We start from the raw sequence: 144179 nt of genomic DNA on the forward strand, positions 1-144179 counted from the left end.
TACACTTTGTTGCGTGCCCTCCCTAGCTGCGCCCGAACCGAACAAGAACAAGTCTTTAGGACTCCAAGTGTCGTCCCTCCGTAGATAGTCCGCAGCACGTCCGGATCCGCCTTAAGCTTGACCAACTAGGATCGCCCTTAAGGTACTTAGAATTTTCGGCTAATGTAGGCAATTATATGACTGAATTTTTGCTCTCAAAAATCACTTTGAATACTTCAATACTTTTTTACAAATAATGACCCTAGGCCCTTATTTATAGAGGTATGGAAAAGGAACTGGAATCTTATTAGGATACTAATTAGTTAAACTAGAATCCTAGTAGGACTCTAATTAATTAATTTTATCCTTTTAGGATTAGGAATTTAATCATCAAACAAATCCTACACAATTTAGGTTTCGTTTGTGAACACAAACTCTACACGAGCATGACCCACGAGCGTGCAGGCCATGCCCGCGCACAGCCCACACGGCCGCTCGGCCCACGCGAGCCGCAAGCCCACGCGAGCAGCAGCACAGCTCGCAGCCCATTGCTGCGCGCGCTGCCATGGCCTGCTGGGCCTAGCCTTGCGCTGGGCCTGGCGTGGCCTTGGCTATTTCCTGTGGCGCGCTTGGCTTGCTGGGCGATGGCCTGGCTTCGTGCTGGGCCCTCGTCCGGCAGGCCTCGTCCGATGCTTATTCGTACGATACGCTTCCGATTAAATTCCCGGTTCCGGAATTCATTTCCGATACGAGCAATATTTAATATTTCCGATTCCGGAATTAATTTCCGTTTCAAACAAATATTTAATATTTCCGTTTCCGGAATTATTTTCCGATTCCGATAATATTTCCGATTCTGACAATATTTCCGTTTCCGGCAATATTTCCGATTCTGGCAATATTTCTATTTCCGATAATATTTTCCGATACGTACCATGTTTCCGTTTCCGGCAACATCTACGACTTGGATAATATTTATATTTCCGATACGATCCATATTTCCGTTTCCGGCAATATCATCGTTTCCGGAGTATTCATTTGCTTGCCTTTGACGATCTCAGCTCCCACTGGAACCAAGATCCGTCGATTCCGAATATCCATAGATGGAGTATTTAATGCCATTAAATACTTGATCCGTTTACGTACTATTTGTGTGACCCTACGGGTTCAGTCAAGAGTAAGCTGTGGATTAATATCATTAATTCCACTTGAACTGAAGCGGCCTCTAGCTAGGCATTCAGCTCACTTGATCTCACTGAATTATTAACTTGTTAATTAATACTGAACCGCATTTATTAGACTTAACATTGAATGCATACTTGGACCAAGGGCATTATTTCCTTCAACATGGTTATCCTAAAGACTTCAAGAACAAAGGAAAGAGAGTTACAGCTGCAGCTTCACTAGATGATTACTCTCTCAAGGAAACACAAACTGAAAGAGAACTAGGAGTAGTTCATGCTACCTCCACTGAAGAACAATACAGTCAGTTAATGCAGTATCTGAACAACAATCAAGTTGCTAATCAACCTGAGAATTCTGGATCTCACTCACTTGGATTAGCTGCTACCTCACAACACAAAGGTATTTTATGTCTATCTGCTAATTTTAAAAGAAATTGGATTTTAGATAGTGGTGCAAGTGATCATATGTGTTCAAATCTATCTTTATTTGATTCTTTTCAAACTGTGAGTAAAGATCAGCACACAATCACTATTCCTGATGGCACTGAATTACAAGTCAAACATAAAGGAATTGTTCATTTAGGTCCAAATATCACTCTCAAGGATGTGCTGCATGTTCCAAAGTTTCAATTCAACCTGATCTCAGTATCTAAATTGTGTTGTGATGCTGGTTGTTCTGTTTCTTTTACAAATAATGACTGTGTTCTTCAGGACCTTTCCAAGAGCAAGCATACTCTGCTTGGTAGGTTACATAAGGGATTTTACAGATTCAATGAAGATTTGATGATTTCAGACACTCAATTCTCTCACAATAACTATGGACTCTCAACCACTGGATCAACAGCTGTACAGGAAGCCAAACTTTGGCATCTTAGGTTGGGACATATGTCATTTGGAAAAATAAAGAATCTAGATGGAGTTGATGTACCAGGATGTTTAGCAGAGTCATTTTGTTAGATATGTCCATTAGCTAAACAGACTAGGTCTCCCTTTCCAACTAGTTGTATCAAAACCACTAGACCATTTGAGTTGTTACATATTGATGTATGGGGACCATACTCTATTGTTGATACAGCTAGGTGCAATCAATTTCTCACCATTGTAGATTATCATACAAGGATGACTTGGACTCACCTTATGAGAAATAAAACTGATTCATTGCAGATTATGACTCAATTCCTTTCTTATGTTGAAACACAGTTTGGTTTTAAAATCCAGCATATTAGATCAGACAATGCTCCTGATTTAATTGAAGGAGGAATGAAAGAACTATTTCTATCTAAAGGTATTTTACAACAGAAGAGTTGTAGTTACACACCACAGCAAAATGGTGTTGTAGAAAGGAAGCATAAACACCTACTTGAGACAGCTAGGGCTTTGTTCTTTCAATCTCAATTGCCTGATAAGTACTGGAGTGAGTGCATACTTACAGCTATATATCTTATTAAGAGGATGCCCTTGAAGAGCATACAATTTTGTACACCATATGAAAAACTCTTTCATAAGAAACCTGATCTTTCTCATCTGAAAGTGTTTGGTTGTTTATGCTACATCACAACTCCAAAACTTAACAGGCCCAAGTTTGAACCTAGAGCAGACCCTTGTGTTTTTCTAGGATATCCATCAGATCAAAAGGCTTACAAAGTCCTTAATCTAGCTACACACAAAATTACAACATCTAGAGATGTTATTTTTCATGAAAAACATTTTCCTTTTCACTTCTCTTCTGCACCAACACAAACTTACAAAAACAAATTCTTTCTTCCCATCCATACAGATTTCACAGATTCCTCACATTATCCCATATTTGATCAAAACTCATCTGATCAATCTTCTAATTCAACTTCTGACACAAACACAGATTCTCCTACTTCACACTCTTCTCATTCTTCAATTCCTATCTCCACCACTCCTTCTTCTAACCTTCCAAACTCACCCACTACAGCTTCAATTCCACATTTTAATTCTCTTGAATTTCCTATCCTTCCTTCCAGAAGGTCTACTAGACAAACTCAACCACCATCTCATCTCAAAGATTATGTTTGTCCTCCACCAAAAAGACATTGGTGTAATCTTGTGGCCTATGATAGTCAGCCTGACAAACAAAAGGCACTCATTGCTGCACAGTTGGAATTGATTGAGCCTACTTCTTATTCAGAAGCAGCAACAGACAGCAACTGGATAGCAGCTATGGAAAAGGAAATCACAGCCTTGGATAATAATCATACTTGGGATTTTGTTGTTCTTCCCAAGGGTAAAAAGGCAATTGGATGCAAGTGGGTTTTCAGAATTAAAAAGAATGTTGATGGAACAATTGAAAGATATAAGGCTAGATTGGTTGCCAAGGGCTTCACTCAGAAGTTTGGTATAGATTATCATGAGATATTCTCTCCTGTAGTCAAAATGTCCATAGTCAGGTGTTTAATCTCATTGGCTGCCAGTAAGGGTTGGAAATTATTCCAACTAGACATTAACAATGCCTTTTTACATGGAAATCTTGATGAGGAGGTGTACATGAAGGTTCTAGAAGGTGTTACTGCCCCTCATGGTCATGTTTGCAAGCTGACTAAATCTCTTTATGGTCTAAAACAAGCGTCTAGACAATAGTTTGCTAGATTGCTTCATGAACTCACTTCTCAAGGCTTTAAACAATCTAAGAATGATTATTCTCTCTTCATTAAACATGACACTGGTGACATCACTATAGTAGCAGTATATGTTGATGATATTATCATCACAGGGTCCAATCAGGCTACTATTTGTGCTCTCAAGACTCACCTTCATCACACTTTCAGCATCAAAGATTTAGGTCTCCTAAATTTCTTCCTTGGTATTGAAGTTTGTCACACATCAGAGGGATATGTTCTTACTCAGAGGAAATACACCAAGGAGATGTTACAGGATTGTGTTTTAAACATTTCAAAACCTGCTGTTACACCTTTCCCTTTGAATCTGAAACTCACTCCTGATGGTGATCTATATCCCAATCCTGAACTGTATAGATGCTATGTGGGCAAGCTAAATTTCTTGACACATACTAGACCTGATCTAGCTTTTGCTGTTCAATCCCTCAGCCAGTTCATGCACTCACCAAGAATTCCTCATGTTTGATGCTCTCATTCATACACTGAGATTTGTCAATCACACTGCTGGTCAAGGCATTCTTCTCAAAGCAACTGACAAGCTTACATTACAAGATTTTTCTGACTCTGATTGGGCTGCTTGTCCTACAACAAGGAAGTCAGTCACTGGTTACATCTTACTCTTGGGCAATTCTCCTATTAGCTGGAAGTCCAAGAAGCAGTCTACCATCTCTAAAAGTTCATCTGAAGCTGAATATAGAGCAATGTCTCAAGCTGCTAGTGAAGTTTCTTGGATTGTTAGGTTATTGGAGGAACTAGGTGTTTCTAACCTACAACCTGTTCAACTCAATTGTGACAATCAATCATCCCTTCACATTGCAAAGAACCCAATTTTCCATGAACGAACTAAACACATAGAGGTGGACTGTCACTTTACAAGGGATAAAGTTCTTGAGGGTTTACTGCAGCTAAGTTATCTTCCAACCAAACATCAGTTGGCTGACATCTTTACCAAGATACTTCCTAGTCCTCAACACAGACTTCTCTCCTCCAAACTTGGAATGACAAATGTTTCTCCCATCCCAAGTTTGAGGGGGGGGGGGGGGGGGGGGTGTTGGTGTATACACTCCTACTGCAGCTTCTACTTCATGCACCATGCAACATCATCATGCAGTATACAAGCCAGCAAGCAACCACCCTTCTTACACGAAGCTTCTAGAAGGAATCAGCTCAACTAACTCCCCTAAATTCTAGGAATTCTGTTAGCTTATTGTTAGCACTGTAATAATCAGTTAGAGTTGTATTAATGCTGATGTGTAAGAATGCTGGCATTTGATTGGTTAGACCACGTAGCACTCAGTGTATATAAGCTCATCATTCTGTAGTTATGATTCAATCAATAAGATCAGTTTATGATTTCACCAAACACATTTCTCTTTCTCTCTCTCTTTCTGTTATTGTGCAGATTGTCAGTAGACAATCAAGGTTAAACATCAACTGGAGAAGTTGATTTTAACAGATAACTTACTATTTTTTGTAGGTTTATATTCTCAAAAGTTAAAACCATAAACTCGGGATGTCAGCCATGGATGAGTGTATAGGAGTTAATGAGGAGGAGAAGAAGTATTGAAGGGAAGGCTGGATCACAGAAGCGGAAAAGCAGAGCAAAATTGAGGGGAATTAAAAAAATTATTATTATTTTTTTATTTTAACTAGGTCACGTGCAAGTCACGTACAAAGTCAACGTCAAAAATAATAGTCAACTATCGGAATCCGACTTAAGGTGGTCTCCCGCAAAAATATTTATAAATCGGGTTTCTTCTCGCAAAATATTTTTCAAAAGGTGGTTCCTCGCAAAACCTTTATTTTAAAAGATGGTTTATGACAAATTTGACTAAGTGTGCAGTGATGATGTAACATGATTGATTTCAGTGAACCTTTCATTTTCAAATTCCCTTATAGATTTGTTATAGTCTTTTATAGCATTATCCCAATAGTCTGGTTCCAAATTCCCCTCCATACTACTAAGGTAAAGATGGATGTGCATGGGCCGCGCCGACCCGAGGCTCGACCCTACCCGACACGAAAAAAGTCCCGCCCGACACGGGTACGAAAAAAGCACGACCGGACACGAGCACGAAGTCTTGGGTCGCATTATTTTGGAAAAATACACGATAAGACATGACAGGACAAAACACGCTAAATTTAGAAAATTAAGTTTAGACACGACAACCCGACCTGGCCCGACACGTAGGCGTGAGCTCTATTTTAAATTCCGGCCGACACAACCCGACTATATGGGCCGGGTCCGTACAGACACGACCCCTGGGCTCGGCTTAAGGACCGAACCGGCCCGGCCCACACCTCACTTTAATAGTAACAATAAAAATAATTTTTTCTCTCCTCAAACTCCAAACCCGTGCTGTGCATCTCCTCCCCCCTCCTCCCGCATTATCCTCCTCTTAAACCATAACAACAAAATCATCTTCTTGCAATTGCAGTTGTAGTTGTATCTATAGTCGGCGCCGCCTCTTCCAACCACCTCTCCTTCTCTGCTTCTGCTATTCTCGGTAATTATACAATCGAATTTTCTGTTGATTTTTTGTTGTATTTTTATTGATCCAAAGATGTAATTTTCTAAATTGTTAAATATATTCTTTTGTGTTTTTTAATTGATTCATAATTGTACATGAAAATCATGTTATCCTGTTCTAGGCCCAGCCGCCCCTTCTGCGGTGGCTCAGGGCGGGCCTGGAAGTATCATAGATAGGGGTCAGGGGTGAGGATAATACTATCATTTTTTTTAATCTTATTGTGAAATTTGGTGTTTGGGAAGGCTTAAGGTCGATTAAGGCAAACTTCAATGGGGGATTTTTTCTGTTGCTTGAAATTCTCGAGCTAGATGGAAGACTTGGCCTGAATGTGTTGCTGTAATAAGCTATCTAGCCAAAGTTAGTTACCTAGTTTGAGTAATGGAAGAACACATTGAAGTGTTAATTGAAATCTGATGCCGTTGCAATTCAAGCTAAAAGAGGTTCTGCTGAATCATTGATGCCCTTAGGCCTTATTTGGTTGGGAAGAATTGGAAGGAAAAGAAAAGAAAGGAAAGTTAATTACTAGAAATTAGGTGCAAAGCACAACTTGTGAGGCTTGCACTTCATCTTAGGCACAATACTTAAAATTACTGATTTATTTGTGTAACAACAAGTTGCATACATGATATTAATGTATCCACTGGACCTTTCGGAATCTCAGTGCATCCCAACAAAAACGCCTTGCCCAGGTCTTTCTAAATGCTTGAGGAGCAACACAAACTTTTCAAACATTGATGAAGCTATATGTAAATTACCATTAATTTCATTTTGTTTTGACAATTTTGGTTGTTAACTATTCTTATCAACAGCTAGGTAAATGATTTGCAGTTCAACGTAGATGAGATGGTTTTGGTGACCCATCATACACAGGTAACGTTTTTTAAGTTATAGGAACTGTGCTACCTCTTAAAGTCATGTGAATCGTTTTGATAAAGTATAAAGTCAACTCATAGAGATGTTATATGACCAATCCTCCCATCTTGGAAACTTTGGAAGAAAAAAATGTGAGAAAAGTCAAGAAACACAAACAATAAAATTAATTCTGTTTGATTGTTATATAGGTCTTAAAGATGGTGATGTTATTATCTATTTTTGAATATTTGTGTGCGGGAGTAGTGCTTGGCCATGTCCTTTTCATAAATTGGCACATAGATCACATGTGAATTGAAGTTCTCTCATCTTAATAAGGATTGGTGGACTAGACCAATTTCATATAGTCGAATAAAGGCTTCAACAGCTTCATTTCGACGGACTTAAACTGTGAGCTGTCATGTGGCTGTGCAGAAAGGCACCTGGTTGTCAAAGGAAATAATAGGGCTTTGGAGGCTTCCATGTTTTCCGTGTGTGTGCATGTTTAGGGCTTTAAATCCATCTGATTTTTTCTTGTCCTTTTATTTCCCAGAGTTCTTGTGCTGCAGTTCCTCTACGAAACTCATCATGGAGCAATGGATTAAGATTGAAGCAAAATGTTGTCCGGTTTCATATGATTTTACGAACCGATAAGTATATTTCAGTGAAGCAGGCTTTTCCTTTGAGGTGAATGTCATGTTCTTATACTTCGTATAAATTACTCTGGCAACTTCTTAGATTTTGTGAATTGAGTACTACAGTTACTTATTTTTGTTATTATTTTGTGCATGCTTTGTGATATTGAAACATGAAATCACTCACTAGTTTTTCATATGATTTTTGTGAAATAATCAATGAGTCTTTGAAGGGAGTGTTGGGGAATAAACGGGCTATTTCGTCCTTGTGTTGGATTATGTTTTGATAAATTCAGATGTTACCAAGAGTGGTGTACTTTTTAGTACTGAAATTTAGAGCACCTGTGGTTTGTGTTTTAAGTGATTGGCAAATATTCTATGGGCTACTTAGATTAGGTGTGAGTTTCAGTCCAATACTCCAATGTACTGAACTTTGCTTTTGCATTGTAGCCTATCCTTTAAGAATTAAGAGCCATGTTACTGTAAGCTCAATCTTTCAAGATTTTAGGTCTATGATGTGCAGTTCTGCATGTGTTGTTGTATATACTATTCCCATCTAAGCTTAAAGCATATTGGTAATTTCTGGCACCTGCAGACCTGTAGTAATTAGGTGTGTTGAATGATACACTTCTGAATACAAGGTTGGTTAAGAACTTCTTCGGATAATTGAATTAGCTCGAGTGAGATTTTTATGTTCATTTAACTCATGAGCCAAGCTTGGAATGTATGGTGCTAGGCATGTTTATGTTTTTAAATAACTAGGCAAATTGAGTTTTATGAATATAGTTATAACTTGTAAGCACATTTCTTAAAGGCTTATCTAAGAACTCGAATTGTGGAACTTCATATTTTTGACATTGTAAATTTTCACGTGGCTTGATTTAATCATAATTTAAACTCTATCTACCTATATTTTTCTTACGTCTTAACTAAGATAAATTTGGATTTTGTTATGTCTGTGTGTGTACTGTTTTAATTGGTGAACAAGGTTGATAACAAAGGTCAGCTCACCAAAAATTTGTAAACAAATGATCGCCCAAATGTTGGCTCAAATAAACTCCTCTCATCACTAGTACTCTTTTAACTGTATTTTGATTGTTTTTCTATCCTAAATGCTTGAGAGTAGTCTTCCTTCTTTTGCTTTTCCTCTTCAACATGCTTGACTTTATGCTCAAAGTGCAGTATGGAAAACTAAGTGGCTCGTATAGAATTATAAGATTTGCATGAAACATTCTTTTCTCCCAATAAAAAAACGTAGTAAAAGTGAAGACCCGTACAAATTTTGCACTTTTGCTTTGTTTTTCACAGCAATGCCGAGCTCTCAATCACATTGTTTGCTCCATAATACTTCATTGTCAGCTTGAGGTCTTGTTGATGCTGATAAATTCAGTCACATTCATGTCTTGTCTGGTTCGCTGCCGATGGCTGTTTCATTTAATTGTCCCCCGTTTTGTTTATGAAAAGTTCATTTAAGTGGTTTGGTGTTGCAGGCCAACACCCAGATATGTACATGAAGCAAAAGGGAGATCGTCGCACATTTCTTCCTTCAAAGGAAACACCCAAAATGATAAAGCTGAAGATGCTTCAAATAAACCATTATCACCGAAAAGCTCAGTCAAAATCTCTTTTCTCCAACAAGAAAGGGACGAAAACGAAAATATACAAGAGTCTGCCACTGCCGAGGACATGCCAGAATCCCAGACTGTACGTGGACTATTCTTGAAATGGTTGAGTCTTCTGAAAACAGGAGCATCTGCTGAAGCTGCAGATGATATCCTGGGAGGACCACCTCAAACAGACCATCTGACAGAGCAAAAAGCAATCAACACTAAGGAAAGAGGGGGGATTCTGAAGGTGGTTTTGGGCTACTTTCTGGGACTGGATGCAGCAATAACTGTTCCCTTACTAATATTGTAAGTACATGATTTATGCTTGAGGATTCCCGTTGTCCTTCAAGCTCCTTTCTCTTGTAGTGATTTTCATTTTTGCTATACATAGTATTATTGCTGAGAAAAACAACCAAGTCCGCATCAAAAGAGTAAAAGACTATAAAATGTGTTCTTTAATACTAGTATATGTTATTTTTCATGGACTGACTGATATGGGGATAAGGGTAAATGTTAGGATTCTGCTTTACTTCAGGGAGATTCAATTGATCAAGTTTATATTTTGAAATCAGCCATACTTTGATACGTTAAAACAAAAATTGGGAATAGTAGATATGTTTAGCCTTATTGTGAAGACTGTTACCTCTAGTTTCTTAAACAGACTTACGTTCTATTTGGTACTAGGAAGTAACTTCCCGTAGGTATTTAATTCCCATTCGAATCAACCACCCCTAGGAGAACTTGCAAACTGGGGGGAGACTGTTTTTCTTATAGATCTTATTTCTATACTGAAATCTGTGAGTCTACTGATTTATACCTATACTCACATCATGAGCAAATTGAAAGAGAAGAATCTGTAGAAGTTGAAGCTTGTTTTTCTAGGAGCCACTTCTTTTGTGACAAATGAGTAGATCATCACTTGTATGGAGATAAATATACAAGTCCAAAGATATGTTGGGAGTCAAGGCACTGTTGAGGAGAATCAGGAGATACAATGTTATTGTTGGAGGTTATTAGTAATTTTATAACCTTGTAAATGTGAACTTTTTTCATTTGAGACTTCACCCTTGTCAATTTATAGTCTTACCACATTACTGTCAATTTCTTGTACTTGTTTGTCCTAACCGTCAAGACGCAATGCCTGAGATGGGTCTACTTCACATTTTTAGAGGAGTGTGAAGATATTTCTGAACTCTTAGTGCAATTAAAACATAATATCAGTCTGTCCTTTCTAGACCTGATGCAGATAATCTAGTGTGACAATTTCCAAACCAGTTTAACAGAATATAAAGCTCTCTTTCCTTTTATTATAGCACTGTTGGTACTCATATTTTTACATTTCAGCTATAAATATAATTATGTTCGTCAATTTGTCTTCTTACTTGTGAATTTTCTGATGTAATGCAGCATTCCTCTCTATCTAGCTGTAAATTTGAAGTATGGCAGTCAAGTTTCAAGAGAATTAACCCCCTTGTGGGTGATGGGCCCATTGTTTGTCGCTCTTTATGTTAAGCTGCTTCGGGTGATATTTTCTCTATATGTTTTCTCCTTCAAGCAATCGGTTAAGGTAATAAAAAACCTACCAAATGCGCTGAGCTACATTGCTCAAGGGAAGCTTAAAGAAGAAATCCATGCTCGATTTTGGCAACCAGTAATCGATATAAAAAATCTAGACTACAAAGCGTTTACAGTGAGGAAATGGAAGGCAATTCAAGAGTGGATAGTTGAGAAGTACCTTGATTACGTGGAATCAATATGGCCGCACTATTGCAGGACAATTAGGTTTCTAAAGAGAGCTAATTTTATATAAATAGGTTTGTTCGTATCATCAAACTGGAACAGTTCTCTCATTCTGTGGTCTGAACTCTGACACTTGAACGAGTTGCATATGCTGGTGGAGGAAATAACCTGGGTTTTGTTCCTATTCTCAATCTCTGTTACATCTTCTCACATCTTTTGCAGCAACACTGAGGATCTCATCTGTAGGCGAAGTTTAGTGTACAACTGTAATATTGTTTTTTTTTTCTTTCTTTTTGGTTTTGAGTTGCAAAGTGCTTGGTGCCTCCACATTAAGGAGGATTTTGTTTTGCCCTTTATCCATTATTATCAGTACTGAGATGAGCTCTAGTTCTTCTGATAAAGTTTCTGAATGAGCAAGCTTACGGAATCATTTCTTTGTGTTTCTAATTTTGACCTTAAGGTCATGAGTTCGGTCCCTACCAACAACGGTTCTTGGGGTAGGGGATTCTCTTATCTTCCTCCCAAGAGCTTGACCTGCAAAATGTTAGGTGCAACCAGTTTACACGGTTTTAAATCATGTGTTTGCTGGCTTGCAGAAATGGAAATGCACTATGGAACAGAGGAGATGACAAAAAATTGCTAGTTGGAATAAGGGCTTGTAAGCTTGTTCAACTGAATTTGTCGTTGTAACTTATTTGAACTGATTAAGAACTTAATTGATTTGAAATAAGTTTTAGCTTGTTTTAATGGAAAACGATTTAAGGGAAACATAATTTTTGTCGAAATTTTTTTTAGGGGAATATACCAAGGATAAATAGTTTTCCGGATTGCTTCTTTACAAAAAAAAAAAAGTGTATTTCTTGGGTTTTTTGATGGGCAACTCTTATTAAGAGATGGTTGTGATGTGAATGAGAGAAGAGACTAATTAAGAGGGGGCAAATAAGAGTTAGCTTACAATTGATGCATTGATAACTTTAGGCAAGCAATTAAAGTTTTCAGTAACTTTTTCGATGTAATGCATAGCCATTTTCTCTCTCCCATCCCTAAAAAAATGTCGTGGAATGATCTGAATGATAGTAAGTAAAATAAATAGGAGTTTAGGGAATACGAGGTGATTACATGCTACACACAATAAGCCGACATATTAATTAACTTAAAATAGAAAGACATTACTCAAGCAGACGAAAAAAGAAAAGTTGCATAAAAATTGGTAGTCTCTAGATTGAAAAGTAAGGACTTAAAGGTTTGTAAAAAAGTCAAAATTTGTAACTCATGAAGAATAGACTAGCACGAGTAGTAGTAGTTGAAACATTTCAACTTAGTAATCCACTTGATTTTCATACCGTAATACACTAATACCGTATGAATTTGTCGACTACCAAAACCAACTTTACATATTTTGACACGGTTTCGTCGGTTATGTCGACTATATTCTATACTCTATACATGCATCTAAGTAACATAGTGTCCTAGTTATAGAAACATATTCGAGTTTAATGACTTCATTAGGAAGTTGACTAAGAATTAAGAAACCAACAAATATGTACATGCCAAAAGTCAAAAGCGTGATATTGAAATCAGTCTTAATGTACTAATAGTACTTTTTATCATTAAGGTACCTTGTGATGTAATATTTTTTTTTTTTTTGAAAATTCTACTTATATTGCTGATGCATATGATATGACTAGACCTGGTTATTGGATAAGATAGTCCAACATAGGTAAAGTTAACCCAGATTTTTGGCTGCATACCTATGCATGCAGAGTTGGGTGCATATGAGCTTTTATTGACGTCGTGAAATAGCTAAAATCGAACACGATGATAAAAAAAAATGAACATGAAAATATATATCCTTCTTCATATTTTTCTTTTGAAAAATAATAATTTAGACTAATTAAGTACTTCCTCCGTTCCACAATAGATATGATGCATCGTTTCTCATTTGCGCACTATTCATCAATCAACTTTTACAATCATTTTTTCACTGTTGGGTAAGAAAAACATAGTCAAGTGAAATCTTGTTAAATTCGTATTAATGCAAGGATTTCAAATATCAATTTTTTATATAATTTTTACTTATACGCATTTAGAGATATTAATATTCAAAGAAGCGTATTGGCGTACGTGCAAATAGAAATGATGCATCCTTTGTGGAACAGAGGAAGTAATATTAATTAATATATCAGAAACTCTAGTACGTCGGCACAAGTTTAATCACTACGCTACATTTCGGTAGAAAATTATCATTCGGAAAATAAACAAATAAAAAAATATGAACATTGATGAATCTTTTTCTTCTTCTATGTTCCTCTTTCCTCTATGTTTTTTTTTCTCTCCTCTGCAACTTTTCTCCATCTTAATAGTTCTTATTTGCCCCTCCTCGCCGATAAATTTTCCACCACCAATTGCAAACGGATTGAGTTCACCAACTTCTCCTCCACTTCTTATTTGATTTTGTCTTTTTTCCTCGTCAAGTTCTGTAAATTGAACATTGATATTTTTTTAATTAAAAATGAACTTGACAGGATATCAAACGTAGTATGAACATTAAATTTTTAAAACTGAACATTGAGTTTTAAAAATTGAATGTAACCAAGAATAATAGGTGATTTTTTTTTAGTAAAAAAAAAATCACCTATAATTGACTTAAACACATTTACTCCAGAATCGAATATTATATATTTTAACAGTAATTTAAATTTACAAACCCATAAATCGAACATATACATACATATCCTTATTTATGAATATGAGACTTAAGAAACTGAGCATCACACAAAATTATTGAACATATATTAGTTTTATAAGTTGAATTTAGTTGAACATGATTTTATGTAAGTTGAACATAAGACTTTATAAACTGAACATCACACAAAAGTAATTGAACAAATATTAGTTTTATAAGTTACATTTAGTGGAACATGATTTTGTATAAGTTGAACATAAGACTTGAGAAATCGAACATCACAGAAAAGTATTGAACATATATTAGTTTAATAAGTTAAATTTAGTTGAACGTGATTTTGTATAAGTACGTTGAACATAAGAATTGGAAAACTGAATATCACACAAAAGTATTGAACATATAATAGTTTTATAAGTTGAACGTGATTCTTTATAGGTTGAACAAGAGAGTTGAAAAACTAAACATCACTCAAAATCAAGACTAACAAACTAGCAAATTAATCATTTCTAAAAGAAGAAAATATATGTTCAACGACATTATCAACGTGAAATAGATGAAGCTAATACTAATTACCATGCTTAATGGGATTAATCCATATCACAACCAAAAATTAAGCAATGCAGCTTGAGTTAGTATTTCACAATTATACAAATTACATAATTAGATAGATGTTTTTGGTGCAAAACATAATTGATAGATAATCATATCATATATTGTTCTAGTAAACTGATTTCAATTAACAAAAACTAAAACAGAAGCATATGCATATCTCCCTCAATCGCAAACAAATATAGTTCAAAAAATAAAAACAATTAACATCATACAAAAGTGTTAAATTTAGTTGAACATGATTTTGTGTAAATTAAACATGATTCATTATAAGTTGTTTACGAGAGTTGAGAAACTGAACATCATTTGGTCTTTTCTTTTCAACAAGGTTGGCTTGGGAGGCACCATTAGAGTTGCTCTTGTGGCGGTAGTCACATTGATAGGCTTTGTGTCCTATCTTTCCACACACATAGCAACCTCCTTTGGTCTTTTGAATCTTGTGGTTGTTAGTGAAGTTTCCTTTGGTTGAATGATTTTTCTTCTTCCCTTTGAACCTATTTTTAGCCATAGGAGCAATAGATTCAACCAAGTTAGCTTTAGAAGAATTCAAAGAAAGAGATTCAAACTTATCCTTGAGGCGGTTAGCCTATTCGGTCCTCATATGACCAATGAGTTCTTGAAGGTTCATGTCCTTCTTCTTGTGCTTCAAAGAATTGCGGTAGTCATTCCATGATGGTGGAAATTTCTCCAAGAGTACATTGGCTTGGAGGGTTTCACACATTTTCATACCTTCACCCAAGATGTCGGTGATGATGTTAATCATGGACTTGTCATCCGTCATCTTGAAATTGATCCACTTACCAACAACATACTTTTTCTTACCGGCATCATCGGCTCCATAGTTATTTTGCAAGGTGTCCCAAATGGACTTGCTTGACCGATTGTTGATGAGGAGGTCAAACAAGATTCCATTCAATTCACATGATGGAGAACGTGAGCCCGAACAAGTTTGTTGTCTTTCTCCTTCTTGGTCAATGTTTCGGCCGCCTTCTTGACATCTTCCGCCGAAAGGGAGGGATCCGGTGCTACCGCCTTGCTTGCTTCAATTGCTTCAATCACATTCTCATAGAGAACATAATCTATTTCAAGTTGCTCAAAAAAAATCAATAATTTTTGTGACCATCTCTTGTAGTTCTTTCCATCAAGAGGCTCCAACTTAGAGAGATCGGGAAGGGTCTTGTTCATCATAGAGTTAGCCATAACAATAGACATAATATCTCGTTTTCAAATTGTTGTATTTATGTGTTTTCAAGGCTAAAATGAAGAACGAGAAAGTAAGACTTACGGAACTTGTTGTGCCGTGGTAACCAAACCACTGCCTTGAAAACGAGATTCGGTGCAAACGGGGTGCACAATTGCATTCACCGATTCGTTCCCTAAGGTTTACACAACTCTCAACACACAATGACACTCTTGGGTGTGAGATGGAGTTACTAGAACTTATGCCCAAAAGAGAGGAGGAAAAAAAGATGATAAGGGAAAGATTTTTCTGTAAGCAACTCAAGAAATGAAACATGTATTTATAGGATTAGAGGAGGATACAAAACAACCCAAGAAATGAAAGGACTCAAAAGAATCCAATGGTATTGAGTCACCAATTAATCTCATGATAATGAAGGGTTTATAACCCCCATAATCAAGAGAAATAATGGACCAACTTAATCACCATAATCAGAATGATACATTTTTTTTATAAAGTACGGAGTAGTTAATTACTTCGTATATTACAATATTATTTTATAAAGTAATTAATTTCTTAAAAAAAAAAAACTACAGAATCCAATAAAAGTGAAGTTAATTATACTTGTAACAAATATTGAGACTCAAAATCGTAAGACATTTTTTCAACATTAATAGAATAATTAGATATTCTAGCACTATTGGAATTAGAATTGGTATTGGTGGTGGCTTTGTAAGAATCGACAATAGATTTTCGAAGTGAAATAGAAGTAGGCAACTGATGACAAACCCAGTCAACTAAGGAATCCATGTCCGTTGCAAAATCATACATGTTTTGTATGAGTAGCTCTGGTAACCATATCTTCTTCGACTTCGTCACTGATATTGAAGCTTGTAGGTATTCTTGCTTCGATTTCTCTATCTCTGACATCACTCCTTCCGCTGTGTATATTCGTACCTATACCAAGTATATATATTGCAACATAAATTAGCTATGTACTAACTCCGTTTCAAAATGATATTTTCGATCGATAAGCCCAGCTCCAGATTGTTAGCCAACATTTACTATTTGCACCAATATTAAGATAAAATGTGTAAATTAAAACCAATTGTTTGTTGGTTCAGTGGTGAATGGGGCTGAACTTGGTAAGGATAACCCGTGTTCGATCCCCCACAACAACAATTGGGAGGGGAATGGAACCTAGCCACCCAGAACTCGCCCTAAATCCAGATTAGTCCTAAGGGTGAACCGGATGTAACACCAAAAAAAAGAAGATAAAATGTGTAAAGAGGTGGGAAAATTAATAAAATATGGATAAATTAAGATAGATGTGTAAAAAGGTTGGTGAGTGTAAAAAAATATTGAATAAACTAAGAAAAAATGAGTGGAAAATTAAGAACGATAAGATAGTAAATTTTCATATCCATAAATAGAAATATGAAACGGGCTAAAATGGAAAGTGTAAAGTCATTTTGAAACGAAGGTAGCACATACATATCCTTTTGTTTTTAAATTGAAAGGTCATTTAGAAATTGATGGAGTTTGTTTAATAGATGCATCCGGGTTCACTGTGCACCAAGGGTATTTTTTATAGCCACTGATGGTCCCTCTCACATCTTCTTCTCACACGTGAGAAGAAAATATGAGAGGTTGCACGATGTATCTGGGTGCATCTTATATATTTTGACTTACAGCGGGGGAAGAGCGGGTTCCGCAACATAGGGTGAATATGACATTGGGATTCATGGTGTGGAGACCGTAAAGCTCATGGATAATGGCTTCCTTCCCATCCTTAGAACACATCATTGTTGGTTTTCTTAGAATGCAACGTTCTATAGCTTGTGCATTCACAACTTTTCCTCCCACGTTAAGTGTTGCCTGTTATTTAATCAACATAAACTAAAAATTTAGTATATTTGAATTTGGAAAATCCGGTTTAAGCACGGTATACAATCCGGTTGTATAATAAAAAATTGTCGGAAACACACGATTTTATTTTCCCCTTTCTCTTTAATTAAAGTACCTTGTTCAATAAATTGAGCAACTTTTCTGGACTAGAAGGCACGCTGAATTTAAGAAATCCCTGCAAAATTCAAACCCCGAGTTAGGATTATTGTACTTCAATCCAAATCAAGGAATAATTTAAGAAGATCGTCAATGTTTTAGATTATTCTTGTTAATTTTTCTAATTGCAACACAATTAATGAAATTTGCACACTTACATGCATAATACAAGCGTTGTATATGTTGATCCAAAATGCAAGCTTTTGTTGATCTGTCAAGGGTTTGAGGTCTACCTTCTGAAGGCTATTGAATAAACCTCTGTTCACAATTAAGAAATTTTGAGGAAATAAGTCTAAGAAAGTTGTCGATTTAGTTGTCACGTTATCAATTCAGATTCAACTATCAACGTGACAACTAATTCTGAACAAAGCTGTACATTCATTCAACTATCAACGTGACAACTAATTCTGAACAAAGTTGCAGATTCATTCAACAATCAACATGACAACTAATTCTGGACGAAGAGAAGAAAGTATTATAAATTCAACTTACTTGAGCCTTTGGAACAAGGGAATTGAGCTAGAATTGGAGACAAATTTGGGGTCTAAGCAAGTTGAAGAAAAAACAACCAAGTTCTTGTAAGGACCAATGTCTCTTGGTATAGCCCCTTCGATGTCGAAAATGCCAAACGGGTCTTGTTGTTTAGACTCCTTAATAAGGCTTGTTGACAAACTCATCATCCCGGGTTCGGTCCTGAAGCTTGAGGATGAATACATGGATCTTGATATGGGTCCAGATTTCTCAAGTTCACTTTGTCTTGATATCCTAATTAATCTCACATAAATCAGGATTAAGCATTTCATTATGTTTTCAGATAATTTGTTTGGTTGCCATTTTGTTCCATTATTACTCTCTTCCAATTGGGTTGGCCCTGATATTGATTTTTTTGGAGGATCCGATCGCCCTTCTAAGCTCCTTTCTTTTGGCTGCATCAACGTACAAAGTTTAATTATAAGCACACAATAATAAACCTAACTTAACTTGATCGATATTGGTCTGAGAACATGCTCATAAGTTATAGGCTTATAGGAGATGAAACATAAAGAATTTAGATACGTCAAGAATTGACCTGACCTGACTTGACTTACAAACTTTAAAGCCCATCAAACATTAGTTCAAAAGTACACTTCAAACTCAAAAGTTGAGATTTGGGCAGCTGAAAACCAGCCTAACTTACTAAGCATGACATACATCCTACCAAATTTCATTGAAAAAACTTCAAATTTAAACAAACTAGTTTGGTCACATCAACTCAAGAATCAAATTAAAACTTGTACAACAATAACAACAACAACAAAAAGGCAACCAATTCACCGTACCCCAATATTAGTGAACTAAAGTGTAATTATCCCGATATCCATTATACGTCATCTTATATGTGCCCCTTAATTAGGTCAACTTTTGTTAAGAGTATAATCAACATGTGAATATCAGACAAGTTATACGACATTGAATAAATAAAGAGAGAATGATTAACATACAAGATTGGTAGGCTATCATTAATTGATTTTAGGATGATACCCCATCAGGCTTAAGAACTAATTAGCAGTTAATTACCTTAAACGGAGTTGGATCTCTGAAGCTTCGCAAAGGCGAAGCAGACGGCTTATTCAAAACCCCATTTCTCTTGGACATCCTGTGATCTTGTAGTCCGTTTTGCTTAGCAGCAGAAGGTTGAATGTAAGGGGATAAGTTCCCTCCTCCAATGGGACTTCCAATATCATTCTCATTGATAGTAAAATCATTAAGACTATAATCACCATTAATGGCTTTACTAATGAAATGTAATGCCCTAGTTTCGTAACCAACTCGTTGTTGATCAATGTTATTATTATTGCCTCTTTGTTGGTTGTATTTGGCCATACTCGTGTTGCTTCGCAACTGCGTTGATTTTACTTGTTTCGACGCTTGTTGCTCGGTTTTAACGTCCTTCCGAAGATGCTCAATTTGTGTTTCGAGTCCAACAATTTCATCTTCAACAATCACCAATTCTGATAACAGCTCTTTCATCTGATTTTAATACAAGGAAACAACACGTACGTAAGTACCAACTTATCGATCAGTAGTGCTAATCTTCTACCAAAAATGCATTAATATACTTGCAATGCAAGGGTTGAAGTTAGAACTATATTCATGTTAGATTTACATATACTTCCTCCCTTCCACAATAGATGCATCATTTACAACTTTTCTTTCACTGTTGTGTAAGAAAAAAATGTAGTCAAATGAGATCTTGTTAAAATATCAATTTTTTATAATTTTTACTTATACGCATTTAGAGATATTAATGTTCAAATAAGCGCGTTGGTGTACGTATAATGAGAAATGATGCATCTATTGTGGAACGGAGGAAGTATTAAGTTAAGATGATATATATTGCGGAGTTAGTGGTGGTCTTAGTCTTACCCTAGAGGGAAGATGATCCGGGATGGGGAATGGCATGCCAGCTTTTCGATTATAAGCTTGTTGCAACACCTCACGCACTTGTTCTTCTTGGTTCAACATGTTTTGCAGCACCGATACCTATAATCGGACATGTATATGTTTTCAATTATACAAGCAATACTCATATATGCATGGTCAAATCAAGGCTGCAAAACTTTAGTCAACGGCCATATATAATCCAATCCATTAAGTTAAGGTACCATATCATCATATGTAGTACTTCCTCCGTTTTAAAAAGATCTTTACAGTTACTATTTGCACAAACTTCAATGCAATATTTAACTACTAATATATCCAATTTTATATGTGAAAAAATTATAAAAATTTGATATTTTGAAAATACATATCGAGACCAATCTGACAAGATCTTACATGTAACGTTTTGACGTATATAATAGTGAAAATTTACGGTCAAAGTTTTTATATTTTGGACACATTTTCTAAAGCGTAAAGAACTTTCAGAAACAGAGGTAGTATAACATAATATCATATAAGGTCATAGCTTCTCACAAAAATCAAATTTTATTCGATAGTTTTTCACAAATTGTCCAAATGGTTACCATTAAGGTGCCTAAGAAAAACAAGTGTACAAGAACTTAAACGTATAAGTAAAATGGATGATATGATATGGTGCTATGACGAGTAGATGATGATATTATGTACGGAGTATCAACAAATATAAAAATTTACCTCTCTTTGTAACTCTAGTATTTTGTGTTGGCCACCAAAGTTTTTCTTTCCCTAATTAAAACGAACAAAGAACACATAACACAAGCATTAAATACACGTAAAAAAAAAGTTCAAAAACAGAGAGTGCAACAAATAAAACTTACTCCATTTTCGGGTATAACAGGAAGCAAATGCATACGGGTAGCAGTGGCCAGGGAAGATGACATAGCATAGGATCGCGGTCGAAACAGCTGTACTGTATATATATATATATATATATATATATATACTTCTTCGTATATGCTTAATTAATTCCAAATCTCTGGGTTTCTTCTACCAATTAAGTGCTAGAATAGGTGAAATAATAAGAGATGAATGTTGTTGATCTGAGGCGGTTTCATCTGACTGTGTGATGAACAAGAGTGATATTACGTAACAAGGATTATAATCAACGTAACTTTGGTTGTACGTAGTTGTAGATTTGTGGTTGTAGTTGAGGAATGTTGATGGTAATTGTTTGAAATAATGATTAAATTTGAGATTGAATTAAGATGAAGAGGAGCTTTCAAGTAAACTTGTTTATTATTTTGTTGTTAAATTAACCGTCTAAGTAGTTGGTGGGAGTGACATTGTGCGTAAGACTGGGGAGTGATGGGTGGTGTTACAGTTACAGTTACAGTTACTGGTGTATGGTTTCTTTTTTCATGTCGTAGCTTGCACTTGCAGTTTGGCAGTTATACCATTACCAAGCCTTTTTTCTTTTTCTTTTTTTGTTAATTACTTTTTTTATTATTATTATTATTATTATTATTATTATTATTATTATTATTTTCCTATTTTCTTTATCATTTATTTACTCTTTCTTGAATTTTAGATTATGGTTTGATTATAGCTGTCAATCTAGGTAGCCTTTCCATTTGCCTGAGACAACAAAAACAGAAACTTGAAAACACAAATTAATAAATCTTTTAATCAATCAGCTTGCGTGGTGCTTGCTGGTTCCTTCTACATACAGTCATACAGTCAATTTACAAAACATGCAACTTCATTGAAACTGACTTACTACCAATAAATCATCCTCTTTTCTCGCGATTTTCACAAGAAAAGTTACTCATTGCGTAGAATCAATTAAAATGGAGCTTCAAGAAATAAAGAACACAACATTTTTGCAAGGGAAGGGGAAAAAATATGTACATTATGATTCTACGAAGAAGTGACTGCATTATTTCCTTTGAAAGAGTACCATAAAATTGAACGCAGCAATTCGGCTTATTACACCAGTAGCAATGAGGACACAAAGGGAGAGCCACCAATCATTAACATCATAACCTTTTTCGTATAGAGCACCGCATCGTGTTACCAGCCAGACTCCGGAATACCTGAAAAATGAAGAAAGTATGTAAATTACAGTGAGAAATTTCAAAGTCACCGGTCAGTTTTGATCAGAGAAAATCATGCTGCTAGGAATTTGATGACATTGTAAATAAGAACGCTTTTTATGTAAACGAGATGGAAAAACAAAAAGTACAGTATATGGTATCGAATATTTTTTTTTTTTTTTTTTTTTGACAACTCAGTAGTCATAGAATTAAAGAAAAATTAGGAGCCTTTTCTAGCTGCTACAGCAAGATAATGGGCCCTAATAACACAGGATCTACTAACTTTAATAACCTTACATGGTATCGAATATAATCAAATCAAGATTGCAAAAAACATCAACCTATTTCATTGTCTTAAATTTACATGTTATCAAGTCTCTTGTGACAGCAAGTTTCCAAATGAAAAAAAGTAACAATTGGAAAGTTCTCATTCAGCACAAAGGTGGCATGTCCAGCAACTCCAAAGAAACAATCCCTCGGCATAGGAAGATAACAAACAACGAAAATAACAGCTTGTCTTAGTGGTATTTCCAATTCTCCTTTCTCTACTTTCATTTGACATTTGAATTACATAATAGAATTAGGCCACAAAGACTGGAACTACTTTTCTCGACTTTTTCAATTAGCTAAGATCAAGTACGGCTAGATGTGCTGTTAAGGACCCTTTATCAAAAATAGGATGCTCCTTACGTTCTTAAAGAAAAGTTATAGATGAATGAGTTATGAGAATGCTACCGAGTATTGTTGATAGAGTTAGGATTCCACAACCCATTGAATATAGTTTCGACCCAAAATAATTTAGTGAACTTCAGATTTTATTTACCAAGATTTTACCTAAATTGTAGCCTTAGGTGGTTTGAGCCAAGGAAAACAGAACTTATAAATATATCTCTCTTGATATTTTTACCTCCCTGTTGCTTTTTATGCTTGACTCAAGCAAGAATACTTCCATTCATGCGCAAATACATTAAAGGCACATCCAGCATACAGATAAGATAAAGTGAAAGGGAACATATATGTGGATATCTGTTTACATGTCTTGGAAAAATCAAACTTTAACTAGAGATATTAAAGGAAGTAGAGAATTCAAACCTCTGTGCATTTGCTATTACAAAAGCCTCCAGGGCCCACTTTGTATAGCACAAATTTTGTATCCTCTTAAGAAAGCCACTTCCATTTTCTTGAGTCGCAATCAGAGTCAGGACAACCGGCAGCAACACTGACCACTGCAACAGAAAAAAATCACTTTTACGTCTAGACTGATCTCTAAAAACCACAGTCTGAAGTCTGAACTCTATATCTTCAGATCCACAACTAAACATTTAAACGGTTTTGATGAAATATATTACAAGGATAAAAAAAAGTGTCAACATATCAGTTAAAATACTAGGTAGTAAGAAAACGCACCAATTGAGCAGGGCCAGGTGCGAAGAAGATAGCTAGTATATAGGCTATTCCGGTTACACAATATACAAGACAATACAAAACAACATAGTTCTCAAGGATGGAGGATCGAGGGTTGTTGAAGAAGTAAAACATTGATAAATAAACCAAAGGCTTGACAATTGTATTCAATTGGTCGATAGTGTCCTTAGCAAGAAAGAGAGCCAGGCTGCTCATGCCAGAATCGCTCTCCCTCCAATAATGCAGCTTATCTAGAGCAAATGATCTCAGGGCTGCAATTTTACACAGTAGAGCTGAAAACAATAGTTCAAACTAATTAGTTTTTATATGACAGACGGAAGCTGTTATCTTATGAAAAGAAACATCATAATATCAAAATGCGAACTTCCAGGCAATTGAAGCAAAAAAGAGACATAACAGGTAAATTCAAAATAAATGTTAACTCTGGATAGAAGAAGATAGCAACGTACTCGGAAGCTTGAGGTTAAGAGCAGAAGTACAAAACAGTAGAGAATTTTACTAAGCACAGAAAAATGTCAGGGATGCATCAACTTAAAGTGAGTTTCGAGACATTAGTGGGACCATAAAGCCATCTTTTTCTCAGCCTTTCCCATTTAATTTAATTTTATAGATATTAATATTGAATTCTTATTGACTTATTTCACATAATTTTTCATGGTACAAGTACGGCCAGTTAAAAGACTTGGATAAATCAAGACGGGTCATGTGAATGTAAACTACTCTACCAAATGACAGCCAGACAGACTTCTTTTAGTTTACTGTGTACACAGATTTGGATCACATTCCGACAAAATCAGACCAAACAATATCACACCTAAGTTAGTTTCAGAAAAACGAGACTGAGATCAGTAAACTTACACACTGCGATAACGGTGTATGTATAACCCACCACACCAAATGTCTCATCACTCACTTTCGCAAGGGTTCCTAAGCAGGCTCCAGCTAAAAGTAAAATAAGGTAGTCCACAGCTTGGATTCTGGCTTCTCTTAGCCGCTGCTTGCCAACCCTAAAAAGCACAAAGCTGATGAGTCTATGAGTTAACTCACTAGAAACCACAGAGTCCACAGCACAAGCTCATAGCACGAATTTCCATTGACCGATCAATTTTTTTTCCCGGACATGGAATACAAAATTCTTGTATTCACTGTTTTTTTACATGGACTACAATGCTAAATACATACACAATGCAGTTGATTATTGTTACCATTTTTTTGGTAACTGTTAAATTTTAATCATATATTCATATACTGATAGCAATTACCAGATCAGCATGATTTAGGCGTTCTCGATGATCCATGAATACACGGTTGATCAATCCTCTGAAACTGGACTTTTTTTTTTCCCTTTCAATTCCACCTATATCAGGGGGAACAATTACCTTAATTATGTACAACCAACTTTTTCTTTTATCTAACGATACAAAACCAAATGCTTATAAATTATCCTCTGATTTCTGCAAAATACATATTGAACTGGAAGATGACCACGAGAAAAACTTTTAGCACTTGATCCATAAAGGAAAAACAGTGAAAGAGCATGGTCACGATAATTACCTTCCAAGGAAGTATCTGTATTGTTGGAAAATACCAGGAGTTACTCTATTTGATTGGTCATCCATTTTCAAAATATTATGCAGCATATGGTCTTTTTTTAACTGGATATTACACTTCATATCCTGCCAAAGATCTTTAGCAAAAGACTTTCCCTCAGAAACAGGCTTTTCTATGTTAATGGAATTCTCCCCTTGTGAAGATCCAGGAATACCAAGCTCACTCTGCAAATCAAGGGGCACCGGGTATCCATTATGAAGCATCCACCTAATAGGCAGTTCTCTATAGTTTACATCTGAGTTTGGTTTCACAACACCCTCCAAGATGTCAATAAAGTGGTCTGGAGGATTGACGCGTTCAGGGACAGTGATTCCAAGGCCAGAAAAATACTCTTCTACCTTTTTTGCTGGTCCAAGATAAGCAATAAGACCACCTTTAGCTAGAAGTATCAAAACATCAAACATCGTGTATAAGGCGTAGCTGTCAAGAAAAGATGATGTATATGATCAAATCATAGTGTAGGAAACAAACAACTTGTGGAAAATGCATACACATAAAAGAAAGCCAATTCACCTAATGCTTTCACTAGACCATTCCAGATACTTGGTAAATTCAACTTTAGAGTTTAAACTTGTCAAAAAAGGGTACTTTGGCATTTATTTTACTTTCTTCACCACTAATAAGCGATATGGGCTGAACAAGTCATGTGACCACCTACAAGCATTTGATAGATTACTCCTAATGCTAACTTGTTATGATCTCTGATATGGAAAAGTTACATCATGGCCTGCATGAAATGCATGTCGACAAATCGATTCTTATACCAAGTAGAGAAATAAAGAATCTAGTTATATACAAGACCTTGCTTCATTCTCCATTGTTGCAATTGCATGTTGGCTTTTTTTATTTGAACAAATTATGGTACAGTTGGATTATAAATTTGTCAAACTCAGGTTAACATCCTCAAGTTAACGTTTACCAAAAATGGAGCAAAAAGTTATTGTTTACCCAAAAATGGAGCACAAGTTAACTTACATACAAACTAGCTTTTAGTTAGACAATTTGTGGGCAATAGAAGCAGCACAACTAAAATTGACGTTTTTGATTGATTAATACGCTACCTAGATTTCCAAAAAAAGAACTACTTTAACCTCTATACCGCAAGCTTATAAACTCTACTGTTCGGTGTGCTATGTTGATCAAATTGACTCTCTTAAGTTCTATAAACCAAATTATTTTGAGAGTTTCTCTTTATAACATCACTTTCCCCTTTTCTTATAACAAAAAGATACTAATTATGAAAACCAAAATAGGATAAAGAAACAACTTGATTGTTCAACTTCCAGAACTAAGAAACCAAAGTTATGTTGAGAGTGTTATCCATAAAACAGAATCAGAGAATCTTATGACAAGCGCCACAAACACAGAAATATGCTGCCATCTTCATTAAAAGCAAACACTACCAAATAATAATTAACTTATCCCACAATTCTAAAATTTATTGGATTATCTGATACACTTTGGATTTGATGTGTTGGGGGGAGTATAGATACATATAATCTGAAAGCAAATATCACCATATACGGGAACGGTAAATGTGAAAGTTTCACAAAGCTTCAATTTACCTTGGTTGGTGAACCACCATGCAAATATTCACACCTTCGAGTGCTTCACGACGGAGTGCTCTAAGCAGTAGCAATGATGATGAACTATCTAAGCCAGATGTAGGCTCATCTAAGATCAACAGTGAAGGCTCCATAACCATCTCCAGCCCTACATTAACCCTTTTCCTTTGCCCTCCTGAGATTCCTCGTTTCTCAACAGTGCCAACAATGCAATCCCGTACAGTCTGCAGCCCCAATGACTCAATGACCCTCTCTAAAACTAGGACCTTCTCCGCCTTTGACAGATCTGCCGACAGCCTATAAAGAAATAATACAAGAAAATTCAATAAACACCTGTATCGAGTTGGACAATCAACAGAAGACTTTTGCAACAACTGTAAAATAAAAAATGCACATGTTTGTGTCATTTCCTGAATTCATATTTCAACTTTTAATGAAAACTAAAGGTCAAGTTTGTAAGCCAGAAAAAGGCACTCAGTTTCCAATTCTTTTGCTAGTATTGTAGTCAGCTTTCATACCTAACAAGAATAGTAAGAGCAACTCACTTGATATTAATTATCCAAATTAAATTTCTACAATCTAACATAAAACACTTGAAATCTCAAACTCAAAAACTAAAACCCAGAATTATTACCAAACAGGACATAATGTTGCTCACTTGAAATTCAGTTCCTATGTGGAAGTATTTTAAGGAGTTGGCTTTTCTATCTAGTGACAAACAATACACGACCTAAGCTTCATCATTGAAGGCGAAAACATTGTCATCAATGCATCATTCATCGACATCCTCAAAGGGCTCTTCCAATGCCCATGGTATACCAACTGTTCAACAAAGATGTCAGAAGTCTTTTGCTCAAATTCGACTCCGTTCACAAAATACAAATCAAGTTGAAAGCAAACTTTCAAAACCATGGATACAAATCTTTCTTTTATTGTTTTAGATAGTTTTGGTCACATTCTTCAGTAACAGGTCACCTAAAAATTTTCCTTCCACCCTCCTCAAAAAAAGAAAAAAACATATTATAAAATTTTATAATGTCTGTGTTGACTTCTTAGCCAAACTCAAACTCAGGTTAACATCCTCAATTGACCGTCAATCTAAACCCAAACTTAGGTTGACCACGTCAAACGGATGTCACCCTAGACTCAAACTCAGGTTGACGTCATCAAACAACTGTCACCCAAAATTCAAATCCAGGTGTCATACACGTGGCACCAGCAACCGCTTCCACTTAATTCCAATTTAGGCAATTTTTATTCCTTCTTTGACTATCCTTTACTCAATGATGTGGTTTATTTTCTTAATATCACTATCTTTGCACAAAGTAAGACAACACCTCTCTTTCTCGCTCTTACCCTTGGTTTCTATTGCTACAAGAATTGGATAGAACTCAAAGGAACGGATGAAGTAATATGACTTGTTTATTTAATTTCCAACAGTTAGTAAAGTAATAGTTATAATACTAGCTTCGTTTCATAATAGATGCACAGTTTTGACCATCAAACTAATCAACACCCGACCATTATTTTCGTTATTATATATTAGTCAAAAAGATTAAGAAATATATACTAAATGCTATTCTAACAACATTTTACATACTAATATTTATTTTCAATACATTAGTAAAAAAAATTGGAATTAAAAAGTTAATAGTGCAAAAAGTCAAACAATGCATCTATTGTGATACAGAGGAAGTATTATTTAAAAATTAATCAATAAAGGAAAAAAATCAAAATCGTAACGCCACTAATGATGACTCTGTAATAGAAATAATAAAATTAGTAAAATCTATAACAAAGACAACACCGGTGGATAAAAAGGCATAAAAAGCAGGCGCGCTGAGGCTCAAGGCGTTTGGAGTCAATGCCTTTTGTGGTTTAGGCGAAGCGATTTCAATGAGGCGCAACTAAGGCACACCCCCTGAGGCGCAAATCATTTTTTCACAATTTTTTTTAATATTTTTTAGGTGTGCCTCACTTCGAGGCATACCTTACCTTGAGCCATTTTATACATTGGACAACGACATGCTAAATCACCAGATTGGTATACAACTATACAATAAGAGGACTAGCCAATTGATGGAAAATAAATCCAGCGACATTTAGGTGCATAAAATAGAAATAATAAAAAGCCATATGAACTTTTATTCACGAATGACAAAATTGGTGGACAAGAGATGTGCTTGTCCCACCATTAGAACTTGTTCCAACAACCTCTCTTGCTGCTCACCCCTCTCACAAGCCACAACCTATAGTAATATCATCCAAAGGTTCGCAATCTACATCTAATATCCACGCACCACGGTATGGTAATATAAGAATCTTGGTAGGAAGGTGAAGAAAGCGGAAACAAGTTTCTGTTTTTGATTTATATGTTCCAAACATTAACTAATTGTATGTAGTTCAATTTTATATTCCTTTTGAGTAGAAGAGTGTTTGATATAACCCACCACATTTACAAGTCTTCTGTTATTTGGTTTATTTCCCTGTAACAAGATTCTAAGAGGTAGAGAGTGACTGCATATAACTATATAAGTTGGTCTTATTATGGAATTCAAAAGCTAGAGGATGTCTTCTTATATAAATAGTTTTTTTCGTAAGTGGGCATATAGAATATTATTATTTGACCTATAGTAAGCCAACATGATCTGAACTGATCTAAACTCAGTAAAAAAAAATATAATCAGAAATAAGATAAGGTGATGTGACCCGATCCTAGTACTTATATTAAGATCTCGTTTGATCTGAAATAAGAATAATTATCAGAGAATAGGTCACTCAGAAATTGACGATCTCCTATGCCGATTCATTCTGGTCACAATGACGATCTCCTATGCCGATTCATGTTAGCCGACCCCAAATCATTTTGGGACTAAGGCTTTGTTGTTGTTGTTGTAGGTCACTCAAAATAACATAGCATACTAGTTTTCTAACCTAGTAATTTCATCATATAAATTAACACGTCATATATTAAGTCAACAAAGTTGCCCTGACCAATTTACTTAGAATTAAAGCAAAATAACCGGGATAGAAATCAATAAATCTCATCAGACAGAAATCAGAAATTGATGTTACATTCCATTTATGACTCCCAATCTGTATATACGAACTGAATGTTTTTGTTACTTTTTTTTTATAACTAAGATTCAGAAAGGACAAGGTGTCCTCACAAAGAAACTCTGTAATATTTTAAATTATCTCAATTCATCTGTGTCTCCCCTATAGAATAATTTGGGACCCCAACCACCTTAGCCCATAAAGAAGTAATGAAAATTAACACATAGGCAACAGCTCGTCACAAATATGAAATAGATTTCTTGGTATCTCAAACAAAAATCACACAAAGATGATAATAAATTGAGGCTTACCTACATCTTGCACTGAACCATAAATTCTCTTCAACTGTTAAGTTCCCATGCACTATATCATCTTGAGGAACAAATCCTATAATTCTTTTATATGAGTGAGTCGAATCAGCTTTTCCATTAATAAGAATCATGCCAGTTCTTTTGCAACCAGTAGCCTTCCCAGCCAAAGCAGAAAGAAATGTTGTTTTTCCTGCTCCTGATGGTCCCATGACAGCTGACACTCGTCCCGGAGAGATTTTCCCTGTTACACATCGCAACAGATGCTTTTTCTTCCCCTTTAAGGTAAGGGTTAAATCTTGGAAAGCTACTTCCAGCGTAGGTCTCTTTCTGAGTTCAATATCAGTGGAAACAGAAAGCATTCCCGAGAAAGTGAGGTTATTAGTCTGCTCCTGCATAGCCTTTTCCTTCTCAATTTGGCCATATGCATATTTAAAGATCTGGCTATGAGTTGAATATTGATTAGCCTTCACATTCTTCAGATTCTTATCTCCTATCTCGAATTTGAAACCTTTATGGCCATCATGATCCTCTGCAGATTCAATCATCATATTTTGAAGGTCGCTGCACTCAGGCTTCTTCCCTTTTCTAGCTATAGAAAGATCTTGAGATGAATTTGAAGTGTTTAAAGTAACAGGCAAAGATCCATCTGTTTCAGGATTATCTTGACGAAGACCTCCAGGCTGGATTTCCTGCTTCGCAGATTTTCTCCTAGAAAATGTCTGGGACAATGATTTTTGTAGGCCAAATGCATGTTTTGCAACATCTTTAGCAGATTTCCAAGGATCTCGTGCTTGAGCAGTTTCTCGTGCACTTTTTGCAGCAGCTTCCCTAAATTTTGCTAGTCTTTGATCTCGAGTAGCAAGAACTTGGTCAGAGCAATTATAAATAAGCAAAAGTATAGAGGTTACTCCACCCTGCACAACACGTACAAAGTATTCATCAGGGAGGCGGACAAGACATTGCCTAGTTAGATGAATCACTTTTTCTTTTTCTTTTGAGGTAAGTTAGATGAATCACTTAATTTAGCTATGTTAGAAAAAATAAAATTATCAACAGTTTAGAAACGAAAAAATAAAAACGAAAATCAGTGGAAAATATCTGCTCCAAACAAAACAAAATTAATACAGCAATACTAAGACAAGATCGTAGTGGTTTATTGCTAACAAAATCTGCATATTGTTTCCTGTTATGGAGATGAAAGCTCATCCTTGTTGAACTGGATAGTGGACACCTTGTAGCTCAAGCGACTGTCCCAGATTCCCAGGACATGGGAATTTCCCTCCTCATTTTCTCCAGCAGCAAACCTTATTCCTCGGTTCCTCCAAATAATACCCTTCTTAATTTCGAGGCTATAGATCTTTCTCTTGTGAGTACTAGCCTTAAAGGCCCCATCAATTTTCTATTCAAAACAGGATACCCAGAAGTTGGTAGGGGAAGCATTCGTACAGCCTTAGTTCTACCATGCCGATAATCTGAAACAGTCTACCATATTCCCTAGAGTAGAGATTTTCCATAGATCCATCATCGACAACAATATACTTTCTCCGTTCTTATTTAGTTGACATAGTTGACTTTACCAATATTCATACAACCTTCTTTGACCGGAATTTGTGATTTATTCTTAAGGTAAAATATAGTCATGTCAGATCTTGTTAAATTCGTCTTGATAAATATTTTCAAAATATCAACTTTTAATAATTTTTTCTTTTACATAATTAGATATATTAATGAAAAAAAATGTGCATTGGCAAACATGACTAAAGAAATGTGTCAACTAAATAAGAATGGAGGAAGTATAGTACAGTCCTTGGAAATATCCCTTTCATAAAGGTTTCCAGCCGTCCCCGCTAGCCTGATACGTTTACCCATTACTTCCAAAACATATTGGGTAAGTATGTTTGGTGTACTCGTACCATACATGTCCCCTATACGGCAAACGCCTACTAGAATGGATAACATTCCTGGGATAAGAATCTACAGTATTAACATTCCTCACTTCTTGAGCTGTTAAGAGACACATATATACTTGTGCAGTTGTGCGAGGTTGGACCTTCTCACTTTCCTGGTCACCCTCGTGTTAATCATACCTACCTCAACCTAATATCTATTCCCCCACAATATGTACCATAAGAACATTATGGCCAAACCCATGCTATGCAGCCGGGAGAAAAGTGGAAACCCTATTATACAACCCCACTTCAAAAAAAATTGTTGATTTCTTTCTTTAACTTTCAAGTGCACCACCAGATTTCCAACAGAACCACTTCCACACTTCAACAAGACAACATTTTTTGGTCCTTTTCCTAGTTTTCCGAGAAACAAGAACATCTTTCAGAAAACAAGATTGAACCCAGTTCAACTCAGTCAAGGCTAATTATAAGCACAGTGCCCAACAGGGGAAACGTATGGCACAAAATGCAATACTGTAAAGCTTCCAATGAATAAGTTGTTTTCTACTGAACATTTTATAGAATTTCTAGAAGAAATGATACAGAATAATTAGGAAGGTTCGAAAAGGTAACATAACAATACTTCTTATTACCATTTCATGTTAACCTTTTAGAAATGGAAGCCTGATAATCAGAACAAACTAATATCATGGCTTGGATTGGCAACCTACTCAAATCGGAGGGAAATAGTCTAACTTGGAGGGCTGGTTCTCTTGGTCAGATTCATAGAATTCTCAAGTTGATTCAAAGAAACAATAAGGAATAAGTGTGCTACTAGTAATTGTTCAAAATATTTTTTACAAGCTTAAAGCAGATCCATAAAATTTTAGGCTATCTCATGCAAGAGTCTTTACATCTGAGGGAAAATGGCCATATCAGATTGCATCATAATTCATGAGATTGCCATCATAATACACGCAAAAACCATCTGAAAAAACCACAAGGAAAAAATAATTCTTCTGAAGTATATTATCATTGTCTGCCACATTAACTCATCATCAGTATGCATGAGATTTATTTTACCCCGTGACTGAGTGACTTGTAAAGGAGATGCCAATTCTTTCTTAGGATCACTCAAATTCAATATTGTTTCTCGCGAAGCAAAAAAGAACATAAAAAGCCCCCCCCCCCCCCCCCATAACACAATAACTATCAACTAACTCATGAAATTTATTTGATAATCTAGGTAAAATGAGTGAACTTACAAAAAGCAAGACCCCATAGGCAGTAATATTTTGGTTTGAACTTCCTGCATCACATCTAGTCATAAGTAAACATCCTGCATGCATTAAAGAAAACTTTATTACTTTCGAGAAGCAATATGTCAATAAGAAAGAAAAATTTTCAAAAAGAAATAATCTAGGAAATTTTATAAGTGCACAACCCTTTCCTTTGTCAAAATACAAACAATGGCAGTGAAAGTTATATAAACTGGGGGTTGTTTTGGTTGTTAAATGTGGAGACTCTCCAACTAACCACTAGGCTACTTGCAACCAAGGTAACAAGGAATGACGGAGGAAATACTTTAAATGTAATACTCCACAATTACTAACTGGTGGAGCAAGTGCACATGAAGTCATGAATCCATTCCCCGAGGCGTTGACCCGTCGGCCGCCACAGACCATCACCCAACTTTCCAGTGGTATACCACAATGAGTCTGGAAAAAAATCATGAGACACGGAAAACTATCCAAGTATCCAGAATTCCATATATCAACAACTAACACCACCTGAAGGACCTAGACTTCCCCAACTTTGGTAATAAATCCTCAACTTTTCTTCTAGTGGTTAGAGACTTAAAATTATCCAAGATAACATCTCACGTCCCAAAAAATTATGACAAAATAACGTTACTCTAATCTCATGCTCTTAAAAATGCATCTCTAATGCATCAATGAAGATGGGACTCCAAAGTCCAACAACACCTCCATAATCTCTTCTCATTAATTGGAAATGTAGTAATGCAGCCTACAAAAGAGAAAACGAGAGCTCAAAACATAAAGAAATGGCAAGGCCTAAGAAATTAAAAGTTGATTAACAATGCTCGAATAGAAAATGAAGATTGCAAAAGAAGACCTGCCTAAATTGAACTTAACTTACTAAAGCAAGATAATAGAAAAATATTTCTAAGAACAGTATAAACAAAAACTACCAAATAATTAGCTATTAAGGAGGAGAATTTGAGAGGTTTGAAGATATACAAACTAGAGTACTAGTTAAACTACATAGGATTGTAGTGACATTGAAACTTGTGGCCAACTTGGTAGAAGTCAAACCTACAGGGATTAAATCACCATGGATTGTCCAAAGCGGTAACTTAACATCTTTGTAATCAACTAATCATTGACCCATCATTTCCAAACGACTAGTTTTTAGCCCTTTGTTTCAACAAAAACTCTATCATGCTCTCCTAGACGTCTCACGTCTTTGTACTCCCTCTCTTGACCATTGTCTTCCTCACTCTATCCAGTGTAAGGTAAGGTTCCAACCTTAGTTTTAAAAAAGTGTGAGGCGCACCGAAGCGCAAAGGATCCTTAGAGCATAGGCACAAGGCACGGGGGGAAAGCGCGCGTCTTTCATATACGAGACGCACATTTTTTTTATAGTAACTTTTCTTGTTTTCATTAATCGTAAAGAGTTCAGAATTACTTTTCTTAAAGATGTGTCGAAAGGTAAAGTAAAATTTATATAAACATAATAAAAGCATTTTGAAAAGGAAAAAAAATCAGAATGGTTCACGTGATGATGACAGATCAAAAAGGATTAAAAACAAAAAAAAAAGTAAGAAAGATAGAGTTGTAATATTTAATGTCAACAAGTGGGTGTACTACCTAGGTGGGACAAAAACAATAAAAAATGAAAAACTTTTCACTTTTCTATGTCATTTTGACCAACTTATGGGATGGGGTGGGGCATGAGCAGTAACATCACATCACATGGGCTTCTACTTTGTAGAAAAAGTCACTGCCTTTTGTCATAAATTCAACCACCCTGCCTCATCCCAAACAGCGTGCGCCTTTTGTAGCTCGCCTCACCTAGGGCTGAAGAAGCGATTTCACTTGCGCTCTAACTTGCCTTGCGCTTTTAAAAACTAAGGTTCCAACGAAGCCAACAAGATGTGAGAGCCTTGCCCGTTTCCAATGCCCCACAAAGGCCACAATTAGGCATGTCCATGGATGTCTATGGGAAGGGGCAGGAAAGTATGTGGGGATAATATACCCACCTAAAGTTTTAAACACATCACCCATGGTGGGTTCAGAATCCAGAGAACCTTCACATTCGTACTCACACTAGCGAGTACAAATCAGAAATAACACCCACCCCACAACCCAGTTAGATACCTAATCCCATCTAACTTGTTACCTGCGTCAAACACTCGTCAAAACGTAAAGTCCACGATTCAAATAAAAAAAATGTGTATCATTTACCCACCTACACTTGTGTATTCCACCGAGAACATCTAATCTTGCTCAGTAACAAGGGAACGGAACTCATTTTCAACTTTAAAAGAGAGAATATTGACGTCCTTCACTTCCCAAAGATGATTCTACACCAGTCTTTTATCCCGCGGCGCATCTTGTAATGTATAAGGAGCAGGTTGGGAGTAATGATGTATGTAGTGCGGGGTAATGGAGTATGGAGTATATGGAGGAAAAGTTATCAAATCAATACTAGTCCCAGTTCCGAACTTTCTTACTCCCATACCCGCTCCTTGTGTTATTTCAGCACCCTTGTTGACCGGGGTGTCAGTGTCGACATGACATGACACTAGACGTGACACTCTATAGGTGTCTGGGCAAGTGTCGGGCACTCATCTCGGTAAAAGATTTGAAATCTAAGTGTTGAAATCATAGGAGAAGAGAAAAAGAAAACAATAAGGTTCAATTTTCGATATCTAAGATGAATATGAAACATCACTATTGAACAAATTAGTCTTACCGGATGTTACCAGGATAAAAAAAACTATAAAGTAAAATAAGACACTGAAAAAGTAGGTTATCTTAATGTCCTCTTCTTTTTCTTTTTTATTTTTATATATTAACATAATATGGGGTGGGAATTTATCCGACACTTTATATGATAGTCGTATCTAAAGAAATAGTCAAGACAATCCTTTAACCGTGTCGCCATGTCTACAAAATTTTGGATTTGAGTGTTCAATCCTCCGACACCGGTGTCGGACATAACACTTTCGTGTCTGAGCAACATAGCCCGCCTCACTACCCACCGAAGTTTGTCAAGTGTGTAGATACCTTACCCTACCCCACTTGTCATCCCTTTCTAATGAGAAATGTCTAAAAGAAGAACATCGACTAAGAAGAAAAAAATGACATGGAATAGGTAGACCAAAACAATTGTTAACTTCTCCAATTAATGTGCATATTGCAAATAATCAAGGCTGCTTAGTCACGGGAGGACGTTGACATTTTTCTACCTACTGTTACTTGCTAGACTTATTCAGATGGTCATATGCCATGCGTACTAATACTTGGTGTACTCAATAAATCGAAAGGTAGGGTTAGCTATCGATTGTTGAGATTTCTTCGGAGCACCTTATAGCATAACAAAGAAAAAAAAGAGAGTAAAAGTCTTTAATACTGCCCGATGACACAGTTTTGATAACTGGTATGCACATTATCACTCTCCATGTGTGCACATTATCATTCTCCAGTGTGCTAACAAATACGTAGTAGCTGGAAGTTTCAATATGTATGCAAGCAATGAGTAAGTTCTACTTCAGTTCCTTATTCAACGAATAAAATCAAGGAACAAAACTTACGTGATTGAGATGTCGAGCCTGTTCGGCAGTAATGCCTGCCATAAATGATCAAACACAAAGATCAGCATCCCACAACCTAAGGAAATCAGAAATCAGATGATGAAGTCAATCTATGTGAGAAATGCTACTAATGCTAGTCCTAGAGGATGGAAGCGCAAGTGAAAAAACTAGTGTGCCAGAATGTGCCAAGATATAGAGTAATAATCAATACCCACTATTGCATGGTTCTTTCTCGACAGTACTTGGACAATATGATCCTGCTGGACAGAAGACGTCTCCACTACTGTCTATATCAGCCCATACATCAGCTCCTCCACAAGAGTGGTTCGGTTGCCCCTGTGGAAGTTGGTAGTGATACCTACAAATGTTATCCATGAAGATATAAACATTAGTAAATCAAGGCAAAAACTGAGTTCCGTGACAAAGTAGACTTTGATTTGTACTTACGGGTCACAAACACCAGTAGTCTTGTTGAATGATCCTAGGGGACAGTATGAACCAAGTGGACAAGCTTCAATGGAAAAATCACAGGTAAGAATGTGCATTAAAACAAATGTGAGAAACCTCCTTTATGGAAGAAAAGAAGAAGAAAAAAGGAACCAAATCAAAAAAAATATATACATCAAAAGGAGGAAAAAGGCATTATCACTTTACAACCCCCCCCCCCCCCCCCCCCCCTCTCCCCGAAAAAAATAAAGAAAAAAAAAATACCTTAAGACAAAGAATGACATTCCAAAAATAAAAGAGGGTGCATGAAAAAAACTTTCGTTATCAAATAGGGGCAAATTTATTAAGTTTTGAGACATGGCTAGAAAAAACAGTTGGAGGGATTAGAATCAACAATAGACAACAAAAAGCATCCCTTATCTAAAAAAATGTAAGGATAAAAACTTTGAAATCAGAGAAAGAGAAGAAAGAATATAAGAGTTGAAAACATTAAATTAACAAAGAAGAGGATCAAATGACACTATGCTAAAAATATTATTAAATCAACATGCTTAATGAATTAATGACAAGCGATTAAGATTCAAGACCCTGTAGTGAGATAGAAGCCTACAATTATATTGTACTACAAATTACTCCTTCCCTTTTCAAGTTATGTTTCCCTTACTCTCTTCAACCCCACACTTTCTAACTCTTTCTCTCTCCAGCTTAGGGCCAGCAATCTCATATTCTCATCCGAACCTGATGGTTATCCATCCAACCGACCCAAAAAATATGGATGAAAACTCGATAATACACTGATTTTAAGTGGATGACGGGTGGGTCAGGTGATGGATCGGGTCGGATTCGGGTGGACATACATCCAACCCGTCATCTGATTCGTCACCCAATCCATCCATCCACCTGATATATATTGTATATATATACACACACTAATAAGTTGAAACCCTAAGCAATTCAGTGGATTTACTTTCATCTTACTCTCATCTCAAAATTTATACGAAGTATCTGAAGTCAAATTATAGCAAGAATAGTTGAACACTCATGTGTTGGTTTCATAGCTCCCAGTACTCACAAAACTTGCCTTTTATTTTCTCTAAACTATAATATTAATGGAATATGAATTCCATTTTTGAGGTAGTTATGGTATAAATTTATTATCCATCATGTTACTCAAGTTTATAATTGTAATTGTTCTTATATCCTTACTCTCTTTTTTCCGGCAAATATATGTAGTTCTAACTTTTAATAGTGGAACATAATACTTTTTAATTTATGAATAATGTTTGGGTTAAATTTGTAAAATTTGTTGAAAATAAACCAAATACCTCATTGTAAATTGTAGGTGTTTGTGATAGAATGTCACCCGTTAAACACCCGATCCATCCGTGGATAATGGACAGGTCGGTTGTAGATGGAGTGAATAGCGGGTGATGGATGGGTCAGATGGAGGATGTATAATTGACGGATGGAGACGGATGGAGACCCACCCGGTCCACCTCCGATCCATTGTCAGCCCTACTCCAGTTCAGCCTCCAGCCCCACACTTTCTCTTACTTTTTCTCTCTCTATAAGTTATTCTTAATCTCAATGCCAAACTCTACATACAAAATAATACAGGACAGAAAAATTGTCAAGTTTATATCTTAATAAACTCGGAATAAAAGCTAGAAAGAGAAAATTCAGTTGCTATTTATTTTCCTAAAATTTATGCTAAAATTAGCTCTATGGTTTGGACGTCCATCACAAATGTGCACACAACAATGAAGGGGTGGAGTATACGATAAATAATCAAACAGAACAAAAAATCTACATAAATATTGAATTCATATCATTGTATCTAAAGAGTAACTACACATGAATTCTCACGCAGCAATACCAAAAGGAGTAGCATATTGGTGAATGTAAAGAATTCCTACCAAGTTGACAAGACTACATGTTTGTAGCAACTTTTTTTATCATAAGTTAAGTGCATTAGCAATTTAGATAAAATACGAATAACACAGTTGGGATTATTAGACAGAAATTTGAAATTGTAACATGGCACAAACAATAACAAAAAGCAAACTTGTACAACGTACAATAAACAAAAAGAGAACTTGTAATGAATACAATAAACAAAAAGAAAACTTGTATAGCATGCATTCTAATGTTAATAAAAATAAAAAAGGCAGGTGTATGAAAGCTCACGTATCATGCAAGTCAGGCCATGAGGGCAGAAGAACCCTTCACAACAAGGCTGGCAATCATCTGTTCTGTCTGGAATATCCGTTGAATCTTTATAATTAACGTTTTGATCATGACCAACACTACAGGCCCATCCTGGCTGACACCCAGAAAGCCATGTGGTCATATTACAGTTTCGGTTTAACTTCAAGTGAAGAATGCCCATGGAACCACTTTCACGGAAACTGGTAAAATAATATTTGATTTCTGCTGCTGTACACAAGCGCTGAGCCAGGTCCCCTATCATTTAACATCAGTTTCTAAATTAAGTAACTTGTAAATTATTAAAAATCCATATCTGAACAAAGAGATAAAATTGGGGTAGAAGGATCACTTTTTCATCATTATCATTCATCATTATCATTACTCCCATTGCCTCAAAGAGGCTCCCGCAAGAAGCGGGGTAAGGGGGGGTCGGGTGTACGCAACCTTACCCCTGCAATTACAGAGAGGTTGTTTCCAATTGACCCAAAAACGATAACGGGACGACAACGGGACGACCATCTTCTACCTCATGGAAAAGAAGCGAAGAGGTTTTAAGAGTCATTTTGATTTAGTCCATTACATCCCACAGCCAAAAGAACAAATGAATCTTTAGCTCCATCGGAAATGGACATAGAAGGATCACTTTTTAGCAAGAAATGTTTTGTATCCATCTGTATTAATACTAATAAGACCTGGTCTTCAATTACCATCCTACCGTTACCCATGTGCCTCTAAAGGAACAGTCAAGAGCAATGAACAAGGGGTTCAATGTACACAACCCCCATATAATTGCGAAGAGGCTCTTTTAGCCTGAACCTTACAGTTGCAAAATACCATAAATCATGCACCAAACTGTATGTCTGCCCTTGATGAAGTGTTATGCTAAGATCAATAGGTTATTAATCACAGACATGTAACAAACAAATTAAATTGCTATGACTCACAAAAAGCTCGTACCCACTGCATAAGGCTCCCGCTATTTAGCGCAAGGTCTGGGAAAGGTCCAAATGCACGCAGCCTACCCTTATTTTCATAAAGATGCTAAAACTAAGGGTAAGGTTCAAATTACTATGACTGACATAAAAGTTTAAAATCACTTCTGTAATTAATAATATGTAAAGTATAAGTTGAAAGTGAGTAATGTAATTTCTTGCTTGAATTGACCTATGTTACACGCACATGCACATGCACATGCACATGCACATACACAGCAAGCACACACATACATAAATAGTAGGAATACTGGTTTGATAAACTTTAAGTAGAAAATAAAGAGAAGTTTACCAAACTACAGCCTCAATTTCTTTATTAGATGAATTGAACTTTGTCTGATTAAATCAAACCTCTTTGGTAAAAGCACCACCAAAATTTCTATAAGTTGAGCATCTTTCCCAAGAAACATAGACCAGTAGGAACAGAGTGACTATCAGGTGAGACAAAACCACTTTCTTCAAAACTCTTCCCTCTCTTCAGGATCAAACATCAATCACAAGTTTGCAACAACACAATAACCAGCTAATTGGGATAATTAACCACCCCCCCCCCCTACCCGAAACATCAGGAGATTTTCTCTTCAGGAAAAAACTGTACATAGAATATGCTTGTTTTAGCTGATGACATAAAATAATGTATTGGCTACTATAGATTCTATGCACTTATAGGGTTCTTAAGTAACTAAAATATATATCTTTTTTTCTCAAACAATCAAAGCTCCCAACATACCAACATACCAACAAACTCATAGGCTTCTTACTAATCAACATAGAGAAAATATGTTAAGAAAAGAAACCTAACCGCCGGAAGGGTGGGGAGGGGGGAGGGGCTCCAACCATGCCGTTGTACATTACAATTCCAAACAGAAGCTAATATATTTCTAAATTCTCTCTACCCAACATTACAACCACCCATAGAAAAAAAACGCGGATGCAGTCGCGTTCGCGGTAACGGTCGCGTTGTCGCGGAAACCGCTTGTAACGGAAGAATATAACGGATCGCGGCTGACGCGGTGTGAATTTTTAGAAAAAAACCACATTAACATGTCTAAGCCTTATTATTACATTTTTAGTCTAAAAAGTATTATATCAACACAATATAACCAAATCTATCCTAATATGAGTGAGTATTATATTCTGTGAACAAATAAGCACTCGAAATATCATGTTTCATAAACTACATAACTAATTACAAAAATATTTTTGGTCAATTTATGTAAAAGAACGGTGTAACGGAGAAAAAAACGTCAAACGCGGCGAGTCACCGTTACGTAACGGACGACGCGGGTAGAAAGACGTGATTTTTGTCAAACCGTAACGTAACGGGTTTTCGTGGAACGGCAAATCCAAAATAGGTTACAGAACGGCCGTTACGTAACGGAACGGCCGAGTTTTAATTCCATGCAACCACCCCATTCGCCACAAGTATAGCATGAAAATATATCTTCCCCTCTACTAAAAATATTCTAAGCTAATGAGCAATATTGTAAAAAAAAGTTAAGGGAGCCTAATCAATTAGAAAGTTCGATAGCCTGAGGCCTTTTCCATGTTACTCAAATTGTACAGGTGTAAGACCCTAAAAATCTTAAAACCATTCATTATAAATAAATATAGCACTTTTTTTGCCAAAAACAAAGAATCGAATATCCACACCAATGTCTTAGTGTTGAGCATTCAAAACACACATGTGAGCTGAAATGAAGAATTTGAGCAACATCCTACACTCGACTCCTCAACCCTTATTCTCCTATTTCACTTTATTTAGATGAATTTTCAATGAGTTAAAATCTTGAAAAAATCGCTTGGTTTACAAACCTCCCTCTCTAAAATGTGAGATCCCCAATCATTCAACTCTAATAGAAGTAATTTTTCAATATTTAACCAAGCACCCACATATCAATGAAATCTTGAATAGCTCTGATAGTCCTTCTTACCAACTACTACCTCCGTTTCAAAATGATCTTTACACTTTCCGTTTTAGTCCGTTTCGTAATATTCTTTACACTTTATTTTGTTCTATTTTTAGACATAAAAAATTACTATATTACTCTTCTCACCCCATAATATTTACAATTTTCCACTCACTTTCTCTTGCTTTATTCATTTTTTTCTTATACCTATTCACTTTTTTACACATTTCTCTTACTTTATTCATATTTTATTATATTCAACCAACTTTTCTACTTTTGTCTTAATATTTGTGCAAATAGTAACCGTAAAGATATTTATGAAACGGAGGTAGTATGTCATAATCTTTATATTAAAGAATATTTCATAGTAACTCACGAACAACGTATTAAAGCATTAAAACAAAAGCATGAATAAACTTCCACACCACACAATCCAGCCATTAGATAACATATGTTAGCATCCTCAGCCAATGAATTGCACGTTATACCTTTGGTTTTAAGAATGCAATTGGACAAAAAACTCAAATTCCTCGAGAAATCAAAAGCTGAATCCCATTCAGCCTTCCTGCAACCAAACAAAAAAATTCATAACCAAACCAATCACCACACATGCACAAAAAATCAAAAAATAATTGCAGGTTAACTGACACGTTTTTGATGCAAAAGCTGAATGTTTTAATGACATCAGGGGTCAAAAATGAGCTGGAATTCGCGAATCGTTCGTAAAGAACTTGAGTAACATAATCAACCGCAGCAGGATTATCATTGTCGTCGGTCTCACCACCATCTCCTTGGCAATTGACACCGCCAAACAATGCCGTCAATACCAATGGCAACAACACGAAGTAGAGAATAGTGAAACCCGTAACGCCTTTCGATATCTTCATCGTCCTCAATATCATCCCACTGATCAAAATCTGGGATCGGAAAATTCAGAATTCGATCGGCTGAGGGTTTCAGTTTCACATTCTTCGAGTTGCGGAAATTAGGGTTCGGGGTGAGAGTGAGGACGGTCGTGAATTTGCAAGCCATGGTAAGGAAAATTGAATAGTTAGGGGAGATTGGGGGAGATTGGGGGAACCTGAATTTTAGCGGAAATACAAGGTGGGGAATTGAAGGTGCCGAAGTTTTGGGGGGCGGGAACAAGATACAAATTATGTTTTCAAGTGTTATACTTTGATCCGAGTGTTATACGAAGTACAAATTATGTTTTCAAGCGGAAATGAAATGAAGAATAAAGATAAAAAAGGTGAGCTGAACTAAATAAAGGGAAATTCCCGTTGGTACTCCCTCCCTAAGAGTGAGCAAAAAGTTCGAGTATTCGTTATTGGTTTCGAAATCGGTTAACCAGTTAGAAATCGGCGAGAGATTATACACTTACCCCTGGATATGTCCAGTCAGCCTACCCTGCAATGGGTATTGGGCACGTCATCAAATGAAAATTTATTTAGAGGGGAAAATATCTGAGTTTAGGGGGGGAATTAGTGAATACCGCCATTCTCTCCTGTATTAGCGGATATGTTTAACCCTAATTCCTCACAAATTTTTGCCACCCAACATTTCGTTTAATAAATATATATATATATTGTAATTTTTCGTGATAACCTCCATTACCACTACTGTAATATCCCGAATTTTTGGGTATTTTCAAATAAATTATTTCGGTATTTTAATACTTCGTATAATTTTACGTTTAAAATCAAGGTTTTAATGAGTTTTAACTAAAAGAAACTAAAACTATATTTTCAGATTATTTTATAAATTTTGTGAAATTAAGTCTCCTAGTTAAACCCTAATAGTTTTATACACGTACTATATATCTCCCTAAGAGCCAACGTTGCCGTGTCTAATATATTAGAAACTTTGCATGGCAAACCCCCATTATCCTTCGTCATTGCGCCGTATGTCATCTCCTACATCTTCTTTGGCAGTAGGTATGTGCATCACCTTAATTGCTTTCTGCACTTTAGAAAACCAATCACGTGTCCATCACCACTCACAATTGTCTTGCACTTTGGCTAAAGTTGGGAAGCATGATAATAATACTTTTAATGGTAATTTTTTAAAATAAGTTGTTAATTGTTCGATTTGCGGTAGTACATAGGTATTGATTTTGCCCTCTTATTTGTAAAATTAAAATATCTTGGCTTCTTTTTATAAAACTCAGTCTATTATAATTCAAGTAATACGCTATTTTATCAAATAAAGGGATGTTGGAGTAGTATTAGAATAATTTGCTTACATATCAACTACCCGATCAATATTCTAATTTAGGCTCGTTAATGTTGTGTAATCGTAGACGGAGGCTACTTAGGAAACACGTAAGGAGACTACTAGTTTGAGTACGTGCATGTTCAAGGTAATTTTCAATGTCCATCATCTTTAGGTCCCGTTAAAAAAAAATATTTTGACATGTATATATTTTATTATGCTTTATATAGATAAAGTGTTGGGTATATAAGCTATGTACTTTAAATGTATGAGCATATCTGGTACTTCGTATTAATAATTTTCTTATGATAATGATATTCCAACTATTATATTTTAGGAAATGTAACTGGTTTATGTTTTATATTGGGGAGGACGATTGGTTGATCTTTGGATACACGTAATGGATATTGCTAATACGAGAATGTAAATTGGTTGAGCATACTAAGCCATTTGATGTGATAAACGCTAGAGGACTAAAATATATAATCTCCTACGTGATAATGTGGACTTATTGTGTTGGTTGTGTTATATACTTGAACCTTATTAAAATAGTAAACACGTAAAGTGTAATTTTAGAGGGAAAATCCCGTAAGGGTTAGGAACAGGTTTCCCTTCTAGATGTTGTTCTATCGGTGCACTTTAGTGGAGACCCGGTAGGCTTCTAGTAGGTTTCTATTATTCTGTATTAAACTTTCTGCTCAGTCTTCCTCCTAATTCTATTGGTGCGCGGTCGCGGAGACCCATAGTCAATTAGTGAGGGGTGTGCACACTAGGGACATTCTGTACTCGTCTTATTTTGGCCATTCTCAAAGGTTACGCGCGACCCTTAGCGTTCTCTTTCCCTCACTTAATAAATATTGATCTTATGTGATAAGTTTAATAATGTAATTATTAAATTGATACTTGTTGTTTAATTATTTATTTTATATACTCAAAACGTTTTCAAAACTAAAATTATTTATTTTACGAGATGGAGTTGGAATTACTCAGTTTATCTGATTTTTGGGAGTTCGTCTCTCTTGTCTCTTCCTATTTATTTTTGCAGGTTGGTAAAGGTACCTGGCTACGAGTAAGGAGACGCTTAGAATAACCACCTAGTCAAGAGACAATTTCTATTTCAGTTTAAGTTGAGCTTTGTTTTATTTTTGAGAATTGGTTGTATTATTTTTATGGGCCACCTTTTAGGCCACTTAGTTAATTTTGACTTTAATGGTTTTAAATTGTTTTGTTGCTTTGCATTTATTTTCTAAGAAGAATTAATGTAGCAGTGACACTCCCAAGGTTTGGACGATGAATTTATGAAATAAAAAAAGGATTTTTGATTATATAAAAGGTTCAAATTTTGAGGGTGTTACAACTACAGTCTGAAGTTTTCAAGGTAATTTTTTCTTCAGAATAAATAATGTTTTTGCTTGCATGTTAATATTTTACACGAGTATATGCTAATCGAATTCAAATAGTTTACTTTACTTCACCTTCTAAATTTAAGTTTCTAATGTTAACAACCAAATCATCTTATTCTTTTTTCACTACATTAGGCTAAGTTTCTATGAAGTTTTATAATAATTGTGTTAATGTATTATATTGGGTTATTTGACCAAAAAGATTTTGTGTACGCTTTAGACGGAGTTTACTATGTTCGTTCTGTGTTCTTGAGTAATTAATTATGCTTAACAGTTATGTATTCATCTAATTAATAGGTCAAACGTCATTGTATGATGTATTAGTACTATATAATATATTTGGTATCTGTTAATATTCAATAATACTTTCATTGTTTATATAAGGATTTTTTAATATTTACCACCTTATAAGTTTCATGTTTTTGTATTTACCACCTTATAAGTTCAAAATTTACATTTACCACCTATAATTTATCAAATGTTTTACCTTTACCACCATTTAACAGATTTCATCCATTTTTCCATCCACTTGGGCCCACTCAACTAAATAATTAATTTCCCTCCTTTTTATCCTATTTCCTCACGTTTCAGTTTCCACGACATTAGGATCAAATTTGAGATCTCTCCTCCATCTATGCCTGAGACGTTTCTCTGGTTCAATATCAAAGAAAAAAAAAGTTAGAAGTTTCAAGGAGAATAATTAACACAATGGGTTTTTGTTCTCCATTATAGGAGAATGGCGCTAATATATTCATCGTCATCAATCTATCTAATTAACAGGTACTAATTCTCAATTTTTCTTTCTTTTTAATCTAGGGTTCATATGGAAATTGGGGATTTTTATTTTTTCACTTTTTTGTTGGAATTGTTTGTAGATATAATCAAGTTAATCCATAATAAACTAATTGAGATTGTTAATCTGTCTAAATAAGTAGGTATAGTTCTCAATTTTGTGTCTTATAAAATTTAGGGTTCATACATAAATCGAATTAGGGGTATTCAAATTTTCACTTAATTGTTAAAATTGTTGGTAGATAGCATCAATTTACTATATGATAAACTAACCGAAATTGTTAATTGTTGTTGGATTGTTAGGAAAATGACTCCATACTCGAAGTTAAGTCACCTTAATAACAAAGTAAGATTTAAGTGTGCAAAGCTTACCTCTTGGACCGGAGAAATTTTGGAGCATACATTTCTAGCTTTTCCTGTTGTATGAATGAGAAGAGGTTTTGACAAATTTTACTGGGTGGATGAAGACATCACTGACTGGCAAAGAGATGTTACAAATCAGCTAGTGTTGGATAAGAAGCTCCTGCAAATTGACTTGGCTATAATGCAAATGGAACTCAACTGTTTGACGGGGAACTGAGGGTTAAGTGCAAGAGTTTAAGCAATGCATTGATCAAGATTAAGAAGGGGAAAGGGACAACACCTGATGGCATGATGGTTATTGGCATATTTTGTGTTTTGGTACTAGTTGTTGTTGTTGTTGTTATCGTCATGGTTCTTTTTTAGGTTGATGTATGATCTATGAATTGCAAGGTTGTGCATTACATTGAATGAAATGAATCAAGTTCTTGGTTTTGAATATTGTGGAATATTTCTTTTTCAATGAAATGAATTATTCTGTTATCGGTTGTGTATTACATTTGATAGTGTGTAGTTGTTAAACCTCAGTGGTGTTGTGCGTGGTTGTTGGGTTGTGCTGTTGTTGTTGTTGTTGTAATTATGTCTTCCCGGCATGATAATTGTGGCAAAGAACACAATGCTGGCCAAAGTCAAGCTTGGTCAACTTTGGCCAGAATTGTTGCATGCAAATAGATCAACGAAATGCGGGCAACAACAATCCTGCAATCTGATGCAAACAGAATAACAACAATAAGTGTTCCCAAATATGAATGTACGTGATCCTGTACAATTTATTGCTGTATTTTTTTACCCTTTTTTCTTTAATAAAAAAGTGTATTGTTCAAATTTATGTGTTGCAACAATATTAATAAGCTAACAAGAGCTTCAAAAGCAGCAACAACGAGAAGCACAAACGGAAGAAACAAATAGCAACAAGCAGAAGCATCCATACACATCAACTCTTGTCAAAAGCTAAAGTCAACTAAGCTGTGAGGGAACATCAGATCTGATCTAGCAGATCACTTGAACAACAGCAGCTCAGGCTTGAACAAGTACACGTAAGACACTTGTTTACATAGTGAGGTAGATGTCATACACCATAGTTCAAAATAAGTTCAAATGACACTTGTTTACATGGAGTTAAGATTCTTTGTCTTCCTAGTTGGGAGTTTTTCCCTAAGTGGTTGTTGCTGCTGTTGTATTGGTTGATGTTGTGCTTGATTATGCTTCTGTCTTTTAGCAGGAAGAGCTGTAGTAGTAGAAGCATTTGATCGAGGACCTTGGCTACATGTTTGGATGGAAGGACCAGCGGCATCTCCAACAAGCTGTTGGAGAGACAGAAAAAAGGAAGCAAGTTAGACATACCAAAAAAAAAAAAAAACAGAAACAAAGAAGCAAGGTATCGTGAATTTGTCCTGAAATCATACCTTACTCAGTACCCTAGTCTCTTTCTTTTTTCTTTGATCCTTGACCCAAGGAGTATCCAATGGAGGTCTGCCACCTATTCCCTTGGGAATAACAGTAGGTGCAGTAACATAATTCTTGCACGATCTCTTGTTATGTCCTAATATCCCGCACTTGCCACATGCATTTTGCTTCTTGGGTCTTTTTGGATGCTTTTCCTAGCCTTCACCTTTCTCCTTTTTTCTCTTGTGTGACTTAGGTCTTCCGGGCATGACTCTGATTGCAGGTGGAAGTGGTCGCCTTAGGTCGGTCTTCTCCCAGTATCTAGGACCCGGCATAGGTTTGATCACAGGCTCATATGCTAGCAAATAAGTTTCCCTACTATATGCAGCATCTACATAGTCCGCAGGGTCTGCTCTTTTGTCCATCAAACAAGCATAGGCATGCACACAAGGGATTCCAGTTAAATCCCAATGGTAACATGTGCATGTCCTCTTCCCTAGATCCACTAAAACTTGATCTCCTCCTAACTGCACCTAATATGAATCTCCTCTAGATACTTGCACAATGCATGACCTAGATGTAACCTCCATCCCATCAAACACTTTCTTAATATAAGGCATCATTTTCCCATCCATTTTCTGTACCGCAGTCCATTTCTCGTTGTTTCTCTTCATCATATACCTCCTCATCCATTCCATTTGGGTGAGGATGGGCTTGTCCCTAGCATCCCTAATTACAGCATTAAAGGTCTCACATAGGTTATTCAGAAGCATATTGGACTTGCTGTTTGTTGTAAATGAATGCCTTGACCAATGTTGGGTTGGTATGTCATCAAGATATTCATATGCTTCCTCACTCAAAAACCGAATGGACTCCATTGCAACATCAAAATCAAACTAGGCATAGAAGTTGAAGTTCAAAAATCAGTATATTACACCAAGTTACTTAGGTCAGCTGATCATGCATATAGATTAAGTGAGCTGGACTAATCTGAAACAACTGAACTGAAAAATTAAACATAACTTACCAGATTAACAAAACTAATCAACTGAAAACTAAAACAAAAGAAAACAGAATAAAAGCAACAACAGATCAGCAGAATAAGAATATCAGCAGAGTAGTATACCAGTACACGAGAATTGTGAAATTTTACCTTAGTTGTGGCCCTTGCTGCGTTCCAGAATAGGTCTTTGAATAAGGTACACGAGAATTGAAGCTTGAAGTTTGCCCAAATATGTCTCGTGCAATACCTTGTTTCAGCTTTTGGCACAACAACATTAAAAGCATGTAAAAGACCCTGAAAACATAACCGAAAATCAGTATTTTACTTTACAAAAATTAGTCATAAATATAAGAACAACACAAAGGTATTACCTTCTGCCTATCTGACATGAATGTCCACCCAGCTCCTTCATCACCTTCCAAGTCTTTCATAACCAACCCCAAAAACCAACACCATGTTTCCGTATTTTCAACTTCAACAGTTGCCCAAGCAAATGGAAATATGTTATTATTTCCATCTTTTCACCCTGCCACTAGAATCTGCCCTGGATAAGAACCCTTCAAGTGGCATCCATCCACTCCAATCAAGGGCCGACAACCTTGTTTGAATCCCCTTTTTAATGCATCAAGGCATACATACATCCTCATAAACAAAGGTGGTTCTGGTCGATCCAACCCATCCACAGCCACAATACAAGTACTACCTGTATTATACTTCATAATCGCGTTGCCATAATCCCAGACCCTAGCATATTGTTCTGATGCAGACTCGTAAATTATCAGCTTGACCCTAGCCCTAGCTAACCAAGCTAACGGATAAGTAATGTTGGATCCTATATCTAGCAATACCTTTCTCATAAAAGATCGCAACTTCCAGTTTGGCTCACTCCTCCACTCCTCTAAGTATATTTCCGCTAGATACTCAGCACTAAGCTTGCTATTCATAGTTGTTCTAACACAAGAGTGCAACAGTGTACAAGCTCTAATCTGCCAAAAATCAGTCCTTACCAAATTCCTAGCATGCACTTTATATCCACACTTTGATTTACAATTACATTTAGGTTTTCGGCTTTTAGAATAATTCCATGGACATTCGCATCTATTCTTACACTGAGTAGTAATCCTATTACCTTCATTATGCAGAAAGTAATAATCGTACCTGTTCTCTATAGCATGGTTTCTTATTGCTTTCCTCAAATCTTTGACCGAGTTGAATTTCAAGCCTAACTTCAATTGCACAGCTTTCTTGAACTCAATTTCCGGGTTGAACGTAGGGTAATCATCCATCTCATCATCAGATCCATGCACACTTCTAAGCTCATCCGAGTCCCCCTCTACTTCTTCAACAACATCCGGAAGTGTGATATCCTTTTCAGCAAAATCTAGAACAGTTTCAGTGTTAGAGTTTGGTGATTCACTTGTATTAGCTTGCTCTCCGTCACCAAAACTAACTTGAACCTCCTTTAGGATATTAGCTGCACTTGTTTTTTTCCCATTAGTCTGTAAAAAAAACTGATCGTCATCATCATAATTCAAGTTCAGCTCTTCTTCACCATGAACCCATTCAACATCCAAGTCACTGTACTCGGAGCTTGAAGAACCAAATTCACCCACATCATCCTGGAACAATAGTTTCTTACGCTTAATATTCTTCTGCACCTTAACATTCTTCTTGCCCCTAACCTCCTTCCCTTTTACGCCCCCGCTCTTTCTAGCCACATGCTTTCTTTTTGGGGTACTTGTTATCTCTACTAACTCAGTTTCTTTTCTTTCTTCTCTAATAGGTGAATAAAACTCTACATTCTTTGAAATAGGGGACTCATAGTCATCACCTTTATGCGCTATACTGCAATTACACAAACCGGGAACAAATTTCAATTTTTTCCCATCAAAACAGGAACAATTTTTTTCCAATAAAGTAGGAACAATTTTTTTTCCAAACAAACCAGGAACACCTATTTCCCAACAAATCAAGAACAATTTTTTCCCCAACAAAATAGGAACTATTTTTTTCCAACAAAGCAGGAGCTTTTTATTTTTAAAAGAACTAGAAACAACCAAAAAATGGGACCAACCTCAATTTTGTCAACTTACAGAATCAATTAATTAACAATTACAACTGAATTTAATCTGATAATGAACCCTATACTATATTTAATTGAACCAATGTCAATAAATTAATCTGTTAAAAGAACCTAGGTTTAACACAGTTAATTAATTAATCCAACAATGCATTTTCTTATTACATGGAACGCAACAAAGGCATAATTAAGGAATTAACTATTGTTGCTCAACCAAATTGTACCTGATTGTCGATTAAATAATGAACCTTGTTCCCCTTCAATGATTGCGATGGAAGATGCTGAGATGTTGTAAAATTAGTGGTGCACCTCTACTTTACCATTATAGCAGTGAAAGGAAGAGAGGGGGACTGTAAATATGGAGGAGAGAGAAACATAGCAGAAACTGCAGTATAATAGATAACCTAATTGAAAGAGGAGGGAAGAATTAATCGTGGAAGGGGAGGATGAAAAAGGAGGGAAATCAACGTATTTAGTTGGGTGGGACCCAAATGGATGGAAAAATGGATGAATTCCGTTAAGTGGTGGTAAATACAAAACGTTTGATAAATTATAAGTGGTAAATGTAAAATTTCAACTTATAAGGTGGTAAATACAAAAACATGAAACTTATAAGGTGGTAAATATCAAAAAATCCTTTATATAAACCAATAAATTATGTATGTGCTTTAATAATTAATAGTATATTATGCTGTATAGAAAATATTAATAGTAAAGCAATCATGTTTTTCGCATAATTATGGTTTCAATCGACCTTAATGTTACTTCTTCTGAAGGAGTGGAAGATAGTGACTTACAAGTGATATCCCCTACCACCCCTGCTGAAGGTATGACATTTGATTCAGGACTAGAGTTTTCAGAGTTTTGTCATCGTTATGCATTTAAGGAAGGCTTTGAGTTGTGTTGTTAAAAGTGATACTCTTAGGAAGGATTATAAGGATAAAGGTGTAAACAAAAAAAGGTATTGGTGAACTAGAGGCGAAGCCACATATGATGTAACGCATAAGATTAAAGTGTAAGAAGGGTGGTGCGAAAGCTAGTGTCGGGTCTAATGTCACGGGTTGTAAAATGTTTGTGTACGGGTCATTGAAAAAGGGTCAATTTACGATAGTAAGTTGTGATTTGAAACACAATCATCCTCTTAGTCCTGAATGCAGTCGAATGATGGTTAATTATAGAAGCATAGATAAAACTACTTTTGAGAGAGCTATGATCAATGACAGAGGGGGGTTAGTATTAGTCGAAACTTCAATACTCAATTAATTGAAAAGGGTGGTTTCGATAATATTACATTTAACAAAAGGGACTTGAGGAATGCTATTGACCTGGAGCGTCGTATCCCTAAATTTAAGGAGGGTGATGCCACAGCTCTAGAAGAATATTTCAAGAAACAACGGGAACTGAATGGGGACTTCTACAGTTCAATACAACAAAATGAAGATGGCTTTTTAAAAATGCATTTTGGTCGGACGCGCGTAGTAGAGGCAGCTGCAAATATTTTGGAGACGTGGTTACTTTTGACACAACCTTCTCTAGCAATAGGTATGTTTGATAATAAACTTTGATTTTGCGGTATTTTTACATGTGATAATAGAATCATGGGTATAATCGTTATGTTGTGACAGGCTAAATCGCACTCCTATCAAAGATAAACCTAACGTTCACCAACTAAAAATATAGCAAGGGAAGCAAGGATCGTATCCACAGGGAAACAATGTTCTTTCTACTATTAATCGGCAATTCTAGACTATTGGGAAACAAGAATATAGGTTGATTTGTATAATGAAACTAGGACGATAATAAAGTAGGGAAAAATCAGATATTAAAAGGTCTAGGGCATAGGTTCACCGATGAACAACATTCCAGGATGACAACAATCGATAATAATCAATAAAACAGTTAATTAGACTAGCATGCTCTCTCGAATCAATACTAATCATAGACTTAGAATTAACGGGCTCTCGCTACGTATTAATCCCAATTCTACCTATTGAAACAAGCCTAAACATCAAATTGCATCTCTCGAATCTTAATTTGATATTGCGAAACTAATACAATCAAACCTGCGCAAATCTAATTGCAAAGTAGATAAGGGCAATCAATAGGAATTAACAGCTAAACCAACAATCAACAACAATTAATCATCCTTTCACATTCGTTCATGGATTCCCAAAACCCTAGAAAATCAACTACTCACACATATTTAAATTAAACCAAATAAACATATTAAATAAAATCATGATTGAAATTGAATAATAGAATCAGAAATAAAGTAATACCTAAACGAAGAACGAAGAATTAGCTGAAAGATTGAAGCTTTAAATTAATAAAAGTTGAGTAATTGGAAAATAAAAATTCAAGTTTTAAACTAAGGAATAATAATACGAAATTCGGAGAGAAGAGAGTACTAAAAAAACACTAAATATATATATATAAGCCTCCCCTTAATCCTACGGAGTAACTAAGCAAAAGAAGACGCAAAGGGGCCGAAAACCGGGCACCCCGGTTTCCAGAAACCGGCCGGTTTTCGGCCCAGTCAGGTGTCTCAAAAGTAGCAGGTAGCGAAAACCGGGGCCACAGGTTTCTCCAAACCTGCCGGTTTCGCACTTAAGATAGATTTCCTTCAATTCTCAAAACCTGTCGGTTTCCGAAAACCGGGGCCACAGGATTTGAGCTCAGTTTGACGCAATTGCCTTGAGTTTGAACTTGAGGCCTAGGCCCAACTCCTTTGGGCCAAGTTTGACGCTCGTGGCCCCTTTGAAGCTAGCTAGATCATCCCGCAATGCTCCGGGATCCGTGTAGTCATCCAAGAGTGATAAGAAACAGGCCTCCAAAGATCAATTATCATCAAAAACAGCACTGCAACTAACAGACACTACACCACACACATTAGCACTAAAATAGGCTCCGAAGAGCTCAAATGAGATGAAAAGTGCATACGGGACGGGGGTAAAAACTATATAAAATATGAGTGTATCAAACTCCCCCAAGCTAAAACCTTTGCTTGTCCCTAAGCAAAAAGCATCAATGAGACATAAACGATTAACTCACCCCAAAATCTATGCAAAAAGGTTGGTGATAAAACAAGAGTCAAATCAAGGCAAGCAATTATCATGACCGAAATCTCTAATCCCCACAGTCACACATCAAACCGATACAAAGCTCAAGCAAGGCTCACAAGACATACGTATAAAATCAAGATTGGGCCTCACCAAGTGAATCACTCCTCTCGTTATGTGGCGGGCTAAGCGAGCCAATTGTGGCCCGTTCACTCACCTTCCCATTATGAGCATGCATACTACCGAATGAGTAGTTGCCCCTCCCAACTCACAACACTAGTGTGTTTGAAGGTTCTCCTAAACACTCAACCTACACCGGAGTCGACTCGAAATGCGCATATGCTCTTTGGCCCTTGATAAACGACTATTTTCAACCTATTGTTATACACACATTGCACGATGATCAAAAAGGTCTTTATATAGGCTTGTAACGTTGGCCGGGTATAAACAAGGGGTAGGGAATATTCTGGATATGTGAGTAATAAAGTCTAACTTGGGGAGCAAAAACAACCAATGATACCAAAGAAATCATCTCCAAAAATTAACTCATCAATAACCAAAACATTACCATAAGGGAGGAAGTATCCAATATATTTCATAGTATGAACCAACTTCTATCCTTTTCCTTGCTTTTCTAATACTATAAAATGAATGACATATTTTTGTTCTTTTCTTTTTTTTTTTTCTTTTTTTTTTCTTTTTTTTTCTTTTTTTTTCTTTTTTTTATATATAACGACGAAAATAAACAACTAGATATGTACAAACTATAATACCCGTAACCACAAACTTTTAGGTGCCAACTAATGAATACACCTCTTTCTTTGCTAACTTTCCAAGTACATGGAAACACCACCTTGAGTAACATAGGCCTTCAAAGCCAACCATCTCAACAAAATAAGCCAATACTAATAAGTGATAGCTCCCCCAAGCTAGACTCGGGATAAGTAACCAACGGGGTTAATAAGGGCTATTTTGTGGAGTTAAATGAAGAAAACGGTCAAGGCTAAACATGGGAAAGAAAAAGCAGGAACAGATGTATCTAAGATCGTCTGAAAGCTTCCTAAAGAATGGCCTTTCATCATGCGCAAAGTGCAAGTGTGTTAAGCATACTAATAGTCGAAAACCAAAAACTCAGATCAATGCAACACCAGGAATTAAGCACTCTGAAAAAATCAAGGCTCAAGACCTCACAGCTAACCACAATCCAGCATTATACATATGAAAAGTGGGACAAAGTTGACCTTTGACAAGAGTCAATACAACTGTAGTTCATACATCAAACAGTCAATCCAATATGCTCACCTGTCTTATAAGCTTGAATCATCAAAATACAATTTCGAACCAAAGGGGCACAGGGAATTAATTGTCTAAATCTCATTGATCAACACGTATTTTTGAATTTTTAATTTTTTTTGTTAAAGCAAAAATTATCAAAGCATAAACTATCCTAAAGAAGCAAGCAAACACACACACAATAATAGAAAAGAGGAATGGAAAGACATACCAATATGTACAAGAAGCAAATACCCCCCAAGCTAAATCGGACAATGTCCTCATTGGCTCAAAGGGGTACGGAATCATCACCAATATCATCATCATCACCATTATCATCGCCTCCCACCTGTCCACCACTCGGACCCGCACCGGAACTCCCTTGCCCACCATCATGGGCAAATCGACTCGCCAGGTTGCTCTCAAAATGATCAAACCGCCTCTCGAAGTGACTCTCAAGCCGGTCAAATCGGCCCCATAATTGACTCTGAAATTGATTGAAATGGGAGGTGAGAGCCTCTTGGTTAACCTCGAGTTGCCGGAATCTAGCATATATGATCTCTGGGTCTAGGGGGCCGGGCTCACCAGGCTGGCCTGCAGCCCGTGCTGCATCTCTGAAATAGGCCTGCTCATGTATAGGTTGCTGAACAGGAACCTGCTCAGCAGGGATATCATAAAGATAGCTAGCCTGATCAGGGATAAAAGCTGTGAGAGCAGTATTAGGTAGTGTGAAAAGAGGCCTCCCATTAAACATCCATTGAATCTCTCCAGGCACTAGACTATGGTTTAAGGGCCTAATCCACCCTTGCCTCTCCATGTAGAGAAGTGTCATGGCATTACCACCCTCAACATGCCCAGTCTCTGGATGAACAAAATTTGCCACACTCATAGCTAGGTGTGTGATCATGCCTCCTAACACAATGGGACGGGTGGATGACTGCTTCCCGAGAGCCTGAAAATGTAGAGCCATGTGGTGGGCTACATTGATCTTGTAAGAATTGGCTCCCCTATACACCCAACTTCCCAAAATCATCAACTCAGCACTCCGGACATTATTAGGCTCAAATCTCCCAAAGAAAGTCAACCCGAAAAACCGTTGGCCTACCCTAAGCAAGGGGTGTTGAAAGGAAGTGGCATGGAGATGTTGCACATCCTCTTTTATCTCCCCTGTTAAAGCGGTCCACAATTCCAAAACATTGTAGGGAGCGTGGGGTTCCTTAGGTCCACCTACATTCATACCATACACTCGGGCAAAATCTCTCATAGACATGCGGTAATTCTGATTGAACATTCGGAAAGAAACATGCGTAATTTCACTACCACACCCTTTTTCGTCATTTAAACTACTCAAACATTCAAGGGTGAGACGTGCATAGGTTTTTCGACCACAAATATCATACATTCTACCTATGCCAGCATGTTGAAACATTTTTTTCAATTCTTTATCAATCCCTAACTTGTTCAGACTTTCCTTATGTAACCAACGAGTGGGATGGATGGGTTTACCTTTGAGTAGCTTAAACCGGCGTTGTTGATCGTAGGACTCGAACACCACATCCGGGTAAGTTGTGTCTTGCTCAAGCTGCACTTCGGGAGGTGGTGAAGGTACCCTACTCGTACTTGCCTCTGCCCTTGACCTCTTAGTTGGTGCCATTGATGTATTTTCAAGCTTTTTGGGTGGAATTCCTCTTTCAAGAATCTGAATGAAAAACAAGGAATTGATACTAAGAGATGAAAGAGGGAAGGATGGGGATGATTTTGATGTAAGAAACTTGTAATTTGGTGGAGTAATGGAGGTGGTATGAGGATTTGAAGAGTTAGGGTTTTGAGGTTTAATGGAGTTTTGGGGAAAAATTTGAGGAAGAAGATGAATTGAGAAAGTGAGACCCGTGGGAAACTGCTGCTGCTGCTATTCTGTTTCGGAAATTTTCCCGAAAACCGGCCGGTTTCCCAAAACCTGCCGGTTTTCGCGAAATTGCAAACTCCCTGACATGCGCGAAACCGGCCGGTTTCCCTAAACCTGCCCCCCAGGTTTTCGCAATTTCTCTGCTTTGGCTTACCCATGTTTCCGAAAACCGGGCGCCCAGGTTCTCACAAACCTGCCGGTTTTCGGTACTTGCAATTTTTCTTGTTCCATGCGAAACCGGCCGGTTTGCGGAAACTTGCCTCCCCGGTTTTCGCGAATTTCTCTTTACTTTCCTTCAACATTTTCCTCGGACGCTGATTTCTTGGTTGCATACGGAACCGACAGGTTTTGATGAAACCGGCCGGTTTTCGCTAAAAATTTCCCCTTACGACCAAGCAACTCAAAAAATTTCTAAGGCATGAATATGATGCTAAGTTCGTAACCGGCAGGTTTCCACGAACCGGCCGGTTTTCCTCGCCTTCTAAAACGCCCATCATCCTTCAAATTTCTCACACTTGGTATAAAAATCTGCACATTACACAAACGACCAAGTGGTAAAATTCCACTCTCCTCACCTCTCTAAAGCTATAGAATCGAAACTAAAAACACAAGAAAAAAAAAATCAAACTTATACTACTTAAAGCGATAAAATACGGGTTGCCTCCCGCAAAGCGCTGGTTTATTTCTAGGTCCCGCTCGACCTTGTCACCTTGAATATGCAGTTTATGAGGCGGAGGGATTGAGGTGATGGACCTCAACCACTCCTACAGTAGCCCCATCATGGTACAACTTCAGACGTTGCCCGTTGACCTTGAATCGTTCACCATTCTCATTCTCTACTTCAACAGACCCAAACTTGCTTACCATAGTCACAGTGAACGGCCCAGACCACCTAGACCTAAGTTTTCCAGGAAATAACTTAAGCCTAGAGTTAAAAAGTAGAACCTTGTCGCCCACCGCGAACTCTTTATGCAAAATGTGATTGTCGTGCCACTTCTTGGTCTTTTCCTTGTAAATCCGGGCACTATCATAGGCTTGTAGTCGGAATTCATCGAGCTCACCTAATTGAAGTAACCGCTTCTCACCGGCTAGCTTTGCATCCATGTTGAGCTGTTTGATTGCCCAATAAGCCTTGTACTCCATTTCTACTGGTAAGTGACACGCCTTGCCATACACCAACCGATACGGGGAGGTACCAATAGGTGTCTTAAAGGCGGTTCTGTATGCCCATAGAGTATCATCTAGCTTATCGCTCTAATCCTTCCTAGACTTTGCCACCACTTTCTCAAGGATAGATTTGATCTCTCGGTTGGAGACCTCAACTTGACCACTCGTCTGAGGGTGGTAGGCTAGTCCAGTGCGGTGATAAACTCCATACTTGCGCAGGAGCGCATCCAGATGCTTCTCATGGAAGTGTGACCCTCCATCACTGATCAAAGCGCGCGGAACCCCAAATCTAGGAAAAATGATCTTCTTGAACAGGGAGATGACTGTCTTAGCATCGTTAGTAGGTGAGGCAACGGCTTCCACCCACTTTGACACATAATCTACAGCAACAAGGATATACAAGTTACCCTTGGACGATGGGAATGGTCCCATATAATCAATTCCCCACACATCGAAAATCTCAACCTCAAGGATCCCGTTCTGTGGCATCTCATACCTCCTCGAAATAGTGCCGGCCCTCTGGCACGCATCACAAGCCATAATAAAAGCCTGTGCATCCTTGAACATAGTAGGCCAGTAAAAACCACATTGTGACAGCTTAGCGTTTGTTTTAGACGGTCCATGGTGACCACCATAAGGTGAAGAATGACACCTACTAATAACACCTTGAACTTCCCATTCTGGAATACAACGCTTGTATAACCCTTCAGCAGTCTCACGAAACAAATAAGGGTCGTCCCAAAAGTAGAACCGGACATCATGTAGGAATTTCTTCTTCTGTTGATATGAAAGATCAGCCGGAAGAATTCTACCTACAATGTAGTTAGCAAAATCTGCGAACCATGGTGACTGACTGGCAAGTGCAAGTAAATGATCATCCGGAAATGAATCATCAATCGGTGTAGATCCCTTACCATCGTCATACCTCAATCTAGACAAGTGATCTGCAACCACATTCTCAGCCCCTTTCTTGTCGCGGATCTCTAGATCGAACTCCTGTAGCAGTAGTATCCATCGAATAAGCCTAGGCTTGGCTTCCTTCTTAGAGAGCAGATACTTAAGGGCCGCATGGTCAGTATAGACTATCACCTTGGATCCAATCAGATAGGTGCGGAATTTATCCAAGGCATAGACTATAGCTAGAAGCTCCTTCTCAGTAGTTGCATAATTAACTTGAGCTTCATCCAAGGTCTTACTTGCATAATAGATGGCATGTAAAACCTTCTCCTTTCTCTGACCCAGCACTGCCCCAACTGCATAATCACTTGCATCACACATTATCTCAAACGGAATATCCCATTCGGGAGAACGGATGATGGGAGCCGAAATCAGTGCCTGTTTAATCCTGTCAAAGGCTTCAAGACAAGCATCAGTAAACACAAACGGGGCATCCTTGAGAAGGAGCTGGGTAAGTGGTTTAACAATTTTAGAGAAATCCTTGATAAAGCGGCGATAAAACCCCGCATGACCAAGAAAACTCCTAACACCCTTCACATTAACTGGAGGGGGTAATTGTTCAATCACTTGGACCTTAGCTCGATCCACCTGAATGCCCTTATCAGATATCAAATGTCCCAAAACCACCCCTTCAGTAACCATGAAATGACACTTTTCCCAGTTCAAGACTAAATTGCACTCTTCACATCTTTTCAAAACTTTAGTCAGATTTAGCAAGCAAGAATCAAAAGAAGTACCATAGACGCTAAAATCATCCATAAACACTTCAATGATGGACTCAATAAAATCAGAAAAGATACTCACCATGCAACGTTGGAAAGTAGCAGGTGCATTACACAGACCAAAAGGCATCCTACGATATGCAAAGGTACCATAGGGGCAGGTGAAGGTGGTCTTTTCCTGGTCGTCTGGATGTATGGGAATTTGAAAGAAACCAGAATAACCATCCAGATAGCAGAAAAACTTGTGACAGGCTAGCCTTTCTAACATTTTATCAATGAAGGGAAGGGGAAAATGGTCCTTTTTAGTAGCAACATTAAGACGCCTATAATCAATGCACATGCGCCAACCTGTGACTACCCTAGTTGGTATCAACTCATTTTTTTCATTTCTCACCACAGTTGTCCCCCCTTTCTTAGGCACTACCTGAACGGGACTCACCCACTTAGAATCAGACATAGCATACACTATACCCGCATCAAGAAATTTCATAACTTCAGCTTTTACAACATCTTGCATGACAGGGTTCAAACGACGCTGGGGTTGAATGCATGGTTTATGATTTTCATCTAGATGTATCCTATGCATAGAAAAGTCAGGGCTAATACCCTTTAAATCATCAATACTGTACCCAATGGCCTTTTTGTGCCTTTTCAACACAATAAGAAGTTGGGATAACTGGCCTGCATCAAGTGCAGTACTGACGATCACAGGGCAAAGTTGTTCATTATCTAAAAACGCATACTTAAGGTTAGCAGGAAGAGGCTTAAGTTCGGGTTTCTTTAACTCTTTAACAGAATCAACCTGCCGAACTAACCTCTTCAATTTGGTGCTCTCCGGCTCAGATTCTCCACCATTAAGAGCCAACTCCAGAGCATCCACTTCAGCACTCCAAGAACTGCTATCACCTGCAGAAGACTCACAACAAAGCACTGCCTCCAAAGGGTCTCTTTCGAGAACTTGGGAGACGTTATCACGAGTAATAAAATCGACTACATCTATGCGATAGCATTGTTCCTCCTCTAGCATGGGACTTTTTAAGGCACTATTCAGATTAAAAGTCACCTTATCATCCCCAACAGGCAATGTCAATTTCCCACTTTTAACATCAATTACCGCCCCCGCCGTATGAAGGAAGGGTCTACCTAAGATTATGGGAATTTGAGAATCCTCCTGCATGTCTAATACTACAAAGTCCACAGGTATATAGAATTTACCTACTCTAACAGGGACGTCCTCTAAAACACCTAAGGGGTATTTGACAGACTGGTCGGCCATTTGTAGAGTGATATTGGTAACCTTAAGCTCACCCATATTCAGTTTAGTACAGACAGACAAAGGCATGACAGACACACTAGCACCTAGATCACATAAAGCTTTATCAATAAATACGGTGCCAATGTTACATGGGATGGAAAAACTCCCGGGGTCCTTAAGTTTAGGTGGAGACTTGTTTTGCAAATAAGCACTACATTCCTCAGTGAAAGCTACAGTCTCTACCTCACAAAAAGCACGTTTTCTGGTCAAAATATCCTTCATGAATTTAGCATAAGCAGGAACTTGTAAAATTAATTCAGTAAAAGGAACCGTTACCTGCAAATTTTTGACCACTTCCAAGAATCTGCCAAACTGCTTGTCTAGCTTATTCTTGAGTTGTCGGTTTGGGAAGGGGAGTGCAATAGGTGGTACTTGTATATCCGCCCCCTTCTTAACCGCAGTTGTAGCCTCATTCTCATTGACTATCTTTTCAGCTGGTTCCTTTTCACCCATAACTATCTTCGGGATTTCCTCACTGACCAGATCACTAGCAGACAACCCCGGAATCAACCTCAACCGGCATAGAAGGACCATCATAATCCCTACCACTCCTCAATGTAATTGCATTAGCAGACTCCCTATTTTCGGGGTGTGAAGGAAGTTGGCCTGGTGGCCTCCCTGCAATAGTAGTAGCCATCTGTGCCAACTGTGTATCAAAGATCTTGTTATGAGCAGTAAGAGCATCGATTTTTGCATCCTTTTCACTTAGAGATTTTTGCATTTGTAGCATCATGTTTCTCATCTCTGCTAGCATAGGGTCAGGCTGTGTGGCTTGAGGTTGTGGTTGTGGGGGTGATGTGGGTTGTCTAGAGAACCCAGGTGGCCCACTAGACTGTTGGTTGTAGTTGTTTCGGGGTTGGTAAGATTGTTGGTGTGGGGGTTGATATGGTTGTGGTGGTGGTGGATGTTGAACTTGGTGAGGGTTTTGGATGTTGTTGCTCCTGTAGGAAAGCAGAGGGTTATTTTTGTAGCCCTCATTGTAAGAGTTGGAGAATGGGTTGTTTTGTTTGTAGGATTGAAAAGCATTACATTGTTCAATAGAGCTTCTACATTCCTGTGCATAATGACCAGACATTCCACAACTTTCACAAATAGTAGTAGGTTGGGCACTCATAGCAGCTACACTAACAGGTTGGGCAGATTGAGCATTGGCCGCTTGCTTATTATCGAACTTATAATGTAAAGCAGTCAATTGGGCAGTTAATTGTTCAATAGAATTTAAATCATGCTTACCACCCCTGTTAGATAGACCTCTAGGATTTCCATACTGGGCATTGTGAATGGATATCTCCTCAATCACCTCCATAGCTCTAGGCACCTCAAGTTGCATGAACCTCCCACTGGCAGCTGAATCCAACAAACATCTAGACTCATTGCCCAGACCATTATAAAACTGCTGAATCAAGAACCAATCTTCCAAACCATGGTGCGGGCATTCTCTTTGCAAATCCTTGAATCTCTCCCAAACCTCGAACAAACTCTCATCCGCTTGTTGTGAGATACCTAATATCTGACCCCTCAGACGAGCCGTTTTCTCAGGTGGAAAATATTTAACATAAAAAGCAAGAGCCAAGGATTCCCAATTATTGATTTTCAAAGCCGCCCGATTCAACCCATTAATCCACAGTTTAGCTTTCCCACTCAAAGAGAACGAGAAAAGTATCTCCATAGTCTGCTCCGGAGTCAATCCCTTTTTCTTGATGGTGGAGCAATATTGGATAAAGGACTGAATGTGAAGATTCGGATCTTCACTTGGTTCCCCACCGTACTGGCGTCTCTCGATCATGTTAATCAATGCAGGCTCAATCTTGAAGGTCTCAGCTGCAATAGAAGGCATGATCGCCTTTGGTAGCACGGACAGACTTGGTTTAGAATAGTGCGTAAGCCGTGGGGCAGGTGGCGGTATCAGATTTTCGTCACCCATCTCTATCTCTGAAACTGAATCTGTATCTGAAGGAAAAAGATCGCCAATATTATGATCAGAATCAGAGTAATTCCCACACTGTGCAATGAAAGTTCTTCGTCTACGAAAGGTTCTTTCGGGCTCAGGATCGAATGGAGTAAGATTACTAGTACCTACGGTCCTGGGCATAGACAAAGACTACAAAACAATGTGAGATCCGGTCTCAAGGAACGTGAGTTCCTTGAGTAGTAACAAACAATAATCTAGGATAAGCAATCAACAACAGAAAATAAAACCGTTTCCCCGGCAACGGCGCCAAAATTTGACAGGCTAAATCGCACTCCTGTCAAAGATAAACCTAACGTTCACCAACTAAAAATATAGCAAGGGAAGCAAGGATCGTATCCACAGGGAAACAATGTTCTTTCTACTATTAATCGGCAATTCTAGACTATTGGGAAACAAGAATATAGGTTGATTTGTATAATGAAACTAGGACGATAATAAAGTAGGGAAAAATCAGATATTAAAAGGTCTAGGGCATAGGTTCACCGATGAACAACATTCCAGGATGACAACAATCGATAATAATCAATAAAACAGTTAATTAGACTAGCATGCTCTCTCGAATCGATACTAATCATAGACTTAGAATTAACGGGCTCTCGCTACGTATTAATCCCAATTCTACCTATTGAAACAAGCCTAAACATCAAATTGCATCTCTCGAATCTTAATTTGATATTGCGAAACTAATACAATCAAACCTGCGCAAATCTAATTGCAAAGTAGATAAGGGCAATCAATAGGAATTAACCGCTAAACCAACAATCAACAACAATTAATCATCCTTTCACATTCGTTCATGGATTCCCAAAACCCTAGAAAATCAACTACTCACACATATTTAAATTAAACCAAATAAACATATTAAATAAAATCATGATTGAAATTGAATAATAGAATCAGAAATAAAGTAATACCTAAACGAAGAACGAAGAATTAGCTGAAAGATTGAAGCTTTAAATTAATAAAAGTTGAGTAATTGGAAAATAAAAATTCAAGTTTTAAACTAAGGAATAATAATACGAAATTCGGAGAGAAGAGAGTACTAAAAAAAACACTAAATATATATATATAAGCCTCCCCTTAATCCTACGGAGTAACTAAGCAAAAGAAGACGCAAAGGGGCCGAAACCGGGCACCCCGGTTTCCAGAAACCGGCTGGTTTTCGGCCCAGTCAGGTGTCTCAAAAGTAGCAGGTAGCGAAAACCGGGGCCACAGGTTTCTCCAAACCTGTCGGTTTCGCACTTAAGATAGATTTCCTTCAATTCTCAAAACCTACCGGTTTCCGAAAACCGGGGCCACAGGTTTCGAGCTCAGTTTGACGCAATTGCCTTGAGTTTGAACTTGAGGCCTAGGCCCAACTCCTTTGGGCCAAGTTTGACGCTCGTGGCCCCTTTGAAGCTAGCTAGATCATCCCGCAATGCTCCGGGATCCGTGTAGTCATCCAAGAGTGATAAGAAACAGGCCTCCAAAGATCAATTATCATCAAAAACAGCACTGCAACTAACAGACACTACACCACACACATTAGCACTAAAATAGGCTCCGAAGAGCTCAAATGAGATGAAAAGTGCATACGGGACGGGGGTAAAAACTATATAAAATATGAGTGTATCATGTTGCTAGAGTAACTTAATATGTTTGTCTCATAAATATATTACTTTCAATTGTTAATGTTTAACGGTTTGTCTCATCTATTAGGTATCGTATGCCTTTTGCACCTTTTGTTGGTGTCAACAACCATGGCAAGTCAGTTGTGTTTGCATCAGCGCTAATTTCTCATGAAGAACACAAGACGTTTGTTTGGGTTTTTGAGGAATGGTTAAAGTGCATGGGCAAGCCTCCCTCCGGCATTCTAACAGATCAAGATAAGGCAATATGTAAAGCAATCTCCATAGTTTTTCCTGGTGTCCCCCATAGGCTGTGTCTGGGGCACATGCTTCAAAATGCATCTCAGAATCTTGGCAAACGTGGTGATTGGAAGGCCATTGATGTACTTATAAGAATATTTGTTCATGATATGCTTGACCCTGATGAGTTCGATGAAGCTTGGTGTCTTATTATGGACAAACACAGTCTTAGGGAAACTGGTTGGATGAAGGAAGAATTTGATAACCGACGGCAATGGGCTCCTGCGTATAATAGAGGCACTTTTTGGGCTTGGAATGTCATTTACACAAAGAAGTGAAGGTATGAATAGATATTTCAAACTTCACGTAGACTTAGAATGTGGTTTACTTATGTTTATTAAAAATTATGAGTTCTGCATGAAAATTAAGGTTGAGGAAGAAAAGGAAGATAACTTTGATACCAAAGACAAGCCTCCTCAGCTTGATGTTGACAAGAGTGTCTTAGCTGAATATGTTTTCCATAAGGTGTACACCAATGAGATGTTTGAGGAGGTTGTTTTTTAGCGTAAAGGTTTAACCCACACCAATGTGTCAAAAACGTCTTCACTTGGGTCAGTTGTGTTCTATAGGGCACATGAGAAACTAACTTCCCCACATTGGAGGAGAAGGTACAAAAGCTACAACGTTAAAGTAGATAAGGTGAAGGGTGAATTAAGTTGTTCTTGTCAGATGTTTGAGTTTAGAGGCATATTGTGTAGACACATAATGAAGGCCATGGATGTTGAGGATTTTCAATTCATACCTGAAAAATATATTCTCAATAATTGGAAGAAGGAAGTTAGGGCATATGAAAACATTAGAGTTTCATACTATGATCCCGAAGAATCTACACGTCTTGCAAAGGCTAAAGAACTTTCACAAAGACATAATTACCTAAAATCATTAGCTATGAATAATGAGGTTGCATACAATCTTTACACGGAAGCAACTAACACCGTTAGACTTAAAATGGAGGATGCGGTCAATATACGAAAAACGGGTGACCAAGGTGATACATCTATTAATTGGTGGGATCCCGATGCGCGCAATGTTTTTGGCCGTCGTAGGCTACGACCAAGAGAATACAATGAACGTGCTCTTACGAGGGATGTTGAACCCGTTGGAGATGATGTGATAAAAACCCTTATCGATAAGCGTTATGCGGGTAGGGCAAAGACGTCACGAGTATCAATTTATGATAAAGGTGGTTCTTCGAAGAATAAGAAATCCTTAACACTAGCGGAAATTGCATCCAATGAGGTATGAAATTATTAACGTGTCTTCGTGAACTAGTAATGAAGTTATTCATTATTATTTGATTAATAAAAAATTTCTGTTCATTGTAGGAACTCGTTAGGTCAACGTTTGGTCACATTCCGACTTATCGTTTTAGACAAGAGAACGCAAATAATGTGAACGACCCACACTTGGATTTGTCATACAATGGTACGATATTGGAAGACATTCCGGAAAGTTCTCACGTTAATTTGTCTGAAGATATATCTCAAGCATTTGATTATGAAACGTTTGAGTGGCGTACAAGACAGGGTGGGATGATTTGATGTACCTGAATTTTTTTAGAATTTTTATGGATTGTATTATGTGTAATATTAGTAACAAATTATTAATTTTGTGATCGAGATCTGCTTGAATGGAATGATTGTTTTTTCGTAGTCATAATTTTATGTTGTCCTAATTTTAAAGTTATTTAAATTTGTGAATTTATTATATTCTCGAATTTTTTATAAAAAAATATATAATGTTTCAACTATTGTGGACAAAAAAAAAAGATTAGAAAAGGGAGTGACTTGCTTGTAGCCGAACTTGAACCACGGACCCCAGGGACATGCATTGCTCCATTTTCGTGTATTAACCATTGTGACTTGAGGCCAAAGCCAGTGGTGGATTTCGGCAATAATTATATTTTAAGGTTAAGTGAGGATTTAGTATACACAATAAATTAAGTTGAATATTTATACAAATATATGTTATAATCTAAATACTGAAAACAATCACACCTAGTTTTGGGATAAAAAAAATTCACATACGTAATGTAATTGGTTACATTAATGTAACACTGATATTCTATAATTTATTATGTTCATATCATATGTGTATAAATGTCAAAAACAAATTTGATATGTATTCTGCGCTGCACTCTAAGTCCATATAGCATGCAATTCTCTAATTTCAAAACAACCTTGAAAACCAATAGTTTGACATTGTATCCCCCCCTACATGGTGTAATATAAATAAAGGAGTTGATGTTGGTAATACCACACTACTAAGGTCATTTATTTTCCTATCCTAGAAAAGGTCCCAGAGAACATAAACTTCATTATTACATAGTAAAAAAATAGCTACTAGGTGCAATTCAATCGACGATGTTTTAAGAGGCGGGTTAAAAACTAGTGAGGTAACAAAAGTCTGTGGTGAAAATGCTACCGGGAAAACAAAACTTTGTCTTCAAGCAAGCTTATCATGTAAATTACCACCGTCGATGGGAGGGTTATTTGCCTTGTGTATTTATATACACTCTATTGGTCCATTTTCTATTCGTCGGTTAATTGGTCTAATACCTTTCATTTTAGAGTCTCAACAACAAATCTCTCACAACCCAAGCGATCACATAACTACGAAGCAGGTTCGATCACCTTTTGAGCTACCGGATTTTCTTGACTGGGTTGTCAAGCTTATAAAACAATCACACAACACATGTCGTCATATTAGGTTAATTGTGATTGATTCTATAGCAAATATATTCACAAGCCACTTTGACAACAGCGCTGATGGAGTGGAATCTAGGAATGAACTCTTACGTGCAATTGGATATGGTTTGCATTCAATTGTCGTTACGTACAACGTTGTTGTACTTGTTAATAATGTGGTGGATGTGTTTCCAAGTGATCGTGATTCGGCTACTAATTTTATGATGTCTTATGGAAGGAAGGTCTGCCCCGCTTTGGGTGTTGCATGTACTCGGAACATAACAACACGTCTATTTATGTCCAAAAGTTTTAATTCGGTTACGCATATAATGTCCAGGTCATTATATGTTTTGTTTTCTTCATCTTTAGAATTAGGTCATGTAATTTTGCCATAACAGAAAATGGTGTTACTACGACGTAGTAGTTGGATTTTGTGCGCACGTAAAAAGTGTCATTTGTGATGGTTGTATGTCATGTGCAAGATCATCTTTTGAAAGAAACTTGATCGCTAGGGACAACCTAGTACTCGAAGAAAAAAATCGGGTACTTGAAGATAACAACAAATGCCTGAAAGATCAAATTAAAAAGGCCCGTATAACTGAAATAAAAATGTACAAGATGACATTCTTATTATCTTTTTTTTTCCTGATAATTTCGCTTAGGATTTGGGAGAGTAATGGGCAATAAAATGTACTAGACTACGATCATATGTACCATTCACGTTTCATTTGTCAAGATGTACTACATATGATGATTTAATTAAAAAAAAGGAAATTGTTTGAGTTTAGAAATAAAACGGAAATTGTTTGAATTCATATACATACTGCATTTACAGGCATGCAATATATTATTAGTTTTTGAATGAAATCAATTTTTCACAGCACTTACAATTTTTTTGTAGTCCAATAATGCAATCCATTTTTTGGCTTTATTGGGTACTCAAAAACGTGGATTTACTAAAAAATGTACAAATATTAAAACACATTAAAAAGCATTAAAAAAATAATAAAAAAAATAAAAAAAGGACATTGATTCTTTACCAAGTTTCCATGATGAAATCTAACCTCAATCATTCATTTTTTAAAATAATAGGTACACGAATAACTTTTCATTCTTGAGATTATATTAACGAACAACTATCATATATTTATGCTTATAAACTCAAAATATATTATTCCATTCACTTGGATGAAAGTCAAAAAGCGAACTACTTATCAGATTAGGGTTTACTAGGGTAATTAGGATTTTGTTTAAATTTCATTTTAATAGGATTTTCATTGGAAAATAAACATTACCTAACGGAGACCAGTGCATTTTTTGTGTTTCAAGTTTCTGCTTTACTTTGGATGATTGTGAATTATGAAGCACAAAATAATCGCCAAAATAATGCCTCACTTTAGTTGTTTTCAAGATAAAATTAAGTTTTCAGAAAAACTTGAACTACATTTTATTTAACATGCCATGCCACTTCATATTCTTAAAAAACCAAAAATAAAGCAAAACAAAAATAAAAGGTAATGATGAAAGAATCTTTCGCGAATATCAAGGAAAATAACTTTACAATAACATTAAGAAAGTTAACCACAAAAAATAAATGATTTTGGCATTTCATACATGATTAAATCATCTTTATTTTTAAATAATTTATATGAAAGTCATTTAAATTAAATTACATAAACAAAACAAAAAAAAAACGGTCCAGGGGGGAGTGAGTTAAGTCAACAAAACAATCACATCACCCTTTTTCCCAACAAGCCTACTAATATAGGCCTTAGTTGTGTCACTCAACATGCAAAAAAAAAAACCTTAAATGATACTATTCACTTCTATAAATCAGATTAAAAGGAGCTTCTTCAACACACCACTTCAAATTCCCCTTTTGAAAATTCGTCACATGATTGGGATTAATGTTCAAGAAATCATGCAGCATTACCAGACTTTTACTAAAGTTAAGTATAAGGATTCAACCTCCTTAACCATATCGGGACACCATATCCTCCACGATTCTTATGGGTAACTAGCTCTTTTCAACTTCAGATAGATCCTGCTTGGACGAATAAAAACTATCTAGTTGGAATAGGCTGACCCCTTTCAACAACGACAAGTTGATGTTAAGGTTCCAGAGATGGAAGCTCGTGGAGAATGGCTAAATCTAGCGCACATGTTGATGCATTGACATGCTTATATGAAATGGTGTGGGCTGTGGCCCGACTTATTAACTCAATTTCCATATTTACAGACTCACCGACCATGATTACGAACTTGCAGAATAAAGGAATGTCTGACATTATGCAACAACGGAAGTTGGCCAACATTCGCCGAAAAGGTAAACATTTTACAAGTTGTGTCATTTACAAGGTGGATCGTAATCAGGTTCACATGATTTAGCAAAATCTGCAAAACTTTTAAAATTCGTCAACAACACTATTTCTTGGAATCATATTAGATTCCGTTTCTGTTACTTAGTTTTTTAACATTTTTTCAGGAAAATTTTAATTTCCTTGTATTATTACTTACTAGTTTTGAAGCCCGTGCGATGCACGGGTTTCGTTTTATTTTTTCTTTTTAGTAACGGTTTTGTATTTATCTTTTCCTCTACGTCTAATTCCGCCACATTACAATGAAACACTTTCGCTAGCTAGGCTCTAAGATGGGAAATGTAAACACCCACAAAAATGGAAACAAAGTCAACCAAACCCACGTCAATTGCAAGAATAATTAATTAGCTTATTTAGTGTACCATATATATGAACTATACCTCCATATGTCTTTCAGTTTACGAACCTCCGGAACATCAAGATTTATTTATATCTTGGTTGACGGTGAAGTGGTTAGATTAATTTTTCCTGTATAAAAAAAAATAAAAATAAAAAAAAAAAAATGGTTCATAAAACAATTTTTAAGAAATACATGAGACATAATATGTGATACCATTACCTAAAAATTGTTTTACCATGGTAGAGGTAACAACTATAGCAAAAGGCTTAGTGGAATCACCAAGTTGGGTTTTTTTGTTGCGAATTAGTTAACTCTTTAGAATAAGAAAAAAAACTAAATAATAATAACACCATAAATAATATATTTAATTAACTCTTTAGAATAAGAAAAAAAATGTGTACCACTGGTCTTCTGTAATCCCCCGTAATTTTATAAATCTTTTAATATATTTCAACGTATAGTTAATTATATTTAAATAGATTTTACGAATTTTAGAAATAAAAAGGTAATTAACGAATATTTATTTTTATACGTTTTAAATATTTCAACGATTTATGAAATTAAAATGATTTTAGAATTTTATGTTGAAAAGAAATCGAATTACGAAACGGATTGAATTTAGAAAACGATCCTAATCGATTTTGGATTGAAATCCTAAAACTAAATCCTAATTCTAGCCCAATTGACAAAGCCCAAATAATAAGACCCAAAACACTTTACTCCTTCCTTCTCTTTCAATATTACGTAAAAACAAAAAAAAAACAAACAAACCAACCATCTCCTTCAAACTCACGTAAACCCAAACCCTCAAAACTTGCTCCTCTCTTTGCAGCCGTCGCCGTCAACCACCGCCGGACTAACGTCGCTGCACCACTCTCCCATCACCGCCGGTACACCTCCTCTCTCCTCTCGTCGTTATCTTCCCTTTCGTTTTTATTTTCTTGCGTTCGTTTTATATCCTCCTCATCTCGTTTCTGTTTTCTTGAACCAACAGTAGCCGCCGCGTGCACAGCCGCGACCACCAGGCCAACCACAACCATCACCTTCATCGTCGTCGCTGCCCTGCTCAGCCGACACCCTCTTCTCTCTCATCCTTCGCGTGGAAATCCTCCATTTCCCTGCTTGTTCTTGCGTAAGTCAGCCGCACCACCAGTCGGCCACCGACGTCGCCAACCTGATCTCGCATTGCCACCGTGCCGCCCTGCCGCAGCACCACCTCCGGCCAGCCAGCCTTATCTCCCTCACTTTTGGTTATTTCTCAAACCCTTAAAACTATTAATGTTTTAATTTATATTTTATTAATATAATTCATGTTTTTCTTGAATTAAATTATAGATTTTATGAGTCAATTATGAAATTCAGATTTTATGTTTGCATAATTAAATTATTAATTTTCAGATTATATAATTGAATTGAAATAAGAATTTTAATTATTAAAGCATGAATTTTTAAGGTTTTAATAGTTTTAAAATCATAGTAGGATGATTATAAATTATGAAAGTTATTATTTTTATGATTTTAAGCATGTTGGACATATTTTGGAGTAGTTTGAAACTATTTTATATTTGTAAATTGCGTGTTATATTGGAATTTGTGATAATTCGTGATCGTTAGTGAAGTAATCACTATGCTAGGGGATTTAGTAGTTAAGTTCGGATGTTGAGGAAAGTTCTAAATATGTTTAGGATGTATTTAGAATGCTTGTTTATGGCTGCGAATTATTAGAAGTTGATTGGGAATCTTTATTGGTTGTTTTAGGCGGAGAATTCTCTGTAGGCGACTTTTGAAAGTGTTAAAGTGGTCTATCAGTTTGTTTACACAAGGTACGTACATACCTGTGTGCTTGGAATGTGTGCTAATTGTTGAAACCATGTTGAATTCATTGTTGAACTTGGCTATGTTGATAGTATTGTTGAACTTGGTGATGTTGATATTATTGACGAACTTAGTCAGGTTGAAATTGCATGTTTAATACTGTTGCATGGACATATTGAACTTATATTGCATTATGAGAATTATAACATGTTAGTATGGATGATTGATGCAAACATGTTTGATTGGGAACACTAGATTACTTTGTATATATTGATTCAGATCAGTTGATTGTTGTTCCCTTTTAGCTTTTCACTACTTTATGAGGGTCGAGGACCTTGTTTAGTAAGTTGAAACCTTATACCCATATAGAGGGGTTAATCAGTATTAAAGGAAAGGTTGGATTTAATTGGAATGAGTCTTGTTTGATCCATTTATGATACTTACTTAATTCCAAGATAAAAACAGTTGTGAATACATGTGGTTTGTATGCCTTATGTGATTTTTGAGTCATAATAGGGTTTCAATTTGTAAATCATGTAAAGTGAAACTGAGTAGCAATAGCTTTAGACTGTGCACGTCTAAAGTGACGGACAAACAGGAGTTGGGGTTCATGGTGGTAGCCCATGGCCTTTAATTCGGACCGGATTGATCACCGTGTCCTATTTTATTCAAACGTTCCTCGATATCGCAGGTTACTGAGGTTACGGAGTCGCGCCCGTACCTCGTCTTCCTTAGTGAAGCCTCTAGCTAGAAAACTCGGTCCATTGTCTATTTCAACTAAAATAATATTATTGTTATAAGTCTAGTCTAGTCTAGTCTAGTCAAGTATGGTCGTCAAATTATCATGTTTTGTCTGCCCTTAATTATGTTCATTAGTATCATGTTAGGGTTGTTCGTTTAATAGAATCATGTTAGGATTATTATTGATTTAGTATGTAGTACTCAGCTTTGCTGATTACGTGCTTTTGCTTTTGCATGTTGATCATGGCTATGCCTTATTGATCCTGTGATGACCCAATCTTTGGTGAGCAGTCTCTAAGGATCAATAAGCATTGTCCATCTGCAGGTTTGAAGATGATGCATCATTGGGATCGGGATTAGAGAGCTCGTAGTTATATTTGTTTTATTAAGTGATTTGGTTTGTTAACTTAGATTTGAAAGTTGTCGTACTATTCGTATTTCCTTATTTCCGTTAATTGGTTTTGGACTTAATATTAATATGTAATCAATTATTTATGAACATAAAAGTTAGTTTTATGTTTTCCGCTGCAAAATTCCAAATAAGCCGTTACGTTTTCACACGGGCGATAATGCCTTGATAATTCTCTATAGTTATATTTATAAAAGGGTTGTTTTAGAAAAAGGGAATTGTCGGGGTGTTACATCTTCTATTTCGATAGAATCTTCAACTTCATTCACAACCATACCAACGACATCTAAAAAGAGAAAAAAAACAACCAAGGAAAAAAAAGACAAAGTATTTAGAAAAATTGTTACGCAATAACTCAAATAAACTTTACTACAGAATAAATAACATAATTATACATATCAGGGAGTGAATAGTTTTTAACAAACTGATCCAAGTGTTGTAACTGTACACAATCAAATCGATGCATTGATATCTTATCTATATTTCCAACGGCATTTTGAAAAAATTGTATCATATCGATGCATTGGTATCTTATCTATACGATATTGTTCCTTATTAGGTTGGACCGAAAAATATCTGTTTGTGTAGATTTTCCCCTCAATTAATTTTGGATGAAAGTGTTGGACAAAATTTGCTTTAATTGAGGCATGCGTATAATCATCCTGCAGTTAAATAATAGCATTATAAGTTAATTAAGAAGTTTATTTTAAAATCATAAAGTACATATTAGAAAAATTATATACCTTTTCGTCGATGAGGACCATGTCCAGACTAATTAAAATATTTTGTTTGCGAAAGTTCACCACATCAATCAAGCGCGAAACACGAATGAATTGAACAATACGATCAATTTATAGGACTTAATCAATTATAAATTTGAAGATGATTAGAACTTCCAATTCTTATAAATTTATCTAATAGGATTATCAATCTGACTATTGTGTTATAATAGGACTATAAGTAGGTAAGCAATAGTAATTAATTTGTTAATATCTAATAGGTGTTTACGTAGGAAAATTGTGTTATAATAGGAGTATACGTAGGAAGCAATACTAATTAATTTGTTAATGAATAGGAGTATACGGCCTAATTCATTAGATCTAAGTCTTTTTTTTAGTTTCATGTATCTAATAGGAGTACGACTTAATTCATTAGATCTAAGTCTTTTTTTTAAAAAAAAAAAAACTTCTGTTATGATTTTAACACGTGAGTCTATAACTTTTTTGATTGCATTAAAATATATCCACGTGTCATCTAATTAATTATCTACGTGGCACTCAATTTTTTTAATTCAAAAATAAATTAGAAATCTTATTTTTAATTGGCCGAAACCATTAGTAATCTTACGTGGCCCTCTAATATTTCGGCAAAAATGACTCTTTTATATATATAATACTAGATTTTAGCCCGTGCGATGCACGGATTCTATTAAATTGTTTAGTTTAAATAAAACTCTTATGTATATACCAATTTTATATACTTCGTATTAGATTAGATTAGTTTTTGATTTTGCATTGAATTCTATTTTAGAATTTTTTTTTTTTTAATTATGAGATTGTTGGTTTTTGGATGAAATTGTATATGCGTAATATTAATAATTAATTAATAAAAATATCTACGTGGCACTTAATTATTTATCTACATGGAACATGACTTTTTTTAATTCAAAATTAATTTTGAAATCTTATTTTTCATTGGCCGAAACCATTAGATTTCCTACGTGGCGCTCTAATATTGGATTAATGTTTGATTTTAAATTGATTTTTATTGATTTTATTTCAGACTAGTTTTGAAGCCCGTGCGATGCACGGGTTTCGTTTTATTTGTTCTTTTTTAGTAACGGTTTTGTATTTATGTTATTAGGTTTTGTTACGGTGAATGAATGGTTTTTTTTTGTTTTTTTGGAAGACAATCAGTAACTATTAACAATAATAATAATGCACGGGTTTCGTTTTATTTGTTCTATTTTAGTAACGGTTTTGTATTTATGTTATTAGGTTGTGTTACGGTGAATGAATGGTATTTTTTATTTTTTTGGAAGACAATCAGTAACTATCTATACCTAGTCTATAAAAAAGATAACCATAGATTATTAGAAGTCATGTGTCATCTCTCATTTTCATTCATCAATTTGTTATTTTTTTAAATTGTTTCTAAGTTTTACCTCTTCCACGTCACCACTTTAACATTCAATTTTAATTCAACATATAATTTTATATTTTTCAACCTTCAAATTACACCTATATTTAGTTCATATATTACTAAAAATCACAAGTCCTCACTTTTCGTAGATATGAGCCTCAAAAAGAGCACTTGCGTCCAATTAAATTCTTAGCTACTTCATCAAATAAAACAAGTATTGTCGATCCAGTGTGATCATCAACTCCAAGTTCTATACGGTACCTGATATTTTTTGGATTTTTTAAACAAAATTTATTAAATTAAAAATAATTGTTAAATAAAAAAAGAGATAAAAAGATGTATAGAGTATAGAATATAAACCTTGGTATTGGCCTTTCAATATATTTCTCGCAAGTGATGCAATAAAAGTCTTTTAATCTTTGGGTGACGCGTTTTTTACAACCCGGGCATGAGATATAATACCAGCTATTTTCACCCATGATTTTAGTAACTTTAGTCTTACAGTAGAAGACTAAATCCTATAAATATTCACAAATAATAAAGTTAAGTTAGATTGAGTTTAATATTCAAACATGACCACACTAGCTTGAACATGAATAATTATATATTCTTGTAGGTAAAAAATTTAATGTACAAAATATTAAATACCTTTTCAACAGTTTTCTGGATATGATCGATGAGAGTAGAGATATCAATGTTGTACTTCGAGTTGTCCAATAGTTGTAGTTTCTAACTTTTCACTATAACAACAATAATATATAATATAAGAAAACATATTATTAATATATGAACATATTATTATGAGTGAACATATATACTATATGTACATGAAGAAGTATGATCGATGTAATATTTTAAATATGAGACTTCAAAAACAACGCCTATGCATTATTTCAGAAAGAATACTGTACTAATACGAAGAACAATTAAAGGGAAGCTTCGTAAATTATTCACATTAGAAATTTAGAATCATTAATTCATACGGCTCTATGAAACTCGAGTGGTGCACTCATATAACTTATGATGTTCATTGGAAGCATTAATCAACTACTACGTATAATAGTCTTATAATTTGAAAAAAAAAATATGCACTTGAGATTATAATTATACCTCCATATGTTTTTCAATTTACGGATTTCCAGAACATCAAGATTTATATATATCTTGCTTGACGGTGAAGTGCTTAGATTAATTTTACCTGTAAAAAAAAAATATATCATAAAACCATTTTTAAGAAATAACACCATAAATAATATATTTAATTAACTCTTTAGAAGAAAAAAATATGTACCATTGGTCTTCTATTTCGATAGAATCTCCAACTTTATTCACAACTATACCAACCACATCTAAAAAGAGAGAAAAAACAACAAAGAAAAAAAAACAAAGTATTTAGCAAAATTGTTAAACAATAATTCAAATAAACTTTACTACGGAATAAAAAAAAAAAAATCATACGTACCGGGAAGTGAGTAGTTTTTAAGAAACTAATTCAAGTGTTGTAACTGTACACAATCAAATCGATGCATTGTGATATTATCTATATTTCCAACGGCTCTAACAACGGTATTTTGAAAAAATTGTATCATTATCTTGTTGTCGCCAACAATACGATATTGTTCCTTATTAGGTTGGACCGCAAAATATCTAATTGTATAGATTTTTCCCTCAGTTAATTTTGGACGAAAGTGTTGGACAAAATTGGATTTAATAGAGGCATGCACATAATCACCCTGCAGTTAAATTATAACCGTTAATTCAAGAAGTGTATTTTAAAATAATAAAATAAACATTAGAAGAATTATATACCTCTTCGTCGATGAGGACCATGTCCAAACTAATTAAACTATTTTGTTTGCGAAAGTTCACCACATCAATCAAGCGCGAAACACGAACTTTTATTTTCCAGTCGTTCCTACTGGAATTTAAATCATGGATCAAAGAAGTGGCCATTGATAACCAAACTTAAAAGTGAAAGATGTGATTGTGTATGTGTTATGAATTGAACAATGCGACAAATTTATAGGATTTCATCAATTATAAATTTGAATATAATTAGAACTTCCAATTTATATCTTAAAGAATTGTAGTGTATTAGTGCTAGTAGGTAACTTGGATTCGTGATTTAATTAGAATTCTCGATCATAAGTTTGGTACCCGAATTGATACATAAAGCCGTATTGTTTGATTTTGGATGAATTTTATTATAGATTTATTTTTTAATTATTAGAGAGTTTGATTTTAGATGGAGTTGTATATATTAGGAATTAATTAATTAAAATATTTATGTGGCACCTAAATAATTATATACGTGGCAATCGATTTTTTTAATTCAAAAATAAATTAGGAATCTTATTTTTCATTGGCCGGATACATTAGTAATCCTACGTGGCGCTATAAGAATTCAGCAAATATGCATATTGGATTAATGTTTGATTTTAAATTGAATTTTATTTATTTTGTTTTAGATTAGTGTTTGATTTTGTATAAATTTTATTTTAGATTTATTTTTTTAATTATTATAGTGTTTGATTTTTGATGAAGTTGTATATATTAGTAATTAATTAATTAAAATATCTACGTGGCACCTAATTAATTATTTACGTGGCAATCAATTTTTTTAATTCAAAAATAAATTAAAAATTTTATTTTTCATTGGCCGAAACCATTAGTAATCCTATGTGGCGCTTTAATAATTCAGCAAATATGCCTCCTTTATATATATATATATATATATATATATATATATATATATATATATATATATATATATATATATATATATATATATATATATAGGGGAGGGATCCGGTGAGAACACCTCCTTATGTGAGAACACTTCTTATGGTGAGAACACTTCTTATGGTGAGAACACTTTTACACTCTCTATGTTCTATATTTGTTCAACAATGTTCTAAATTTTCAAACTCATGTTCTAAATTTATTCAACCATGTTCTAAATTTATTCAAGCATGTTTTAATTTTATTCAACCATGTTCTAAATTTTTAACCTCATGTTCTAGATTAATTCAAGCATGTTCTAAAATTATTCAACCATGTTCTAAATTTTTAACCTCATGTTCTAGATTAATTCAAGCATGTTCTAAAATTATTCAACCATGTTCTAAATTTGTAAGCTCGTGTTCTAAATTTATTTAAGCATGTTCTAAATTTATTCAAGCATGTTCTAAATTTATTCAAACATGTTCTAAATTTATTCAACGATGTTCTAAATTTTCAAACTCATGTTCTAAATTTATTCAACCATGTTCTAAATTTTCAAACTCATGTTCTAAATTTATTCAACCATGTTCTAAACTTATTCAACCATGTTCTAAACTTATTTAACCATGTTCTAAATTTATTCAACCATGTTCTAAATTTTCAAACTCATGTTCTAAATTTTTAACCTCATGTTCTAGATTAATTCAAGCATGTTCTAAAATTATTCAACCATGTTCTAAATTTGTAAGCTCATGTTCTAAATTTATTCAAGCATGTTCTAAATTTATTCAACGTGTTCTAAATTTGTTCAACCATGTTCTAAATTTGTAAGCTCATGTTCTAAATTTATTCAAGCATGTTCTAAATTTATTCAAGCATGTTCTAAATTTATTCAACGATGTTCTAAATTTGTTCAACCATGTTCTAAATTTGTTCAACCATGTTCTAAATTTGTAAGCTCATGTTCTAAAATTATTTAATCATGTTCTAAATTTTTAAGCTCATGTTCTAAATTTATTCAAGCATGTTCTAAATTTATTCAAGCATGTTCTAAATTTATTCAACCATGTTCTAAATTTGTTCAACCATGTTCTAAATTTGTAAGCTCATGTTCTAAAATTATTTAATCATGTTCTAAATTTTTAAGCTCATGTTCTAAATTTATTCAAGCATGTTCTAAATTTATTCAACGATGTTCTAAATTTGTTCAACCATGTTCTAAATTTATTCAAGCATGTTCTAAGTTTATTCAAACATGTTATAAATTTATTATATGCTTTCCTAGCACAACATAAGCGGTATAAGTTAATTATCAAGAGGTTCAATCAAATTATAATGCGAATTGAAAAAGTAAATTAACCACATAAATCACTAAAATAAGTTATTAAAATTACAAAATTGATTACTAAAATCAAAATTCGGAATAATACATTTGAAACAAATCTAAGAAGATATTACAAAATTAAAATCAACCAAAATCTTTAAAATCTGTCCTCTTGAATTAATTCGGTCCATCTCCGCCGTCGCCTCTTAGTCTCTCTCACCAGAAATCACAAGCACATCACCACAACCACAGATATATTACGCAGCCACCAAATTGAACTCGGTTTTAATTTTTGGAATTGAGAAATCAATTGAAATCGATTTTAATTGTTGAATTCAGATTTCGATAATCGATTGAGAATGCCGATTAAAATTCGATTTTGAAACCTCCTAACAATCAATTGAGATGTCAATTGAAAAATCGATTTCGAAAAATTAACAAATTGAATGAAACTGATTTTGAAATCGATTTTAACGAAGAATCGAATGAGAATTGCTGAATTGGAATTGTGTTTACCTGATTCGTACCTGATTCGCGAAACACAACCAGCGGCACCAGCATTTTTGGTTCGAGTTCAGGTTTCGCGACCGGCGATTTTGTTCGAACATCGGCGAACATCATTGAGCAACCACCGCCGGATGCTTCTGAGGTCGCCAGATAATTGATCGGAGGAAGGAGGAGGGACATCGACGGATGTTGGTGGCGGCACCGTTGAGAAGAAGCGGCGGCGAGAAGAGAGAAGCAACGACGAGAGGAGAGCCCAATCGGCGGCGAGAAGAGAGCAGAAGCAACGATGAGAGGTAAGCAGCGGCGGCGGTGACCGGATATCTACGACCGGCGGCGATTGAATTCAACGATTTAATTGTTGCGACTGGCGGCCGCGAAAGGAGAACATCGGCGGCGGAGAGAGGCAAGCAGTGGCGAGAGGAGAGAAGAATCGGCGAAGAGAGGAGAGCAGCGACGGAGGCTAGCGGCGGCGGCGACGATCAGCAAGGAAGATCGTCGGTGGTGTTCGAATAGGAGAGAGAAAGGAATTGAAGAGAGAGAATGATGCCCGAAATAGTGAAAAATAATTAAATTGGTTTATTTGTTTATAAAAATTACGAAAATGCCATTATAGGAAGTGTTCTCACCGTAAGGAAGTGTTCTCACGAGAGCCTTCCTCTATATATATATATATATATATATATATATATATATATATATGTATATATGTATATATATATATGTATATATGTATATATATATATATATATATATATATATATATATATATATATATATATATATACATATATACATATATATATATACATATATACATATATATATATATATATATATATATGTATATATATATATATATATATATATATATATATATATATATATATATATATATATATATATATATATATATATATATTAGATTAGATTAGATTAGTCGATGCTAAAAAAAAAAAAAACTACAAGATTTTTTTTTTTAAAAAAAAAGGTAAGAAAAAAGACTTAGGTTCCCCTTCGCACAAGGGTGAAACCTAAGCTGTCACTTTGAACAATATTATCTAAGTTAGGGCTAGAGTTCGGGGTGATACACAATGGTTCAACAATAAGATGTCCTACATTAGCTATCCAATCTGCTGCTCTATTTGCTTCACGGAAGATATGCTTGATATGGGTAGAGTGAGAATGCTGAAGAAGAGTCCTGCTATCTTGAATAATGTTTTGAAGCTTCCACGGGGGGTTCCAGATTCCTTTTAGCGAGTTGATCACAAGTAGGTTGTCACCTTCGATGTAGATGTCTTTAATATTCAGTTTGATAGCCTCTTGGATGCCCTTATGAAGGGCTAGGGCTTCTGCCATGTAGACTTGCGAGTTACCCAGGTTAAAAGATTTGGCGATGACCGTATCTCCATTGTTGTTTCTGATGATGATACCTCCTGCTGCTGATGAGTCTTTTCGTGATCCGTCGAAGTTGAGTTTGAAGGCGCCCAGTGGGGGCGGGAACCACCGCACAAGAATGGGATGTGGGGTGGTTGGAAGAGAAGTGGAAGGATGATGAGTGTTGAGATGGTTACCTCTAAGTTGTTGTGAGTCAATCTGGAGTCTAAGCTCCCATTCTTTGAAGGTGTTAAGAGCTTTAAAATAGCAGCGGCAGGGAGAAAGCTTATTGTTGGAGAACACTAAGGCATTCCTTTCCTTCCAAATAGTCTAGCAAACGGTAATGAACTTCCTGAGCGCAACTTGGTTCCGTCTAAGGTAGTCTAAAGTTTTGAAGAAATCCGTCATAGGGAAGGAGAAATCGAACCAATTTTTAGTTAGTCTATGCATCCAAACATTTTTTGTGTGCTCACAATTGAGAAAGAGATGATTAATATTCTCACTGGCATGGTTACATCTAGGGCAACAACTTGAGGGAATAATTTTCCTATGAAAAAGAGTTTCTTTAGTTGGAATACTTTTATGGCAAATTTGCCATAAAAAGATCTTTAGTTTTGGAGCTATATTGAGTTTCCAAATCCATCTAAACTCCCATTTTTTATCAGAGACTGGGAGTTCGTGGGCAAGCCAGGTAGCGGATTTAACTGAGAACTCTCCATAGTTTGTGCAGCCCCAAATGGGGTTGTCAGGCAGTTCATTAACAGGGATAGGGATCCCTTTAATTTTTTGCACCAACTCAGGTGAGAGGAACGAAGAAAGTTTCCTTATATCCCAATTTTTGGATTCATCAATGAACGAGTTCACGTAGACGTCTCCCCTATTACTATTTGGGGAGTTGCAAGGGAGATCAGAAAGGGCATATTGACCAACCCAGTTATCTTTCCAGAAATTGATGTGATTCCCATTGCCAATCTTCCATCTAATTCCTTTCCTCAAAATCTCCCGTTGGTTTAAAATGCTGATCCAAATAGGAGAGTCTTTAATTTTTCTCTTAGCAGAGAAGAAATTTGTGTTCTGAAGATATTTTTTCCTCATGATTTTTGCCCAAAGGTTATTTCCGTCTGTTAGGATTTTCCAGCCTAGTTTTGCGATGAAAGCTCTATTCAGAGGGTAGGTTCTTCTTAAACCTAGCCCTCCTTGATCCTTAGGCTGACAGACTTTGTTCCAGGCAATGAGAGGGAGTGCATTACCTGACTTGGATTGGTTCCAAAAAAATTGGCGATGAATATTATCCAATTGATGGCACGTCTTCCTTGGAAGTAGGAAGGAAGAGCAAATGTAGGACGGGAGGGCTTCAAGGTTGCTTTGAATGAGCGTTGTTCTACCTGCTTTGGATAGAAAGTTAGCTTGCCAGGAGTTTATACAGCGTTCATTTTTTTGCATGATGCGTAGATAGTCAGATCTTGTAGGTGTGAAACTTGAGAAGTGAGCTCCCAGATATCGACCTAGAGACCCAGATTTATGCATATTAAAAATGCTGGCCAATGCATCTCTCTTGGGGTGGTTGATATTCTTTGAGAAGATAATAGCTGATTTATGGAAATTCACTAATTGGCCTGAGAGTTTACAGAAGTCAGTGATGACTTTGAGTAAGTTATGGCATGCGGAGTTAGTGGCTTTACATAAAAGTAGGCTGTCGTCTGCAAACATTAAACATGGGATTTTTATAGTTTGTGGCGCTATTTTAAATCCGAGCCCTAGGTTAGGTCTCGCACTGGCATTATTCAGCATGATTATAAAAACTTCCATGCATAAAATAAAAAGGTAAGGAGATAGCGGGTCTCCTTGTCTTAACCCTCTAGACGGGGTAAAAACATCCGTGGTTGAGTTGTTAACTTTGATAGAGTACGAAACTGTAGTCACAGTTGCTTTCACCCAGTTTATCTAGGTTGTAGGAAAGCCCATTTTGTCAAGAGTAGCCCAAAGGAAATCCCATTCTATTCTGTCATAGGCTTTTTCCATGTCCAGTTTAAGAGCACACCATCCAACTTTGGATTTTGATTTCTTAAAAACATTGAGGATCTCCTGGACTAAAAGCAAATTATCATGGATGGACCTGCCAGGGGTGAAGGCGTTTTGGAAGGGGCTTATGTGTTTTTGAAGAATAAGACTTAGTCTAGAGACTAGGAGTTTAGAGATAGCTTTATAGATCGTGCCGCAGAGGCTGATTGGTCTGAAATGATTGGGGTTCTCTGGGTTATCATTTTTGGGGATAAGAGCTATAAGAGTGTGATTCAGAAAAGGCGACATTTTTCCGTGTGAGAAAAAGCTCTTTATTGCTAATGTAACTTCAGGGCCGATTGTTTTCCAGTAGGTTTGAAAAAACTTTGGCCCAAATCCATCTGATCCTGGTGCCTTGAGCGGGTTCATAGTAAAGAAACTATTTTTACTCTCCTCGTCTGAGAAGGGGGCGATGAGACTAACCCTATCGGAATCAGAAATTAATTGTGGGAGAAAATCTAGGTTAATTATACGCCCAGGCTGAACGGATGTTTTAAATCTATCTTGAAAGGAGTTAAAGAGGATGTTTTGAACGTTCACTTGCCCCTCCTCCCAATGGTTGTCAGCATTCTTTAGTCGATAAATGTGGTTTTTCGCGGCTCTTTGTTTCATGAGTTGGTGGAAAAATCTCGTGTTTCTGTCTCCTTGATTCAGCCAAGTTTTTTTTGCAGAATTTTTCCACAAGTGCTGTTTTTGTAAGAGGATCTTTTCTTGTTGTTTGAGCATTCTTAAAAGGTGGTTTTGCCAGATAGGGTTGAACGGTTGGGTTATAAGCTTATCTTCAAGTTCTTGAATTTTATCTGCATTAGTTTTAAGTTGCATGGTCTTGTGTGAGAATTTTCCTTTCGCCCAATTTTTTAGGTCGCCTTTTATGTTGGTTAGTTTGGATCTTATTCTAAAGAATCTTGAACCTTGAGTATTGCAGTTCCAATGCTTTTTAACAATTTTAGCTGGTTCATCCTCGAGAGTCCAAGAATGTTGGAATCTGAACAATCTATTCACCATAATGGTCTCTAAGTTTGTATCAAAGAACATTGGGGCATGATCTGAGCTAGTAAAGGTACCATATTTAACTGATGCGTTGGGGAATTTATCAGTGAAGATATTGCTTGCGACGGCCCTATCTAGCCGTTGATACAAGCCTGGGTGGGATTGGGATTTCCAGGAGTACGATTGTTGTATGCACGCTATGTCTGTCGCATTTGAACGAGTAAGAAACCTTGGAAGTCTCTGGCATTGTCTTTGTGAGACTGGGTTGCCTCCACATTTATCCGAATTATGTAAAAGTTCGTTAAAGTCGCCGATGAGGATCCAGGGAATATGAATGTTTTCATAGAACGTAGATATCAACTCCCAGAATTGGTCTTTATCGTTGTTTTGTGCCGGGAAATAAGCCCCAGAGACAAGAATTTGCTCATTGGTTGGTTTATAAAGAACGTTAAGGTGAGCACATCTATCTGCTATAGTGTAGTTTTGGACCAGGATCGAGCCGTTGTTCCAACAAACCCATAGTCCTCCACTATGATTAATCGGATCAATAATTAAATGCTTTTGAAAACGGAAACCTTTGATTATATTTCTACTTGTGACATTAGAAGTCATAGTCTCAAGGACAAATAAGATATCAGGCTTGAACGAATTAATATAGTGGGATATATCTCCAATAGCTTGGAGCTTTTTACCCCCTTGAATATTCCATGAAAGTATTCTCATAAGTAAGGCGCAGATAAAAACAGGGCCTTGTGCCCGTAAAGTTCCATGCGGATCAAAGTCCGGCTCCAAATAATACACACCAAAACAAGAAGATAAAGGCCAAAACTTACGTAGGCTGTTTGCCTAATACGTTCTAAGCGGATCACAGTCCGGTTCCAATTAATACAAGTAGAAACTATAAGGGTTAAAACCAGAAGGAAATGAACAAGAAAACAGTAGTGAACGCTGTTGAGAAAAAGTGATACAATGCAAGGGGAGCTGGATAGCACGATAGTGGGGTTGGGTCTATACATGTTCCACAGGTTCGAAAGCGTGTACAGCAGGTCGTAGTGTTTAGCCTCCATCCAACTGAGTTCAAAAACAAAGACAATAAGCTTAGTTATCCAATCATGATAAGTTACAACAATCTTCTTAAGGTGGAGAAAGGACCATAAAAGAGAGAAAGGGAAGGAGGAAAGCAAGGTTAGAGGAGGGAAGAAGTCCTCAGGTAGGAAACCAGAGTTGTTTCTTACAACATCATAGGACAAGAACCTTTGGTCCTTACAGAACACAATAACAAGGTTCCAATCAAAGAGCTTCCAATGATTTAGGTTCCTCCATTTGAGTTGGAACCAGTTAGTGGTCCACAGGAAACCCATAGCAATGATCAAGGCAAGACAACTGTTCCACAATTTAAGATAAATGAAATAGCAGGGCCAATGTATACAACAAACAACACAGTACCAATCCAGGAAAGTAAAGGCAGAAATCATACTATCATTAATTTGACACTTAGGTACAGTATTGGTGTTAGAAAAAATAACCACAACTACATCTTACAGTGATACACTCATTCATATTGGTTCCTATTGTTGTGCCCCTGTTTGTTCCTTCCTTGAAAGTTTCCATATCCATATCCATTCCCATTTTCATTTTCATTCATATTCCTCTTGAAATTCCCTTGGTTTTCCCCAGCATTAAACTCTTTTCTTTTCTCCCCAAGAACAATATTTTTCTTGTCCCTTCTAGACTACAAACCATAAATATGAGCAGCTTTCCCATACATAATATCCAAGATGTAAAGGTTTCCACACCTAATCCTAATTGGATCTCCTCAGTCAAACCTTGCTTAAACCTCAGAGCCTTTAGCTCCTCTGTGGCTACAACCTCAGGTGCAAACCACGACAGTGCTATAAATTTGCTATAGTAATCGGCAATGGTCATGCTCCCCATAATAAGGTTTATGAATTCCTAAACTTTTCGCTTTCTCATAAAAGGTAGGGTAAAAATTTCCCTTAAGACAGTAACAATTGAATCCTAATTGAATCTCTCAGCAGTGCTAAACCTAACTCTATTCTCTCTCCACCATAAATCAGCTTCATCCTTCAAATACATGACAACTTGACCCACTCTCATATTCTAAGGACAGTTCACAGTCTCAAACAATTTCTCAAACTCTCTAACCTAGTTCTCTAAAAAGTAAGATCAGTTTCCCCCTTAATGTATGGTGACTTAACTTTGGCTAGTCTCTCAAACATGTGCCCAGCTGAATCGGGACGCTCAGTTCTCTCTTGGATCAGCTTTTCCGTCAAGAGGCGAATAGCAACAACTAAGTCATTATTGTTGGCCATTCTATAACACGACCTGAAATTAATATACTCTATCTTAGGTTCTGAACATCACTTACATGTCATTCTATATCAAGCAATATTTGATTTGACCATAGAGATCGCCTCAATAAACAATATTCACATAAAATCATTTACGAAGGTGCAACAATCATTGCAAAATAATTCTCCTCGATCATTCGCGAACGACATTCACATAAAGGACATCCGATCGAGGGAAACAAATCAAATTCAATCATCACAAATAATAATAATAATAATAATAAAAGAAATTATTCCTCTTCGCGTGCCCAAACTAAATCATTGACCACTTGAATAATTAAATATTTAACTTTAATTCCTCAAAACAAACTTGTATTTCCTAAAAGAAACTTTTATTCCTCAAAACAATATTAATAACAATTTCTAAACCATAATAACGTACTTGTCCCAAAATAAAATAAAAGCGCTATGCAATAAATTTAAACTACCGTTGGGCGACTTGTCCCACATTATTCCCAACATAAATAAATAATGAAACGATCTTAGAGGGAAACATTATCAATCTTGTTCTTTGATTCCTTATAGCTTTCTAGAGTAAAGGGCTCGTATTTAAATTCATCATCATACTCGGTATTAAAATATTAAGCTAGTTTTCTCTGCCTTGTGGATCTTCGTAGCCTTTGAGACTGAGGTCATCCTCTTCTGGCTCAGTATCATTACATTATAAATATCAACTTTAGTATGCCCTCTAACACGGTCAAACTCACGAATGGCTTCCTCATCCCTATCAGGGTCTCCTGTTCTTAATATATGACGCATAGTGCGTTCAAAGCTGGTGTAACTATTAATGTCAGACTCATAATCCATTTCATTCTCATTATCACTTAGTACAATTGGGTTGCTCTTGAATCCTAGCAAAATATTCACATCTAAACACCACTTTCTTCACAAAAATATCAGTGGTCTCTATATCGACCTTTCTCGAGAGATCCTATGTAGGTATACTTAGAAAGAAATATTTTATTTCTGAAATAAACAATTTCAGGTCTCACTAATGACTTCCTAACCAAATCATAATCAAAATTAGATAACACAATAAGTTTGGTGGAAGCAAACAATTTCTATTATGCAAATATAATTACAACATTTAAACAATAAACACATGCACGTACATAACAATTAATTTCTTATGCTAGCATTAACTAGCTACTAATGCACATGTAATTCTATCTTGTATGCCCTTCTTATACTACCCATCTCTCGTAATAGATCAAAATAAGTAAACATTGAAACGCTTAAAATAGAACAAGAATGATTAATAAGAAAGAATTTTTTTTTTTTTATTAAACGAATAATAATAACGAATAAAAAGAATAAGGTCTTGTTTTTTTTTTTTTTTTTTCGAATATATTTAATTTAATTTCGAAAATAAAGAAAAACGTACTTAATTCACATAAACGAAAAGTTTCGAATAAATAAGTTAATTCCGAACTTAAATAAGAAATATTAATATACTTTCAAACAAAATAAAATGAATTTGGTCCCCCAAAAAAAGTACGCATTTTTGAATGATATAGTAAGTAGAAGTTCAATTCTAGGAAATTCGTTTTAGAAAAATAGCTAGTTTAGGCGCCTAAAACCATTGAAGTAAAACCATAAGCTTCTAGATACCACTTTGTAACACCCCGACAATTCTCTCTTTTCTAAACTAACCTTTTTATATAAAACGTAGAGAATTATCAAGGCATTATCGCCCGTGTGAAAACGTAACGGCTTATTCAGAATTTTGCAGCGGAAAACATAAAACTAACTTTAGGTTTATAAATATAGATTACAGGTTTAATCCCAAAAACCAATCAACGGAAATAAGGAAATATAAATAGTACGACAAGTTTCAAGTCCAAATTAACAAACCAAGTCCCTTAGCAAACAAAACTAAATACAAGCTCTCTAATCCCGATCCCAATGATGCATCATCTTCAAACCTGTAGATGGCAACGCTTATTGATCCTTAGAGACTGCTCACCAAAATGGGTCATCACAGGATCAATAAGGCATAGCCATGATCAACACACACAAACAAAGCACGTAATCAGCAAAGCTGAGTACTACATACTAAATCAATAATAATCCTAACATGATACTATTAAGCGAACAATCCTAACATGATACTAATGAACATAAATAAAGGCAGACCAAACATGTTAATTTGACGACCACACTTGACTAGACAAGGCTAGACTGGACTAGACTTTTATAACAATAATATTATTTTAATTGAAATAGACAATGGACCGAGTTTTCTAGCTAGAAGCTTCACTAAGGAAGACGAGGTACGGGCGCGACTCCGTAACCTCAGTGACCTGCGATATCGAGGAACGTTTGAATAAAAAATAGGACACGGTGATCAATCCGGTCCGAAATAAAGGCCATGGGCTACCACCATGAACCCCAACTCCTGTTTGTCCGTCACTTTAGACGTGCACAGTCTAAAGCTATTGCTACTCAGTTTCACTTTACATGATTTACAAATTGAAACCCTGTTATGACTCAACAATCACATAAGGCATACAATCCACATTTACTCACAACTGTTTTTATCTTGGAATTAAGTAAGTGATCACAAAGGTATCAAACAAGACTCATTCCAATTAAATCCAACCTTTCCTTTAATACTGATCAACCCCTCTATATGGGTATAAGGTTTCAACTTACTAAACAAGGTCCTCGGCCCTCATAAAATAATGAAAATCTAAAAGGGAACAACGATCAATCGATCTGAATCAATTATATAAAACAATCTAGTGTTCCCAATCAAACATGTTTACATCAATCGTCTACTAACATGTTATTATTCTCATAATGAAATATATATGTTCAACATGTCCATCCAACAATATTAAACATGAAATTCCAACATAATCAAGTCCATCAACAAATTTCAACTTGGTTTCAACAGATAACACACATTCCAAGCACACAGGTATGTACGTACCTTGTGTAAACAAACTAATAGGCCACTTTAACACTTTCAAAAGTCGCCTAGAGAGAATTCTCCGCCTAAAGCAACCAATAAAGATTCCCAATCAACTTCTAATAACTCACAACAATAACAAAGCATTCTAAATACATCCTAAACATATTTAGAACATTCCCTAACATTAAAACTTGAACATTTGATTTTCTTGCATCATAATTATTGAATTAGAGATTGGAATTCGTTGAAAACTCTTTGCAAACATCGTACTTAAATTTTCAGCAACATAAATTCGTTTAACAACTTTTCAAACACAAAATTATCATGCTTAGAGTATAAAAATAATGGTTTAAATCATTCCTAATCATTCTACCACGATTCAACACCATTAAAAACTTAGAATTTCCGCTTTAACAAATTCCAATTCTCGTTTCACTCAAATTATGAAATCTGAAAATTAATAGTTTAGTCATACAATGTTAAAATCTGAAATAAATACATAAATCGTAAAAATCATAATTTTAATTCAATTCAGCAATATTTAAATTAATACATATGATAAAAGAATTAGCTTTGGGATTTTAGGAGTAAACCGACAAGGGAGGACGACGGTGGCAGGTGGTGAGGCGCGGCCGAAGGTGACAACACTCCTCGACGGCAGCGAGAGGGAAGGTGGCGCGGATCGGTGGTGCTGCGCGAAAACAGAACGGGAGAGAAGGGAAGCAATCACGATACAACCGATAGGAGAGGACGAAAGAGAGAAAGAACCACGAGGAGGGGAGAGAGTGTTACCGGCGAAGGAGACCGGTGTCGGGTGGTGGCTTGGTCGCCGGCAGGAAACAATGGTGGCAGCTGTGAGAACCGAAACGGGTGAGGAGGAGAATGACAAGAAATTCGAAAGAACAAAGAACAAAGAACAAACAGAGGGGAGAGGGTGTTACCGTCGGCGGCGGTGAGATCAAGACGGTGCGGCAAGGGGACGCAGCAACCGCGTGCAGGTGGTGGTGGTGCGTTGTTGGTGGTGGCTGAGCAAAGAGAGGAGCAGTGCTTAGGTTTCCTGGTTCACGTGAGTTTTGCAAGGGGAGGGTTTTGGTTTTGAGTTTTTACGTGAAATAGAAGAAGGGAAATATTTGGTTTTGGTTTTGTTGTTTGGGCTTTGCCAAGTGGGCCTAGAATTAGGATTTAGTTTTAGGATTTCAATCCAAAACCAATTAGGATCGTTTTCTAAATTCAATCGATTTTCGTAATTCGATTTCTTTTCAATGCAAAATTCTAAAATTACTTTTGATTTCATAAATTCTTAAAATATTTAAAATGCATTTGAATAAATAAATATACATTAAAACTAAAATTCACCAATGTAATTTAAATATAATTAATTATACGTAAAACTATATTAATAAACTTTATAAATAAACGGGGGATTACAATCTACCCCTCTTAAAAGAAGTTTCGTCCCGAAACTTGACACAAGAATTCACACATTTTGCAAAAGTCTTTAATTCATTCTTACTAGAGAAATACTTGTGCCACTCATGTGCACTCTTTTGCCAACTTAAAGTTCTTTGTGTTACTCAAGAACACCTTTTCTTATGCGAAGAATATCTTTATTTTGCATCAACAAGTATAAGTTGCTAAAAATGAGCATAAAATGCATAAAATTGTTATAAAAATAGGTAAAAAGCGCGAATTTCTATCGCATTCTACCCCTCTTAAAGAAAACGAGTTACGCCCTCGTAACTCACCCCAGGGAATGACTTTGGATATTTCTACTTCAGCGAATCACTAGGCCCTTTTTTGCCAAAGCTTCAAACTTTTATGGTAAGGATCTCAAATGTTGCCCCATAAGGATAATGTTTCCAAATCATTCAAAGTGAATAAATAACAGCTAACTCTAGGTCATGGGTAGGGTAATTGATTTCATAAGGTTTCAATTGTCGCGACGACAGGTGCGGAGGTCAAACGCTCTTTTAAAATCTAGAAAGCTTTCTCACATTTCTCACTCCACTGGAAATTCGATTCCTTTTTCATAAAGTTGGTCATTGGTTTTTCTTCGTTCGAAAAGTCTTCCATAAACCCCCTATAATAGTCAGCTAGGCCTAGGAAACTTCAGATATCAGACACGTTCCTTTGGAGTAGGTCACTCACTCACAGCTTGATTCTTAGTAGGATTTACAGAAACTCCTTCTACTCAGCTTTCTCTTTCTAGTGATCCTCATTACGCCTTTCATGGATGTATAACTCTTGGGCTTAACTCTTAGCACTTTCACCAATTCATACATTACTATCTTTTCAAGACAACAGATGATTTCAAACGATCCTGGACCACTCAAATCTTCTCGTAAATTTATTCCCTTACGTAACATAGTTCTTAATCAATTTAGTCCTTCACTTTTCCGTCGGTGTCACTTATACACATATGACTTCAAGATTTGTATACTTCATTTAATAAAACTAGATTCTTTCTAAGCGTCTCCAAGTAATCCTCAAGTGTTTGTCATGCTCTTTCTTGTTCCTTGAATAAATCGGGATATCATCAATAACATAATAACGAACTTAATTCGGAATTCGTAGAAAATCTCATTCATCAAATCCATAATTAATGCAGGTGCATTGGTTAACCCAAAAGACGTTACTCTAAACCCTTAATGACAATAACGAATCCTAATGAGGTCTTAAGTATATTCTTATCAGCTACTCTCAATCTGTGGTACTTTAAACCCAAATCAGTCTTCGAGAACACACTCACCCAATTCAATTGGTCTAATATGTCATCTATCCTAGGCAAGGGATACTTGTTCTTGATGGTGTTTAGCTCCCTAAAATCGATGCATAATTCCATACTCTTATCTTTCTCCTTAACAAACAACACAGGAGCTCCCCACGGTGATGCACTAGGCCTAATATATTCCTTGACCAAACAACTCTTGCAATTGTGTCCTAATTAGCTCATTTCAGGAGGTGTCATTCTATATGGTGCTCTAGATATATGCGTCATTCTAGGAACTAAGTCTATAGGGGACTCAATGGCTCTTAGCAAGTGGCATACCTGCAATCTCACTAGGAAATACATCCATGAATTCATTCACAATTGGAACATCCTTGATCTTCATTCCGACTTCTTAACTCACATCTAGCTCACACAACCGAAAAATAGTTCACAAGGCAAGTTCTTAAACAATTTGGTACACCTTATGGTTACAACAGTAGGAATACTAACGGGTAAATCAATCACCTCAAAATCTACTAACTTCGGACTCTTAATAAGAGATGACGAAACAAAAGAATAAGCTTTCCCTGAATCAAATAACTTTCTAACTAGCACGGAGTTAATAGAAAAGTAACAGAAACTAAGTCAACATGTCGTTCAGCTTCATTTCGACTTATCACAGACAGTTTACCCGGGCCTTGTTATGGTTGTTATTCTAATTAGCAGACTTATGGAGGTTTCCTTGGCTGTCTTGCGGCCCTATAGGCTTCGAACTCTAATTTCTTGACTGGTTAAATCCCAACTTCACCTGGTTACCACTCTCATTACCATTTTGTTCCTTTTTCTGCTTAGTAAAGCACTCATACTTCCTATGCCCCTTTTTCTGACAATAGTTACAGTTCATTAATTCTCCCTTACAATTCCTACCAGGATGGTTGTTATTGCACATCTTACAGTGATACACTCATTCATATTGGTTCCTATTGTTGTGCCCCTGTTTGTTCCTTCCTTGAAAGTTTCCATATCCATATCCATTCCCATTTTTATTTTCATTCATATTCCTCTTGAAATTCCCTTGGTTTTCCCCAGCATTAAACTCTTTTCTTTTCTCCCCAAGAACAATATTTTTCTTGTCCCTTCTAGACTACAAACCATAAATATGAGCAGCTTTCCCATACACAATATCCAAGATGTAAAGGTTTCCACACCTAATCCTAATTGGATCTCCTCAGTCAAACCTTGCTTAAACCTCAGAGCCTTTAGCTCCTCTGTGGCTACAACCTCAGGTGCAAACCATGACAGTGCTATAAATTTGCTATAGTAATCGGCAATGGTCATGCTCCCCATAATAAGGTTTATGAATTCCTAAACTTTTCGCTTTCTCATAAAAGGTAGGGTAAAAATTTCCCTTAAGACAGTAACAATTGAATCCTAATTGAATCTCTCATCAGTGCTAAGCCTAACTCTATTCTCTCTCCACCATAAATCAGCTTCATCCTTCAAATACATGACAACTTGACCCACTCTCATATTCTAAGGACAGTTCACAGTCTCAAACAATTTCTCAAACTCTCTAACCTAGTTCTCTAAAAAGTAAGATCAGTTTCCCCCTTAATGTATGGTGACTTAACTTTGGCTAGTCTCTCAAACATGTCCCCAGCTGAATCGGGACGCTCAGTTCTCTCTTGGATCAGCTTTTCTGTCAAGAGGCGAATAGCAACAACTAAGTCATTATTGTTGGCCATTCTATAACACGACCTGAAATTAATATACTCTATCTTAGGTTCTGAACATCACTTACATGTCATTCTATATCAAGCAATATTTGATTTGACCATAGAGATCGCCTCAATAAACAATATTCACATAAAATCATTTACGAAGGTGCAACAATCATTGCAAAATAATTCTCCTCGATCATTCGCGAACGACATTCACATAAAGGACATCCGATCGAGGGAAACAAATCAAATTCAATCATCACAAATAATAATAATAATAATAATAATAATAATAATAATAATAATAATAATAATAATAATAATAATAATAATAATAATAATAATAATAATAATAATAAAAGAAATTATTCCTCTTCGCGTGCCCAAACTAAATCATTGACCACTTGAATAATTAAATATTTAACTTTAATTCCTCAAAACAAACTTGTATTTCCTAAAAGAAACTTTTATTCCTCAAAACAATATTAATAACAATTTCTAAACCATAATAACGTACTTGTCCCAAAATAAAATAAAAGCGCTATGCAATAAATTTAAACTACCGTTGGGCGACTTGTCCCACATTATTCCCAACATAAATAAATAATGAAACGATCTTAGAGGGAAACATTATCAATCTTGTTCTTTGATTCCTTATAGCTTTCTAGAGTAAAGGGCTCGTATTTAAATTCATCATCATACTCGGTATTAAAATATTAAGCTAGTTTTCTCTGCCTTGTGGATCTTCGTAGCCTTTGAGACTGAGGTCATCCTCTTCTGGCTCAGTATCATTACATTATAAATATCAACTTTAGTATGCCCTCTAACACGGTCAAACTCACGAATGGCTTCCTCATCCCTATCAGGGTCTCCTGTTCTTAATATATGACGCATAGTGCGTTCAAAGCTGGTGTAACTATTAATGTCAGACTCATAATACATTTCATTCTCATTATCACTTAGTACAATTGGGTTGCTCTTGAATCCTAGCAAAATATTCACATCTAAACACCACTTTCTTCACAAAAATATCAGTGGTCTCTATATCGACCTTTCTCGAGAGATCCTATGTAGGTATACTTAGAAAGAAATATTTTATTTCTGAAATAAACAATTTCAGGTCTCACTAATGACTTCCTAACCAAATCATAATCAAAATTCGATAACACAATAAGTTTGGTGGAAGCAAACAATTTCTATTATGCAAATATAATTACAACATTTAAACAATAAACACATGCACGTACATAACAATTAATTTCTTATGCTAGCATTAACTAGCTACTAATGCACATGTAATTCTATCTTGTATGCCCTTCTTATACTACCCATCTCTCGTAATAAATCAAAATAAGTAAACATTGAAACGCTTAAAATAGAACAAGAATGATTAATAAGAAAGAATTTTTTTTTTTTTTTTATTCAACGAATAATAATAACGAATAAAAAGAATAAGGTCTTGTTTTTTTTTTTTTTTTTTTTTCGAATATATTTAATTTAATTTCGAAAATAAAGAAAAACGTACTTAATTCACATAAACGAAAAGTTTCGAATAAATAAGTTAATTCCGAACTTAAATAAGAAATATTAATATACTTTCAAACAAAATAAAATGAATTTGGTCCCCCAAAAAAAGTACGCATTTTTGAATGATATAATAAGTAGAAGTTCAATTCTAGGAAATTCGTTTTAGAAAAATAGCTAGTTTAGGCGCCTAAAATCATTGAAGTAAAACCATAAGCTTCTAGATACCACTTTGTAACACCCCGACAATTCTCTCTTTTCTAAACTAACCTTTTTATATAAAACGTAGAGAATTATCAAGGCATTATCGCCCGTGTGAAAACGTAACGGCTTATTCAGAATTTTGCAGCGGAAAACATAAAACTAACTTTAGGTTTATAAATATAGATTACAGGTTTAATCCCAAAAACCAATCAACGGAAATAAGGAAATATAAATAGTACGACAAGTTTCAAGTCCAAATTAACAAACCAAGTCCCTTAGCAAACAAAACTAAATACAAGCTCTCTAATCCCGATCCCAATGATGCATCATCTTCAAACCTGTAGATGGCAACGCTTATTGATCCTTAGAGACTGCTCACCAAAATGGGTCATCACAGGATCAATAAGGCATAGCCATGATCAACACACACAAACAAAGCACGTAATCAGCAAAGCTGAGTACTACATACTAAATCAATAATAATCCTAACATGATACTATTAAGCGAACAATCCTAACATGATACTAATGAACATAAATAAAGGCAGACCAAACATGTTAATTTGACGACCACACTTGACTAGACAAGGCTAGACTGGACTAGACTTTTATAACAATAATATTATTTTAATTGAAATAGACAATGGACCGAGTTTTCTAGCTAGAAGCTTCACTAAGGAAGACGAGGTACGGGCGCGACTCCGTAACCTCAGTGACCTGCGATATCGAGGAACGTTTGAATAAAAAATAGGACACGGTGATCAATCCGGTCCGAAATAAAGGCCATGGGCTACCACCATGAACCCCAACTCCTGTTTGTCCGTCACTTTAGACGTGCACAGTCTAAAGCTATTGCTACTCAGTTTCACTTTACATGATTTACAAATTGAAACCCTGTTATGACTCAACAATCACATAAGGCATACAATCCACATTTACTCACAACTGTTTTTATCTTGGAATTAAGTAAGTGATCACAAAGGTATCAAACAAGACTCATTCCAATTAAATCCAACCTTTCCTTTAATACTGATCAACCCCTCTATATGGGTATAAGGTTTCAACTTACTAAACAAGGTCCTCGGCCCTCATAAAATAATGAAAATCTAAAAGGGAACAACGATCAATCGATCTGAATCAATTATATAAAACAATCTAGTGTTCCCAATCAAACATGTTTACATCAATCGTCTACTAACATGTTATTATTCTCATAATGAAATATATATGTTCAACATGTCCATCCAACAATATTAAACATGAAATTCCAACATAATCAAGTCCATCAACAAATTTCAACTTGGTTTCAACAGATAACACACATTCCAAGCACACAGGTATGTACGTACCTTGTGTAAACAAACTAATAGGCCACTTTAACACTTTCAAAAGTCGCCTAGAGAGAATTCTCCGCCTAAAGCAACCAATAAAGATTCCCAATCAACTTCTAATAACTCACAACAATAACAAAGCATTCTAAATACATCCTAAACATATTTAGAACATTCCCTAACATTAAAACTTGAACATTTGATTTTCTTGCATCATAATTATTGAATTAGAGATTGGAATTCGTTGAAAACTCTTTGCAAACATCGTACTTAAATTTTCAGCAACATAAATTCGTTTAACAACTTTTCAAATACAAAATTATCATGCTTAGAGTATAAAAATAATGGTTTAAATCATTCCTAATCATTCTACCACGATTCAACACCATTAAAAACTTAGAATTTCCGCTTTAACAAATTCCAATTCTCGTTTCACTCAAATTATGAAATCTGAAAATTAATAGTTTAGTCATACAATGTTAAAATCTGAAATAAATACATAAATCGTAAAAATCATAATTTTAATTCAATTCAGCAATATTTAAATTAATACATATGATAAAAGAATTAGCTTTGGGACTTTAGGAGTAAACCGACAAGGGAGGACGACGGTGGCAGGTGGTGAGGCGCGGCCGAAGGTGACAACACTCCTCGACGGCAGCGAGAGGGAAGGTGGCGCGGCTCGGTGGTGCTGCGCGAAAACAGAACGGGAGAGAAGGGAAGCAATCACGATACAACCGATAGGAGAGGACGAAAGAGAGAAAGAACCACGAGGAGGGGAGAGAGTGTTACCGGCGAAGGAGACCGGTGTCGGGTGGTGGCTTGGTCGCCGGCAGGAAACAATGGTGGCAGCTGTGAGAACCGAAACGGGTGAGGAGGAGAATGACAAGAAATTCGAAAGAACAAAGAACAAAGAACAAACAGAGGGGAGAGGGTGTTACCGTCGGCGGCGGTGAGATCAAGACGGTGCGGCAAGGGGACGCAGCAACCGCGTGCAGGTGGTGGTGGTGCGTTGTTGGTGGTGGCTGAGAAAAGAGAGGAGCAGTGCTTAGGTTTCCTGGTTCACGTGAGTTTTGCAAGGGGAGGGTTTTGGTTTTGAGTTTTTACGTGAAATAGAAGAAGGGAAAGATTGGGTTTTGGTTTTGTTGTTTGGGCTTTGCCAAGTGGGCCTAGAATTAGGATTTAGTTTTAGGATTTCAATCCAAAACCAATTAGGATCGTTTTCTAAATTCAATCGGTTTTCGTAATTCGATTTCTTTTCAATGCAAAATTCTAAAATTACTTTTGATTTCATAAATTCTTAAAATATTTAAAATGCATTTGAATAAATAAATATACATTAAAACTAAAATTCACCAATGTAATTTAAATATAATTAATTATACGTAAAACTATATTAATAAACTTTATAAATAAACGGGGGATTACAGTATCACCAGTAGATACTTGGAAGTCTTGAAGACCCTGAAAGCTATTGGCTAAAGGGATGACAGGCAACCCAGTGTCAGGCCTTAGCCGAGGAGTAGCAACAGGTCTAGTAAGAGGTGGAGAGGTGTGATGGTAAGGTTTAGCTTGGTTTCTTTTTAAGTTACCTCTGGGCTTAGCTCTCCTTCTTGGCACAACAGCCAGCCAATCAGAAGGGGAAGCTTGCCCCCCACTATCCCCAGACACCCCCATAGACAGCTTTGCCTCATCCAGCTGAGCCACCACTAACTCAAGACAAGGAGGGGGTCTCTTGGGACCAGTATTCAAGAAGTGCTTTGGGTCACCACATAGAGGATAGACTTCCCAAACACCTTCATAGGAAAGAAAGTACTCCTGAATGTCATAGCCAAAGTTCAAAGTAATAGATCTAGGGACAGGCTTGGTGATGTCAAGGTTAAGACAAACTCTGGCAAACTGACCCTTCTCAGCATTTTCTGAAGTGAACTTATCAAGCTTAATTGGCTGACCCACACAACTAGCAATTTGGGTTAGGTAGTGCCAGGTCCAATACTCAGTGGGGAGAAAAGGTATTTTAACCCATTGATCAACATGAGTAATGGAGTTGAACTGAGCTTTAAATGAGGCTCTCCAGGGAATCAACACAAAATTCAGCCCTTGCACAAACCAAGGCCTATTATCCCACACCTCCTCCTTATCCAGGGTATTAGAAAATTTGATTAAAAACCACCCATTCCCAATGAATCTAAAGGACACCTCCCCCCTCAGGAAACTCCAGTCTCTCTTCATTCTAGCTATAACAGCTGCCTGGGGGACAAATTCACCCCACACTTTACCAAAAAGACAAGTGGCTTCCATAAGCTTAATTTGATCATGCTCGAGTTTTGGGGCATCTAAGGTGATGGTGGCAATATTCGAACCAGGAACCTGTGGTGGAGGATTGTGTGAACTGTCCTTAGGTGAGGTATTGGGATCAATATCAGAACTGCTACCTCCCAGGAGAAAGGAGCTATGGGAGGTGTGACTGAAGAAGCTGGTAGGACCTGTATCACTAGGTAAGCTGGTATATTTAGGTTCATTGGAAATTGCAGGAGGGTTCTTCTTGAGAAGTGAGGCATAGCTAGACTCTGTAGGATTGGTTGACATTAAAACACAAAGACTTAGCAGATTAAGGAGAAGAAGCACTAGGAAACAGGACTTATACTTGAAACACAAGCAAGGAAAGAGGGTTGTGAGAGAATTAGGAAAACTGGTGTAAGAAAAGAAGTACCCACATACAAAAACAACCCAGTATTTATAGATGTGTCTAGGAGTATTAAGGAGCTCAAAAGTCACCCAGGCAAGGCAATTGACACAATTCATATACAAGGAAGGATCTAGAAAAACATAATTAAATTGTATCCAAAAAGTAATCATCACCCAAATTAAAACGAAACACAAACAAACAACCTGTAAGCATTGAAACAAAGCAAAAACCAGTAATAAATGACAGAAAAGAATCGAAAAGGCAAGGAAAAGCTTAGAGAAAAACTTCCCTGAGTAGATTTTCGAAAATAGGCGAAATCTTTCCATCTCTGCATTTGGATAATCGCTGCTATAGGTCCAAATAGGACGGTGGGTTTGTATTAGTGGAGTGAAAACTTTAATTACCCCCCTTAAACCATCATTACTGTTGCAGAACCCAAGATCTGGTGACTCAGCAAAGATCTCCACCCTTAAATCAGCGGTGCCTTGCTGATGAAGCCAAGATGAAGATCGGAATTAATTCGTCCCATATTTGTAGTATACTTCGTATAAATTTAATGCGGTAAAACAGTAAAACTAACAGAGTAATAGTTGTGGGCAAATTCTTTTGTATTTGTTTTTGACAGGCAGGTGATGTCAATTGTTTTTAGATGCAGATTCGAAAGAGATATTGAAACGGAAACAAGGGTTTTGCTCGAGCTTTAAAATCGAGGTCTGAATTTATCGGTTCCTCCGGTTGTAGAAAGCTCAGGGAAATTGAAGACGGCAAACCCTAAAACTGCTGAGAAAATTGTACATTGTATTGAAGTTGAGTCGTTGATTGAAGGTTTAGGGCATTCTAATTCTTAAAATTCCCCTGAATTGCTAAGAAATTTCCGTATTACAATGAAAAATTCGGATTAGGTATTCTCTAAATTCCAGCGTTTTCGAATTCCGCTAATTTCTATACCCTACTATTGTGTGTCTGCATTGATATGAACTTTGAAGTGAACCATGCATTTTTTTATTGTTTGCCTTTTAATTTTAATTTTGGGATTTCTTGCTATGAATCCTAGATTGGGCGCGTAATAACTGTGATTTCAGAGGTGAGAGAATGGTGAATGATGCAGTTTCTGCGCGAAAATCTAAGGAAAACGATGATGGTAGTTCGAAGAAGTTAAGTAGTGGGAAAAATGATGCATCAGCCTCAGGTCCAGATGCTTCTGGTTTGAGGAGGTCAATTAGAGCCCAGAGTAATTCGAGCCCGGTCAGTCTTAGGAAGTCGCAGAGACTAGAAAAGCAGACGCCACATACCCCTCCTTCTTCTAAGAAGAAAATTAGGCAGCCGAGCCCATTGCGAAGGTCAGTGAGGGAGAGTAAGTCTCAATCTTCGAGCTCCAAGGGGATGGCGGAAAAGGGATCACCATCTTCTAAAGGTTTGAAGCAGCAGAATAAGGGGTCAAATACCTCGGATTCCTCGAAAGATAAGATAAGGAAGCCAGACAAGACTTTGAAGGAGATTGCACAGGAATTTAAAGACAAAGGTAAGCAGAATTGCAGTTCTGAAGTTGGTAAAAAGAAGAGGAAGATTTTAAATGCTAAGCGTTATAGGGAGATGTTTAAGCCTCTGAAGAAGAGTAAAACATCAGGTGAACTTCTCAACACTCTTGTTTTCTCCATCCAAAATGTGGAGCTTTTATTGTAGCTACATTTTAGAGTTCTGTTGTTTTGTTGATGAGCTTGTCATTCTTCTTTGTTACTAAATGCTCTTGCATGACCCTTTTGTAAACACCTGCAGAATCAAATTCTGATGTAAAGAGCAGACTGGAAAATTATGTTGACAGTGGAGATAGCGATTCTGAGAAAGTTGACGAAGAGGAACACGAGCATAGTGATGAGGAGGAATTGAAGGGAAATTGTACGAAGGACACAGAGGGTGATGTCGGGGATTCCAATTCTTGTGAAATTGGAGATGGAGAGGATCCGTCAGTGTCTAGGGGTCATAATGCCCGTTTTCCATCTTCTCCTAAGAATGAGGCTGTGCAAATTTCTGACCAAACTGAAGAGGTTCCTGCGAATGGCTCTGTGATGGAAAGTCTTCCCAACCAGGAAATGCTGTCGGCTTCAAACAAGCTATCCGACAATGTTAATGATTCTGGATTTAGTCAGAAAGGGATAAGCTTAGGGGCTTCTGCTTTTGCAAGTGAAGATATGGGCAACTGCTCCCTGGATGTTACTATCTCATCATCATCTTTATGCCAAATGAGCATTTTTGCCGAGGAATGTGCCAAATGTTTAAGAAAACGAAGGTAAGAATTTGTGTAGTTGAATCAAACATATTTTCTGCAGCCATTATGTCTTGCATCCAGTTTACTGCTGTAATCATTACATTGTAAATGCCCAGGAAAATAACCTAATACTGGTTTGACTTTTTTTTTGAGTGGTGAATTGAACAAATCGAAATTCAAATAGTAAGAAATTGAAACTTTTGTCTTTCCACCACTTTAAATCTTCTTAATACATCCTCTCTTCACTGCAATTGGTGGAGGTTACTGACTTACTGGTAAAACCAATTCCCCTTATTTAGAACTTTAGATAGCTTCTCAATTCTAGGTGATAAGTTCCCTGAAATAATTCCCTCTTCCTTTTCTGTTTGTCAGTTCTGTTCATGCTTAGTGGTTTTGAATTCCATCAAACTTGCCGCTGTTCCTTTTTTTTCTACTCTCTTTCTTCCACATCCTGTCTTCTTCTTCACTAAATACTATTGTGAAATTTAAACATAAAAACCTCCAACTTTTCTTTCCCCACTCCAAGCATATGATTCTGCTACGCTTGATGTGTTTCAGTGTCCTTTTAAAATAAACTATTGCTTAGAGAGATGTGATCACTGGTACACGATTCACAATTTGATTTGTGGTATACTGGTATTGGAACAAAGATGCGGAATGCTACTCTTCACAAATTGTGTACGCTAGGTATGTGTGTTTGTCATGGCCACGACCCACAAAGTAAATGTCCCTCCGTTTTTCCTATGTGCGACATGCCGTGCGACATGCCATGCGACAAGCCTGTGCAGACTAAGGGGGACTCATATCACTTAGGCGACTGAAAATTCTATGCATTAATAGTTGTCTAGCACCTATAGGACCAAAATAGAACCCTTGGCCTCTTGGTGCATAATTTCAGCTCCTTCAAGTTGAAGTTGCTGAAAGCACAGGAATTTTTGACTTTGTGGTTAGAAATTTTCAAAACATGCTTTATACTCATATTAGAACAGAATTTTCTTCTTCCATGTTAATATCCCATACTTCTGTCATTCCGTGGATCTGTCAACTTCTAGCCTGTTTCAGTTTTTATATTTCAGCTTTGCAAGTTAGACTATGGTTCTCTACTTCTTGTAATCTTGCAATAATTATAATTATCCTTTTAATGTAGGGTGGATCATGATTCTCCAGAGCAGCTGCTTTGCTGTTGTCTTTCAAACATTGTAAATGATATGGATGATTATAAGGTTGATTCTTATCATTTCATGTTAGTTTTCTTATTGCTGTTAACTTTATTTATTTCATTTTCTCAAATCTCAAACTGTGTGGTTCTTTTGCTAGAAGTAGGGTTACTCACATAAAACCAATAATTAGGGCTTGCTAACTGAAATCATTAAGGTTGATTCTTATCATTTCATGTTAGTTTTCTTATTGCTGTTAACTTTATTTGTTTCATTTTTTCATCTGCGTGGTTCTTTTGCTAGAAGTACGGTTACTTACATAAAACCAATAATTAAGGCTTGCTAACTGAAATCATTTTGAATGATTATTTAAAATGTTTTATGCCCTTGAAATCACGTGTAAAAGATTCATCTTTTTCCCTGTTACACCTTTTGTACATGATTTTACACTTCAAAGTCAGACTTGTATGGTGTGAAATGTGAAGTGTGAACCTGTGTTTGTTCTGATTATGGGATTTGGGTTCGTTTATCCTCCTGCAGTGTGGAAGTTTAGACTTATTACACGACTAACTACTACTAAATCGTGCAGGAAAACTGTATATTTTTTTCTTTCTGGTCAACTACTACTAAATTGTGAAGGGAAACTGTATATTTTTTAATTTCTTGGTCAACTCGTACGAGGCTGAAGTGTAGTAAGTTGGTCATAACTTTTTCAATTACCTTTCCCTCACTTAGGAATTTAGGATATGCAAATGTGCACTTGACATCCCGAGGGACTGGATGCCAAGTATTAGTGCAGCATATGCATTTTTAATCCTGGTATAGATCGATAATTGATGTGAACCCTGATTCAAGTCGATGCGCCCAGTTTATGATTTAAGTATTTTCTTGTCGGCAAACTAATGGTGGCAAACTGGCAGTTATAACCATGTTTAATATTTTTGTTTGCTTTCCTCATTTTTTTGTTGGTCATAAGTGTTATTCTTCAGTATTGTTGTTGTCTCACTTTGTTGTGTGATGAACTTATCAAGAAGGTAAAAAATTCAAGGAAAGTTACTATGGCTTGTGATTGTTCTAGTTAACTGGTATGAGCTTAATGAACTACATGGTTAGCCTCTTTATTTGAGAGGTGTACTTGTATAAGTGCTTGTTCGGTTCATGTGGGTTTAACATCCCGTAGGAAGTTCCATTCCATAGTAATTTAATTCCTATGTTACTCAGACTCCTGCTATTTTGTGAAAAACTTCCACGATTTTGGTCCAAAATGAAGTGTCTAGTGTCCATATCCGAGTGTCGAGAATCCGACACGGGTACTTGAGGTAAAATGAGGAGTGGAGGTAACATAGTTTAATTCCCTTTTTAACTTCCTAGGAAATAGATTGATGATGTTTAGTTGACACTTGGGCATTGTAATTCATGGGAATTAACATGGGAATCATGACTTACCAAGGAGAAGGTAGGTAAGCCACATGTCCCATGGGAATTTCAACTTCCCAAGGAAGTTCCAATTCCCCATTACATCCGATTCATGTTAACCAAACAACTTGGCATATGTGCACTTCCTAGGTACTCACACTCCCCCCTCGATTGTGGATGTCTGGATGTCAACTAGTGTAGTTGGTAAAGTTTTGAGGGGGTGGTACCCAAGACCTAAGATCGAATTCCGTCTACACCATTTGTCGTCTTGCCCTTTGTGGCTCTCTACGCCAAAAAAAAAAACAGTCCCCCTCGATTTACTTGCAACCAAACAACCCCAAGCATAGCCGTCAATCCTGTAAGGGACATCACTTATTGTCAAGTGGTCTTTTGTGTAAAGCAAGAACTACTCTTATGATATTAGAGTTGGGATGATAGTTCTTTGGAGAAAGTCTTGACGAAATTGTTTTGTGCTGCCCAATCTTTTTGTTCTCTGAAGGTTGTAAGCTAGTTGCTATCATTATGAGGTGTGCTCAGACTCCTCATGTAACGGGTAATGATACTAATGTCCGTGTCTGCATATACCAAAGGAATGTGTTATGAAGTAGAATTACTGGAGGAGAAATTTAATGGAAAAAGAAAAAGATTTAGATTGATAATCTGGAATTACAGAAAAATAAAGGATAGGTTATCAGGTTTTCGAGTAGCCTGCTTCACTCCCAAGAGCTAAACAAAACTAAGATTATGGATGCCCTCTTCTTTCCTTACTGTCCCTTACTTATAGCATTTCTAATTTTCTACCTTTTAACTAACCTACTATCTCCCTCACCAAATAACAAAATCATATTGCACTACCTGGAATGCCCCTACCTTTAGTCCAGTTCATAATATATTTATACTAATACATGGGAGTTAGGACTTAGGACACCAAATAGCTAATTATCACATCTCAAGCTTATGAATTTTATATCTTTCTATAGAATCAAGAAACAATAATTGTCGTTTTAGCCCAGTGCTATTCTAACCTACCAAAGTCTCATAATAGAACTATAAACCATCATAGTGTTGTTTGGGATAAGCTGGGTTCCACCTTGTTTGGTAAAAGACGTGCTTGTCGCCTGAAAAGTAGGATAAAAGGCCGGGTTCCTGTGGAAAATGCTCTGATTGGTGATTAGGTGGTGCTCTAGGAAAGAAGGAAACTAACATATTTTTGAGGGTATGGTTTTCCTTTGTCAAGGTTTCAACTCCCAATTTGTGAGGCTTTTGTTTAGCTGTTGTCAAGTTTTAGCTTGTGAGCGCCACTTGGCTTTTTTCTTGATTTGTAGATAAATACTTGACGATAGCTTGAAGGAATGGGCTTTTTTTCGCTTCACCCTTCTTCTGTATATGGATGTCACCCCTTTGCTGCCTTTCTAACATAATCCTTATAAGTGGCAAAGCTTTATCCTCTGAAACCCAGTTGTATCTTTCCTTTCATGTACACCCCCAAATTTTACCATCAATTTATCCTTCAACTTTCTCGTCCTCATCTACACCTATTATTCAACTCACCAGTAAGTCTCATTAGACTGCAAACTAAATTGTAGTTACTTGAAACTTGGACAAACAAAATTTAACTGCAACAGGTAATTTCTTGTTCATATTGATAGATTACTTTGTTTCATAAAATAAATAGTCTTACTAGAGTTGCATTAGTTATTCATCGCAGAGTATCTGTAGAATAGTACTCAGTCACAAGTGCGCATGGCACAGCTTTACCACTCTTTGTTTGTAATGTAGATTATTTATCACTGATTCACCATCTTTTTTAGTTTAATTAGAAGGGTAAATCAAAGCGTTGCCATTGTCCTTGCAGTTGTTTGTGCAATGCTGCAATATTTGCTTGAACCTTAACTTTGTTTAAAGAGTAAACTTATGTAAGTTTATGTCTATGGTGACAATTGACTAATTAACTATGTATCGACTCGGTTTTTAACTTGTAAAGACTAAATATATAGACAAGACAACACTCATATATAGCATTGTACTTGAAAACTAATTGATACAGAAGCAAGGAGCACCCTGTACACTACCTAAATGGATTAGTTATCATTTGATCTGTGCAATTACATAATTATTGTTCTGCTTTCTACTTTTAGATTCTGTCACTGTAAATCTCTTTTCTGCTCCAAGAATTTTTTAATTGTTTTTGTTCATACATTGGTTTTTTTATCAGTCACATGATTGTGGGATCTTAATAAAATTGTTATCAGTTAAATGGACATTATAATCTGTATCTTTGGCTAAATTGAAAACACACATTTAGATCATAGCTTAGTTTAAAAAGGCGCAAGGCGCTCTAAGGCGCACAAGGGTCATGGAGCCTAGGCGCAAGGCTCAGGCACGCGCCTTTTCGATACGAGGCGCACATAATTTCCTAATAAACCTTAAAATTCGATATAGAACAAAATTAACACAATTTGTACTCAAAATAACATAATACTAATCGAGGGCCATATTTTCTTGCCGGTTCATAAGCATCGCGTGATCACGTCGATTGAGTGCCAGGATTAGAACCTTCCATGGTAATTACAAGCTGAAATATGAAAATTAAATCATATTATGCTACTGCCAGTACCCAAAAAGCTTAGGTTGTAGAGACATGACAGTTAATAGGTCACATGGGGTGTGTTTATGTCATTAAAAAAGAAAAAAAAGATCCATGTCAGCCTGTAGCTCCTGAAGGCGCGCGCCTAGGCGCGCTTTTTTAAACTAAGGATCATAGTGGTGAGATTGTATTTTCTTTTGTGTGTTGTCATTTCACTCACTTGACTTGTATCATCTGTTTGTTATATTTTATCCAGCTTGTGGAATTTCTTTCACCAGTTTATTTCGGTATTTGAGGAGGTCAAGATGCATTTCTTGAGGCTGTTTCCGAAAACACCAAATGGAAAGATTAAAGTAATAAAATGACAACGAATAGTCGAATACTAATCATGAAGTGATCACAGTAATGCAAATTCTAATAGTAATTATCTACTACATACTAATAATGAAGTGCCAATTGTATCATAATACAAAGAATAATGATAAGAATAGTGATATGAATAACAACTTATTAGAGGAACTGGACTGATGACGTTGTAACGAAGGCAGGGAAGGATGCTTTAAGTTGTTTGGACAAACTGGATCTGTTAGCCTATTCCAATTGTGCTCTTGTTGTAAATTTAGAATGATGAATTGAAATGGGAGCTTAAAACATTAACTTGCTGTATAAATCTTTGAGGATCATGTTCTAGACAAGCTTTCTTTAAGCCAACGTCCCAGCTATGCTCTTCATTAAGTGCCTTGCTTTTTTTTTTTGTTTATAATTTTATTTTATAAATTTACCGAGGGCATTCTGGTCCTATGGGTTTCCCTTCTTTTTCTTCTCTCAGAGAATTTTTGATCTTTTTCACACCAGAAGAAGGGAGAGCCAAAGATTCATTTGTTCTTTTGGCTGTGGTATGTAATGGACTAAATCAAAATGGCTCTTAAAACCTCTTCGCTTCCTTTCCATGAAGTAGGAGATGTTCGTCCCGTTTTCATCCCGTTGTCGCTTTTGGGTCAATTGGAAACAACCTCTCTGCAATTGTAGGGGTAAGGTTGCGTACACCCGGCCCCCCCTTACCCCGCTTCTTGCGGGAGCCTCTTTGAGGCAATGGGGTAATGGTAATGATAATGAAGAAGGGAGAGAAATAATTTTGTCATATAGATGCTGACCTTGTTTAATTCCAAGGTTCAACTTTGCTAACTTTAATTTTGTTGCTTTCATGAATGGTTTTGTGAAAGCCTTCCAAAAGTTTTAAGATAAATGTTGTAAAATTTTGTTTATACTTAAACAAGTTATGGTCTGTGTATGCTAAGTTTGACCTGAACAAGTCAAATGAAGCTATCTAAGGTGTAAAGGTTATAGTAATAGCTAAACATGAAAGAGAACAGAGAGCTACTTCTTGACTTCTTGTAGTGGAACGCGGACGGGTAACACGGGGTGGGGGAGCTACTTATTTTAAGTGGTGAGATTTAGTAATTTTGGTCAAATTGAGTGCTTTCAAGAGTTTAGTGACCAACTTCTTCCCCCCCTCCATCAACTACCTTGAAGTTAGTTTTATGCCTCCTTTTGAACCACAAGTATAGCTTGCCCTTGTCAAGACTTCGTGTTCCTTTTATGGGGATTTTATTGCTGGAGTTAAGTATTAGCATCCAAGCGATAAACTTCTTGACTTCTTGTAGTGGAACGTGGACGGGTAACACGGGGTGGGGGAGCTACTTATTTTAAGTGGTGAGATTTAGTAATTTTGGTCAAATTGAGTGCTTTCAAGAGTTTAGTGACCAACTTCTTCCCCCCCCCCTCCATCAACTACCTTGAAGTTAGTTTTATGCCTCCTTTTGAACCACAAGTATAGCTTGCCCTTGTCAAGACTTCGTGTTCCTTTTATGGGGATTTTATTGCTGGAGTTAAGTATTAGCATCCAAGCGATAAACTTGACATTTCTTGAGTCTGTAGATTTATTGCTTCATGATAGCTCTAAGGCATGATCTTTTTTAGTTTATTTTTCCCTGTAGTCCTGCTGTACATGGACGATTCCCCTTCGTGTTATTTTTCTTCCTTGATTACTCAATCAAACGAAAAAAGATAGAAAACCTAATAAAATTCTTCATGAATGTATAATCTATGTTGCATTTAAGGGTCATAATGGTTTGAAGGTACGCGATCAGGTTTTGGACGGGCTCTTGTTGGCTTCCTTGCATTGTAGTTATTTTTGTTAAGTGAATCTGATTATAATTTTCACCATGTACCCATGAGGTTTCAAGATTTCACTCTTTCCCCAAGGTTAAACATAATATAGAATTCCTTTAAACCTAATGGATAAAAATGCTTTTAAACTTAACAAAAGACAGAGTAATTGGGTAAGAGGGAATAGGGAAGAGATAAAGAATAATGGATTTGGAGATTTCACTAGAAGGTTATGACGCATATTAGGTTCGGGTATTTTTTTTTTTGGAAAAATTGTTTTAAAAATAATCCAATCTCTGGGCCATTTTCCGATAATAATCCAACCTTTAGATTATTATTTAATCTAACCTTTGTCCCCCATTAACTTTTATTGCACCAACCAACCTACAACCGGCACAACAAGTGAACACCTTTATTTTATTTATTTTTCTATTTTTTTTATTTTAAAAACACCCTTTCTCCTCCCTTATTCCCAAACCCATACTCCAACACACCACCACAACCACTAGTCCACTACCCACCAGAAATCAACCATCTCTCTCTCCTTCACTCCTCCTGCCACTGTCTCTCCTTCACCACTAATAAACAATCACCAATCACTCAATCAGAATTAACCACCACTACCACATGTACCCTTCCCCTCCAATTTCTCCAACAAATACCCACATCTAGAGGAAGGAGGAAGTATAAAAAAAAACGTAATTATTTCATCTAATATTGCAACCAAACCCATTTTCATCAACTGATATACATCAATTAACACACAATTAGTTCATTAATGAAGAAAACTATGCTAAAGCGTATCCAAATTTGCAAATTATTACAAAGAGAATGAAATTGGAGCAAATCGCCCATATTCTATGTGTATAGATGAGTCTACCATGCCATGGCTATTGCAATTCAGAACGAGGAACATTATAATCATTGCTAAAAACCTCAAAATCTACAATAATAAATTGGAAAACATACATAAGATTGAATCAGATAGAATGAAACAGGGATTTTGGAGAGGAGAGAGAAAGAAGAATTACGCATATGAAGAATAACGGAGAAGAGACGGTGATCAAGGTTGTGATGCAGATGAAGTGGCGAGTGAATTAATCAGGATAAGAAAAAAAAGGAGGGGAGGGGGGTGTGGGTTGGGGTTCTGTCGCTGGAATCAAGAGGAAGGAAGTAAAAAAAAAGAACGAAAATAAGTAAAAAATAATAGTAATTATTATTTAAAAAAAATAACGAATGGTTGCATGCCACATGTACTAGTGACCTGTATCGGGTTGGTGACCGGTTGAGTGCAATAGAAATTAATCGGTTGCAAAGGTTGGATTATTAGATAATAATCTAAAAGTTGAATTATTAGATAATAATCCAAAAGTATTAACCGAAAATCGTCGAAAGGTTAGATTATTTAATGTAATTTTTCCATTTTTTTATAACTATTCTGTACCTTGGGTTACATGTTAAGTTAATGAAAATATTTTGGTAAATGGTGAAAATTCTATTTTTTGAATGAAGAATTTGCATTGTATAATTGCATTTATTTGTACTTTGTTTACCTTTATTTTTTTAGGTAGCTGATAGCCTGAATGCCTCATAATGAATATACTTTTCTTTTGTTGTGGTTTGGTTTTGATTGATCCATAAGTTTTTTTAATTGATCCCTAAGCATTTGTTACAATGAATTAGGATAGAGGGCAATGCGGGACCATTGTTACTGCAGAGTTCGCTGAAGAACTTGGTCGATATGTCAAACAAAGTGATTCTCTGCTTGATGTTCAGCAGAGTATGTGTGTCACTTGCAAACTTCCAGGAAAGCTCTTGTGGGTAACTTTGTCCTGCCTTTTCTTTCTTTCTTTCTTTCTTTCTTTCTTTCTTTCTTTCTTTCTTTCTTTCTTTCTTCTTTGTCTTTTCCAATTATGCAATACTTCTGATTGATCTTGTTGTGGGTTATTGTGGACGTCTGGAAGTTAACCTACCTTTTTATACTACTCTTTGATTAGTTTTGAGGCGAAGGCCAATTTTGTCTCCAACATCAATAATCGCCTTTTTCCCATTTGTTTGGGTACTGTATGTGACTAAGATCTTTATACTAAGTGTTTGGATAAGGTTGCTACTTTATATTAAGTACTTTAGCAGTCAACCAATTGATTTCTACTGTGAGGTTCATATTGTGAACATATTTTGTGAGGAAGTATTCTTCTTTCTTTAATTCAAGTGTCAAAGATTGTAGCTGGTGATCTACTGTGTTTTCTGCTCGCTGCTTTGGCCATTTTCTCTCAACTTCAAGAAACAAAATATTCGGTATATTTTTTTTATTATTTGAAATCAGTAACTTCATTTAACTAGTACGGAGTACAATAGTGAATTAATAAAAAACCGGTCTAATTAGTATAAGTCATTTTGAATTTCTAAATTCAGTTCAACAAAAATCTGGAGAAGAGAATAGGGCCCAAGCTTAATCCATTTCTTCTTTATTAATTGTCAAAGAAGAATAAACCCAACATCCTCCTGTAACATCTTGTCTTACTTCATCTGGTATCTAATTTTTTTTTCCCGTTTATTTTAATAATACAACTTTTCTCATACCTCCCCTCAAAAAAGAAAACTTATCTTATACCTCTGGATCTATTTTTGTTTGTGATAAACTAAATTTTAAAACTTATAAAGTGATGTAAAATTAACCAACAATACATTCTTAGAAAACTGTTACTCTAAATTTCAAATACTCTGTATTACATATTTGAACCACTTTTGCACATGTTAAGAATTTGGCCAAATAAGTTAATATTGTATTGAAGATTTTTTTGGCATTTACTACCTTAAAAATACACCACTTTTATGAAAGTTATTTTATAATTTACTACCTTAAAGTATGTTTTGTTTTGAAATCGCTACCATTTTATGGTTTTCTCATTTTAAAATTATGATATTTTTTTGTTTCTTAATTGTTTAAGTGATTCAAAGCCCGTTTTCCTTCTTTAGGTGTAAGGATTCTATAGACACCGTGCTTTTGAAACTTTGTAAAAGATCAAACGAATTAAAAATTTATGAACTTTTAAATATCCGTGAAGTACCAACGAGTTGTTTAGAAATACTGTTCTCTATGAAATCCTAGAGAAAAAGGAAAACAATGAGCTTTAAATCACTTTAAACGATTAAGAAACGAAAGATGTCTTAATTTTACAATAGAAAACTGTAAAGTGGTAGTGATTCCATAACAAAACATAATTTAAGGTAGTAAATTACAAAAAACTTTCATAAGTTAGTTAATACAAAAGTGGTGTATTGTTAAGGTAGTAAATACCAAAATTTTCTTGTATTGATAATACAAATTGATAAATATGATACTGCGTTTGTTTCTTTTTTGGGACGCAACACTTCCATCATCACGCTTTCCAATTCATAACTTCACCCATTAATATCTTTCATTACAATAAGTAAAAATCATAAAAAATGCTAATTAGGAAATATTTATTGAGACGAATCTAACATGAAACCACATGATTATGTTTTTTCTTAACTATATATAACCAAAAATATAGAAAGTAGAGTGTGTAAACAGTGTAAAAATCAAAGTGTTCATTGATATTGTGAGATGACTTAGTTTATGCTTGTACTAGTAGTAAAGTTCATATTTTTTAACTTTGTTCATCCTAATGATGTTCCCAAAAAAATCTGGTGATATGACTAATATTTTGAAATAAAAGAGGTGGTGGACAAATGCCTTTTATTTTGAAATGGAAAATTTGTCACAAACTACCTAATAAAACTGGCGAAAAACTGCCTAATACAAAAATGTTTTAAAACTTACCTTCTGCCAGATTCCGTTGTTTGACTCAATTTCATGCATTGACTAACACATGCCAACTGCAAAGCGTGTGACTTTTAATGAGCCTTTTATTTCTCCCTTTCCTCTTCCCTTATCCCCCCATTTTTCAATCCCATCCTTCTTCTATTCCTCTTTTGTGAAGCTCAAAGGAAAAAAATCACACGACAACAAGCACGCATTTTTATCTTTTTTATTGTTTCCTAGTTCAATTAGGGCAAAGTTTAGCAAGGTAAGCAAAAACCCTCTACCCCTTTTGTCACAATTTGTGAAAGTTTTTAAAATCTCGATATAGCAAGCTTTATCAAAATTTTTGACACATGTTAGTCAACAACGTGATATTGGGTCAAACAACGGAATACGGTAAAAAGTAGGTTTTCAAGACAAAATTTGCTTTATAAGATACAACATTTTTCCCATTAGGTGATTTCTCGCAAGAACCGAGTTTTATTTAGAAGTTACGACACCTTTTCCCTTTGAAATAGAGTGTAGAATGTCGGGGTATTTTTGAATGCACATGAAATTATAAGAACTTGTTGCAATTTATAAACCATCCATTACTTAGTCCTCACAATCACCCAAATCACCCTTACCCAACCATCACACTGCCACCACATCTAAACCGTCTTCCTATAAAAATGCCCACTAAAGAAGATTCTCTGAAGTATAAATGATAGTCTAAAAGATTTGCATGCCATGTATGATCCACCAATGTATAATACTATCTAATTGAGAAAACATCACCAAGTTAGGAATCAACTGTAAAAACCAAAAAATAAATAAATTAGCTAGCTCAAGAATACGATTGCATAAGGATACAGGAGAGAGGAGAGAAGTTTGGAAGACAAAGTTTGGAGGTGAGAGGAAAGATAAATCATTACTGTTTTTGGGATTATGTTATTTTTGTGTTAATAAATAAAAAAAGAAAATTTTGTGTTTTACCATCTGAAAAAAGTAAAAGTCTTAAACTTTAATTTAACCACTTGAAAAAAAAAAGTTCGTTTTACCACCTTTTAACAGTAAAGTAAACAGCACTGTTGATTTCCTTTTGTTGATTATCATGCGTCAAATTAAAAAAGAAGTTTTCTTCCCAACTTATGCTTAATGATTATTAAGCATGTTGTATAATATAAGTTTTAATTTGATTAATTTCAAAAATGCGCGGAGAGAAATTGGAGAGGAGTAAAAAAGGAAGGAGAAGAATTGAAGGAGAAGGAGTAGTGAAGAAAATCGCAGAAATTGGGTAAAAAGTTAAGGGAAAGCTTAATTTGTAGGCCCCATCGTTAATGTTGTTAAAAGATGGTAAATTTTTTATTTTTTTAGGTAGTAAAATAAAAGTTTGAGATTTTTAGGTGGTAAACACACATTCGGATGAAACAAAAATTTTCTATATAAAAATTACATTATAACGTCACATCCACTAAGGTTGTAATAGTAATTGCGTTCATGTTTTCTTGGTAGTTATAGACAACCTTTTGTTTCTTAGGTAGTAAGTGGCAACCCTATTAGTTAGGGAGTAAACGACAAAATTTCATACTTTGATAATTTTCTTGCCTTTATATGTGATGTTTATATCCAATTCTCTGATCGATTTACTGGTTATTAAAAACCATGAAATATTTTTGCATAAATGTCGTTTTGGTAAGTTGATCCGATCCTGGCTATGCATATGTATGAATTTTGTGGCTTGATTTCTCGTGTTCCATTTTAGTGTTCATTTCGTTCAATCTAGGAAACTATGAAAATTTTAAGAATTTAAACCCATACCGCAAAAGGTATGGGGTTTAGAAACTTGGGGGGAGGTGGGTTTGGTTCGTACCTTTACTGCAAGTGTCAAATAAAATGAAAAACAACTATCCAAACTACACCCAAGACATGGTATTAAGAATCAAGTTCCAAACCCATACCACCTTGATATCATTCCTAATTTTCCCCCCATACCATTATGCGAACCAAACGCCCACATAAAGCATCTAAGTTGTGCAACAATTTAATACTCATGTCCTTACATGACAAAAAATCTAAATTGTAGTACCAAAGTAGAGAAATTAAATATAAATTATACTCCCTACGTATGTATTTAAAAGAGACACTTTCCTTATTCAGTTGTATTTAATTAAAAGATACACTTTCTATTTTTGGCATGTCATGGTCCCACTTCCAATTATATTAATCTTTCTCTCCCTCTTGTGGTCCCCACACTTACTCACATACTTTTTTTTACTACAATAAATAATTCACCTATTATCAATTTCTTACAATAAATATAACTCAATACCACACTTTCATCTTATTTTAATAACTCAATACCACACTTTCATCTTATTCAACTCAACCTCCTAAAACTAAATGCTGGTCTAAGTGTATCTTTTAAATAAATACGGAAGGAGTAGTGTTATATGCACGCAATGCAAATTGACAATGAATTTGCTAATTTTAATAAATTTGCCGCAAGTTCAATTTTATACGAACTGTGCAAACTTTAAAAGGAAATTCGTAAACATGTGTCACATAAAGTTTAATTTTATAAATTGTAGGAAATATTAAATATTACCTGCGGTGATTGCTTCATTGGAGTAACTAGTAGAGAATTGTTTGACTTTTATGTCAGCAAGGTTTTATTGCTTTCCTTTCATTGGTTTCTGCCAGTTGACTACTCACCTCAAATTACATTATTTATTTATTTAATTTGATTGGATATTCAATTGTCGTTGAGGGTATTATAGTCTATTCTATGGGGGACACCAAAATGTAATGACCTTACGAGTTTCGTTATAGAATAGAGGTTTGTAATCTTCAGCTGAGCCCTAATGCCTCATAAACTGAATACCAACAACCCTAAATGTTGTTTAAATTACTTCTTTTTCTGTGATAAATATTGATTTTTTATGTATATTTTTTAATTTTAAATTCTAGGCAGTGTAGCGGAAAACGATGCGGAAGAAGTTTTCATCCTTCATGCTCACTGAATCCCGAGAAAAATATATATCTTCCAAATTGGTACTGTTCTAATTGCACTAAGAAACGGTTGGCCCTTGGTGTCCATTCCATGTCTCGAGGAATAGAATCGATTTTGGATGTTAGAGAAGTGGATATGTCAAATACTGAAGGTATTGTTTAATTAATCTCATTTTAGGTTGAACTAAGCATAATTTGAACATATTGCTCTATTTCCTTAAAAAGTGAATAGACTAAAAGTTGTGTCGATAGCTTCTGAATCTGAAATTGGTTATTTTTAATTATAAAAGGAAGAGTCGACCATATAGTCTGGTCACCTATTTTTATTTTTTATTTTGACTTCAGAGTTCAGATAATCCGATGACATGCTTGACATGATAATATGTTTGTTTACAGGTAGACACAAGCAAAAACAATGCTTTGTCAAATATAAAGGTCTTGCTCATATACATAATCGCTGGGTACCAGGGATACATTTGGTTCATGAAGACCCAGAATTTCGTGAAAAGCCTGGAAAAGAGAAAAAGGTATGCATAACTCCTCTTTTCTGTTTGCAGCTAATGTTGGTGACATGTAAACCAGAGTTGGGTGTTTTTGTTTACAAGTTTTCTCCTCTTAAGTCATTCATCTGATCTCATTTAACAAGCTTCTAATTCTCAAGGACACACAGTGGGCTCCAGTTTTGGCCAGGCCTCATCGACTACTGCAAAGAAGATCAATAATTATCAATGGTAAGCCTATTGATCAAGAGGTTAGTCTTGAATCAAATAGCCAGCACGAATGGCTTGTGAAATGGTGTGGTCTTGATTATGATCAAGCGACATGGGAACCCGAGGATTCTTCATTTTTTAAGAAACCTGAAGCTCAACGGTTGATTGAAGAATATGAAACACGTCATAATAAGGCCAGGAAGACACCACAATCTGGAAGTAATGAGGTTTGTTTATTCTGCGCGTTAAAATATAGTTATCTCTGTACCAAATCATTAATTTGCTGAACACCTATGAAACACGTCATAATAAGGCCAGGAAGACACCACAATCTGGAAGTAATGAGGTTTGTTTATTCTGCGCGTTAAAATATAGTTATCTCTGTACCAAATCATTAATTTGCTGAACACCTATGAACAATTAGATAATTCCTTCCATCTGGAGTTTTTCTCTAAGTTGTTCCTCTTAATGGAGCGAAATTCCATTGTTAGAGGAGGGTTGAGGGGGGCGAGAGGCTATTTGTAAAAAATGTTTTCTCATCTCTGTTGCTAATGTTCTATTTCTATATCTAGTTCCGCATGGCTGTTGCTGTATGTTTTACAGCAATGTCAGAATTCTCAGTCAACACTTTTTTAGTATGACTAGTTGTTGGACTGTGCGCTAGCGCGCACAGTCCCCAAGGTATAAAAAGTTGTCTTGTAAAAATACTACGTAAAATACGAGCAGTTATAAATTTATGAGAAATGTAGTAAATGATATGGAGTAAAAATGTTACCTTAAATTTGGATTAATATAGAATAGATAATATGAAACCATAAATAGATACATAAAGTATGATTGAAATTCACTATACTTGCTTGAGTTTGGTTACTTTGCATTTTCTGCATTTGTTCAATTTTATAATAAAAAACACATCTAAATTACCAAATCATGGCGTATTGGTAGCACAATCAATCACCGTAATCAACTACGAAGTACATAATTTGAAACAAATTATCCAGAAAAGTGGATAAAATAACAAAGTACTTCGTAGTAGTGAAAAACATCATGTTCTTCTCTTCTAGATTCTCGAGAACGGTATCTTTAGAAAATAAAAAACTCATAATCACAAATTTTTATGTACAGGTGGAGTACAATAAAAATTGTACACCGGATTAAAAGTTAATCAAAATGCTTAAAAGTTACTCTTATATGTGTAAAAGTTACGCTTAAAAGATGGAAAAAATGATAAGTAATAAAGGGCAAATAAGACATTTCATTGTAGATAAGGAAAATGCCAAAAATAATGAAGAAGAAAAATGAGGGCAAAACAGACAATGCACTATTGTGGGAATAGTAATTGGAACTCCTTGCTTTTATAAGTGTTAGGATTTTGGAAATGGTTCTGTTCTTCTTCTTTGGTTTCATTTTTCTTGATTCTGTCACCAGTTGTCTATCTCTTTACTTATGGGACATCACTTTTCATATTTGGTTTGTCAATTAATGATTTGTAGGCTCAAGAAAAGACAAAGGATCCACCTGTCAAAATTGGAAAACTCATGGTTGGGGGAGCTGAAAGTCGCTATCTAAACTTTGTTAATAAGCTCCGTGAGTATCACAATAAGGGGCATAATGCAGTTCTACTAGATGAGCAGGTGTGCTTGAATATTTGTGATGCGACTGTTTCCTTTGATTTCTTACATCTCCTTTTCTTTTCTCGGTGATTGATAGTTTGATACATTATTTCTTTTATAGTTGCATAAATTTTGAGGGGTAATTTATTACATGGGATCTATATATAAGGACATAGTTGTCTTGCTGGCACCTCTTCGGGCCTCATGTTTCTGGTAGTATTAGTTTGTCTGCAACTGTTAGTATATTTCTCTTTTACTTAGTGGACAACTGGTCTTCAAAACTACTCCCTCCGTCCCGGAATACTCGACCCGGTTTGACCGGCACAGAGTTTAATGAACTTGAATTGACTTATTTAATTTAATAGGTAGTAGTTGATAGTGGGGTATTATTTTAATGTAGTTAGTGGGAGGTGGGTTAAGAGGTGGGGTTGGGGGAGAGTAGGGGTTGAATTTTTAATTATTTTTTGTATGGAGTAGGGGGTAGGTGGGTTAATAGGGTTGGAGTGAGAAATAATATAATATTGTTAGAATATTTCTATTTTTAGAAACAGGTCAAGTATTAAGGGACGACCCGATAAGGAAAACAGGTCAAGTACTCCGGGACGGAGGGAGTATATTGATACTGGAAAGTTTAAAAATTTGGAATGACAAAACAACGTTGAAACATTGACATTTCTGAAGTATTTATTGAACATAGGCTGGACTGCTGGAGAAAACTGGGCACATATTTTGGTGGCTTTTCGCTCTCATCCTCCTCACTTGCAATTGTTTTTCTTTTTGTTTTTGTTTCCCGCACAAAATATTGTATGTTTAGTTTTTGTTTTAGGCCTTCCTGTAAGTGGTAACTTTTGGTTGATATGGTTGGAATTGTTGGAGAAGTATCCAGGTCAAGAGGGCAAGTAACATGGCGTGCTTGTATGAGTTCTAATATGTGTCCAAGGTTCATGTTATTTACGAAATATGTAGTTTAACTTGGTATTGGTTTCCGAATATATGGGTGTAATTTTTAATAGTTTCCTGAGATTTTAGGGATTAAACAGCTATGATGCTTGGGTCTCGCCAATCATCTCTCCATACCCACACGACACAATCCGGACTTAAAGAGCATTATTCCTTTTTGAGTTCTATTTCATCTGCCCAATTAGTCAATTTCTTTCAGATCTAGGTTTGCATTTCAAAAACCTGTGTTTGAAAATTTCCTCAACTCGGATGGAACTAAAATGGAACATGAGGGACATTACTCAGTGAAGGAAGGCAACCTTTTCCGTTGTTCAATCATCAATGGCACGAAATTTATGTTTGACTCTTGAAAGTTGGATATGAATACGTTTTTGAGCCTTACAACTGAACAGTTAGAGTTGAGTTTTTTTAGCTTTTTCTTAGGATTGCTAGTCCTTGCTCTTTGCAGTTTCCTCTTTGCTATATAATTTTTTGAACAGGCATCGAACTATCTTTCTAAGTTTGAAGGACAAAACTTAGTAGATTTGAACTGTTTTGAAATTGCAGATGTTATATTTCTTCTGTTTCGATATAAAATAATAGCTACCCTAAATTTAATATATAAGACATCATCTTTGTCATTATATAATGCTTGCCTTGTTGGATAATATTGTCTTCCTTTGTAAAAGGTCAGAAATCACAGATTTTACTCGTCTTGTTTAATGTCTTTGACCTCTTTATTCAACAATCTTAAGGAATTTTATGGAAAGAAGTAGAAAAAGCATTCTAGTGAATGCATTTTTCAATTCTTCAAATGGCTGTTAAAGTGTTAATTTTTGTCCACTTCCCTCCTTCAGTAAATATTATTCTTAACTCTCATGCTTTGCTTTTTCTGCGGTCGTCTTGTTTGAGCTATTCACATAGTATTTTAATGGATTTATGGTATATGATGCTATCTCCCAGGTTCTGCTATTGTCTTCCTGATTTGAATTTTGTGGAGTTTAATCAGATTTTCATTTTTTTTGTGCCTGTTTGAAATTTGGGGTTTTAGAAAAATTGCGAAGCCCTATGGATTGTTGAGCTTGATACGACAACACTTGATAGTTAATAGTTAGACAGTGAAATAAATTGCCGTTTTGTTGAATATGAACCCGTGACTTTTACCTTATTGCCAACTGTATTCTTTTGTTTGGATTGGTGAAGTTAATGAGATATGTTCTGTCAAGGGAAGGGTCTGTTCTTACTTTTATGTGTTGCTTGAATGGATTTTTGCAGGATAGATTTGTGAAAGTGATCCATCTTGTTTCATCCTTGGTTACACATGTCTCTCGACCTTTTCTCATCATTAGTCCGTATGCATCCCTCCCGTCCTGGGAGGCTGAGTTTGCTCACGTAGACGCATCTATCAATGTCGTGGTCTATGGTGGAAATGCAGATGCACGTAATATCATAAGAAGTCTGGAGGTTTATGAAGAAGGTAGCCAAGTGATGCTCCAAGTACTTTTATCTAGCGCTGAAGCTGTTGCTGAGGTATGTGTGGATAATAACATAAATATTGTTTGTACTCCTTTAAGAGGAGGTTTAGTTGGGGTTTCAAGACTGATCCAAGAAGACATTTGTAGGATCATTTAAGGTTCTAGGTTTCTTGAATTATTGGTTTTTTTCATTGACCTATAGGGAAAAAGCACATCTGGATCTCTTGATAATATTAGTCATACTTGTAATGGCCCTTTAGTTTCATGGTCTCTTTTTCTTATTGATCCTTGGCTTAATGTCATATATGGAGGTGAACAGATATCATCTCTAATTCTTTTTCTTTCACTTGTTTATACTCCCAACGTCTCTTATTGTTTGCCCCATGCACCCAATGTGCTTTATTACGAGTTGAGTGAGTAGAATTGAGAACAGACAAAAGTGGTGGGACCAAACGCATTTTATGTGAGAGTAAAGTTGTGGTCCCATGATCAATTTTAGTAATGGGGCAATATTTTAGGGACGGACCAAAATGGTATATGGGGCAAACTAAAAGTGATGGAATCTGAAGTATATCATTACCATTATAGTCCATCCATTAAAAAAGGAACACATTTTTTGCTATATTGTTTAGGAGGCGTCATATTACTTTGGAACTAGATGATACTTGTTGTGTTTATGTGCCAAATCTCTTCCGAAACATAAAACTGGATGAGATTCATCTAGGTACCCTCAGGTTTGGCATCTTTTAATGTGCTCTGCAACGCAACTTCTCGTTTTGATTTTAACCGGATGAGTTACAGCTAGATGCCTTAGGTTTGGCATTATTCACTTAGTGTGAACTGCTTTCGTCTTTTGATTTAGGAAAGTCTGCGGCAAATGCCAGTAACCTGAAGCAGGGGTGTTATTCTCACCCCCTTGTGCTAATCCTGTCAACAAGATATTGATTAACAGCATTTTGAAGGCAAATGATCTTATGTAGAAATCTACCCGTATCTTGAATATATTTATATGCTGTAGCCTCTTAGGCTGAAAATTGTATTTCTCAGTGACTCAGTAAGACCCTTTATTTTATTATTCAAAGGCAGACACATTGTTATGCAATGTTGCCTTTTTATTGGATTAATTTACTTTATTAGCTGCATGACGGATTGACGGGCCCAATTTCATGATTTTCTTGAATACTTTTTTTTATGGAATAGTGCCTGAGAGTTCGAGAAAGGCAATTTAGAATATTTAGGTTTGGGGAATGTGAAAAAACCAAATACTTGGCGCTTAATTCAGAGAAATTAAATTTTTACGAAATCAAACAGGTAGTTTACGGGCAACAAAGGGACTGTAGTTATGGAAACAAATTGAATCTCAGATCAGACTAGATTAAATATTTAATGAAAAATAGAAAGTGAAAATTGTGTATTTACTTAATTGTCGCTGTTGTATCGGCTTCTATTGAACCGAATGGGAGGGAGGTATGGAGTATAACAGGGTCAGAGGGAGTATAGTGGGGTTGGGGAAAAATTAGTGTGAACAGATTGGAGAAAGGACAGCAGGGTGTTAGCACCAAACTGCTTTAGTGCACAAGACATAAAGGTGTTTTTACCCTACATTCCTAGCTTTTGTACAAGGTTCTGAGCTGAGAGGGACTTTTTAAAGCTAAGATAACGTAAATAGACTTGGGGGGGTTTCTTATATCATGTAAGATGTTCTCTATTGAATGCCTTGTTGATATAAAACACTGGGGTATGTTAGTGGGTAGACAGAATAGGACTTTTGGTGTGTGTGTGTGTGTGTGTGTGTGTGTGTGTGTGTTTTATTTAATTAATTTTTTGTACTTAGGTGTGTTTTTCAGAATATCACCCCACTTAAGAGTGTTCTTTAAGTTTCTTTAAATTTTGCTGTATACTCGTTTTTGGATATTTTTGCAGAGGTATCTATTACACTGGTGCTCTATAATGACATGGCAAACAATTTTTTTCTGACTTTATTTTATTAACTTTTTCCTTTCAAGTGTTATTGCTGCATCATTATCACTTTTGTATTTTCTCAATGTCCAGCATTGGAATGAATATATGAAGTAGGTGCCCAGTTTGGCAGAAACTTCTGTAGTTCTATGATCCGCTTGGAACTTTTATTTGGTTTCTGGACATCAAAAGTAGCCAAAATTGATATAATGTCGGTGCATTACTTGTTACTTTGTTATTTCTATATCTCCTATTCGCCTGTACTTTGTAGGTTCAATTCTTCTAATGTTCCATCATGTAACTCAATGGGGCTTGTTTTAAGCATGCTGATATGAACATACAGGATGTTGAAGAGCTAAAAGGGATTGGATGGGAAGCTGTTATTATCGATGACTGCCAACTGTCTTGCATTTTGGCTCATTCTGGTTGTATCATGAATTTGTCTACTTGTTGGAGGTTACTTCTTATGAATGCTCAATTAAAGGTATAGTTACTTAGTTACTTTCATCATGGAATGTTGATTCTTTTACCGAGCATTTGCTGATAGTAGCGTTGAATGTGCATGCAGGATGATACAACTGATTATTACAACATCTTGTCTTTGCTGGATCCTGGTTGTAGTACCAATCAAAATAAAGATATTAATGTATTAAAGGATAGATTGTCCTCCTTCATTGTTTTTGCAAGATTTCTTGAATACTGGGTACCAGTAGAGATCTCTAATATCCAGCTTGAACGATATTGTTATTCTATACTGTCAGAATTCCCTGCGCTTCGCTCATTTACTAAGAGTGATCCTATGGGTTCCCTCCGCAATATTCTTATTTCGCTACGGAAGGTATTTATCATATGATTACATGAAAAAGTCAATTAGATGTTACTGCTGCTTGGCTTTACACATCTGATGCTCGTACTATCTTGTAGTGCTGTGACCATCCTTATATTGTGGATTGGCAATTGCAAGCATCACTAGCTAAAGGTATTTCCCAAGAGACTATGACTGAAGTGGATATCAGAGCTAGTGGCAAGCTACATTTACTTGAAAAACTTCTCTCTGAGTTAAAGAATCAAAAGCTGAAGGTCCTTATCCTTTTTCAGGTATTTAATGTTGATGTTCTGGATTTATTTTCCCTTTGTAGAACTAGATACCCTTGATATTCACTTGGGGGAAGGGGCTAAATGGCAGATTCCACAAATTTGTTGCTATTACTTACTTAGTTAGCGGCCTTTATTTATTCTATGGTCTTAGTTTCAAAAAGCGCACCTTGGGCGCGCCTATGCTCAAGGTGGCGCCTAGCCATGACAGGCTTAGGCACCACAAAAAAAGCGCGCACCTTATGTGCCTTATGGCACAAGGCTCCAATTGCTGACAAGTAATATTTTTTTTTTTAAAGGCAAAATCATGTGACTTTAATGGCTTCCTAACAGTTAGAGTTAAAGTTTACTTCATTGAAAAGAGGAGAGGCAAAACCCCCAAATTTCTCCATTTATTTTCGTCTTTTTCTGCAACATCGCCGACATGTCATGTAAAATCCTCCTTTTTCTAGTTTAAATTAACTGTTTTATGCAACGCGTGGCCAATGTTGCCAAGTACATAGCACATTTTAGTGCGCGAAACGAGTAATTCGCTACCAAACTATGTTAAAGTAGTCCAATGTGTTTCACAATACTAATACGCATTACGTAACACGGATGTACTTTGTACGTAGTACGAGGGGTAAATGACCGTATTTGGTAACATTAGGTGACACTGCGCGTGGCAAACTTCTTTTTAGAAACTAAATTGAGTCAGTGACAAAACCGTGACGAAAATGTTACTTGAACCTTCCTTAGTCCCCTTTTTGTTTTTTTTACCTCAAAAGGCTTTTCATTTTACTGTAATTACTAGTTTACCCCTTTGAGACAACAACTAATAGTCTAATACTATTTTGAGTTTCTTGTACAGAAAAATAAATACCACACAAAATTAAAAAAACGTGCGCCTTGCCTACGGGAGGCTAGGCTCCGGGGACTTTTGCACCTCACATCTTTTAAGACTAAGATTCTACTTCATTATTAGTAATAATTATAAAAAGTTGATATTTGAAATCTATATTGAGACGAATCTTACAAGATGCAACATGCCTATGGTTTTATTTATATATGAGAAACAAAAGAAGGTCAAAGATAAATATGGTAATAGTGCCCAAAGTCAATATGGAATAACTAAAAAGAGGAAGTATTTTATTGACATGTGAGAATTTTGAATGTGAAATTGTTAATGTATAATTATAATTGTTTTGAATTAAATGTCTTTGTATTGTTAGTGAAGTAATTGGCCAAGTAGTTATCTTTAGTATGAAGGGTCTGATATGGCAACAATGTTATTGGCCTTGTTGCAATATCAAGGGTATGGCTGTGAGAAAATTTTTGCTAATATACCAGACTCGACCATTGAATTGATATTCGAATTTTATTAATTTTACTGCTATGAAAGAGCAAAGTTATTAATCTCAGATTATTAGCACTAGTGTGTCAAAATTCTCGCTAAGTGGTTTGGGATTCTTCTGCCTTTGCTCTGATGCCTAATGTAGTCATGATTTATCGAAGAACATGACATTATAATGAATGAACATAAATAGAACATTTAATAATGCGACGTTCTTTTTCTTATGGACTTGTGTTTTTTGGGTGCACATTAAGCATCATGCACTTCTCCATAGCCAAAGGCATTGATTTTTTATGATTAAGATGTTACAGTAAATTAGACAATGTATATGAATGCATGGCTTCTGGTGTCTCTTACTAAAAGGAAAAACACGTGATTTGTATGTTGGATCAAAGAATATTTTACCTGCCAATAATGTAATGCACTCACCAAAACGTGTGAGAACTTCTGCCGCTTTTGAGAATTTTCATGTTTTTGGTCTACATTTTGGTTTCTTAATTTCAAATAAAATGACCAATCTCTGTAAGGAACTAAAATGGAATTGCTGCTTGTGTACATTCCTTCAAAAAAAAATTGGACGCAGTAGCTGAACACTACAGCTACCTGTATTTTCTTTCGTTGCACAATTTATCATGTGTTTTATGGGTCTGTGAGTTCCTTGTATCCTTTATTATCAAGCTCATCAGATGATCCGTGTTTGTGATTAATTTGGTTTTGTGGGATGCATACTTCCAATAATGCTCTATATGCAATGTTAGACACAATCTACATCTACAATAACTTTCAAATGCTCTTGCTTGTTTGTTACATGTTTTCTGTATGCTTGCTGGTTAAAATCATTTAAATGCAAGCTTAACGTGTTCTATTTAGAGCTTCATTACCTGTGGTTGACAATGTCTATCCACTCTCCTCTTTGTGCTCTCATTTTTTACTGACAAATCGGTTTAGCCGAGAGCCCGATTCTTTTGCGACCTCTAAGCCTTGCCCACGTGTATTAAGATTTATGAATAATATTCTTCTTGGATCATTCACGGTGATATAGAGTGGTATTAAACTTCTATGTGCTCATTGATGTTGTATGCTTTGTTTGATGCTGAAGGAATTGGTTGCAACTTATAATTTATGAATCGGCAACACAAACTTGTAGTCGATCTTAATTTATCTCCTCATCTGTAACTGCTGGTTTATATCAGATGTTGGAAAAATCCATCTGCGTGATAGTTTTTCTTCCCTTTTAATTTGTCTTGCATACTGTATCTATTGTTTAGTACTTGTTCGCTTAATAAGATTTTTAACGTTTGATGAATATGTGTATATTTATGTATGTGCTTGAATTCATGTTTTACATGTATTACAGACTTCACAGTACATATAATTTGATAGTTAATTAAATAATTCATTCATTTGCATTTACTGATATTTGTTCTCTCATCTATGGAATTGATAGTCAACTAGCGGTTCTGGAAGGGATACAAGTGCATTTGTTCTTGAAGATCTCCTTCGTTTGCGATTTGGGGAAGATTCTTATGAATATGTTCCAAGCGGATTAGTCTCTTCCAAGATGAAGACTACTTGCAAGGACTTTAACAGTTTAAGAGAGAGATCTTTTTTTTTACTGGAGACACGAGCTTGTAGTCCAATCATTAAACTTTCTTTAGTAGATGCTGTTATTTTATTTGACAGTGACTGGAATCCTCATAATGACCTAAGGGCACTACAAAAGATAACGATAGATTCAAAGCTGGAGCAGATTAAAGTTTTTCGGCTGTATTGTCCTTGTACTGTTGAAGAGAAGGTTCTTATCCTTGCTAAGAATGATACGATTCTTGACAGCACTCTGCAAAGTATTGTTCCAATTACTAGTCAAAAGATTCTGATGTGGGGTTCCTCAAATCTGTTTTCGAGGCTAGATGAGTTTCATCGTGATAAGACTCTGGACTTTAAAGACAATATTGTTTTTGGATCTTCTTTTTTGACAGATGTTGGTAAAGAGATTGTTGCTCTGTTTCAAAATCGTACAAATATTTACTCAAGTAAATATATATCATTAGCTCGACAGAACGGTGGATGTTATCTCAAGTGTATACCCTTGATTGGAGAGCAGAAAATTCAGCAAGAAGAAGTACTCCCACATGACTTTTGGACAAAGCTATTGGAAGGGAAGCAGCCTCAGTGGAAGTATCTTTCAGGTTCATCTCAGTCTTCTCAGAGAAACAGGAAGCGAGTCCGTTATTCTGAGGAGCTTCCGCTAGAAGCTCAAAGTGACGAAGCAGGAAAGAGGCGCAGGAAGATGGATGGTACTAAGATAGATTCTTCTTCCCAGCAAGCTGAGCCAAGGATGGAGAAAACAAATTCTGGGAACAATGATCATCAAGGTATGGTATATGGTGGCCTTTTGTACGTTCTGTTACTTATGCTGTACTTATTTTATATTGTTGATTCATAATGCAGAAAAATCTGGATCTTCCCTGATTACTAATTCAGAAGCCATAGCAAAAAATGACCCCAGCTTTCTTAAAAACATTGGTCCAACCTTGTCTTCCATGACCATTGCTAGCCGCGAGACTACTTTAATTGCAGAGTGTAGTGATTTGCCTGATGAACAGATAGATCATTTTGAATTGTTGAAGCCAACTATGTTAAACCTTTGTGAAGCTCTGCAACTTGAGGTACGCATTTAGTTAGGACTAGGGACTATAATGAACTTTGTGGATATTCCTTGATTATGCTTTGATATCATGTGGTTGTTTGATGTGAAATATCTTCGTATATGGTTTACTCCTTTCTTTTTCCCATTACTAGTGTTTTGTGTAATGCCTATAATGAATCCATCTTGTCCCTTTCTAAGCACTTAATATGTCATTGGTGATCTGGTTAGGGTTATCTACTTAAACCTCCCTGAAATAAGGTTCATGATGTACTTGGTTTTCAGCAGCTTTTGTTGCCTTGTGCAGAAGAAGTGGCATGCTTTCGAAAACCGGCCTTAAATGTGGGAATGGTATAGCTGATGCTATAAAGTTGCTTGCCTCTTTTCTAGAGTTGTTTTATAGAACTACTATTTCTTTTGCATATTAATATGAAGACCATTTTTGTATGCTTTGCTATTCCATAGTTGTATGTGCGTTTGTGGATCGTGCTAGTTGTGTTTTTTTTTTATCAAATCACTGAATTTTTGCACGTGCTACTTCTGTTTCATAATGTTCTTAACCATTACTATTTACCCAAATACTAAGAGAAAGGAGGGAGAGGGTGCAAGTAGGTGGGTGAGTATAATAAAATATGGATAAAGTAAGACATGGGTGTAAAAAGGTGGGTGAGTTTAAGAAAAAAAATGGATAAAGTAAGGGAAAGTGAGTAAAAAGGTGTAGATGTGGTGGAGTAATAGGGGTAAGATAGTAAATTTTCATGTCTCAACAATAGTATAAAGATGTTAAAAACATTATGAAACATACCAAAACGGAAAGTGTTAAGAACATTATGAAATGGAGGTAGTATGTCGTTAACGAGTTTTTTCTTTTTATTTTTAATTCCTATATTTTCCAAGGATTTAAATTCATGGCCTGAGTACCAAGTGTTTTGAAAATGATCCTTTTCCATATTCAAGAAAAAGCTTTTGAAAGTATTTTTTGCAGCCTCTCATTTTACAGTACTTCATTCTTTATAGGAAAATTTTGTTTACTTACAACCTTTTGTAAATTCGACTTTGACAATTGGAACAGTTGCGAAAATATATTGTAGTTTGCAAAAAGCATCTTTCGCTTACGTTGTAGACCTTTTATCATGTTCTAGTGGTTGATACCAGTAAATGACACTCACTCTGTTCCTTTTTGCCACTTTGCACGTGATTTTAGGAGAGTGTTAAAGTAGAGAAGAAAATGGGTGGGTGTGTCTGGGACCCAACTCAAGAGATAAAGTAGAGAGAAAAAATTACCAAATAGGAAATGGGGCAAGTAAAAAAAGAATGGAGGTAGTATAATTCATTGTGTTTCTACCATTTAGCCCCATTGAATCATATTTTATTAAATAAATAAATAAAATTTAAAATAGAAACACTCCCTGAAGGCAATGTTTCTCGAAAAATGACATAATCGGAGGATTTTTGTAATGAGTATTTTTTCAGAATTCTAGTCTGGAATGTGGTTCCAACTTATCAGAACAAAATAAACCTAGCTATTCTATCATTTCGGAACGTACAAGCATTTTTGATGACCAATTCAGGTCGTGCCCACACGATCTACCACAAAGGCCATAATATCTAATGCTGCAAATAACATAGTATTATATGACGTGGGAAAAGGATATGCCCCTTGATTATTTTTTACCTAGAAAAGGCTTTCGGTGGATATTGACAAAGAATGGTATACCGCGTCAATATATTGACTTAGTTAAGCATATGTATGGAGGCATGAAAAGAAATATAAGGACCTGTGGAGGATTAACCGTGGATTTTCCTTTTACAATTGGATTTGCAATATGTCTTCGTCTCTTTGCATCAACATTAGATGGAATTAAATCATTAATTGGCTCTATCCAGAATAAGATACCATGGTGTATGTTGTTGCGGGATGTGACTAAAGGGGTTAATGCTAAATTGGAGTGATGAAGGCACAGGTTTTAATCTTGAGGGCTTAGACTAAGTCGGAGCAAGCTTGAGTACATGAAGTGCCAATTTAGTGCAAGAAGGAATCAAGGCAGGATGTAATAATATGAAAAGCAAGGAGTTTCTTGTAAGTTAGTGTTTAAGGAATGGAGATATTGATTAATATATGACTCAAATGGAGAGCAACAAGAACGAGGCGATCCTTTCGTACCATAAGATTAAAGGTACAATTTTACAGGAAGTTAATTATACCAATTTTGTTGTATGGGTCAGACTGTTGGGTATTTAGAAATGATGATATTTGAAAGTTGAGTATAGCGAGATGCATATGAAGCATGTGTAGAAACACCTTAAGGCATATAATTCACAGTGACCTTCTTTGGAAGGTTGCAGTTGAGTTACTCGAGTACAGTGAGGATAAGATAAAGTGAGATGCCCACCAAAAGATGCCACGGTTTGGATATTGAGGAGTTTGGATTATAGAGGAGGAAGATCTTTGTGGATGACCGAGAGATAAAATCTTTGTTGTTATTTCAAGAATTCTACATCATTTTTCAAAACATCAATGTCTATTCCATGGTCTATTCTAAACATCAATGTCACGTTTTGAGGATTTCAAGTCAAAACACCACACAGATAGGTGTATAATTTTAGGAATTTTGAATTTAAAATTGACCTCTGTCGAAATTTAGGACGGTGCCTCCGTGTCCTAAACTTTTATATTTTCTACATGTTACACCTCGATCCTACATGTGTCAATCCTAACACTGATAATTGAGTCCATGTTACAGTCAGGCATTGAGCTTTTATGCTGTCTATTAGACCAACAAATGTAGGTTTTTCTCTCTTTATTGAGACCCTAGTTTTCTGCAGCATATAGAAATATAAGGATTCACCCTCAATTGGGATTTGAACAACGACAGTGAGAGGGAATTGTTTGAGAGACCAAGAGTAACACTTGAATATTGGAAGGTTCTTCTGAGAGAGGAGTTGAATTCTTGGTATTCTTTAGGGATAATCACGGAAAACTTAGTCAGCTGCCCTTTTTGTGTTATTTTTGAAAAACCTGTATCGCTTTTTGCCTTTTTCTGGTTTATCCTTTAACATTACTGTCACGTTTTTTTATACAAAAGGTTTCTCTTTTATTTGTGGGTTTCCACCAATTTTCTCAGCATATCAGATTTAGGAATGTAATACTACCTACATTCCTTCATGTTTTACTCACTTTTTTACACAGACTCCCATGTATATTTTGTACTTATTAATATCTCAAAATATGTGATGGTGAAATTTATGTAAGTTGCTATTTTGAGAATACACATTATGAGGAATCTAAAAAGATCCTACATAATGTAAGTCATAGAATATGGTCAGTGTAATTTTTTTTTGTCCCATGAATAAGTAAGTGAGTAGAATATCAAGGAAGGAGGAGGGAGTATGTGTTTTAGACATTTTGTTGGGTGCGTGGAAAAAAAAACGTGGTTGCGGTCGCATTCGTGTTAATGTTTAGATTGTGGATTTGTGGTAGCAGAAAATACAATAAAATTTAAAATAGAAAAAAGTATCAGCTCTTTATTGACAAATAAAAAAAAGTACAAACTTTGTTAAACAGTCAAAGTCCATTTGCCTTTTTCCTTCCCAAGAAAGCCAGCTGTTTTCAAGTCTTCTACTATCTTCTTCTCATGGGAAAAAAAATCCGAACGAAACCTTTTTTCTTTCTTCTTTCATATTCTGTCTTGCTTGGATATGTTGAAGCAGCAGAATTCTGGTATGTTCCCAAACGGTTATAGAACAGCGCTCTACCATTATGGAAAGGCCGTCACATGGAATTGGAGGTGATTTTCATCTCGGTGTTATTTAACGGGGTTGCTCGGGAAGGCCACTCATAACACCCATTTTAGAATGGAACGACCGATTTTTTTCCCCATGGTTGGATGATCACCTGTGATAGCAACAGTAGGTGGTAATATTTCCAATTGATCTAACCTATTATATTTGAAGAATATGCTGCTTAAGATGACACAGTGTGAGAAGTATATAACCGTAGTCTACCTCAATTTTAGTATAAACTTGACATGATTTCATTCATGTAATGGGTTAATATTTATCTGTATTTTCATTTACCTATATGTTTGAAGTAAATACACAGATTCTGAGGCTTAGCCCATTGTTTTTTACGTGTTTGTAATTTGAATGTTATACAGGATGAGGAGAAAGGACTGGTCGAGCGATTTCTTTTGTATCTCGTAAAAAATTATCGGGTTACAAGAATGTCTGAGACTACATTACAAGCTTTCCTACTCTCAGTGGTATGTAGTGCTCCTTGTCTTTGTGTTGCTGTAGGAAATTTCTGTTCAGATTCTTTTCTCGTGTCTGACATTGTCTATTTACCCTTGAAGGGTCATTTATATATTGAATAACAGTTTATTCTGTATCCGCCGTACTATTTTATTCATTCCCATATTTTAATTAATGTTGTCTCTTAATCTTCCAAATGTGAACCAAGGGCCTTTTGTAGAATTGTTGGTTTTTTTCTATAAATAATATTGTTTTTCTACGAAGTGCCTCCATGTTATTGGGTTTGACTCACTGTTTTGAAAATTACACACAGTCCCCCTTAGGTGCAATTATTCTATGCACAATAACCATGCCGTCAACTTGGCATTGAGGTATTCCGCTAGGTGAAAGTAACAGTGTTTAATTTTGTTGTTTTTGGATTGTTTGGAACCTTTTTTTTGTTTCCTGCTCACTTCAATTTGCTGTCTGAAATAGTGTTGGACTGCGTCCGAGGAGGTGAAGAACAAAATTGATCACAAAAAGTCGCTTACCATTGCGACTGAAAAGGTGGGCTTTAATTGCTCAGAATGTGAGGCGGAAAATATATACTCTATGGTGAAGCCAAAAATGGAGTCGTATTTGTGTTTAGGAACTAAGAATCCAGATTTGAAACGAAATTCTGTAGAATCATCAGTAGGCAACCTGAAAAAATTAGATGTAGAGCTCGAAGAAAGTTTACTTGGTGCAGACGTCTTTGAGAAATATATGAAAAAGGTTGAAAAGGGATGTGCCAAGGAAATGGAGAGGCTAAAGAATAAGCACAATGAAGAACTTGAGAAATTTGAAATATCCCGGGAGCAGTTGAAGATGAAGCTAGAAACGAACTGTAAAGCAGAGTCAACTACTATCCGTTTAACTTACGGTAATTCTTCAGTTGGAATAGATAAACTGAGGGCCTTAGATAATAGTTATGCTAAGAAAAGGGAACATCTAGAAAGGGAAATTTTCATCTGCCAAAAAGAACTTGAAGCTAGACAGAAGATTGAAAAAGATGAAGAACAGAAAAGGTTGACAGGGTATATGAAGCGAGTTAAGGCCTTGGGATACCGTAAGCTGTTGGGAGAATCTTATGTTAAGTATGGAGTAAACTCTCAAGCTGCTGAGTCTATTAGACTAAGCAAAGATTCAAATGGAAATGTGGGTATGAATGGAAACCTCCCAAAGCAGCAAAGTTCGAACAGAGAAGCAATTGGTTCTGTACTATTTCAAAATCTGGAGAATATAAGTGAGCAGAGAGTGAGCTGTGATAATGACACTTTTACTACTTCCATAGAAAATGTACGAGCATCTAAGGGACCATATACTGCCATGTTTCTGCCTAAGCAGCCTTGTGCTCGTGTGGGACAGATTGAGAAAGATACGAACCAAATGGGTGATGTAGTAGTAGATAATAGCACGTTCACGCCTGATCAGCCTTGTGCTCCTACTGGAAAGGTTCAGAAAGCTGACAACCAAATGGATGATGGGGTAGTAGATGCTAGCGCGTTTCAGCCTGATCAGCCTTGTGCTCCTATGGGACAGATTGAGAAAGATACCAACCAAATGGATGATATGGTAGTAGTAGATACTAACACGTTCGCGCCTGATCAGCCGTGTGCTCCTTTTGGAAAGATTCAGAAAGCTGACAACCAAATAGATGATGCGGTAGTAGATGCTAGCATGTTTCCGCCTGATCAGCCTTGTGCTCCTATGGGACAAATTGAGAAAGATACCAACCAAATGGATGATACGGCAGTAGATACTAACACGTTCACGCTTGATCAGCCTTGTGCTCCTATTGGACAGATTGAGGTAGTTGACAACCAAATGGATGATGTGGTAGTAGATGCTAGCATTTTTCCGCCTGATCAGCCTTGTGCTCCTACTGGACAGATTGAGAAATATACCAACCAAATGGATGATGTGGTAGTAGATGCTAGCACGTTTCTACCTCGTCAGCCTTGTGCTCCTACTGGACAGACTGAGAAACCTGATAACCAAATGGATGATGTGGTGGTAGATTCTAGCACGTTTCCCCGTAGTCAGCCTTGTGCTCTTACTGGACAGATCGAGAAAGATACCAACCAAATAGATGCTGCACAGAGTGTCCGAATTAATGTAGGGAGCACAACAGGTCCATTGCTCTCTCCAGTTGGTTCACTCTTGGAGCACCCAACTGCTGATACAAGTCAGGTTTGTTGTTTTATGTCTTCTAAATTTTGATGTAATAATTTCTCCAGTTTCCAGTTTCCAGTTTCTACTCCAAGCTGGTGCTGTTCCACTTCCTGTTCCCCTTTATTGAGTTGTTTATTACCCGGACTCATTGGCTAAAAGATGTTCTTCCTGTCTCTCTCTAGTTTATAGGTGCCTGTAGTTTGGACTTGTCACGACCTAAACTCTAGCCTCTTGATAAAATCATTACTTACTTTTAACCCTATATGTCTCCCCTAGTACTTGTATTATGAAATGTTGAGAAGCAACAAAGAGGAAAGAATAATAGTGAGTAAATTGTTTAGCCTTTCATTCTTAACAAGGTGGCAACAGCGCTTTATTCTCTCTCTTCTTTGATGGTTAGAAGGGAAATGGAAAATTACTTGTACATTGTAGCTTGGATTTTGGTCTGTGAGAGATCACTAGTGTGTCCCAGAATGCAGTTGTGTGGACTATTTTGCTCTTCTTGACACTGCCTTTCCTTTTACTAACTCCTAGCATTAACTGTTATAACCTGGTTAGGGGCTTGGAGATGAATCTCATAATGGAGTGGGAGAGCCAGTAGGACATGCTACCGAGACCCACAATTCTTTGCCTTTACGGAGAACATCATCGTTAAATTGTACCAACCATATGCCATCAGATATCCGGCGCAACGAAGGAACTAGCTCTTCTAATGAGGCTTCTTTCAATGATTGGGTTACACATTACAATGATCAAATGATAGTTGCTCCAAACGGTAGGCTTCATATTCAGCCGTTTGAAAATCATATAACCCCAAGGCATCAAGATCAGAACAATGCCAGTAACTTAGGTGAAGCTGTTTCACAGCCGTTGCAACAGTTGTCAGTTCATCCTGCTCACACAAATCCTGTTCCGAATGAAAGAAATGTATCAGCACCAAGAGGACCTGTCCCTGTACTTGCCAGTTATGAAAATCGGGTGCAAGTATCCGGTCCTACTTTCTCCTGGGTTCCAACATCTAATCATTTTGACCCGCTTCAAAATGAATTAGATAGAATGCGTAAAGAGATTGGCAATATCATGATTATTCATGAACAAAAGGTTGGTGCTTCGATTTACCCCTTTTACCTTTTAGCTTCTTTTTATCATTTACCTGCTTGTCTTTATCCATCTCCGCCTAAATTCGCAGAAGCTGCAGCTGAAATCAGAATGTGATAAAGAAATTGAGGAACTTGTTGCTCAAATTAGAAGAAAGTATAACAAGAAGCTTGATGAAGCCGAGTCATCATTTATGCTCAAGAAGAACGAACTTGAAATTTGTCAGGACAAGGTCGTGAGGCATAAGATGCTGGCGGAGGCTTTCCGATCTAAATGCACAGACTACAAGGCAGCTACAAGGACGCAACAGCTAGGTATATGGCTTTATGCATATTAGATTTTTGGATTGAGGATCAAATGAAAAGTAAAGTTCGTTTAGCCGTTTATCTTTCAGCTGAGATTAAATAATAACTTAATTCTGGTATTGTATCGCTACTGACCAACTTAATATTCTAACCTCCTGTTTCCAAGCCACGTTCGTCAACCATTAATAAAGAATTTTTGTCTAGCCTTGTGTGACTAACTTGTAGCCATGATATCCCCAGTACTAGGTTGCTGGCCTCACGATCCGCTGTCCATGACACTTATTTTTTGCAAGGTTTACGTCTACGGTCTCCATGACACACCTTTGGCCATATATATCTCTGGTTTAATATTAATACATATGATAAAATTTTATTTTCAAAATACACATTGAAACATATTTAATAGCATTCCTCCATGATGTTTATTTATGTATATTTTTCGGTCAAAATTGATGAACTTGTCTGAAGATTTTGGAACTGAGGGAGTAATTTGTTTGCAGAGGATAAACGCTGGCGTGATTTTATTGTTGGTGCTGCATTTTTTTATATATATAATTGTTGGTTCTGCTTAAATTAATGCAATTTGGTCCGCCTTAATTCATATTTCAGGTAATCCTTCTAGTTCAGCTGAGAGTTCCTCTCAATTACATTCCACACGACCTTTAGCTCCTGCTGGTCCGGTTTCTGCCACACCACTTGCCACTGGCCCAACCAGTATTGCACCACCTGTCCGCGGTGTTCGTGCCTCTACGACCTTAGGCTCTTACACCAGAATATCTCACGACAACCCTGTAGCACCACCGACAGGACAATTTAGGCGTGAAGCACATGCTACAGCCCCTCATATGCAGCCCTTCAGACCTGCTTCACTTGCCAATTCTTCCAGCAGTATGCCTTCTGGAGATTTGTTGGTGGCACAGCCACCTAACAACCCAACATCTGCCTCAGCTCCGCAGCTCCCGTCGCAGGCAACACCACTTAACTTATCCTTGAGTGCCACACAGTTGATTATGGATATTACTAGGCGGCATGATGCAAATCATCATCAAATTTCTAGCAATGGAAATGCTTTGCCGGAAAATGTCAGAAATTCTGAATCAGCAACAAATCTGCAACCAACATCATCCAATGTTGCTGAAGATGTGGTTTGCTTATCTGACGACGATTAATATTACGTAATCCCGGTGCGCTAACCAACATTTTCTTGTATCTCTCATAAATCCAATTTTCTGTTAGGGATTAAGATATCAGAATTTCGGGATGTACACGTTGTATATAGTCCATAGCTGTTATTGTACTCCCAAGTTAGCAGCTGATGTAACTTATCATAATTAATTTTCAATGAAATGCATTCGAGGCTGGTAGACTAATATTCTGCTAGAATCTTTTATGTTCGTCCAAATGTTGTAACAAATATTTTATGTTAATGCAAAAGATAACCCCTGTTGAATCATTTTGATACAGTATTGATTACTACTGCCCCTCATCAGCAACCCGCCATCTTCATCTCTTCATCCGTCACCTCTTTTCTTTAGCAATCGTTACTCCGTCCATTTATACAACCTATGAAATAGCAATGGTGGCGGCGAATCGAAGATTTGAAAAGCTGTATATCTCTGATATTTTACGTTTCATTTTACCACAAGTAGTGTATCCTGGGTCGAGTTTTAAGTTCACTAGCAAAGCACGACATGGGTCACCAAGGATGAAGAGTTGCTTGTGAAATCAAAAGGGATGGAAAGGAAAGGAAAGGAAAGAAGATAGTGTTGGCGAGAAGGTGGTGAGAGTATGTAGAGAGAGAATAAGGTTGTGTCTCAAGTACGTGTCTTATGCCCCACAATTAGGGGTGTAAATGAGTCGAGACCTAGTAAACTATTCGGGTTTGGGCTTGGACAAGAGCTCAGTTAAAGCTCGTTCATGTTCGTTTATTTATTAAATAACCCGAGTTTGAGCATGAACATATGTATGCTTGTTCATTTAAGTTCATGAACAAATTCGTCTATTTGTGTTCATGAACAAACTCGTCTATTTGTGCTCATGAACAAACTCGTCTATAAATCCGTATTGTGACTTTTAACATCCACAAAAATATATCATAGAATAAAAACATTTTGAATTTAAATGGCTGAATTAGTCTATGTTCAAAGTTTGTTTTCAAACTCTAAAGTGCAAAACTCGTTTATGAACTCGGCTAGATTAATAAACGAGACGTTCATGAACCGTTCATGAACACAGATATATCTCTTAAACGAACCGAGGTTGAACAGATTTCTAAACTCGGTTGAAAGCTCGGGGCTCACCTAAATTAAATGAACATGAACATGATAATACTCGGCTCGACTCGGCTCGCCTCGCCTCGTTTGCAACCCCACCCACAATTTGTCAATTCTTATTATTTTATTTACAAGTTTAAAATGTTTTTGACGGGACAAGTTTAAAATTTTATTGATATCAACTTATCAAAATTAGTAGTACCACAAATTCTAGGGTTGTTTCTTTCAAAAAACTAACGGAAAAAGAAGGCATGATTTTTTTTATAAAAAATTAACAATACGTATCAAAATAAGTATCAAAATCAGTAGTATCTACACCTTCTGTTTCAAAATGTTCTCTACGTATTTCGTTTCACATGTCACAAAATATTTTTTACATTTCCTTTTATATTATCACATAAATGATTTAATATTCTATCAAAATTTCTGTACAAGATTATTTTAACCAAGTAAATTCATTAGGTCATTTAATCTCTCACACTTTTCCATTGGGGAATTAAATCTTTTTCATTTTTACAATGTCGTATTTTTATAAAAGTGAAAATATTATAAATAAACGTATTTTTTTTTTGTTAAAATATAAAAATATAGGAATCTCAATGCACATTAATTAGTCGATAAATCGTGTGCAAAATACCAAACGTAAAGAATATTTTGTGACGGAGGGAGTAGTATTTTAAAAGGAAAACCATAAATGATTAGATGACATTTGTCACCCTCATATATCTTTCATCCATAAAAATTTTTTTCTTTCAATTTTTCATGTTTTTATTTGTTATACGAAATATTTTATAGCATCGACACCTCTTTCACTTCATCTTCCTCATTTAACATCAATTCACAATTTATCATATTCATTAAATATCTTCCACTCCATCTCCTTCTCTAACACTCAAATTAATTCACCATCTAATTTATATAGTTTTTCAAATTTCAAATCATCTACTTTCACTAAAATCACAAGTCCTTTAAACCACTAATCTATCTATCTATCTATCTATACTATATATTAAAAGACGTTTATAAGAAAGTTTACATGACACGTGGCACTCTGTTTATGAGTCGCCGTTCGCTCCATATAATCTTCATATGCATAAAAATGTCAAACATGTTTTGCGTAAGGTTTGAACCCTTGACCTTGAGTTTAAACCTTTTACCACTAACCTATTACTACCTCCGTTCCTAAAAGTTCTTTACGCTTTCCGTTTTAGTCCGTTCCTGAAAGTTCTTTACACTTCTACTTTATTCCATTTTTACTCTTATTTGGCCCACCATAACTTACCCACTCACAATACTTTAATATTAGTTTCCACCCACTCACATTGGTGGACAATTTATAGCCACTCATTTTCCATTTGTTACCCCACCATCACATGTTCACCAAAATTCCTTAATTACCGTGCAAATAGTAACCGTAAAGATCATTTAGGAACGGAGGTAGTAGATGTTTGATGTTACCATTGCAAAAAGATATATAAGTAAATGTGAAAGTCATTAATGTACTAACCCGGGGTATCGCCCGGGCCTAAAAACTAGTTAGCACTTTAAAAGACGGCTTAACAACCACTGTATAATTTCCCGTTCATTGAGGCGGACTCAAAAGCTAGTTTGATGTTTATTTACGGTCCTTAAAAAGCTACATATATCATTATTCCCCAAAAAAACAACATATGATAACAAGTGTTGTTATAATTGTCTAGATATGTATCTCAATAATTTCCTCTTTCCCCAATTTGTAGAAGATCTACATGCAACCGGGTCATTTTGTATTTTTAAACGTAAAATCACATTTTTGCAGATTAAAAGCCAATTTTATATCTTAAAAGCATATACGTTTAAAAAGAACAACATTGTTAAAAAAAAAATAACAAATTATCAAAAGCGTACACTTGAATTAGTTAGGGTTCTCAAAATTGAGCGCAAAGGATTTGAGAAGATATGCAAATTGTTGTTGGTTGCTCACGTTTAAGTTTATTCTTTATTATATTGAAAGAAGGTATTTCGTGTTATAGTATTTAAAAGGAAAATTTGGCATATAAAACCTAATAAAGTTTCATATTTGCCAATTACTCCGTATAACCTTAAACTTATAATTTGTCAATTACAACCTTAAACTTATACATGCATTTTAAATTACAACTTGAAGTCACTTCCCGACAAAAATAATCGAAAGATGATGTCATAATTTTATTAAAAAAAAATTACATAATTTCTATAAAAAATTAAATCAAAAAATAAGAATTAATACAAAAAAAAAAAAATCAAAAAAAAAGAATTAATTTTTTTTTTTATTTTTAGATATTATGTAATTGTTTGTTAATAACATCATCTTCCGATGACTTTTGTCAGAAAATTAGTCCGGGTTGTAATTTAAATAGATGTATAAGTTTAAGGTTGTAATTGGAAAAATTAGAAGTTTGAGATTATAATGGCAAAATTAGAAGTTTACTAGGTTGTATTTGTCAAATTTGCTTATTTAAATTAAAAAAAAAAAACATAAATGCTTTAAAATTGTAAAAATGTATTTTTTTGAGAAGATAAAAATACAATACAACCTTTTTTTTCCTTTTTTTTTTTATAATCAAAAATTAATACAACCTGGTTACACATAATTTTACATGCAATCGGATGTACTCTCTAATTTTTCCCCCTCCCTCGGGTCCTCAACGGTTCTCGAAGTGGTGGAACATTCCCGAACCTCTCCCCATCTCACTCTATCTTTCTTAAGAGGAAGAAAAGCCCTAAATACACACACACACCAAAGTACAAACCCTCACTCTATTAGTTTCAGCCTTCGCTCCTTATCCTCAGTTCCTCACTACCCATTTCAACACACCAACCTCATTTCTCTCTCCTCCTCTCTTTGATAATCTGAAAAAATGGCATCTGCTAATGCTATCTCAACCACTTCCATTCTTTCCACACCCGGAAAGGTATAATCTTTATTCACCTAATCCCCACTATTTAGTTCTTCAACATCATTTTTGTATTCTTTCTTTGTTAAAATTGTTAAAAATTTAGGTTAATTTTTCTTTGTTTGTTGTCATTGATTAAAACCCATGTTTTACCTTTCTGCATTTCACTTCCTGCAACATTATCATATTGCGGTTTTGCACTTTTCTGTATTCAGTGCGAAATTTGGTAATTATAGTCGAATGAATTGCCCATTCTTATTTGTTTTGATGTTTTGTTATTGTTTTTTTTTCTTTTCTAATGCTGTTTTTAAATTTCTATTTGAATTGTTATTGATGCTTGGAATTGTATGAGGGTTTAAATTGGTTGGGATTTTCTGGATAGAATTTTGATGTAATGTTGTTAGATTGAAGTTTTAGATAGGTGAATTTGGGTTGCTTTTCTTTGGCTTGTTCATGGGTTCTAGCTGCCGTTTTGTTGTGCCTTTTATTGTGCATTCATTGATTTCAATATCCGTTCATTTTGAATTCGGTATTGTAGATGAAAATGATAGGAAAGCAATTCCTGGGTTAATCTTGAGTTTGAGGATAAGGATATTGTGATTAGTGAAATTTTGTTTTGTCTTATTGGTATGCTGCTTAATATGTTCACTTATATATGTCTGTATTGTGCTATGGTTTAGGGAAACTTGAGGAAAGCGACTCCCCAACGAGCACAGAAGGTGCAATATAAGCAATCAAGCAGGCGGTTCGTCGTTAGAGCGTCCGCGAAGCAAATTGCATTTGACCAGGATTCCAGGGCAGCCCTTCAAGCTGGCATTGACAAACTTGCTGATGCTGTTGGACTTACCCTTGGACCTAGAGGTACTTTTTATTCTGTGGAAAATAACTTTAAGATTGATACCTGTTTGGCTAGGAATACCTTGATTTGCTAAAATGCTTGTGATTTAACATGGCTCATTGATAACTCGGTAGGTTACCTAGTTTCAATAGTTGGTTGAACCTTTAATTGGGATATAGGATATGTATTAAATGAGATGTTCTTGTTTTTATTTCTTGGCATGCTTCTGTATACCGCCCCTTCCTGTGAATTTTAGATTGGAGAAATGCTGAGTCTAGTTGATTTTGTGTTTGTTTATTGTGTGAACTCGAAGGAGATTAGGTAGAGTTGCTGTGATTATTCTGGTTTAGTTGTTCTATGGTATTGGGGTATTGTTCGGCTTCTTGTTCTTTAAAGCATTTTAAGTGTGTGTAACACCTGAGTGCTTGACAATATATGATTGTGTGCTCTATACAGGGTTCCGTTTTTCTCAATTACTATTTTAATGCTTCGTAATGGCATGATTCTTTTATCCTATTTTCAGGGAGAAATGTTGTTTTGGATGACTTTGGGAACCCAAGAGTAGTTAATGATGGAGTTACTATTGCTCGAGCTATTGAGTTGGCTGATCCGATGGAGAATGCTGGTGCTGCTTTGATTAGAGAGGTATGCTTTTTCCATGTATTCTTCTAAGATGCAATACACATCTCTTACTGAGTAAGAAACTAGAGTTCGCTGTAATTTTTCACTGAATCGTATTGTGAAATACAGGTTGCCAGTAAAACAAATGACTCTGCTGGTGATGGAACGACAACTGCCTCAGTTCTTGCTCGTGAGATTATCAGACAAGGTCTGCTCAGTGTTACCTCTGGTGCTAACCCAGTGTCTTTGAAAAGAGGAATTGATAAAACTATTCTAGGATTAATTGAGGAACTTGAAAAGAGAGCCAGGCCCGTCAATGGCCGTGAGGACATCAAAGGTACTACTATAAACTGTTGAATAAGTATGTTGCTTCCTTTTCCATTGTGGTGTCTTACATTGATTTTGCAAGATTGCAACTTGTAGAATATCTGAATGTGAAATAATATTTAGATTTCATCTGATCTTGCATCTGTTTTCAGCTATTGCTACCATTTCTGCTGGAAATGATGAGTTGATTGGGGCTATGATTGCTGATGCTATTGACAAAGTCGGCCCAGATGGTGTTTTGTCCATTGAGTCATCATCTTCCTTTGAGACAACTGTCGAAGTT

The 144179-nt window shown here is 35.9% G+C and overlaps 7 protein-coding genes, 2 long non-coding RNA genes and 2 other non-coding genes across 15 annotated transcripts in view; 7 read left to right on the forward strand and 4 right to left on the reverse strand.

Annotated features, from left to right (window-relative positions):
- The first annotated feature begins 6152 nt into the window (after positions 1 to 6152).
- On the forward strand, positions 6153 to 11617 carry LOC110803664 (uncharacterized). Its single transcript, XM_022009193.2, has 5 exons — positions 6153 to 6315; positions 7149 to 7209; positions 7742 to 7875; positions 9314 to 9736; positions 10838 to 11617. Exons 2-5 carry the CDS (start codon positions 7183 to 7185, stop codon positions 11238 to 11240), a joined length of 987 nt encoding a protein of 328 aa, XP_021864885.1. The 5' UTR covers positions 6153 to 6315; positions 7149 to 7182; the 3' UTR covers positions 11241 to 11617.
- Positions 11618 to 16020: 4403 nt separating this feature from the next.
- Positions 16021 to 21611, reverse strand: LOC110803671 (uncharacterized). Its single transcript, XM_022009207.2, has 9 exons — positions 20988 to 21611; positions 20845 to 20895; positions 20116 to 20232; positions 19267 to 19719; positions 18202 to 18635; positions 17868 to 17967; positions 17669 to 17728; positions 17338 to 17523; positions 16021 to 16602 (listed from the first exon to the last, which is right to left on the reverse strand). The coding sequence occupies exons 1-9, from the start codon at positions 21048 to 21050 to the stop codon at positions 16264 to 16266; spliced, it is 1803 nt and encodes a 600-aa protein (XP_021864899.1). The 5' UTR covers positions 21051 to 21611; the 3' UTR covers positions 16021 to 16263.
- Positions 21612 to 21761: 150 nt separating this feature from the next.
- Positions 21762 to 43717, reverse strand: LOC110803662 (ABC transporter G family member 28). 3 transcript variants are annotated; one of them, XM_022009192.2, is made up of 14 exons: positions 43106 to 43717; positions 42946 to 43022; positions 39535 to 39810; positions 37348 to 37411; positions 37112 to 37258; positions 36901 to 36935; positions 33326 to 33399; positions 30172 to 31085; positions 26804 to 27100; positions 25182 to 25658; positions 24486 to 24634; positions 23610 to 23899; positions 23295 to 23428; positions 21762 to 22202 (listed from the first exon to the last, which is right to left on the reverse strand). In XM_022009192.2, exons 1-14 carry the CDS (start codon positions 43357 to 43359, stop codon positions 22046 to 22048), a joined length of 3345 nt encoding a protein of 1114 aa, XP_021864884.1. In that variant the 5' UTR covers positions 43360 to 43717; the 3' UTR covers positions 21762 to 22045. The 3 variants fall into 3 exon arrangements, with proteins under 3 accessions (XP_021864884.1, XP_056693427.1, XP_056693428.1); XM_056837449.1 differs by lacking the exon at positions 39535 to 39810 and having other exon boundaries at positions 43106 to 43715; XM_056837450.1 differs by lacking the exons at positions 42946 to 43022; positions 43106 to 43717 and adding an exon at positions 40513 to 40602.
- Positions 43718 to 46166: 2449 nt separating this feature from the next.
- LOC110803663 (uncharacterized) lies at positions 46167 to 47706 on the forward strand. Its single transcript, XR_002537525.2, has 2 exons — positions 46167 to 46851; positions 47167 to 47706. It is a non-coding gene; the product is annotated as an uncharacterized lncRNA (long non-coding RNA).
- A 403-nt stretch (positions 47707 to 48109) lies between these two features.
- On the reverse strand, positions 48110 to 54976 carry LOC110803674 (uncharacterized). The gene is made up of 5 exons (XM_056836243.1): positions 54969 to 54976; positions 49984 to 51457; positions 49763 to 49906; positions 48630 to 49505; positions 48110 to 48527 (listed from the first exon to the last, which is right to left on the reverse strand). Exons 1-2 carry the CDS (start codon positions 54974 to 54976, stop codon positions 50134 to 50136), a joined length of 1332 nt encoding a protein of 443 aa, XP_056692221.1. The 3' UTR covers positions 48110 to 48527; positions 48630 to 49505; positions 49763 to 49906; positions 49984 to 50133.
- An 8532-nt stretch (positions 54977 to 63508) lies between these two features.
- LOC130468217 (small nucleolar RNA R71) lies at positions 63509 to 63615 on the forward strand. Its single transcript, XR_008928636.1, has one exon. It is a non-coding gene; the product is annotated as a small nucleolar RNA R71 (small nucleolar RNA).
- Positions 63616 to 65171: 1556 nt separating this feature from the next.
- LOC130467125 (uncharacterized) lies at positions 65172 to 67584 on the forward strand. Its single transcript, XM_056835574.1, has 2 exons — positions 65172 to 67208; positions 67295 to 67584. The coding sequence occupies exons 1-2, from the start codon at positions 66639 to 66641 to the stop codon at positions 67508 to 67510; spliced, it is 786 nt and encodes a 261-aa protein (XP_056691552.1). The 5' UTR covers positions 65172 to 66638; the 3' UTR covers positions 67511 to 67584.
- A 4214-nt stretch (positions 67585 to 71798) lies between these two features.
- LOC130467126 (uncharacterized) lies at positions 71799 to 73184 on the forward strand. The gene is made up of 3 exons (XR_008927286.1): positions 71799 to 72264; positions 72369 to 72624; positions 73133 to 73184. It is a non-coding gene; the product is annotated as an uncharacterized lncRNA (long non-coding RNA).
- A 28339-nt stretch (positions 73185 to 101523) lies between these two features.
- Positions 101524 to 138375, forward strand: LOC110803654 (uncharacterized). 3 transcript variants are annotated; one of them, XM_022009181.2, is made up of 20 exons: positions 101524 to 101830; positions 101983 to 102555; positions 102705 to 103215; positions 104342 to 104417; positions 112207 to 112340; positions 117263 to 117456; positions 117701 to 117831; positions 117966 to 118241; positions 119508 to 119648; positions 121842 to 122096; positions 124344 to 124484; positions 124569 to 124838; positions 124925 to 125098; positions 127876 to 128803; positions 128880 to 129097; positions 133233 to 133337; positions 133801 to 135537; positions 136078 to 136620; positions 136709 to 136931; positions 137532 to 138375. In XM_022009181.2, exons 2-20 carry the CDS (start codon positions 102021 to 102023, stop codon positions 138089 to 138091), a joined length of 7152 nt encoding a protein of 2383 aa, XP_021864873.2. In that variant the 5' UTR covers positions 101524 to 101830; positions 101983 to 102020; the 3' UTR covers positions 138092 to 138375. The 3 variants fall into 3 exon arrangements, with proteins under 3 accessions (XP_021864873.2, XP_021864874.2, XP_021864875.2); XM_022009182.2 differs by having other exon boundaries at positions 117975 to 118241; XM_022009183.2 differs by lacking the exons at positions 101524 to 101830; positions 101983 to 102555 and having other exon boundaries at positions 103076 to 103215; positions 112212 to 112340.
- On the reverse strand, positions 111370 to 111457 carry LOC130468394 (small nucleolar RNA snoR8a). The gene has a single exon (XR_008928783.1). It is a non-coding gene; the product is annotated as a small nucleolar RNA snoR8a (small nucleolar RNA).
- A 3531-nt stretch (positions 138376 to 141906) lies between the features above and the next one.
- The window catches only part of LOC110803656 (ruBisCO large subunit-binding protein subunit alpha), a 4623-nt gene continuing 2350 nt past the window's right edge, over positions 141907 to 144179 (forward strand). The window contains exons 1-5 of the mRNA XM_022009184.2: positions 141907 to 142128; positions 142791 to 142971; positions 143472 to 143593; positions 143699 to 143906; positions 144049 to 144179. The exon at positions 144049 to 144179 is cut by the window's right edge and continues 15 nt beyond it. Coding sequence (XP_021864876.1) covers positions 142075 to 142128; positions 142791 to 142971; positions 143472 to 143593; positions 143699 to 143906; positions 144049 to 144179 — 696 coding nt within the window. The 5' untranslated portion in view covers positions 141907 to 142074. The remainder of the gene's footprint in view (positions 142129 to 142790; positions 142972 to 143471; positions 143594 to 143698; positions 143907 to 144048) is intronic.

The sequence above is a fragment of the Spinacia oleracea genome, chromosome 2 (assembly GCF_020520425.1).
Source record: "Spinacia oleracea cultivar Varoflay chromosome 2, BTI_SOV_V1, whole genome shotgun sequence".
Taxonomy (NCBI): Eukaryota; Viridiplantae; Streptophyta; class Magnoliopsida; order Caryophyllales; family Amaranthaceae; genus Spinacia; species Spinacia oleracea.

Coding starts and splice junctions, on each gene's coding strand:
- LOC110803664 (XM_022009193.2), top strand. CDS start 7,183: ATGGTTTTGGTGACCCATCATACACAG. Junction 7,876..9,313: donor AAGCAGGCTTTTCCTTTGAG/GTGAATGTCATG, acceptor TTGGTGTTGCAG/GCCAACACCCAGATATGTAC. Junction 9,737..10,837: donor ACTGTTCCCTTACTAATATT/GTAAGTACATGA, acceptor GATGTAATGCAG/CATTCCTCTCTATCTAGCTG.
- LOC110803671 (XM_022009207.2), bottom strand. CDS start 21,050: ATGTCATCTTCCCTGGCCACTGCTACCCGTATGCATTTGCTTCCTGTT. Junction 17,968..18,201: donor CCCTTGTTCCAAAGGCTCAA/GTAAGTTGAATT, acceptor AATTGTGAACAG/AGGTTTATTCAATAGCCTTC. Junction 16,603..17,337: donor GAACCCGCTCTTCCCCCGCT/GTAAGTCAAAAT, acceptor TACTTGGTATAG/GTACGAATATACACAGCGGA.
- LOC110803662 (XM_022009192.2), bottom strand. CDS start 43,359: ATGATATTGAGGACGATGAAGATATCGAAAGGCGTTACGGGTTTCACT. Junction 39,811..42,945: donor TTGCATTCTTAAAACCAAAG/GTATAACGTGCA, acceptor GTTAAATGATAG/GGGACCTGGCTCAGCGCTTG. Junction 37,259..37,347: donor ACTACTGGTGTTTGTGACCC/GTAAGTACAAAT, acceptor TAACATTTGTAG/GTATCACTACCAACTTCCAC.
- LOC130467125 (XM_056835574.1), top strand. CDS start 66,639: ATGTTTGAGTTTAGAGGCATATTGTGTAGACACATAATGAAGGCCATG. Junction 67,209..67,294: donor CGGAAATTGCATCCAATGAG/GTATGAAATTAT, acceptor TGTTCATTGTAG/GAACTCGTTAGGTCAACGTT.
- LOC110803654 (XM_022009181.2), top strand. CDS start 102,021: ATGGTGAATGATGCAGTTTCTGCGCGAAAATCTAAGGAAAACGATGAT. Junction 112,341..117,262: donor AAACTTCCAGGAAAGCTCTT/GTGGGTAACTTT, acceptor TTTAAATTCTAG/GCAGTGTAGCGGAAAACGAT. Junction 122,097..124,343: donor GCGCTGAAGCTGTTGCTGAG/GTATGTGTGGAT, acceptor ATGAACATACAG/GATGTTGAAGAGCTAAAAGG.